The sequence below is a fragment of the Pleuronectes platessa genome, chromosome 4 (assembly GCF_947347685.1).
Source record: "Pleuronectes platessa chromosome 4, fPlePla1.1, whole genome shotgun sequence".
Lineage (NCBI taxonomy): Eukaryota > Metazoa > Chordata > Actinopteri > Pleuronectiformes > Pleuronectidae > Pleuronectes > Pleuronectes platessa.
Window position 1 is genome coordinate 15,768,982 of NC_070629.1, and position 144,179 is coordinate 15,913,160.

Below are 144,179 nucleotides of genomic sequence, written 5' to 3' on the forward strand. Positions count from 1 at the left end.
TAAAATCGCTACTGCTATCCCATTTCTTTCAGTTTAGTCTTTATTTTCTAAAATCCATGATCCCTGTTGCACACTGCTCCCTTTATTATGTTCAAACAGCTCTGTAAATCTGGGTTAATCGCTCCAACATTAACAATCACCCGAGAAAAGCAGCAATAAACACACATCCACTGGTTATGATTCTGTTCAAGGCAACAACAACAGTCGTTCCCGTTACTCAGATTGCGGCGCGGCTACAATTTCATGCGAGCGGGCTGGAAAATGAAGGTGCGGTGTGATCTTGCATATGCTTGATAAGATTAACGATCGCATCGGAGGCCTCGTGGTAACCTCGGCAAGGAGCCCCAACCCCACGAGCGAGAGCAGGCCACAATTAATACATCATTATGCATCGCTACAGTGTACAGCCGTGAACACACAACACGCAGCGAGACCGTCGGCCAGCTAGTGTCTGTCTCAATATCCCCTGCATTAGACATGCAGGAATGCTAACATCATTATGCACAATTGTGAATGTCTGTCTGAGCCCTCCCCCTTTTCTCCCCTACCATATTGTGTCTGCGGGTTAGTCCACATGTATGTGTGTGTGTATGTGTGTGTGTGTGTGTGTGTATGTGTGTGTGTCTGAAAAAGGGCGGCACTATTTAAATATGATCTATTTTTGTATGCAAGTTGAGACAAATTGCCGAGTGTCGTGTGTCTATGAGACTCTGCATGTTAAACTGTGTCTACGTTAATATCCGCATTTTTCCGCAGAGGGAAGTGATGCTGCAGGAATTAATTTCATCGAAAAAATACTTGCCTGGCAAAAACGATTCAACTCATGTGGAAGGACATTAATGCATCAATCTAGAATTTATCTACAAATTTGGACTGAATGAAATAATTAATTTGTGATGAAACGCACACTGGCATATTTTACTCTTCACACACACACACACACACACATTTTAAATGCTGTGCAACACTGTGTGGTTCTATGAATTATGAAAATAATGATAGATAATTTAATATGAAAGCAAAGAGGCTTTTAACTTTTAAGTACTACAGTGAATCTTCTTGTCTACATTTGTGATAATGCAATAACAATACTAGTGTTTTATCCGCAGTGAGAATCAAATCAAATATCAAGGAAAATAATACGAGCATATTTTCCTTCTTAGGGCTCCAGGAGAATTGAGGCCGACCTGCGGCGTCATTACCTAAACCTCCTGTAACTGAACATAATTATGAAAAGGTCCTACGCTCGATACAGCTGAAGAGTAGGAGAGGCGGGACTTTCATTAGCGTTGTGTTGCTAATGTCTGCTCTGCATTTCTCTGCAGCGGTACGCTCTAAATATTGTATCGTGCAAATACACACACATTTGCTGCAATGCTGTTAGCAGCCACTGTATCGCAACTCTATTACCAATGTGCATCTTTTGTAATAAAATAAACAAATAAAAATACAAAGCACAATTTCCATATAAAAAAAAAAGGAAGCATACAAAGCTAAATGTCATTCAGGCGTTGTGGGTTTAAACACATCTATCCGGCAGAGAAAACTCTAGGAATTCTTGAGATCAGATTTACAATCAGATTCAAAACCAATATATTTTTAGTTATCTGCCACAACTTGACGGGAGATTGTCCGGCAAGTATTGTACACACATCCTCCACTTACACAAACTCTCCTCCTGCCACCTCGCTATTCCTTGCTGCCAGCGATTTGCATTCATTTGCATGATTTTTACGATGTGCATATCCTTTGTTCTGACTGTATGATGATGCAGAAGAAACCCTCCCTACGCAGCGCTATTACACGGCCCCCCTGAAAGCTACTTGGATATTAAATTGAAGACAAAAAAAACACTGTATGGTCTTATCTCTTTTAATTACAAACCGATACGACAAAGATTCCACAAATAGCAGACTCATCCCCCTGTGCCCACGATAATGTGGTACATCCCAATCTGGGGAGAAAAGATGAGTATGTTCCAGTTGTGTGGAATCTTTGAACAGCCATGGAAAGGACATATTGTACTATCACTAAGAGCCATGAGCGTCTGCAATGTAAAGCACGGGGGAAGGAATTGCATCCGAGAGTGAAATATGGAATTACTTGACAAATAGGAGATGGGAAAAATTATAGATGAAAGCTAAATCAACTAAAAAGAAAGAAAAAAAACACCTTTCACATATTTTACAATACTCATAAATAATGTACTATTCTGTCCCTCACTTTCTTTTGTGGTTCGAGTCCATTAATTATAATTGTTTGCTATGGTATTACCGGATCCCCAAAAAATGAAGCCTTTGCATTTACTGAGCAATCCTCATTGCCAGAAATTGTCATTTTGATGTTTCTGAATGGACCCAGTGCGAAGCCTTCCTGTTCGCTGGCATCTTTTGTTCTCTGTTGTTGTTTCATCCGTGCACACAAACTCACACATACACACACACACACACTCACACACTGATGCGTTAGCGCTCCTTAATCATGCAGACACAAGCAGATGACTTCATTAATGGCTGAGGGCTACTACTGATGATGCACAGGCTGGCCTACAAGACCGGAGGGTTTATATTCACAAATGCGGGCGCCACATTCTAAGTGCTCACTCCTGCTGGCGCCTTAATAGTAAGCAGCTGCACTGCAAATATGCATGTCTGATAGATGATTATGAGTATAGCATAGGAAATGAGGTGATGCCATGTAAACAAACCACACTGTATAGCAAACACTGTGGATATCCGTGGGTGCTTATGTCTTAATATTCAGCAAATGGCACAAAAGGCTAAATTTGCAGTGTAAATGTTTTTGTTTTGTTTGAGCTGCAGAAATATTCATCACGGCTGTGGAGATTTAAAAAACGGTGAGGGAGAGAGGGAGAGAAAGACAGAGAGCGAGAGAGAATGAGACAGACTGAGAGAGATGGGGTGGGATCATCTCCTGATATTGTCAAGGTACATCTGTATCTGCAAAGATGGAAAGCTGTCCTGGTTTCCTACTTCGGCTTCAAGCCCATGATCCTGACGCTGCTCGTGAAAAGAAGAGTCTACCTTTCTAACTAAATAATGCAAAGTCAGAAATATAGGGGCCTAATAACCCCAACGCACTTAAAGGGCCGGGCTTTCAGCTTTGAGCGAGGTCTATCCAAGGATAGAATTTGTGCTTCAGAAAACTGAAAACCACCGACACCAACAAGTCGGCTTTTAATGTTTTTCAGTGATGATATCCAAAGCTCTTAACTACTATGTAGTGAGATGATCAATCAGTAACAACCTTCTTTCTCAAGGAGTCAGGGGTTTTCACTTTGACTCTATTCCCCGGATGCTGATGATATAGCGGACAATACATTTACAATAAATACAGAAAATGTTTAATTTATAAAATATTCTTTGTGAAGCAGAGCTACGGAGTTGAAATGGTTCATTCTGTACAAAAACATAATTTATGGATCTTCACTGCAGAGATCAGCACTAGACACAATCTCTCTGTGGTATAGTCTGGACTTCAGCGATGACTTTTCCCACCCAGTGACTCGCCCTGCCCTTCTAATTGGCCCTTTTGAGCGGTCCACCAAAAGTGTGTGAGTATTGGGAGTAATTAGGACGAGTAACACTAACACACTGAGGCCCATGGGCGCTGACATACCACCTCCCCTCCTCTGCCCCTTATTTTTTTATTTTTTGTTACCAAGGAATAAACTTTTAACTCCAAGAGCTCTCAACACAGAACATGTGGAGGCACTGGGGTGTTTTCATTTTTTGGTTTAAGTTTGTCCTAGTAAAAGTGCACCGCGTGTGGTATTGTTACCAACCGTCAAGAGCAAAGGTCTGGCATATAAATGCATGTTGATAGTGAATATTTTCTGCTGACAGTGAAAGCTGTCCATCACTGCGGCTCTGCCTACCTCTAATATCTGAGCACTTTACGCTGCCTCTCCAGGTCACCTACACGTAAGATAAATGGTGTCAAAGTTGAAATAAAGAAAGCAAGAATGGAAATCGACTCCTGCCGCTGCCAGCTAATATAATATCCATTTCCTTGTCATGAGAGGAAGCTCAGCTCATTAAGCTTTGTCTTCAATAACGGAAAATGTCATGTGTAATAATGGCTGGAGGTCTAATTGATAGAGCAAGATGTCCTGCACGCAACGCAAACAACGCCAGGGCCGAGGGCAATTACTGTTGCCCCATGAATTTCAATGGCTAGAGGAAATCTTTGAAATCACTTCCTGGTTCCAGCTAATGTTGGTGTGTAGCTTTTGTGTGTGCGTGTTGTGTTGTGATGATGAACAGTGAACAATAACCTCTGTTTCCCCCTCGCTCCTTCTCTTTGGTATGGACCACAGGGCAAAGAATGGGTCATGGGATTTGATATTGCCCACGATCACCTCGCCTGAGCTCCCTTCAAACCACTGTTATTCTGTTTACTGTGTCCTCTGGACCAATGCTAACATCTATGCCTTTATCCGACACACACATGGGCTAACATGGCTGCAGGCAAACAGACACACACACATCAGAGGAGATGGGCACAGAGGGGGGAAAAAAACTCAAACCCCTGCCAACAAAGAAATGTTGCCAATATTTGACAAATCTTTCAACACTTGGTTTAGAAATGTCAATAACAAGAACCAGAAATGTTGATGTGAATATCAAAGAGGATCATTTTCAATATGTTAAATAAATGAAGCAGAGCTCATTAATTCTAATGTGGGAAGAAATTAAATAAAACATCACTGATTCAAGTCATTGCAACACCTTTGAAGAGTGAGTTTCATTGATTTTTTGTTCTTGAGTTTAAAAACAATTATTGTTATTGCTGTTATTGTTATTAAAAAGGTCATGTTAAATAAAGACATTTGGGATGATAGAATTTAGGTGTGATTAGCTTAGTTTCTTGTTATTTTTATGGATAGGAGGAAAAACAACATGTTGCCATGGTATTGCACATGCCTACACGTGTGTCCCTACACACACACACACACACACACACACACACACACACACACACACACACAAACACACACACATTTTGGTTTATTAACCCAAGCTCACCTCATGTGGGCCCAGCGAAGAGCAAAATCCCAGAGATCCCATGTTGACCTCTACCTCTCGCTGCCGCCCGCAGTTCTCCACAGCTCCCTGTCTCCATCACTGCAGCACTAGAAGACAAACACACAGGCAGGGAGTCAGTACATTTACCAAGTGCTAACCTTTACATATTGAATAACTCTTCTCGAGCAAATCACAATTAACGTGGCTCTACCACAGTGAAAAGAGGAAAAGCAAGCGCTCAGTTATCACAGTTATATGGCAGAAGGAGGAAAAAGCTTTCGCCATAATTTTACCTGCAGGAATTCAAATTGGCAATAACTTTGTGCAAATGTCTTCTCAACCTTTACACTTTGCCACAAATAGCGAGAAAAACTTGGGACCTTTATGGCTCAAGAGCAGCTGCTTTATCAATCAACTGAAGTTCACAAGAGGCGTGTTTTTACATCCCTCAAAATACTAAACAGAGATGTTGTTTAAATGTTAACCTCAACACGGCCATAGTTGAATCATCCAATTAGCACCAATAATTCTGGTGTCTTTCAAAAGGTAGGTTGTTGAAACCAGCCACACTTGACCTCTGCCTCCTCTCGCTGGAGGGTGAACAGGTCAAAGGTCAAATGTCAAGCCAAAAGAAAAAAGTCAATTTGAGGTCAAATGGCCAAACTAATGGCTGGAGGTGTTAATGCTTAGATTGAGACATATGTTTAAATTTAGGTTTGTTCACACTGTGAATGGCTGTGATTTTACATATGAAGCCGTGTTTAAGAAAAACTGGTGTCCAATTTTGACATAACAATGATCATTTTTCCACATTCGTTCCACTTCGCATTCTGGTTTTGATCCAAAAAACGTGCAAAGCTAATTGCATTTTGTTGAGTTGACTGCGCATTAAGAGGATATACAGGAAATTGTTTTGTGTGTAGTGTCTCTTTCCTGCTTTGTTCTGATGTCATTGAGGTTTTTTTGACGTGTCATTCCAAAGCACACACGTGTTCATAACCACACACTTGTGCTGCTTCAGGGAGCTGCATGGCCAGGGTCGAAAACACAATTACGCATGATTCTGATTATTTAATTCTCAATTTTATTAATAATGTTCAAATGCAAAGTACAAAAATGCATTTACATCAAGGATCCAAAATAAAGCAGGTACATATTCAATGAACACTTAATAATATATATGGATACAGACATATTCTTACACTCCCCATGGCAATGTTCTACCCTGTTGTGAGTGTGTCTTGCGGTTGTGTGGCACACCAATTTGTGTGTGTGTGCGTGTGTGCTTCTAGCCCTACGGCAGGGTTTAGGGTAACTATTCAGCGCCCCCCCCCCCCCCCCCCCCCCCCCCCCCCCCCCCCCCCCTCACCACCACCACCACCACCCTCACCCCATTCCCTTTGCGGCTTGTGTGGCTTGTCTCATCCCATCTTCCTCCTGCTCCTCTATCTTCTTCCTGCGCTCCAACACCCCCTCTCCCCTTCTCCCAACCACCCCTCTGCTTCCAGCCTACATGCATGTGTGGAGTGGGGTGGGGGTAGTGGGGGTAGTGGGGGTAGTGGGCTACGCTGGCGACGATAGTGCCAAGAATCAGACCCTGGTTTCTCTTAAGCAGCAGCTAGGCGATGCAGGGGGATGCTAAAATCGTATGCAAATTGCATATGTGCTGTATACGTATCACACACACACACACACACACACACACACACATTCACACACACATGCAATGTTAAGTAATGTGTTGAGAAATATGAGCAGCAGCTGCAAGGATTGTTTTGATATTTTAAATATAAAAAAATAGATTGAAGTGAGCAGCACTGATTTGAAAAATAGTGTGAGAAAACTGAAAGAGGAAAAAGTACATTTCTCCCGAATTAAGTGATGTTGTTAAGACTGTGCGTCTCTCACATTATGTGACTCCTCAACAACTGCACCTTCATAATGACAAAAAGAAGTAGTCATGGAACAAAAGCATTTCCTTCATGAGAGGTGTGTCTACTCTCCACCCCGGTGGCTTACAGTGTTCCATTATCTGAGCGGCGAGTGCTGCTTTGCCACCCAGCTCCCCCATGCTGCCTGTCTCATTTCCTACTGGTAACAATCCATTAGCCAGGCTCAAACATGCAGCCGTTTAATTATCCTCACTTCTTTGGCAGCACGCCGGGGCGTACCACTCATCAGAGGAAACGGGGAGCCAGCTGATACTGTATACGTACTTTATGCATGTAGAAAGGGACAACAGGCTGACAATGCAAGGATATGCCGCTAATTTCTACTCGTACACTTAAACACAATGGCTTCCAGGTGAACACGTACACTGCAATATACATGTAGCTATAGTAACAAATTTACACATCAACGACGTATGTAAACCGAACCTTTAATTGTGACAATAAACACCTCAGATAAAATACATCCTTAAACTGGTGAACTGCGTATATATCCGTATGTGTTTGTTTGTGTGTGTGTGTGTGTCTAGGTGTGGATGTGTATTGATGCACGAAAAATGGGGATGATGTGTGGTATAATCCATCTTGAATAATTTCCTGCGCATTTTTCTTCATGCTTTGCCTCAGGAGCACTTCAGGATGAAAGGAATGTTAATGCTGTGTCTGTATCTCCCTGAACAATGTGTGATTTTCCCCTGTGTGTGTGTGTGTGTGTGTGTGTCACCTCACTAAGCACATTTATGATAATTAACAGATAGGGGAGGTCAGCTACTGTATGTGTATGTGGCAGCGACAGTGAGTAAGAGAGGAGACAGAAAATGAGAGAGTCGAGCGCTGATTTACATAAATTGGTAATACTGCCATCGACTTCCTTTCTTTTCTCTCTCATCTGTATTTTCATTTTTGATATAACAGTCTTAAGAAAATCATCTGTACTCACGGAAAAACAGCAAGTTTTATCAGTGACTGTTCACAAAAGGTAAAATGAGGCACCATTAATCTGCACGTTCAATTAATGTAGTGGATATATTTGGGATATATAGGAATAATATGCAGACTTTTATTTCTGATATTTGGATACTTTAAAATAGCAAGCTGTTGCAGAATATAAATAATTTAATTTGGACTTTGAATAAACACATAAACACATGCAACTTGAAGTATTATTAAATATAAATTCTGTGTCATATTACAGTGTTTCATCAAACAAATACATTTTTCGGGCCAACATACATAATTAGCCCGAAAAATACATGAATATACAGAAATACTTAGAACATTAGCAGATAGCAGTTTTGGTTCTAATGACCGCAGTGTTCTTAGCACTTCCAGCCAATAAACCGGGTTCAGCGGAGAACTAAAATGACGGCCGATCTCGTAGGAGTCGGTAATCGAGGGAATTAATAGATGCAAATGAAATGCTCAGCATGCATAGCCGCTGTTGACAGTAACTGAATAATTGACTTTCGAGCTCCGTCTTTCTGGTCCACATATGCCGCACACAAATTTGTATGCGTTAATGTGTATGCGTGCGCGCGTCTATGCCAGCGGACATTTTAAGTCTACCCTCCTCACACTCTCACTACTGCCAAACGCCTTAAGATGGTGGCACCTTGAGGCAGAGAGAGACACTCGTAGAGAAAGCCAACCTCCTGCTCCCTCTCCCCCCTTCCTCCACCTCGGGTGCTCACGACAACACAGGACAGGCCCCCCTTCCTCACCCTTCGCCCCCCAAATAAATATTTAATTCGCCCCTCTCTAATAAGGATATTAGGCAAGTACACCCCGGCCCTGGCTTATATGCATGAGTCCTTTCTCATCAAATTTACATAAAAGGGCCAGATGCTAATGCGAGCGTAGCAACTACTGCTCACTATTCTATATGCACTCGTACCAGCTCCCAAGCCTGAGAGCCCATATAATTTAATTGCCGAACAGCATATATTTTTCAAATGGTTCGCCGTATTCAAATTGCATCCAGGCCTCAATACGGTGCCTTACAAAGAGTGGAGCGATGGCCGTATTTTAATTGTGGTGGTGGGACGTCTACAGTATTTATGCTTATTTAATGTTTTCTGAGGACCCTCTACTTTTATGAACCCCTCCATAATACAGTGTTTATGCGTAGCATGGGAAATATCGTACACGTACATACAGTGTATTAAATGTAGGAAATAACATCTCAAACCCTTTAAATACGGGGTATAGCATTAAGCATTTTGAGACTGAGTGCCACGATGTTTGTAATTAATAGTGAATGAATAATGCAGTGACACGAAATATATTATTTACACCCTTTCATCTTTGAGGAAGATTCAAAGCATATTTCAGATGCAATTATACTAATTTATTTATAGTGCATATTATTTGCATAATCAAAAGCCAGCAGAGCACAGATATCTGAGGAGCCAGGCTGACAGACAGCTTTAGACCGGTAGTGCAAGAATAGCATTTATGTACACAGCTTTATTGTGCACTGCTGCTGCCACAGCACTGATACCTAACCGTGAAGTACATTGTAGCAGCTATTAGCATTATCATCAGTCACAATGTGGGTACAAAGTGTTTAATGATATCGTATTGTATCAAATGTCCTGCAAATTCTGCAGTTACTTGATGTATCGAAACACATGGGTTTCAATAAATAACTATTGTTAAATCAAGCAAGAAACAAAATCTTAAATTCTAGGGTTTTATGAACATGATTATCGACTCACAGAATTTCTTGCGCTTTCACATTGTGATGATAATAAAACTCACACAAGATAAACATTACATTGTCTTACTAATGTCTACAGACTAGTAGAAATATACATTTATATATACATGTATTTGAAATGATGAATTCAGCTTAATTCAATGTGACTTCTCTTTTTTCTGTTTTTATCTTTTTCTTCTATGTAGACTGAGCTTTTTCCCGTGTTTAATACATTTCAGAGGCTAAATTGTTGACGCTGACAATTAATCAATTGAAAGTTTTCCTAAGTATCACTTAAACTCCATGTGTCCATAACAAGGGATGAGATCATTTTAATTCCTCGAGAATAGCCCTATCGTCCCGGATCACAACAAACCTGCTGCATACAGGCAACTCCACTCCCCCTCTTTCAAGCACGATCTCATTATGCCACATATGGAAGGGATCTTTGACGATACGTAAGTGACAAGGGTGCCTGGCAAACACGTCGGCCATGCATATCCATGCAGTTAGCCGAAGGGGAGGGTCGTACGGCGTGGCAGAGCACAGCATGCCCGCTGATCCCCACAAGACGCTCAAGTGGCCATGCAAGATGTCATTAAAAAGGGCCCAACCATGACATTCCTCATCGGATTATTGGCAAGTTATGGCTGGTTGGTTTATTACGGTGCGGGGATCGATCAGAGCCCTGTTAATTGGGGATGACACCTTTTGAGGGTAAGTGCATGTCAGTATGTGTGTGTACAAGACCGACGTACAACCTCGGACTGTGTTCTGCCTCATATACGAACACACACAGCCTTTAGACTCACAGTTCATTGAGCAGCTGGTTTGATGTTATGACTTCACTCTATAGAACAAATACTGATAATTTAACTAAATCAATTAATCAATGCATGTGAGGTTACCTGAATAAATTGTGACACTATAACATGTGTCTATATTGGCCCATGGAGAGAGGGTAGGGGGCCTTCTAGTTTCTTGCATGGAGCATACACACACACACACACACACAGACACACACACACACACACACACACACACACACACACACACACACACCAGGAACCTGTCCTGCATTGGCAGGGGCTGATGCTGCCATGCGCACGGTGATCTCACCTACCGTTGCCGTGGCGACACCAACCAGAGAGGAAAGCCTTGTTGTGTGTGCGCATGCGTGCGTGTGTGTGTGTGCGTGTGCGACTCTGATTGTGATTGTGACAGAAGCTTGAGCTGGAGAAAGAGGAGGAGGAAGAGGAAAAGGAGGAGGAGGAGAAGGAGAAGGAGAAGGAGAAGAAGAAGGAGGAGGGCCTGCAGGAATTCACATTGTGCCTGGCTTGTTTAAGGTTTATGCTTCATTCACTTACTACCTCTCACCAGGGGAAATACTGAACCGGCCCTTTCAATTATCAAGGCAATAAATTCAGTGTGCCTGTGTCTTTATAATAGCAGCCCGGTGCTTTAATAGGAAGAGGGCCGGTATATGGGAAGGAAGGGGTATGCCGGTTCATTTGCATATAGGTTATATCCGAAGACAAAGATTAACAGGGCTTCATGAATACATACAACACCGACAAGCATACAGACACATGCAGTCTCATATACAGCACACAGTCATATAAGCTCCATACTGGCACATCCCCACTCCGGCTTCTCTTGAGGCCAAAGTAAACTGCCCTACTACCAGCTGGTATTGTTGAATTCTATTAGTGATGAAGAGCTAACTCAGACTATAGGGGTCATCTGCTCATCAATGGGCGGCGGTGGCCTAGGCCTGCTCCACAGCCATGAATGCACTGAATTCATTACTCCTGGTGCACAGATGGTGTCTGGCTGCCTGTCTCAAGTTCAAGTTCATGTCCAGGAGACACACACACACACACACACACACACACACACACACACACAGAGAGAAAGAGAGAGACATGGCCCAAGCCAGACAGACAGACGTTGTTGACTGAGACACAGCTATTGTTCCCTTTCATGATGTCGTAGCCTCACTAGCTATCCAAGACGCCTGGGTCGGTTAATGGCAGAGTCGAACGCACAGGGAGGAACGTACACTCGTGCAAACACAGACACACATGTGTGCATACGTGGAGCCTCTCATCCAATCACAAGCTGCAGCAGCATGAAAATAATCCCTGCATTTCTGCTGGGAGAACGTGGGGGAAATAGTCCTGACTGTAGCTGGTTGATACTGAAAATGATGTTTCATGGTAGCTCGGAATACAACAGCGTTTTTTAAAAAGAAGACACTAGCTCATCACTTTGCCATCGCAAAAACAATCGAGGCCGCAACGAGCAAAAAAAAGAATTAACAGCCATGCAACACATATATTAACAAATGACACCTGTATGAGGTAATAATCACATCCTTTGTCTGGCACAGCAATGACCCCGAGCTGATGATATTAGAAATCTGACACACACACACACACACACACACACACACAGGAGAGAGGCACATGACTAGCACAGGCCCGCTCACATGGAATATGCTGATTGCCCGCCCAATGAATATGAATACCCCCTCCATGGTCGCCATGGTTTTGTTACTCAACAAATCACGTGACATCGGTGTCTGTAGCGCACTGTGTGTTAGCAGAGAAGAAGGGCACAGCCAAGCGTATAGTCCCCGTTTACTGAGGAGAGGGACAGGGGACTGTCGCCACCCATGCACCCAGGGTCAAATCACACCCCTGTGATTATATATAAATTCATACGTGGCAACGGGGCACTGCGAAATGAATGACACAGGTGCATAACATATTTTTAAACATGAAATACACTTCTCATCCTCGCGTATGGAGACAGAGGGAAGAATGGAAATGCTCGTTCAGGTAAATGTGGAACGTATACATATGGAGGCCAACGATGTAGGATACGGTTCATTATTTGAAGGACTCGTAGCAGCAGGGGTTGTCAGTGTAATAACAAGCACTAATGTGAAGCACATTTTACAGAGATTTACACAGCCTCCAGAGAGAGGCAGTAAAGGCCGTGCAAACTGCTGCCGACCCACACTGCCTCTCTTCTCCGTGCAGCGCGGCTCAGAGTGACAGGGCTTGGGAGGGAGATGCAAGCCTGTGTGATTTGCAGCTGTTTGAGACATGTAATACTGCTCTCACCACTACATCCCAGCAGCATATTACATACCCCACTGACTGGAGGCTGGACCTTTTTGTTAATTTGATAAGGCTGTAAAGGGAATTATAAAGTCTTGATGTCAAAGCATGATGACATTAGCCTTTTAGCCTGAAATATACTGAAGTTTAATAATGTGGCCTTAATTTGAAGTAAAGAAGAGTAAAGTCAGTCCCTTGATTGATGAAGAGCTCATAAAATGAGTAAAAAGTCGGAAGCACACTGGATACGATATGAGATGTTAGCTTAGTTACAGACGCTAAGTTCTTTCCTACTCTGGACTGACATTAAGTGTGGCCCCCAGACATGATGAACAGTGTTCCCTTTCATAAACCCGGACGACAATTTCAATCGACTTAACCGGGGACAATAAGACTTGTTTTCTTCACCGCTGCTCGGCCCAGATTGTGTTCTCAAATTTTCTCTCGGGCAAACGACCAGGAATTGTGTGCCGTCTTTGACAGGGGCCCGGGAACAAGAGACACTAGTTTTGTCTGACAGTGTGAGAAAGTCAGCTAGAGACCTTTTCAGCCGAGGAGGCAGAGCTGGATCCAGCCACCTGGCCTCTGTGTAGCAGGGCACTTGAATTATCCTCCCTCTGACCTATGTATTAATCAGATATGGGATAACCTGCAAGAAACTTTTAAACAGGATACAACCAATATTACTTCTTTTTTTTGTTACCAGAATTGTTATTTGAACAATCAGGGTTTACACATGATCAGATCCTGCTGTCATAAGGTAACATTCACAGTCAGCATGTGTCTCTGAGCCACTGAGAAAATAAGCATCAAAACTACACTGATGATTAAACAAGTGCAACTCAGCTACAAGTTTAAATTTCCTTATATAGCTTATATAGGGAGCTACACTCGTAAAGATACATTCAGAAAACGTGTGTATTTTCGGAAAGTGTGTATATAAATAAAGTCTGCATGTATTCAGAAAGTATAGCTATAAAGATTTTATGTTATAATGAAAACACACAACTTAATCTCAAATTGGTCTCAGTTCATGGTCAAGTTCAGGCAGGAACAATGCACTGTGATGTCACCTATTTATACACGGCCCAGATTTCTCTCTGCGCGTCATTATGTGCATTATTTTCTGATTCTCACGAGGTAGTGAGCGACGCCTGGATGCGCGCGCTCGAGTGGGGCCCGCGTGCAGGATTATAGGGCTGCAGCGCCTCCCTTTCAAATTCATAAACTCGCATAGTTTTAAGATAATGACCCGGAGTTCTCATCATCAACACAATTGGCGAGACATTAAGCATTCAGGGGCCGTTGCTACTCCAAGTTTAGGGAGCTCCGCGTCGGCTGGGGCTGGGAAAACGTCGCCTCTTTCTTTGGGGATGCAGATGAGTCTGGTGCACTTGACGTCTTTTCATGACCCCTGTCGCCCCCCCACCCCCTGTCCCCCCCTTCCCCCCTCCTCCCCAGCCCCTCCAGGCCCTCACGGCGCTGTCTGTCATATTGGGCCCGGGCATGGCATTGCCACTTGCCCCACCGAGCGTGGGAATGGGATCGTCCAGTCGTTCACATCTCCTGCACTGCGGTTAACGGAATCAATTAAGCAGGCCCGACCCCCCCAACCCCCCTCTCCCCCCCCCCCTCCCCACACACACACAATACCCCAATCCCCTCACTCGCACCCTCCCTCTTCTGCCACCTCCCTCCCTCTCCTAACCCGTCTCCCCTGCTCTGTCTCCCTCTCTCCTTCCCTCTCTCTCATTTTTTTTTTGTCAGTTCAGTATATGTCCTAATTATTGCTGTTTGGGAGGCCAGCGCCGTTGCCTGGCCGGACTCGAACATGCTGCAAGAAGCCGCGTAGAGGCGCACACGTGGGTTTACAAGTGTCACTCATTTAAAACTGGTGTTAAAATGTCCGATCAAATAAAATAATAATATAAAACCATTCGGCCAATAAATAATGCAATATGTGGTCTGGAGTCAACCTCAGTGCGTGTGTGCGTGTGTGTGTGTGTGTGCGTGTGTGTGTGTGTGTGTGTGTGTGAGAGAGAGAGAGAGAGAGAGAGAGAGAGAGAGAGAGAGAGAGAGAGAGAGTATATTAAATGTTTAAATGGGGATGAGTGCGCGCAACTGTTCTTAACAATAAACTCCATGGTACTCAAAGTTATTGATGAAATTAAAGAGAGCGCACAAACAAAGCTGCCCCTTCCTGTAACTTCTAAACGTACACCGGGGAAGAAAATAAGAACATAAATCAGAATTAACTCAGTGGGATTCAAAACATCTTCCATGTCAGGTCCATGGGATAATACATATCACCCCAATACATGTCAGGAGCCGTCCACAAGTCCTCGACGAGTCTGGAAGTAGTTTTTACTTTCGGTTATCTAGCTTTATGACGAGCAGAACACTCATACAGCTAGATAACCAAAGATAACAACCCACTTCCCACATCTTCAGCAGCAATAATCCACATGTGCACGTCCTCTTCGTGTCTCCATCCCTTAGAATTCAAAGTATATTAAGCAAAAGTCATCAGTGTCCCCTGTTCAAGTCACACTGCGCTTTATATTCCTTACATCCCCCTTTCTGCCATTGAGGGCCACTACTGCACAGCCTGAGCCGTTACACACCCGCTGGTAGAAAAAGGCTGCAATTCTTCGCAAAAAATGATATAATCCCAGTGTTCGTGTCATATTCACTTGACATTAACCAATATTACTGAGTTGAAGTAGGCCTTGAAAATCGCGGGTAAGGTGCAGTCATCCTTGCACGGGGGCCCTAATTTGCAATGCAAATAGCTTCAATCCCACAAAAGGCTCTTTCGCCTCTATTAAGTCGTAGTGGCAGCAGCAATAGATATCCTGAGAGGCCGGCGGAGAAGAAACACGGCGGAGAAAGGGGGGAAATCCGGTTTCCTGTGGAAAGTGCAATAACAACACGGGGAATTACGACGCAAATGTTTCGGATTATGAAGACAGGAGCCTGTTTTTTTTCTCTCTCTTTCTTTGACCAAAGAGTGTCAAGTTGTCCGTTTACATCCAGCGTGCAAAGCCGATGACTGAGCCCAAAAAAGAGAGAGTCCGTTCTGCAGGCTGCGTGGTCGGTCGGTCTGAAAAGAGTGGGGGGGTGGGATGGGGGGGATAAGGGCCATCCCCACTGGATAAGGTGGGGGGGCTGGGGGTGGCCAAAATATGGACCAACCCCGGTGAGGTCAAAGGCCTCGGACCACGACAATGTAACTGCGGTGATGTCATGAACGAAAAAAGAGAGAATCGCAGATCGCACCGTCCTATCCGAACAATCTCCATCCATTACTGAGCGCGCGCTGGAAGAAGTCCGCCTCGCCACGAGCTCCTCTCTCTCACACGCAGCGAGGCTGTCTTTTTACTCTGAACGAGAGCGATTCTGCTGCTTTTAATGGAGGATGCGACCGGACATTCAGCAGCTCGCAATAAAAACGAAACAAGTGAGTGAGGGGAGCGTCCCGGAGCTGCCCGAGCGCCAGCATCCTCCCCGTCTCCTCCACCGCAGGCTGGGGTTTCTATTCGCGACCGCACCGCCTCTCGCACATCGCATGTAGGACCGCTGCAGGAGTTCACCGCAAAGCGCACCTGGTCGATTTGTTTGCGTCGAAATCCCGACTGCTGTGTTTTCTTCATGTGTGTGTGTGTGCGTGTGTTTTGTCATCGTCGCATCCAAACGGCATATAGACCATACACTGGTGTTCAGGTGCACGTATGTGGCCATGTCGCCCTCGTCGCAAGAAATCAAGCCCAGTACGCGCTGCACGTCGTGCGCACACAGCCTATATGTCACTTTCCCACAGAAATGTAAAGTCAGGCCGATGAGCTGAGCACAACCGGGACAATATGTAAGGTCTCTGCCAGTGAGTCAACAATAACAGGCAGCAGGAACATGTGATGGATCATGCGCAGGAGCGTGCGACTGCAGGTTGGACCCAGGCAGCTTGTGTTGAGCCTCTGAGGACAACTCTCGGTCCTGACCATAAAACACAAGTCTATTAGAGGAAAAGTTCGTCTCTGACAGTGATTGACTTAATTCATGCGCGTCTGCCTGTGAGTGAGAGCTCGTGCATGAGAGTTTGTGCGTGTCGGTGGGGTGGGAGGGGGGGTGTGCCTCTGCGTAAATGACAGGAAAAGTGAATTATAAGGTGGTGATAAAGTATCACCGTATTATTTGTCAATGGCATCATCGGCATATTTCTCTTTTTCTTCCATCAGGCCCCCCTCCCTTCTCTCGTCACAGTTTTAAATCTGGCTCTCAAGTTTACTCTGCGGTGGGAGGGGCGAAGCAGAGAGGTTTTAATGAGCCGGTGTGAGCCACAAGGCCTGTGCATTTCAATAAGAGATTACTATAAACATCAGTTTCATTCTCACATGTTTTCAGTCACAGCCACAGCATTCGTACCAATCTCTGAATATCACACTCCACCTGCCACACATGACACCAGCTAGCAGCCCGAATTTATCCAAATGTCCAAATGTGCCAGGAAAAACCCTCAAAATCCACTAATTTACCCAAATATTTTTTCATATATTTAGTTGTATTAAATGCAGCGTCTTTTTCCATTCAATCTGCCCCCTCTCCCTGGTGTGGCTGAATGTTAAAGTGTGAGGAAAGCTAGATATCACTAAGATTCACGATATAAAGCCCACCTCATTAGGATAAAAGGGCCGGAATAGGCCTCACTCGCAGGCCAAGTTTTAATTGCACTACAACCTGCTGATCCTCTTGAGATTATAATAAAATAAATATTTCCGTGAAGGTTAACGATACAGCAATGAGAAGCCAAAATACATATATGTCTGAAAGGGGAAATTATATTCGTATTGAAGCTGCGCGTAATTGTGTGCGTAAAACAGAAATAAACCCCACAGTGAAAGCTTTGTTTTCGAGTCATTTTGTGACGGTTTTTGTGACGTTGTTGTGTGAGGTTAACTTTTTGTTTCATCACAACTGTTCAAGTCTTTTGCTGAAGTAAAATAATGTACTGGGGATTTTTGAGGATATTGTGGTTATTTTGTTTTTACATTTGTAAAATCTTTTTCTCTGAAACCATCTCGCGCATCGCTCCCGGAACGAACCTGAACCAAATATTGTTCACACACACACACACACACTGACACACACACAGAGTGTCCTCACTGATGTTGAAATGAGCCTCATATAGGCCTGATAATAACAGCCAATTAGTATCACTTCAGTCCACAGTTTTAACAAGACGCTGTTTATGTGTGTGTTTGTTCGAAAGCACAGAATCACAGATTGCTCTCCAGTGCATTAAGTATACTGCCGATACAACTCTCAGTGGGAGTCAATACCTGAGGGCAGAATATAGAGAAAAGTCCCCTGTAAAGTGGAAGATATGTCATTGACTTTTACAAATAAAACAAATATTTAATCAGATCAAATGTTTGAATGAAGCCACCGGTGAGTTGTGGTACATACAGTTGATTCCAAAAGGTGCCAGAAAGGTGTAATCGGTGCGCCATTGGGCCAAAGTGTGTGAGGAATCATTCACACTCAAAAACTTGTAATTCTCCATTAAATTCGTGGAATCTCTCCACGAAACACGAGTCCACATCATCTCTTAACAAAACAGCGCACACAACCTACCATCTATTTTATATTTCCCGTATTTTACGCGTAAAGACCTTTTACGCACATGATAGCCACTACACAGCCCATCAACGCAGGCACAAAAAGTTGTACTTACTTCCCAAAGGTGAGTCAAATCACTGCACTCGATCAGAAAGGGTCCCGAGCAGGAGAGGCCGGACAGCGGTGCGGAGTGGGGTCCGTGTCTGTCGGGCTGCGGTCGTGTACGTTCCCCTCAAATATCCCAGCCGTGCTCATTTGGTGGGGGGGCATCACTTTAAAATTGCCGCTGACACTCAGTGTGAACATAGCCTGCATCATCAGGCGTGCTCCACAGCTGCTCTGTGCAGAGCCACGAGCACATCCCGAGCACATGATAGACGGAGGGAGGATGGAGAGGGACGGGGAGGGACGGCGAGAGGGAGAGAGATGCAGGGAGGGACACAACTTTCCCAAGCACCAAATAGAAAAAGTGCATGGCACAGTTGAGCTCTCACAGTGTGCAAGTTTTTTTTTCTCTCTCTCCCTCTGTTGGTGGTGGTGGGGTGGGATGAGAGTGGGGTGTGTGGGTAGGGGGTGATGATGATGATGGGGGGGGGGGGGGGTAAAGTCCATCCTTCTGTGTGAGGAGAGGACGTGCTCAGAAATTCAAACAAGTTCCCTCGGTTCTTTTGTTGCACGCACGAACTGAGGCAGCATTGTTCGCGCGGGGTTTGGCGGCGTGGACCTCTCCCTCCTCTGACACCCCCCTCTCACCCCCTCTCCCTCCATCCTGACCAGGTTACGAAGTGAGCCTCGCAGCCGGGCTGGTAATGAATTTGCTGCAGGCGCTTCGCTAACACGTTTTGACAAACGGAACGCATTTACCGGGTTCCCAGACAGAGAGGGGGGGGGGGGGGGGGGGGGGGGATTTGCTACATGCAATTCCCAAACTAAGTCTAGAATGAGGTCAGTAATAAAAAAGAAGAAGGGAAAAACACACACGACACATTCAACTTCACTCCAAAATGTTTCGGGATTTGATCTGTGCGTAAAGTGCAGGCCTGAACACCGCATCGCTTATGAATGACCTTGCTCCCAGTTGCCTAACAAGAGGTAATCTTATAAGACTCACGCACACACAGGCGCGTGCCCCCTCGCGAACTGGACACACCAAGAAAGAGAGAGAGAAAATAAGTTGTGGTGACCTATTTGACAGACTGTTTTGGGGGGGTTTTGTGAATATGTTATAATCCGGAAAATCTTGTGCCAAAAGAGATGGAGCGCTTTGCTCTGCAGGAACATCATCCATCCATCTTTCTGTCTGAGACACTAACGCGTAAGGCTCCCTGCTCGGTTATTTCATTTAAATCTCAATTTTCACACTCTTCTTTTTTTCCCCTCTCAAATGTTATTTTCCCTGATAAAAGAAAATGTTAGAAAATCATCTGGATTGGATATGTATAAGTATATATATTTATATTTTAAAACAGGAAAAAGGTGCGCAGAGCAGCCTCTCTAAGGGACACCCCCCTCCTCCTTGCCTAATTGCAGGCGTATCCATTACATTCAACCGGATTCACGTTTTAGTTTAACAGCGAGGGCACGTTCAATGACGTAGACAAGCATATCAGCTACGTGCAGCCATATTTAAATACATCAAGGCAATTAGCGCATCAAAATATGCAAATCCCGCTTACTAGGCTACATAGTCCGCCCTGCCGCAGTCGGAGTAATTTCCCCCCAGCCAGTTTCTTGGGTGTTTGATTGCCGTTTTGAAAGCCCGACATATAAAGTCTTTTGTATGCTTTTTTTTTTTTCATCCAAAGAGGCTTCGTTAAGGTGAACGGGACGGAAGAGAGACCATGAAGAGAAGGGGAACCGTGGCTCCATGCGTGGAAAAACCGCCCATGCGTAATGAGACGACCCGCTCCGCCATTCTCAATTCTCCGACGCCGTTGGCTCTGGTGTGCGTATTATTTTCAATATTGATGCATATTCAGTGGCTAGATTTGCATTTACACACTTTCTCGCTTATGGTGCCTGTATACTGTAGGATTTCTGCGTCTTAAGATAGATTGTGACGCCCTTGTGCGCATTCTGCTGCAGCGATGGTATTTAATACACACTGCATAATCAGGCATAATCGTGGCACTGTTGTTTACAGTGCCACGATAGCAGCATCTCTGTCGTGTCAATAATGAAGATTCACCCTTATAATATGAGTGATGTAACTGCACTATAGGCTTTGAATACGCATATACAGCGTGCATGAACAAAGAGCTGTGCGCTGCGCAAACAATAGAGGAGAGGAGGAGGTGATGTGATTCCGCCGTGAGGCGAATCGTGGCGCATCACAGGAGAACGTCTGAGTCTGAGACAAGAAAACTAATAAACCAAAAAAAGTATCCTGCCCTGTTTGTGAGGAATCCGGTGACGCTGCGCTGACATTTAAGGCAACAATTTCTCAGGCTGTCTCCTCGGCGGCCGTGCACGCGCTCACCGGTGCCAGCGCGCGCATGCGAGTGCAGTGCATAGGGAGGATATGTCTCCAATCATCGCGTCAAAGAAAATAGAAGTCAGACATTTCCAACACTAACAAGTACCAACAACTTTTTTCTTTTTGTATGAAAGCGCACTCGCTGCATGTATGTGTGTCTCCACAAAATCAAAGTGAACCTGAGTCCAAACATTTCAACTCACCTCCAATTACCAAAAATCCATTCAGGCTGCTGCTGCTGCTTTCCGCGTGGCTCGCCATTACGCGCGACCTCTCCAGGAAGTTTGGTGGGACCTTTTTACAGCATGGCAAACTTTTTGTTTCCTCTGCCAAAGCAGATCCACGCAAACCCACGCAGGCTTCCTCCCCTCGCCATCAAACCTCGCTCTTTCTTAAACTGCTCGTGGCTGAACAGCACTGGTCAGGCGGGCTGCGCGTAAAGACATTCAGGAGCCACAGGAGTCCGTCACTCCACCTATCCAGAGCTCCCCACGCTAAAAAGAAATGTTTAGCCCTGTCGTTACCTGCAGCAAAATATTAGGATGTTACTTAATGTTATAGGATGCGTTTAAATACTCCATTCAGCATCTTCCTTTGTATTGGCCACATCTCCCAAAATATTAAGGTGACACACACTTTCTTATTTCCTTAAAAAAACAAAACACACACCACTTAAATAACTATCACACTTTTGCTATTGACAAAATGCAAGCGCAATTATTCCATTAAGATAGAGTTTCATTTCACGATGTGCTTGTTTATGGACGATCTCACAAAACCAATGTAAATAAAAAAAATTGTGATTCGTTAAAATCTCTTTTCTTTGGGTGAGGCAGACATTTGATTTGACTCTTTGCTCATCTTTTAATATGTAAAAAATATAAACATCTCATACAGGTCGTTAGTGGCAGTGAGAGAGAACAACAGCAACCAAGTGCTTCTCTGTTGAATCGAGTGTTGGACAGAAGAATTCATAGACACCGGATTATCAGCTGCCGATCATACAATAACACGAATTTAATATAATAGTGATTATTCAGCCGCGTGCAAAAAAACAGCTGTTATACAGATTATAGGAAACGATAAGATAAGAACGTGTGATGTGAAAACAGGGGAGAAACAAAATAAAAGAGTTCGCCATTTTTTATTTTAACTTTCAAATGCAAGGAGATGTGATGCCAGCCATTGATCATTTTTATATCTGATGAAATATGAATCTCATAATGAGGCCACGCAGCACGTACTATACTTTTCTTTTCAGAAATAACCAAAGGTTCTAAAAATGTAAATTATAGTCTACATTGAATCATGAATTAAGATGTGGAGTTTGTATCAGAAACCTGCGAAACTGGAATAAACTGTAAAAGAAGAAGCTTTTTTTTTACTGTTCAATACTTTCAGCTGTAATGTGCGAGGTGTCTCCTGCACCGTGAACTCAGGAACAGTACAGGGAGCAAATACTCTCACAATCCTCAACTCTACTTTTATTATTATTATTATTATTATTATTATTATTATTATTATGAATAATAATAATGTCACTATTGATACTATTGCCGTCTGTTATTACTGCAAGTAGAATCTAATCGTGAACCTGCAGGCTATGTAAATGATGAGGGATGAAGAGTCCCCACATTATCTCCACTGTTCATCACCTAATATATAAAAATGTTGGTGAGGCAGTGAGTGTCGCACTGAGGCTGATTCACGTCTGCTCCATCTCCATGGATGGTGTTTGAGACAGACAGCGAGGAGGAGGAGGAGGGGGAAGAGGATGAAGGTTAGGAGCCTGTCGACTAGACGACTAAACGGTGACATCTAGTGGTGAGTTTGGAGATAGTCGATGACGGGGAGACAGTAAAGTGCACGTGCACCTGAACATACCCCCCCATCCGCTCATCCACATTAAATGATGGAACATATTTTACTTCAAATGACGTCAAAAATTGAGAAATGCATTGAAGTTGTTGAAAGACAAAGTTATTTAGATAAGATGTTTCTAAAGTGCTGACGTGTACATATTGTACAGAAACTGTATTAAAGTAAAACATTCATCCTTAACTTTTTAAATGTCTACTATTTTAGACTATAAGCCTTTATTTATTTGCAAATAATTAATTTATCATGTATAATCACATTTTCTTTTCCCCGCCGTGTACCTTATGATTATTTACCGCTGGTCTTTATCTTTCTAACGGTTGATCAGACAGTTCGAATCTCCAGGTGTGTTTGCGTCAGTCGGACCATCTGAGAATCCGTGAGAGCGGCTGTCACATTTTTTCCGGCAGATAATAAACATGTGGTGTTTATACACAGTGACTGTAGAAGCTCAGGCTCTTGGAATAAACCCTTTAATTCACTGCTCTCAGGTTTAATGTGATGAAGCAGAAGGGGGGTGTCATGGAGTTAAATTAAAACCTGAGGGGACGCACAGTTTCCCACGAGAATTCAAATATAACCTCAGCCCCTGCAGGAATGTAAGTGAGCGCAAAAATAATACAAATCCACAAGATCCAGTGTTTAGCAGCGGAGGCTCACGGGCAGCATCAAGAAAACTGTGTGGACTGATTCCGTCAAAGTCTGTGCTCGATTGAAGCCAGGTCAGGATTTAATGAGAATTTCAAAATCTTATTCCACAATTAAATGATGATAAAGGTGCGTTTTTGTTCTTGTGGCTACAGCGAAGCTTTTTGTGAGATCTAACAAATATATAATATAATAAAACAAAATGTGTTATAGAATATGAAACTTTAAGACACAACCTTATTTTACAATGAGTTATTTTAGTTTTATTTTCTCTGTTTTCACATTCTGAAGAAAAACTCGACTCCAATCTATATACCTACCTAACTATATATCTCTATACCTATGCCTATACATATACATATATACAGTACACTGACAAATAAACACCAAATACGACTTTTAGATTGAAAATGATCAATTCATTGAATTAGAGCGTAATTGCAAAATCGCGAAAAAAACAAACATGGCTACTTTGTTTTGCCACAGATACCAAACACTTTGAATGATTCAAATGGATGTGAGTTTAAAACGAAAGGTTTTTAATGTACTTCATTTTACAGTCTTTTAGAAAACTGATTTAATCTCGTTGGTTGGTTTAAATAAGAAGCGATGTGGCTCCAAGAGTTTCCACGTGTGCGTTTCCAAAAAGCATTGGAGCGCATCTTCACTTCAAAGCTTTAATTCACATTTAACGACGTGATGTGAATAAAATAGATATCTCAAAACGACAGGCTTCGACGTATCTTTTCAAATTCTAACGAAATAAAAACAAAAGTCTGATAAAAGATCATTCTTATTATATCAAAAGACATTGCAGTGACGGTGCATTGGGAAAAACGAATAAAAGGCTCGAAAAGCTCGGTATCGAATTTCAGCCTCGGAACGGCTTCGTTTGATTATTGGTTTTCATCTGTATCGATTCTCAATGTCAAGAGTGTCCTTCATATTAAATCTCTGATGGTTTCTAGGTTAAGGAAAATTACACGTGGTGTGTTTATGTTATGTTGAAAGAAGAGAAACACAACGGCCTCAACAAAGACACGTCAGAACCACAGGGGGGGGGGGGGGGGGGGTGTCTCTTCTCCACAATCACTAAACTGAAATCACACAACCATCCACACACAATAAACAACTGTTGTTACTGATTGTTGTGTTGTCACAAGTCAGATATTAATCAGCCACTGCCTGTGTAATTTCTAAAAAAACAAATCTCGTATATAGAAAGCTGCACAAATTTTCACATGGTCGTTAGGAAGAAGCCAGTGAGGAAAGAAAAAGAGAGATCTTAGAGATTGTTCTCTTTTCTGTCTTTCTTTCTTCTCATGTGTGTGTGTGTGTGTGTGTGTGTGTGTGTGTGTGTGTGTGTGTGTGTGTGTGTGTGTGTGTGTGTGTCTGTCAGGGGAATTTTTCACATCCCTCAGATTTGCAGCTCCCTGTGTTCGGAAGATTACTTATGAACAGACGTATGCTTTTTTGTATCCCTCTCATTGTGAATTGAAGATCCATGTGCACTGTGTGTGTCGTCTAATGTATTAGTGAGAAAGATGATGCTACTGTAAATTGAAGAGAGATAAACCTCAGCTTTAAATGTCAAATAAAACCTTTTTTTGCATGAATATTTATGGCAAAGTGTCGGATTTGTTTTATGGTAAACGCAAAGAAGCAAATGTGAAAATGATGCTATTGTCGTTGTTTCAGTGTGATGTAGTTTATACACTTTTCTTGACGTGAAGCGGTTTCCGCACCACTCCTGGCAGAGTTTCATGCAATCGTATGAACATGTGTGTTATTTGTTTGAGTCTGCAGGAACCAGTGTTTCTGGAGTGCATGCAGGAACCAGTCAAACACAATGAAATCACACCAAGTCAGATCAGGATAACTAAGAAAGCCAGTAACTTTACTGAAATCGCTGCAAAATACAAATAGCCTTTCCCTCCAGCAGAGGAGACTTTTATTTCATCGCCCATACGTGTTCACTACATACAGCTGAATCAAGTCCCTTGAGTTACAGAGATGTGGATTTAATTTAATACCATCTTAGTCTTAAGTGGCGACAAAGGCCAGCTTTTGCCGCTGAAAGCCGCTCTTGCGTTTCCAGAAAACATTAGTTCCAAACCTCCCCCATTTTCAGGTTTATACAAGCTACATTGATACTACAGACTGACTTTTTTTTTTTTTAAAGCATTTTAACATGTTACTCATTTAAAACAAAACAAAAAAATCCTTTTCAGCTTCTGAATACAACTTAAATAAACCACAAACACGATGGAGCAACAGAGAATCCCGTGTGAATACTGGGACCTTAAGCAATGGTATGTCACTACACATGGCTGTACAGGTGTATGGTCTCCCCTTTGCACTGCAGGTGACTTATCAAAAACATCAGCTGAGGTACTGCCTGGGTCAAATTTGAGGTACCAACATTTAGTCTGCAATAACAGAACGACAGAGAACAACTGATCAACAGATGATGGAAAAGAATGGCTTCCGATTTTGAACAAAACACAAAAAGAAACAGAACAGAAGATATAAAGACAAGTTTTCTCCATGTCTTTGGTTTGAATTAATGTCAAAACGACACAACAAGCAGGACATGTTTGCATTAATTCAACGATAATAAGTGTGTGAATGTGTTTTGATCACACAAGCGTTTCACACCACCAGGCCTAAACGACTCAGTGGATTTAAAGTGAATAAAAATTGCAGATACAATATTTCCTTTTCTGTATAAAGCGTCCAATGCAATGCACAGGGAGACGAATGAGCAACAGAACAGGTAAAACACTGTGGTTTGGTAAAAGACAACTGAACGCTACATTTGACTGAAATTGAAATGTGAAACCAATTGTACATTTGAGCAAATTCTTTTTATTGTGTTGTTTCAATGCTTGCAAAAAACCATAAATGAATGTGAAAATAAAAGTTGAGTTTACAACACAAAAAAAATAAATGCCACTGGCTTTGGTTTCTCCACACTTATGCTGCCTGAAACATCATGTTTATATATATGAATATTTTTTTCTCAGCCTTTTTGAATTGAATTTAAAAAAAGAGAGAGAGAGAGAGAAGAGAGAGAGAGAACACCGTTATAGAGGCTCTGCCCCTTTTCGACTACACAGACTGTATACAGTAACAACAAAGTGAACCTGCATGAATTATGCACACAGAAATATCATAACACTTAAGTGACAGCAGATAGGGGAGTGGGAGGCGGAGAGACGTGTGGCTAGTTTTGTTGTTTAAAAAAAGAGAAAATCAAAACAGCTGTTTTTATCTAAAATAAACAATTGTGCTTTTCCCAAAACCAGCGTGACCAATGTGTCCCTGTGTGGCTGAAGCCGAGCCGTCAGTGACATGGGGGAACATGATGTGGAACCCTGCTTTGAAGAGCGGAACATGAGGAATCAACACAGACCGATGATTGGGGATAATTAATCACAATGCACTTTCAAAAATCATATTACGGGGGAAAAAAATGATGATTCAAAAAGAAAATTGTACGGATCGGCTCTGGGCTCGTGCAACATCCTGAGCACACGCTTCAGATCGCACTGGAGAAGAAAACCGATAATGTCAGAAACATGTCTGATGAGATTAACTATATTGAATTAGGTAATTAATGTTACGAATGAAATATCTGATGCATAAAAATGAATGTGGATGTGGACTGAGGCCCGGTCATATCTCCTCATCAGAGTGACAATAATGTACATCGTGTGTCAGTGTTCAATTCTGTCATCCCCAGTTCCAGTCTCGTGACATTTCCCACTAACAGGTTGTTATGTCAGCGTTCAGGTCCGACTCTGCTCGGTCACACAGACTCTGGCCACGCTCTCCGGCTGGTTTGTTAAGGTTAGACTATAAGTACACCCCCGAAAACAGCACTGCTCAGGGCTCAAATTAAACAAACCAGACAAAATGTGCATCTGCACATAGAAACTCCACTAAGAAACCAACCAAAAAAAAAATCATTATTATATATATTTATATATTAGAAAGCTATACACAAGCATGTTAATTTCACAGATTTTTTTTTTTAAAAGATTCTTAATATTACCATTATTATATATAATTAGAAATACACGTTTAAAAACAAACCTCTACAAAGATAAAACAGTTCAGCAAAGCATTGGATCTCAGTCTGTTTTTCATGGCTTAGGGCTCCGAGGCCCTGTCTCCTCCCCTCCGGGTGAACTATCCATCTCTTATTAGCAAAGCTATCAAAAACACATTCTGGCTTATAGAAACTACAAAAAGCCACAAAAATGCTTTGCATTGTATTCCTTTCATATGAAAATATAAGCAAGTGTATCGTACAATTGTTTTTTATTTTTCTTCTTTTTTTTTGTTTATTAATACTGAATAGTTAATACTAGATCGAGAGTTGTCTTGATTACACTAACGTAGCTCTTAGATCAATGGGGTGGTCCTCGTGCAGCTCCTGTCTTTAAGGGGAGCGCTGCAATGGCCGAAGGTTCCACACGTTTAGCATCCGATTCGTCTGTTTACCTGTACAATCCTTCAAATGTTGCATAAAAGCTCCTCATTTAGTGAGTAAATAAACCTTGTAACGTCTGGCAACTCGACCCCTGCCCGTCCCCCCCCCTCCCCCCCCCGTCACCCTCTATTTACATAAATACGTTGAACCTGCAACATGACATCATCTAATGGTAACACACATTTTTGCAAGGGAGAACTGCAGAGAAGGTATATAGCAATGAAACCAACACTGTACACATGTATTTTCTCTCCAACTCAAGTGCTAAGGTGTTTTCCACTGGACACACTCACACTCATGTTAATGTTTTTTTTTTCTTTCTGTTTTTTCCGTCTCTATTCACTGATATATCGCTGAGGCAAATTGTACGTACGTTTTATGAAACAGAGTACCTGACTATTTTTTTGTTTATTTGTTGATATGCATATATGTACACATACACACACGTGTAAAGATATATGCATACGTGACTCTTTTTATCCACACACAATACAATTTATGCATAGTTCCCCAACAAAAATACCCCCCTGATCCTATCCCAATCAACACCCACCCTCCCAAACCCCCCATTACAACACCCCACTGGTATATATAATGTCAATATGTATAGCACACACACACGCACACACACACACACACACTCACACACACTCAGCAAAAAGAAAACAAAAGGGAAAAGAAATTACAAACAGATTTTTGAAAAGGGTCGTCCCTTCTCTTTCCTTCAGCGTTGAAGAGATAAAAGGGGCGGGGCCATGGGGTTGGGCGGTGGGTGACTCGTCACGTAAGGTGACAGGCAGAAGAGGAGGGAGCTGACTTTGGGGGCTCTGTGACGATGCGTTGTCGGATGGGGGGGGGGGGGGCTCAGGGCAACTCGGGGCAAGGGAGATAGGACAGGGCTATCATGTCGCCCATCCTTCTGACAGGCGCACCCGCTTGATGGAGGGGCTCTCGCGTTCATCCATGGCGGGCCGGGACAGTCCCAGAGGTGAGTGGAACTCATTCCTGTGCTCGTCGCGGTCGCTGCCCTCGTGGGAGCTGCTACAGCTGCTCAGGCTATCGACTGGGGAGCGTCCCGAGTCCTGGCGGGACGAGTTGTTGTGGGGAGGTGGTACCCCCCCGCCGTAGCCCCCCGTGCTGCTGGTGCGATCTCTGGGAGGAGAAACCGGTTCGGACTTGATGTGCAGGCTTTGAGCAGAGGGCAGGGAGAGATTTGAGCCCTGACATAAGTGAGAGTTAGAGCAGTTTCTGTGGGAAGGAAAGCAAACACAGGGTTACAGAGTTACAGAGAAACAAAGTGATGTTTAATGTCAGTCTGCAAATGTGACACTCAAACTCATGAAAACAGCAGGGTGCTATATTTGTGTTGGACCTTACGAGTTGAAAACAGTGACTCTCCTGAGTGTGCTGAATCTCTAGTGATGACTCATGAACCATATCATGCATTTCACAACACCTTGTCACTCACCCTAGCTGGCCGAGGGCTGAATGCTGCATGTTCTGAAGGTGTTGCTGTTGCCACCCACTCATTGAGCCAAGGTGAAGGGAGCTGCCGCTGTTGAAGCCGGTCAGGGAGGACAGATCTGCACTATTCAGGGAATACTCTGTGTACAGACACGCAGGGGAAATGAAGAGGAGGAGGAAGATTACAGGTTGTTCAAGGAAGGTCAAAGAGCCTCACTGAGAAATGCTGGGTCTGTGTTGGTGAGTGGGACAACAGCGCCCTCTGCTGTCATAAAGCTGTATAACATTTCAATTTGGATTTTCAAAAAGCATCACATGCATTTCAAATTAGTAGATTTTTACATATTTAAATCCCCTTGAAACCAACGGAATTGTTTTGAATATATTGGTATTTTAAGAACTGAAGGAAAATACATTACATTATCTAAAATATTCAAGGTAATTAACAGAGAATGATCCTGCGTTGATGGGAAAATGAGAACTTTACAGTGACAGTGATAAGATACGTACCGGTACCATAAGAAGTAGAGATGGCAGACGGGTAACCACCCATGCCTTGTCCTGGTAGAGTGGGAGTTGCTACTGATACCACAGGGGTGGCCAGTGACTGAGCCGACTGAGAGTTGTTTATTCTCTGGTTCTGAGACAGATAAAGAGACGGCACAGAGAGGAAAGAGAGATGGAAGCAGCGTTAGAACATGAAATCACTTCCCAGACAAAACAAACAAAAAACGGTGACAAGCCCAGAAAGTTTTTTTTATCTTTTCTCTTTTCCATTTCTTTCCTTCACTCAACAGATGCTGAGAAAATATATGTGATGCCAACTCCTGGGAAAATTAATCACTTGACGTGCGGCACGGCTGAACCCTGCCAACCCCATCATTTACCACCCTCTCCGAGGGCGCACTGTCGCTATAGTAACACCATCAGTCTCCACAGCAACGCAGGGTAGTGACGGGAAGGGAGAGGCACTTCACTGTGGCAGAGGGGACGGTCGGGGGGGCGGAATACAACTGAGGTTTGGAGCAAAATCAAAGTGTAATTTTGTGTTGATGTTCATTTCTATATCCTGATAAATAAAACTGTGAGCCTGTAACGTTTATACGCAGACGTATTGATGCAGGGAGTGGTGGGAAGAGAGGACGGACAAGAAAAAGAGGCCAGGCTGACTTTACTCTGATGCACCACTGGGGGGCAGTATGAGCCCTCACAAAATGTCATGTGACATCGGCTTCTTCAGCGCAGTCAGCAACAATAAAGGTTAATGTTACAGTGAAGTCAGAACCACTTGCCTATGGCATCCTGTATCTGTCTGTAACAATCATTAAGAGGTTAGACTCAGGTGACTGCTCTCCGTTCTACAAGGAACATTATGCTCTTTCAGAAGTTTAAGACTCTACGGGCCCTAGTAGGGGGGGATTTGATTTCTAAATTTGAGTGGCAGTCCAACTTACCAAAAGCAGATCAACATCCTCAGACTGACGGCGTTAAAAGGGGAAATTCAAATTAGTGAGTGAGAATAGAGAAATACTGGTGAATCTAGGGATGGAGCTGCTGTAGGACCAAGGGAATAGAGCTAGTGTGAAAAAGGAGGATGTTAACTATAACTCACTAAAAAATCTCATCAGAAAGAGAGGAGAAAGGACTATCGGGGTCTGAAGTATACGTTCTAACATGTACAAACAAATACAGCAGATGAAATATATCAGTCTTGGGGAAAAGAACAACATTTTGAAGAGGAGACTTGTTGATTCAAGAAGCTGCAGAGGCACATTAGAAAACAAAGAAATGTGCCTAAAGTTAACCTCATCGCCCCGAGTCTCATACGAGGAGCTGGAAGCAGCAAAGAGGACGAGAGAGGAAATAAACCACAGTAACCTTAAAGACGGGAGGATATACAACAGGGAACGGAGGGTGGTCAAGGGAGGGAACGATGGTAAGAAATGAAGGGATGAAAAGATTACTCACGATGGAGGGCATGTTGTTCTTGGCGCCGGGAGGGATGAGCACACGTAGGTCTGGTTTGCGATTGTTCATGCCCAAGTTCATGGGCGGGGGAGACTTTGCCTGCATGTTCTTGTTCATGCCGCCCGGAGAGACCAGCAGACCAGGCGAGTTGCGGTGGTTCCCATATCCATTTCCTGAAAGAGAAAGAAAGATATTAAATATACCTCCGCCCCTGAACGGTCTCTGAGCCGAAAGCACAGCTACATGTTATTAAACCTGTTACAAAAGTTTAATGAATCTTGGAGATCCTGCTGTCTGTGATGGTGGAGCCTAATTAAGAACTACGGGAATCCATTTTCACCTCGTGCTCATTTCCAGTGTTTCTGTCTCATCTGCTCTTCCTGTGGTAGAATATTTTATGAGCGCACCAGTCGGAGCAGACTTGTCGATGGCGCTTCATGCGAGCGTCATTAACAGATACTCAAACAGACGACTGATTTCGCCCTGAGGATTGCCGCTGTTTGTTTGGCAGTCACACAATGAAGGCATCCACTGCAGAGGACCTCACCCTCCACCTCTGTCACTGTCAGTTAAGGCTACATGTGCCCTGCATCAGCCAGTGAGTCGTGTAAAAACGTCTAATTACGGGTAGCAGGACCACAGAGGGATGGGACCCATCATTTGGCCATCAGAGTTAAACACATGTGGTTCTTCCAGACAAAGACCCTGCCTTGGGGTTGCCACCAGATCTGCGTTCCCTTAACTACAGAGGGCCAAGTGCAGCACCCAGTTCTCCCTAAAAAAAAAAAACGGTGGGGCGAAATCCTAGCAACGTCATTAAAAAAAAATTGAGAGTGGAGCATTCTTGCAGGCAACATAGTCTTTGTTTCTAACCCAATGCCGCAGGCTGTTTTTCCCCTTACTTCTCCTTCCTCCTTCCACGGGGTAGAACACAGGGCACTGTGTGGACGATCCCACTTGAAAGACGGGCAGGAATTATACGTTAGACATAAATGAATTTCCTAATCATATACTCCGGGGGAAAATGAGTCGCAGATGTCTTCCTGGGCAATTTCCCTCCGCTGATCTTTGTTTAATTTGAGAGCGAGGTTTTTGTTGTTTGGAAATGAAAAGTCTAAAAAGCTCAATTTCAACAATCTGAAGAGTAAACGACCGCTAGCGGTGAGAGAAAATGAGACCGTCTGACAGAGAACAAGAACAACAGTGTGTGCGCCTGCCGGTGTGTGTGTGTGTGTGTGTCTGCTGGCATGTGTAATGTGTGAGCATGTTTAATTTGATGTTAACAACATAGAGTGCGTTTGCGTTATTGTATGTTTTACTGTGGACAATTTTACATGGAATGATTCAACATTACTACCATTTTTCTGTCACATTATAAGCGTTGACATAGGCACAATACGACTTGACACCCTGTGAGACACGACTGCTTATGCACGAGTGTTGTTGAGTGTGATGCATATGGATGCACGTGTGTGTTTTGTGTTGGACCCTCTCCGTTCCAGTGTCGATCTCACATTGGCAAAGAGGCAGCTGCCTCTTCAGTTTTCCCGCTCCCTTATTCTCATGGCTGGCCCTTTGTGCGACTGAGTGGGTGCATGTGGAGCCAGATGAATGAGACCGCACACACACATAAAACACACACACGCTTTAGTAAATAACCCAGCAGGAAGTACATCAGTGTTTCTGTGCAAATGACTAAAATAAAAGAGACCGAGCCATAGAGAGAAATTAATACACACTTTGGTCAAGATGACACGGACTTTATCTCGATGACGTTTAATCAGACATCTGTGTATTGCCGCCCTGTGAAGATGCCGGCGGTCCAGTCAATTATGTGCGAGATGGCTGTGATCACGAGCGGCTCAGGCCAATCACTAAGCGCTTCAAAAGTAAAAATCACTCGCTAATTGAGCTAATGAGGCGAGGACTGTGACTCTAATCTGTCCGTTCTGAAGCTCCATCGCCCTGAGTTTAGGACGGTTGCCTTCAATAACGGCTGCAGCTGGAGACGTGATATCAGGTCGAGTTCATTTCCACTCTCTTCCTCTAAACGCTGCTTCTCACGCCGGGCTGCGGGGCAGGTCTGGTGTCAACCATTGAGAGGAAGTACCAAAATGAAACACAGCTCACCCTGGGGTCTGTGTTGCCGTCGTATGAAAGTAACACGAAGAGAACGACATTTGATCTGAGATTGCGATAAACAGCTTCTTTGCTATTTCAGGGTCGTTGAGGGACATGTGAGCTCATACCTGGGGGACGAGTGGCAGTCGGCCTCTGTAGGTGCCACGGTTGAAGCACTTCAAGATGCACATGTGTGACAAAGCCCCCCCCCCAAAGTTTTTCGTTATTTCTCTCTCCCTCTTACACACACACACACACACACACACACACACACACACACACACACACACACACACACACACACACACACACACACACACACACACACACAAGGAGAGGTGTGGTTAAACTCATTTTTAGTGTCCTGTTGTGGTCTAACAGGCGCGCTCCATCCTATTCCCCCCCATACACACACACGCTTCCGTTGCGGTTTGGCCAAATGTGCATTCAACCCTGGATTCTCCAACTGAACTGAGGTGTCAAACTCGCGCTCACAACTTGTACAGTTGGTGTGAGGTGCTGCCAACACTGAAACACACGTCGTCTGATCTGCTGAACCCGACTTGGTGTCAGTTGTTATACGTGTTCTTTCTCAACTTGCGTTTCTGTGGGAATCTGACCAGGGACGTCTTAAAAGATGTACCTCGTATGTAATCCATCCGAGGGAGTAATTGGCCTGTGATCAAGGTGAGAGGCGACAGGAGTTTTCTCGTTAACTCCTCGCGGTGCTTTTTAGAGTGCTGATCGGAGCGGAGATGACAGCTACATAATTGCACCAATGGAGGTGGGAGGTTTTCACATGCTGGGTCCTTGGTCTGGAGCTGCGTTCATCAGCTCGCTTTCACTCGCGCTCTGTCTCGCTCCTCACAAGCAGAGGATTTGACAGATTGACGACATACTGTATATAAATGAACGAACATACGCGTGAATATGCACATCTCAAAGTAAATTTATGTAATATATGATAACTTATTGGCTCCAGGACCCCCAGCGTCCCTTAAAGGAAGGATGGATGTGATAACTCAGCCTCTCAGTAACATGCCTTATTTGCACTGCACTAAAAAATCACCTGGGGACCTCGTATGAGTCAGAATTCACCTCCACAACTGAGTTTCACACAGCCAATTTTCACAGGATAATCAGTAAGTCCTTGTTTGAATTGAATTTACAGGCTAAAATATAAAGGATTATCTCCAGATATGTCCCATACTAGTGCTGCAAAGATGGGGAACTCTGAAGTTTGTATTTTCTGCATGGGAAATCAAGCACGTGCTGCACTTTGAGTTGATGTAGTTTTTAAAAACCCTGCTGCCTGGCAACGAACAACAATAGTTGTCTTTCAACAATTTGTAAATGACTTTGGTTTTTGTAATTTTTGTAGTCTATGAAACAAAGTTAAACACTAACTCTCTCAGGTTGTTGCATGACAAAATGTGAAGTGGGAGCTGTTAGAAAATATCCAGGTACAAAGTCACGAATGCCACTGAATTTTTACTATAAACTCTGTCAAGTCATTACCTCAGCAATGAAAAAAATAAAAATCAATTAAGACATTAAAAAGAAGAGAGAATTTAATTGAGATCCAAATTGGTTAAATCTGTTTGGTGAAAGAAGGTAGACAATCAGCAGTGGAATTATAACTTTACAGACGTGGCATATTCTTACAGGAATCCTTCCAAACAATGGGAGGACCCCAGGTAATGCAGATCCCATGTGAGTTGGTGCTTTAAAAGCTGTCATCTTCTCTCTGTGCAGAGATCTGAGACACAAAGAAGGCGTTGTGTGTTTTTATGCATGTCTGGAACAAACACACACACACACACATGTAGGAACGTTCAAAAAGACACATAACTTGGCTCCTCCTATTTCACTTAGGCCCTGCCACTTAAGACACTCATGCACCGGCCAGACGGCTATTGTGCGATCATCTTATCAAAACATGCGGCGAGGAGCAGAGGAGCAGTCGCTGTGGTGCCACAGTGGCTGGGCCACCTCACACTGAGTCACTTAGAGGAACATCATTAAAATGGCTGACCAAGTTCACAGAACACTTCCATCTGTGTTCTCCCACTGTTTCTCCTCAGCACACATGCTTCAGCCATCAGTGGATATTCATCACTGGGGTCCCCCCCTCTCCAACACACACACAGACATACACACACACACAGACACACACATCCATATGAGATTTAAGAGAGCTTTGAATGGAATCTTTTAGCTCCGACATGACTCTCTCTCTCAATGTCGTGTTTTTCGCTGCTGCCGAGCGACGTGCAGAAGGAACAGAGGAACTCTGTGAGAGCTGCGCAGTGACACAAAGGCTACATTTGAATCACGCTCTGCAGCACGCCGTCGACAGAACACACGCCACAACAAACGGTCCTGTTGTGTGTGTGTGTCGATGTCTATGTGTGTGTGTGTGTGTGTGATGAGTGACCAGACAGAGAAACCAAGCATTGACCCCTTGTGATGGAGCCCTAGGGGCCAGACAAGGCTGCCCAGCTGTGCCCCATTGACCCCCCCCCCCACCATTCTCCATTTTTACACTCTGCACTGCCAAGGCTGTAAAATTTAACCCTTTAATTGGGAGTCTTTTTACCATAAACTTCTCTTGACATGTCCTCGGGGACAAACCCATTGACACACAGAGGCCAACACATAAGATTCCTTAGAAATGCTCCTCAAACGCGGGTTGTTCCCCGCTCCATGGGATCAATATTACACGGTGAGCCACTGAATTAATCTGGCTGCAGACATATGATAGCGGTTATTGTATGTGAAGCAAGTTTGTCTTACAAAACAAGTTGCTCCAAATAGGAGCTATGGGTGTTGTCATTTTTTAATTCACACCCGAAGCTAATAGAGAAATAAATTATTGTACGGGGACACAGAGAAAATTGAACGGTACATTCAAACCTCTTTAGATTACCTGTCAGTCAATCTGCTGCTGCAGCATATACTGGGATTTTATTTGTTTCCACCCCACTTGTTCTAGCGTTTCATAGCCGAATGCAGGCAGGATGTTTCACAACCCCAGCACTGTGCAAACATTCCCAGATGAACTCCACCACCACTAACATCAACACATCATGGACAAAATCTCCATTTGGGTTTAGGTTACTATTAGTCATGCAATTTATGGCCCTGAGTGGGTGAGTGGGTGCCATGTGTGTTGTGTGTGTGTGTGTGTATATATGTGTGTGTGGGTGTGTGTGTGTTAGCAGACAACTGTGTGTGTGTATAGTAGAGTCCGTTCTTACCAGCACTGGTGCCTGCGCCAGTGGTGAGGTCAGCACCCATGAGGCCACCTGAAAGATGAAAGAGAGAGGAGAGGAAAAGAGAGAAAACCATTAGAGGATAGACACCCACGTAACATCCACTATGGCTCCTGTCTCATACCTTGCTGACCTTTCAGAAACTAACTCAATTTAATCACAATACGCTGTGTGTGTGTGTGTGTGTGCGCGTGCGTTTGTGTTTCGGCGCTTCATATGCGCACTGATACCCGAAGTAATGCCGCTTCCCACTCAAACCTTAAGACTCCGAGCAACTGGACACTGCGAGCGGATACATTACACAGGCGTCCAAGAAAAATGACACATTATTATTTTTAATCCATGTGAGGTGGAAGAGTGGGAGGGTCCAGAGCGCGTGCGGTTTGGTGTGGACGCTGCGAGCGCCAAAACTCATATTTAGTTTATGCTGGCACTCCTCGAATCCAGTTGTAATGACAGGGTAAGGGTGTGGGCAGCAGCCTTCAGACCAGAGGGACAGAAAAAGGACCTTGGACAACAATAACAAACCAATAGGCCTGATTTACTTATGTCACCAAGCAATTCAATGCTCATACATAAGGCGAGACATGTGTAGAGCCTCATGTTAAATCAATGAGACTGTGGGCTGGGGTTTAATGTGTTCTTAAATCATCGGCTCTCTTTGAAGAAATCACTGAGCTGGCATTGTGTGAGTATGTGCAGCGGACTCCAGATTCATCCATTGCCTTTAAGTGCCTTCATAAAGAGTCGCTGTCATAAAGTTAATCAAACATTTGATGGGTTTCTATGAACATGGCGGACAGATACACAGGAGGTGGATGGAGTGGATGACAGCGTGTACACGGGTGCATGAGAGCAAGTGTGTAGTGTGTAGTGTAAATGTGTTACCTGCACTGGGGGGTCTGTGTGTAACTCCAGGAGACATGCTGTTTCTCTGTAGGCCATGGTGTGCCAGTGGCAACAGGTTGTGGTTGCCTAGGGAACCACCGGGATGGCTGTAAATGAGATTGTTCTGGTTGTTGACGGGAATGGACACAGGCATGTCGTAGCTTGATGGGGGCACGGCCTGCTGAGAAAGAGAAAAAAAAAAGAAGAGACACGGACACGAGTTTGATTAGACTAACGATACCAACGCTGGAAGTGAGTAAACAGACTAATAGGAGGCCTTCGAGGAAAGGAATGGACACAGAAAAGAGAGAAAGAGAGACGGGACATGTCACAAACACTCCAGGAACGCAAAGGAATTCAGAAATCCTTTGACCAAGTGCAACTCCAGAAGCAGTCGCACACAAAAGTAAAGACAGACAGCCAAGTTCAGAGGGGACCAACGGGGAACTAACAATAGACAGCCATGCATAGTTGAGGAAAACAACTTCTCAGAACAAAGACTAAAAATACAGGACAGTGTGGTCGGTAAGAGGGAGCACCGCACCAAAACTAAAGGGTAAGCACCTAGAAAACTCCTCTCAGAGCTATTTAAATTGCTTCCAAGATGATATATGGACTAGAAACACTTTGTCATTGCAGCTTGATGTAGCATAGGTAGCTAACTTATGAGGATACTAATAACTGTGATGGCAAAAGGTTGACGTGAGGAAATGTGGCATTTATATTCCAGATTTATTACATTTAAGAAATAAGAAGGCTATGGTTTACTGGGAATAAAGCCAGTGGCGTCCCACTGTTTCAAAAGAGCTAAAGATAATTCAGTCTGTCTTCACCTCACGTTAAAAAGCATGAGTAGCTTCACGACTGGAGAACTGAATTCAATGAGAAATGATTTGTTTTTCTGTCACAGTGAGCTAATGCAAAGTGTTTATAGGCGATGGACTCAGATCTGACAGCAGTCTCATCAGCAGAGGTAACTCGCCGGCCCCAGGCGTCTAGTTTGTCATGTTTATTGTGTCACTTGGCAGAAGGACTTAACCTTGGGAGTGCCCTGGAAGTGGTTGATCCTGCATGTTAGCTTTAGGAAGTAGAAAATAGGGTCCTAAATTGCTGCCATGTGTCTCAGAGCCGTGGACGGGGCGAGTGCATCAGCCGGATCATCGGGCCGACGTACGTGGAAGAGGGATGTGGGCCTCAGCGCTATACTTCATCTTCTTTAATTTTCCTTGGCCAAATATTATCTCAACGCACTATGAACGTTACTTTATTTAATTGTGAGTCCTCCGCGCGTTTTCGCTTTTACTGTAATTTTACACAGGGGTGGACTCGCCAAAAACTATGGATGCTCTCTTTTATAACCAGTGAGCGGCTGTCTCTGGTTCCGTTTAATTTTTTTTGAAGCCTTTGAGTAATTTCTTCCATCTCGTAATCCTTGCAGGAGTTTTCATACCCATGACTTCCCTGTGCCACGCGTTTTAAGTGCACGTTTGCGTCGGCACAAACACCCCATTGCTGTGAGCTGTCCTTTAACTGGTGCCATCCTTCCTGTTTCACTCATCTTCCTTCTCTGCCTCTCCCCCGCACAGTCCCCTCAACAGTCCTCTGCAATCCAGAGGCCCAGTGCTTGGCAGCCGCCCTGACCACACACCGAACTGCCACTTGTTGTGTGCAGAGTCCCCCACCCGCACCCGCCCCCGCTGTTCCACCCCCACCATCCACACTAAGCTCTGATCCCAAACCCACCCCAGCTCACCAGGCCCTGCCTCGCTTCTAACCACATCTCCCCCAGCTCCACGTGGCTTAGACACTACTGTTCTTCTCTGAATTATCTACTGGGGAATTATCTCCTTCTTTGTGAGGAAAGAGCTCTAACCATTCCAATATGTTGCTTTCTGAATGAGGGGCAGGCTAAGTTTACATAGAAGGCAGCCTCTATTTTGTGGTTTCTGGCAGATGGCTATAGATTAGATTCTTCTGTAACATTGTACAATATAAATCCAGTAGCTGAAGTGTACTGACATTTCTACATCCACTAACAGAGACGTCTTCAAAATGGTGTTTGCCTGCATCATTCATTTCATAAAGAATGAGCGATCATTTAATTTTCTGTGATGGGTTTGAACGTGTGTAAATGTCTGCTCATGCCTCGTTGCCACGCCGTCTGTCCTTGTTGTCGCGGGTGACTGATTGCTGTGTTTCGTTGCAGGAAAAAGGAAAAGCACATGCAGACCACACCTCCCCGGGGAGCCAGGCAAGGCATTATGGGTAACGGGTTCAAGGTGGGGAACCCAGTGAGGTTAAAATTTGTCTCGAGAGAAAGTCTGCAATTACTTTCGTAAAAAAACGCCTGCTTGTTATGGTCATAGTTATGTCAAATTAGAGGGCTGCTCCTCAGCTGTAATCCGGGGAAATCAAAGAGCTGTAATTTTTTGTTATTGTCAGTGTAATCTCACTCTCGTCTTTAGTGCACTCTCACTTTGAGTATTTAGTCTGGTGGCAAACAATGGTGGTTAGCTGGGTTAGCTCAACAGTTACCGGCCAGTGAGCATTTTGTTAGCCTGCTGAGGAAGCGGCGTGGCATCAACCCAGTACTTACAGGTATCTTATGAGTTTTAATCATGTGATCAAACTCCTCGTTAATCTGTTTGTATTTCTCCTCAGTGCGGGGGGTGAGGGTGAGAGCAGGCTCGAGCTCCGGGCTCTCGCCGCCTTTGTTCTCCTTCTTGCTCAAAGCCTGCCAGGTCCCACAACCACAGAGACGGACGGACAGAAGGACGGAGGGAGACACAGATGAAGTGACGGAGAGATGGGTGGTGGTAGGAAGACGTGACGAGCACAAGGAGGAGACGAGGACGAAGCAACAGAAAGCACAGGAGGGGTGGGGGGGGGGGGTAGAAAGAGAGGAAAGAAAGGTGAGAGGAAGGCTCGGGTTCAATGAGAGGTACTTACACACAGTCTCTGTCTGCTGATCATCAGATCAATGTCCTCGTTTATTTTCCTGTACTTGTCCTCGGACTCGGGGCTATGGCCAACCGAGTCGTCTGCGTCGGGGTCTGGGCTGTCACAGCCGTTTAGGCCCTTCTTTCTCAATGTCTGCAAACAGAGTAGTTATACAACATAGTTGAATGGGTGTTTGGGGTGAAGGGAACATGATCCAGGGGAACAGCTTTGGAGACAAATGGTCATGAACTCTGAGGAGGTCACTGGTAGAATCGATCCTGACAAATCCAATCAGAGTTGGTCAAACCTTGTAGAGGGTACATTGTTTTATTTCAACTGTTTTTCTAGTTTTTAGTTCAATAAAAAATCTTTGCCCTTGTTTTTTGGTGACTCATTTTGGCAGGCTTCATTCTAACCTCCTACAACACAGGGTGACATGAGGATACACTGGCTCCTTTGTGAATAAGGAGACATGCAGCTAAACACTCAAGATGGCACAGGGGGATTTAACTGCGTCCAATAACCAGACATAACAAATGATCAAGCTCTTGACCAAAATGACAAAATCATGGGACCTTGAAACCTCATAATTGCACACGGAAAAGTCTTAAAAAATAAAACACATCATTTTTATAGCCATAGTCATCATTGGATCATTAAATAGAATTGAAATACAGCGGAGGAGCTTTGAGTTCATGTGCTGTTAAATGTGGCAGTTTCTGTTTTGGCCACCTGATGGCCACCTGCCCCCATTAGAGTGGCCAGAAAACAGTACGTGGGCAGAAACATCCCACACGCTCTCTACTTGAGACGGACACAGAGAGCTATACCTCTGTCCTTTTTCTAGATATTGTTGACAACCATAACAACAGGGATAAGTTTCAGAGCACATTAGTCTGTGTGTAATAGCAAACTATGAACTGTGTGTGTGTGTGTGTGTGTGTGTGAGAGTGTGTGAGAGTGTGTTTGCTCGTGCTTGAGCAGGCAGACGTGTGCCCATGCAGGTGCTGTCTTCATTTGCCTCGCAAAGTGAGTGACAAAGGCTGCGCGGCAGAAGAGAAGGAAAAAGTACAGTAGCTGACAGTTAGAAGATCTCATCAAAGCTGCCCCCCCTGCCCCTCCTCCTCCTCCCTCCCTCTCTCTCTCACCCCCCTCTCCCTCTCTCCTGGCTTTAATAAAGGGAGATTAGTCTACAGGAGGAATATCACGGGCCTGCTCGTGTCTGTGCAGTCGTCGCTTCACACCGCGCTCTCCTGCTTTCATCTGAGGCTCCATATCAGACAGACATAATTAAATTTACTTTAGCACACCCTGTATTTGATGCTGATCAAGTGTGCACGGCCCCCTCTCTCTCTCTTTCTGTGTATGTTGTCGTGTGTGTGTCTGTCTACGTGTGGGAGGGGAAAGAGGGGAATGAGTCTGTTTGTGTGTGCCTGTGTGGGTGTGCGAGAGTGGGTGTTAGCGTCAAGAAGAAAAAGACACTGAGCACGGAGAAAGGAGGAAGATAGATGCTACGATAAGTTAATCTCAGTGAACTTCTTCCTCTCATTTGTTTGTCTCCGTCAATACTCACTCACGGCAGCGATACGAGCGTGAGCTACTCCATCACAACCAGCAGCAGAAGTGACAGGGAGTGATCCGCTTGCTTGGAAAACAAATAACAATCCCGTCATCTCTCATGTCGGCACAACAAAGGCCTGTTTAGAGTGTGGTTTTAGTGAACTTAGAGGGCTGCTTTTGTGTGTGTGTGATAACTGTTTGATTCCTGAGGCGTCTCGTGGTGAGGCAGCTACTGTAAGCGTGTCAACATTTTGCTGGCTCTCCTCTTCTTTCTCTGAATCCTCACTTGGCCCCCAGAGTGGAAATCTGGAATTCTGAATTTGAAAGCGTCTCTCACATCCCTGACAGTCTTCAGGAAATCACACCAAACAAATCAACCAAGGCGAAGCAGGAGATCTGACTTCTAACAGACCTACAGTGAATCAGGCTCTCTCTCTCCATCTGAGGTGGATGAGTCAAAAGAACAAAGGGGTTGCAGAGGTTTAGCACGCTGTCTTTTTTGGCAAAGGCGTGAGATGTGAAATTCTGGTATTTCTTTTGTGTTAGAGTTTCGTTCTGGTCTTGGCGATGCATCATGTCGAACTGACAAGGGCTGAACCGCTGGCCTTTCCTTTGCTCACATGAGGATGCATGCAAGAAACTGAATAAAAAATGTCCTTGGGACTCTTGAAAGGCGCTATATTAATGCAAGCTTTTATTGTTATTATTATTATTATTATAAAAACAACTTCTTGTCCTACTTGCAAAGATTTCCACCACCTACCACCCCCCGCACAGAGTGCAAGAGAGATTCACTTCCATTCTGGGAAGAACAGCAGTGGGGCATCGCTGGGAGAGGAGAACGAGGGGGTAGGATAAAGGTGACACCCAAAAGGGGAAACTGAGCTGGTGGTCTTGCAGGGGGTTGAGCAATGATTGCGTTGGGTGTTGATGGCCTCGCGGGGAGCCTGTGCCTGAGTGTTATATGACTTGGAAGCATGTGGCCCGAGGCTTAGCTTTCCAGCAGGGCTCAGCACATTTAGGGTGCGGTACAAGGGCGCAATGCCACTCATCCCAGTTATGCCCACCTGTTAAAAGTCATCACACCTGTTGCCAAAAGCTGACACCCGACCCAACAACCAATCAGAGCTGCTGGTGTCTTCACATAGCCATAGAAGGGCCTTTCGCTCTCGCACTCTCCGCCTCACCACTCCTCATCATCCTACTCATCCTATAGGTTTTCCCCTTTGCTAATAGCCCAGTGCTTCATCTGTGCCCTGAAGTATTTTATTACCCCGCTGCTTAAAGTCATCAACCGCTGCTCCAAATCGGGCTTTCCATGACATCATCACTATATAAGACGCATCAAAGACTAATGATCATTGGGGGGAAAAAGAGCCGCTAACCCAGTGCTCAAAGACACAGGTATGAAGAGCTGCTATGGAAATAGTCTTTGGGGAATATGCTAATATGAGACTTAAACAAAAACACTGTGGTGCTGTTTGCTTATTTAAAAATATGCAGAAAATATTCACCCATCATTATCATTCTTATATTAAACCTATTCAAATTTTCAAGTAAGAAGGATTTTCAGCCTGATGAGAAATAAGAAATTACTTTAAATCTACAGCGATTGTATTGACCCTGTTTACAAAAGTACATGTTATTTCCATTAATTCATTAATAATATGTTATTTATTTGTCAACCAATGTAGTTACAAATAAAAAAGAAACTGTGGACAGAATGAAATGGGAAAGCCAGTTAAAGGTAGAGAAAAAAGGGGAGTGAGGCCCAAAAAAACCATCAACTACAAATTACTACAATGTGCTACAGCCAGCTACATAAATACAGGCATGCTAGAGTGAGCATAGTAAATATGAACGCAAAAAAATGATAAAACAAATGACAGGAAAAAACTGCTAAAAAGATGTGTACGCTCGCTTGGCTCAGTGTCTTTCTCTGTGGCCCCTTTGGAGGCTTGCTCCTAATTAAACTCCTTCTTCATGATGCTCCCTCATGACTTGACTTGTCACAGGGCCTGTATGAAGCAGGCACAGCATAGACGTGGCGTCCTACATACTTAGACACCCGTCTCAGTACTCCACCCTCAGCTATAGGCTGGCCTGCACTCGGCTACAGAACGCGCCGATGAAGGCACAGTAAGGCAACCTGGGCTAGACTGAAATAATCACCGGCTATCTCAACGGTAGCAATGGCTGTTGTTAAGAGTTAAGATTTGTGATCCCTTATTTTCTACTTGCAGAAAAAACTACAAAATGTTGACTTATTTCTTTGGGTGTGGGTGATGATTTCATGTAGCTCTTGAGAGAAAACTGTGGAGGGTATTTGGGTGTGAGTTCTGGGTGGCCCCAGGGGGTCTGCTAGGGACAGCTGACGCCTGCACAGAACTCCTGCCATACCAGGATCCGTCTGCTCGGCATTCTGCCACCCTGCTCACCCTCACTATCCCTCTATCTGTCTTTCTGCCTCCATCTTTGTGTCTCAGTCTGGTGCTCAGTCTGTCTCACTACCTTTCTGCAATACTAACACATCTCGACAAAAGCTGAGTCAAAACACTGTTTGCTTGATGGGTACTTCTCTATTTCTGATAGGGTCGGGCTGGTTGATGGGTTTTGTGTGGAAAGAGCTGACCATTCCCCTCTGCAGTTATCTTGGCAGTGGCTGAAGGGTATGACACATTCAATATTGTGTTTATGGCCATTGGCGACAGCACGACCAGTGAATGTTTCTCAGTGTCTTCTGCCCAATGGCTGACAGCACCAGAGCTAAAAACCCTCAACAAAAACAAGCAGTTTATAATAGAGCTTTTATATTTCTGCCAACACTGTGTGGTCTTCAGAATACACACCATTGTAAGCAAAAGCAAAACTTATAAAGGATTTTGTTTAGGACTAAGTCAGAAAGGGTTTTACCCAATAAATGCAGCAGTTTACGGTTGCATTGGGTTTCAGCAGCTGACGGAAAACAAGTCACTGACAGACAATTTAAAAGCATTAATACATGTACCGCTTATGGTTGATCATGTTTGCTGTGCTGCTGAAATATATAAAACACGGTACTGGAATGAACAGCTTTTGTCTCGCAGGCTCTCAGCCTGTTTTTTGTCACACAGTTCAAAATGGCAAAGAAACAGACAGATTCACTTTGACTGTCAGAGATACTCCTTGGAGACATGTGAAATGTACAGACCCTGCCTTTATATTGTATGAGCGTTTGCTAGGTGTGACCACAGAGTGCACCAGCAGTACCCACGAGAACCTTTTCTGTAGCTGGTTTAACACCTCAAAGTCGATCACAGTGGAATTTAAAATGGCACCTGAATAATCTTAAAGAAAATGTCATCTTAAGCAATGGGCTATGATGGTTAAATTTATATTTTTTTTATTCACACAATGCGGAAAAAGTTTAGAGAACATTTTATCAGAATGATATTCACACTAACTCACAAACCTAAAAGATAGATCATAGTCATTTTGTGTGGAAAAGGTGAAAAAAGTTTTGAAAACCACAGGACGACTGGGAGCGCTCTCACTTTTTAACAATTGACTAACTCAATATCATCAGAGCAGATTGGTAGGGAGCAGTGTGGCTTGGTGTCAGTAGGGGTGAGGCAGTGGGGGGAAATACTGTCCCTTCCCATCACAAATAACAAAATGGAAGTGGTCGTGAAGTGAACCTGCTGGAGCCCCCCAGCACCACTGCACAGTAAGCGCACTGCTGGCCTTGCTGGCAGCACGCAGGGATATAATAGTATGTTTGAGATATGCTCTCATTCTCCTTGTTTTTGTCTTTTTCTGTCTGTCTGGCTCTGTCTTACTTGCTCTCGTTTTTTGTCTCTCCCCCACTCTCCCTCTTTCTCTGTCCCTCTTTCTTTCTTTCTGCTTTTCAGAGTAGAGGGAACATCAGAGGGATCAGGCTGGCTTCGTTTATTAGAAGCAGATGGCAGACCAAAGGCAAGAAGGCCACAGTTTCATGAAGCGTGGTTTGAACATGCCAGGGCCATGTCGAGGGGCATGCCCATGGATGATGGCTGCATGGTGTGTGTGTGAGTGACTGAGCATTTGGGAGGAAATGGTTGATTTTGTAGGTTACCAATCTAAAGAGTGGAACCCCCAAATCACAGTCTGTCCCTCCCTGCCTGTTTCAGTCAGCGTCTGTGCATCCCTATGCACTAGTTGGGGCAACATTTGTAAGAAAAAAAATCAATGACTTTTCAGTGATTTGGTGGCTTTGAAGCCCCTTACTCCTGCGGTGCCCTGCTGCTCTATAATCTCGAATCAAACGCTGGCGCCTGGCGTCCATCATCCCCGGGCAAAGTGGTTGTGTAGCTCATAGCGCTGGTTATCTGTGTAATTACTAGCTGTTTAGGGAATTACTAGATAGCCTGAACATTTTGAAAGGAAGTGAGAAGTAGAGCAAAAATGGTGAAAAGTGTTAAAGCAAGTGAGAGGGAAAGAAAGCTGCACAACACGGTTCCTCCAAACTGTAGCATTTTGGCGGCGCATGTGCTAAAATCGCCATTAAGAAGAGCCCGCTCGCAGACAGACAGCCAGTGCACAGCACAATACCAGATGGTGCAGCGTTTCCCATATGGAAGAGACCCACACTAAGCACATGTCAGAATCCAACACTGTTTGCTACAGCAGCATCCCAGCCCTGGGAACAAAGTGGTCATTCAGACTAGTCACTACACTGTATAATTACCCAGATAGACATTATTAGACACAATGCCAGCTCAGTCAAACTGGATAAAGAGGGCACTTATGTCTGCACCCTCAACCTAGCCTTCTTTCATCCCGTCTACGCTCCAGTTGCATAATGCGTCTCCAAGAAAATAAGAGATATAGGGAGATTGTTTACGTGCTTTCCTGACTGATGTAAAGAATCACTTTGCCAAGAGCAATCGTTTGAGGAAAACACAAATTTTCAAATATCTTCATATTTTCTTTACTTGATTCATACTCTGTAACGACATATGAGCATTTTATGTCATGTAACACAAGTCAATTTATGACTTGTGTCAACCGACTTCAGATATCTTAGGGCGGCAATGGGTTAAACTTCAATTCAGGCCACCTTCTAGTCCTTCTTTGTCCGTCCACCAATCGTCACTTATCGTCTTTTGTCTCTCCGTCTCTTATCGCGTGGTGCCACAGCAGGAAAAGGGAGCCTGAGGGAGGCCTTGAGTAACAATGACCAGCCGGTTGACCTCTATACTGTGACCTTGAGTTTCCACACCCTGCCCAAGCGGCAATCATGGCAGGGTAGGGAGGAGGGGGGGGCGCGAGGCGAGGCCAGGGGGGAAGCTCTAGGCAGGGCAGGGAATGCCATCTATAAAAATAGATCTTCATTATTCTGGATTTTCCACAAATAGTTTCAAAGAACAAGGCATCATTTCATCTTAATGGCTGGCGTGAATTGTTTTGGGCTGTGTAGTGGAAAAGCATTGGCTTTTGGCAGCGTGGCCTCAGAAGTGGCCCGCCTTGTTTCACCACTCCGCACCATCGGGACCACATATTGGCACATTTCAAACGGTCTATTTTTAAAAAGTCCTTTTGTTGTTGTGCGAGTACCTCAGACTTCCGCTTAAGTATACTGACCTTGAAAAAAACCCCACCTCTGACAAAAATCCAAGTGCTACTTAGTTTCTTGTCTGAGGTTCTGCTTTTCTGAGTAGAGCAGGGCGTTTGATGTGGAATAAAATGCAGAGCCTGTAGATCATATACATTATCTGTCATCTTGTTTTTTGGCCTATTTAAAAAAAAAAAGAGTAGAAGAGGCGTATAAAATATGAACTCAGTTAACTTGCTCTCTTTACGTCTGGGGCTCTCACCGCAGACAGATGTTTTCTAGTGTGGCATCCTCAAAGTGGCACACTAGGAAATGGTCAATGCAAACAATTAACAGCTATATGAGGAGACTTGGTTGTGTTAGAACAACAACTCTCTGGATTTCCCCTATATCATAATGGTACCAGATGATTAAAATAAAGTACATCAATGATATAACTTTCCAGAAATATATTTCCTGTAATAAAAAAAGAAAAAAACCACACAGGAAGCCGCTGCTTGGCATATTCTGTGTGTGTTTGTGTGTGTGTGTGTGTGTGTGTGTGTGTGTGTTTGTGTGTGTGCGTGTCGGGGGGGTACAGCAACAAGTGAATTAATATCTTCTTTATCCAAAGAATCAAATGTTTATAAGCACAACAAGGTCACTGAGTGTTGGTCTTATGCATGTGGTCGCCGAGGGCAACTCGTCATGGTGGATCTTCAGAGAGAGAGAGAGAGAGAGAGAGAGGCTGAATGAATACCCTGACAATTCGCTTACTCACGCCTCTGTTTAAAAAACAACCCCCACCCACCATGTTTCAGATACAAGGAAGGGGGGGAGAGAAAGAACGAGAGAGAGAGAGAGAGAGAGAGAGAGAGAGAGAGAGAGAGAGAGATATTCCAGGCCTATTCTTCTACCCTCTCCCGGCGAGGACCGCGGCTAGGAAACTATTTTTAGCTTCACCACAGACTATTTTTAGATCACTACGACTTTTTGAAGCATTTATTAGGAAAAAAAAGGGCACATCAAATAGAAGAGCTTGATGGTGGTGGTTGTTTTTGGGGGTGGTGCTTTATTTTGACCATCTAACACTCTGGTTTTATGTGGTGAGTTTTAGTACACGTTGCCAATCACACTGAAGTGTGAGAAAAATATAGTGCCTGACAGTAAATATAGTTGGAGGAAAACATGGGCAACTGTTTCTCTTGGTTTTTCTCTCTGCTTTTTGTCCCTTCAACTTTTTCCTCTGTGCATCGCAGGAGACATGTTTTATCTAAAGCTTAAAGTCCACGTGGAAGAGGACAAAGCAGTGTGGGGACAGGAAACGGAGGAGGACAAAGGCAGACTTGGTAGAGCTCATGATACAAAGTTTCACAGACAGCCCCAGAATAGACCCTGTGACATGTGTTATACACTGCGTAGTTTTGTAGATTAAACTGCAAACTGATCAAATTATCATTGTTATAATAACCCATAATGATTATGTGACAAAACTAATTTCCTTAAAATCCCATGATGGTTAACTGTAGGGATGGTATTGGTCAGGTGAGAGTGCCAGAAGTTAGCAGACATTGTGCTTGGACTTTAAATCTTTTTCCTGATGCTCTCCGATTCCTCTAATGTCATTTGGCAAACTACACAAAAGCTGTCATGTGTCCTTTTTACGCAAAGTGGCTTCCTACCAGCCACTGTACCATAAAGGCTTGACTGATGGAGTGCGGTCGAGATGGTCTGGCAGGTTCTCTCATCTCTGTGGAGAACTTCCGAAGCCCTCATAGAGGGACGGTTGGGTTCTTGGTCACCTCCCAACCTAAGGCCCTGGTTACATAGTTTGGACAGAAGGCCAACTCCAGTGGTCCTAGTGGTTCCAGACTTCTTGCATTTCACAATTACTGAGACCACTGGGTTCCTGGGAACACTCAGAGATTTAGAAAGGGATTTGTACGCTCACCCTGATCATCAGAGAGGTCAACTGAGAGTTCCTTGGACCTCATGGTTTTGGTGTTACTTGTGGGCCCTTATGTACCGATATGCATGTCCTGTTAATTCAGTTTGCCACAGATTGACTCCAATAAACTTTAGACACGTCTTCAAGATAATTAAAGCAAGAACGGTTTACCTGACCCTAATTTGAAGTGCGCAAACAGTGTAAGTGTAGTCTGATGGGCAAAAGGGGCATTTTCACCCATTCATTTGTAAAACTACATTATGTGCTTAAGGGACAGGGACTGAACACTTTCTGAAAAAACTGTGTAGCTCTAACATTTGAGCTTTATTGTAACTGAGTGCAACTCTGGGAAATATTTCCAGAACCAACTCTGCCCTTGTTGTTGAGAGTGTAAACATCAACAAGGGTGTGTGTGTGGAAGTTATTGACAGTGGAGCAGTTTCCCTCGCCCACTCTTAATTAACACAAACTCAACCCCACATACTGTACATAATGGCACCTTTCTTTGAAGATGTGCTGTATCATGCATGTGGCCTGTAATCCGATTCTTTGTTTTAAAAAACTGCTTTGGTATTAGCTTGCCATGTCATAAGGTTAATTTACTTAGTCAGTCAAAGCAGCTTCAGACCTTAATCCTCCAGAAAAAACAAGCCATGTTGCCGATCTCCCTCTTCACTACTAAACACTGAGGCCCTGTGATTGCCGTGGCAACCCCGCCCTCCACCGCACGTTACACCACATGCACCCGAAACGACTCCGCGCAAAATTACTGTGGACAAGTGTAGAACAGGAGATATGATACGACTCCCTTATTTCTCTTGGATGCAAACACATGTAGAAGTCATTGAGGATAAATTAGTGAAGGCATTCAAGCCGGAGTAATTATACAGTCTTTGAGAGGCATGAGAAGAAGTCATTCAGTGAGCTGATCAGCACAGAAAACTCCTTAAGGCTAATGTTCTCCATGGTGTTTAGAAACCAAATAAGCATATAGAATAGCTTGCAAGCTTGAAAATATTTTCACAAGAGTGAGGCAGAACATTAGCACACTGGCACTTCAGAGACGGGGATCACATGTCCCGTCAACTCGCAAGACTATAATGAGGGAGCAGAGAGAAAGGAAAGCGTTTAAATTAATAAAGTGGGACATTTTTGAGGGAATTGACAGTGAAATCGAACGAATTAGTCTCTGCTATTTAAAGTGTGTGAAAAATCCATTTTGTTTTATTTTTGGCCAAAAGAAACAACTATGTGTAAGGCCTGCGAGGAAGTGGTGTGGATCTGCTATATTTTCTTTTGCCTTCTCCCAGACCGGCTTGATTTCCTTTCTCTTTATGTTTCTCTCCCCCCTCCTCCTATCTCTCCCTCTCTCTCTCTCTCTCTCTCTCTCTCTCTCTCTCTCTCTCTCTCTCTCTCTCTCTCTCTCTCTCTCTCTCTCTCTCTCTCTCTCTCTCTCTCCAGTGGACTGTCACTGGGCTGAAATCACACCTGTGCTTCTCACACATCTCGGCACATGGGTGAAACATACGCAGGGTGAAACATGGTGAGGGAGCTTTGCTGAATCTCATTAGCCAAGCGGGTAGTCATTAACAGAATGACCTTTGGAAATAATTACCAGCCTTCCTCGCCTCCATCCCTCTTTCCCTCCCTCCTTCTCTCCTTGCACTCATCCATCCCTCTGCCACCCCCCGCCCCTCCTCTCACATTCAGTAGTTCCTTCTTGGTGAGGGCAGAGGCAGAGGAAGGAGGAAATGAGTCGAGGATAGGTCGGGAGGCAGGTCCCTGCTGCTGCTGCTGCTGCTGTTTAAGATTACAGGGTGATCTGAACTTTGAGATTAGGTTAATCTGCTGGAAATGGGATTGGCCAACAGCCTTTCCCCTGGTTGGTAGGCTAGGCAGGCAGGTCAGCTCAGTACCAAGAGCCATGTGCCGGTCCATGTGATACTTGATCCAACGGCATGACGGTGTGCCGCGCTTGGTGAGGTCATCGCAATGCCGTCAGCTCCACAGGGCTCAGACTGATTGTCACCGTATGTACATATGCATACACCCATGCAGTGCAGTCGGGACTCACTTCGCTACATAGGCCAAACCTACTTGTGTTTATGTGTGTGTTAGTTTAGATTTCGTATACCCATAAACAATTGAGCAGTTTTGCCTCGGCTGTATCCTGGCATTGAGAGGATATCGCTCCCTGTCGTTGCTCACTCACTAACCCTTTAGTTGTTTCACAAACCTGTGTTCTTTGTTTCAACAGAGGGGAAAATAAACACATTGTGGAACAGGGGATTTGGCACAGCCCAAGTGTGTTGTTGGATTTGGGGCTGTTCAATCACAGCGAGAGCCAGCCAGCGCTGCTTAGGTTTGGGCTTGATCTGCAATCATCGAGAGGGGAAAGTAAGGACTCTTTCATGTGCTTTTGCAATTAACAACCCCCACACTGGTATGATAAATCACCAATAAGAGCTCAAAGTGATAATTCTTAAGCAGAAATAAGGAAGAGAGGGAGAGCAAAAAGGGGAGAGATAGATCTTTTCTCCTGTCATTTCCCAACAAAGCTTCCCATTTCTCCTCTAATGCTGTTCACATGTCCAGGAAACCGGCCTGGCAGACAGCGAGTATAGGAAATCTATCTGCGTGTTTGACTGTTTAATCTGGAGCCAGACTCGTAGTGTACTGTAGACCTGCCAGGACAACACACTTTGGACCCCGCGCTCGTACATGCAGTGACTGAGGATCACTGGATGATCCGTGTTTGATTTCATCAGCCTACGTGAAGCTATATGAGCACCGACGTCTCTTTGAACAATTAGCATTAATTAAGAGAACCTCCCATCTTGTTTGTGTAACAGCAGCTAACGGTGCGTACTACGTGTTTTATTACAGTCTCTTGGGGGAGTCTCTGTTGGTTTAGATAGCACCGTGTCCTCCATGACAATACACGTGTCTCGGGATTAAATGGAAGCATTGAAAACATTAAAAAAAAAACGCAAGACCTCAGTTTGTCACTGTGTTTATCAGATTATTATAGGATTCTGGGTGTCATGCATTGTGAATGTGACAATAGTAGCCATTTTTCTCTTTTCATTTTACCACTGCGCTCAGAGGAGGGTTAGCTTTGGTTTCTTGGTCTTTTGCTTTCACAGATATTTGTGGAAGTGTCATTCCCAGCAGAGACGGTTTTCAAGTGAGTCATCAGAACCTTCTTTACCACTCCTTTCTCTCTATATATATATCCCTTTATGTCTTACTATCTGCCTGTTTCTATTTCTTACATACGTACACAATTTAATCCATATATATATTCAAGATACTGTTTGTAAGAAGTGGACAAAAAACAGGAAGACAGAGATGGAGTGAGAGGGAGAAAGAGAAAAGCCCTCCAGCCTCTTGTAAACATGCTGTAGCTAGAGAGGCTGTGACGCTCTCAGTGCCACTCTCTCAACAACGCTAATTATCAACCAAAGACATGCTAATTACATAGAGCTTTATTGCTAATGTAGCAGGCCTCTATGCCAGCCGCCCACACTCTGAGCTCCGCTCCCCTACCTCTGCCTCTCCTCCCACTACACCTTCAGGCACAGCAGCAGCGGAATAAGAGAGATGCATTTGTCTCTGAGTACTTCTAAAGACAAGAGCTTTCTACGAATTTTGCACCATATGTCATTTCTTAGACTTCATATTTAAGGCCTTGTTGTTGCGGTAACTTTGATTTGTTTTCAACCCTACATCCAACATCTTCATCTTGTACTTGACCTCGTCCTCGTCATCCTGCCAGCTCAACAGGAAGTCCACTCCTGCCTCCCCCCAAACTCAACAACCCACCCACGTTCCTGCACCTGTGACGTAGCCCAGCAGCGGCGCACAAGGCCCAGCGGGAGCGATCCAACTCCCCGCTCCCTCTCGCTACACCCTCCGCCTCCTCCTCCTTCCTTGTCCATGCTAAACGTGCCAGTGTCAGCCCCGTGGCCAATCCCGTTAGCGAGCCGTAGCTAAGGCTGAAGGCCTCTTCAGATCGATTTCTCCCACTGCGAGTCGCTCAGAGAATTTGGAGCTTGAGTCCTCCAGGGATCACAGTGTAGGAAGTGCTCCACAGCCCTCTCCCCCACCAGGCTCTTTAGCGTCTTCCCCTGACACAGCTGTTTACACGTTAACCATCCCCTGCTCTATAATGGAGACACAGCTAAAGAGAGAGCTTCAAAGCAGGGAGCTCTCGTCACAGGCACTCGCTGAAACATGTGACGACTCTCTTCATGGGTTCAGCTGGGGCAGGCTAATACACTGACTGAAGCGTGGCTGAAGGGCTTGGTGCATAAAGGATACCAGTGCTTATAGGCACACTGGGAATACGAGTTTATGCTAAATTGGTTAATGTAAAATATAAAATGCATCGAGGATTATTCTTCATTCCCTCTGATATGGATTTCTTATAAGCCTCAAACCAAGCATTGGGGAAACAACATAGATGTAAACAGCTTTGCAGATTATTTTAAGTTTTTGAGTTGCACGATATATCTTTGGAAAAACGTTTTTTTTTAAATCTAACCGTACAAAGTTGCAGCATAAACCACATTAATAATTCATACAAGCCATAATAATATTAATTGAAGGGAGTAAGAGCACATGCTACATTGCAGAAGAGGACAAGTTGTGTCTAGCTGATTTATTTGTGCTTCTAAATACTTTCCAGGATAATGCACCCAGTCCATTCTCTTTGTTTGTCATTAGGTTGGCTGTATGTTGAGTGCTGCATCGCTTGATGTATGAGCTACATTAACACACAACATATCTGACTGCAGTGGAATGACAACAGCAAATCACTGCTTCCTTTGGAGTGGGGATTGGTAATCTGAGGACTTTATGCCGTGAGTGAACTTGAAGACGTCCAAAATCTACTTTTCAAGTGATCCACATATCCATGTATGGATCCATGATATGTTCACAAACCAACAGATACATTTCCTACTAGATTACTGTGCTGACTGGAACAATTATATCACTTATTTCTATTATTGGGTCTCTTCCATGCGTGAGGTATTTGAAAAACAATTCAACGCGAATTAGCCGAATGGTGGATGAGGAGCTAGGGCCAAAAATAGTGGTTTCACAGTCAAATATTTCTCAGAGCAGAGATAATGTTTCACAAATGTTTTCACTCAACTCAGTATATCCCCATAATCAATAGTTGACAAGGTCCCTAAAACAAAATGGATTAGGGCAGTGGAGACATAAAAAGTAGAAGACAATAAAAATAAATGAGTGAATTGAGCAACATATGGTACAATATAAAGCTGTCAGACTTAAGATACTGGTGCACATGATTATGCTTTTTCAGCATCTCTTTCATACAATAGTGTGTTTAAACAGTGCAAATAGATACGTCCAAAGAAATGTTTGATATTCTTTTCAGTATTGGAAATAGACAAATGATAAAAATTCTGAGTGTAGATTGTGATTGTGTGACAAAAAGATTTTGGTATGATTTGAGATCCCTAATAGTTTTACTTATGCAGCATTTTGACTTTAAACCTGCTGGAATTTGTAATTATATAGAATAAAGAAAGGGGGAAATGCAGGGCCAGATTTCTCCCAAAGTGAAACACATTTGTTATCAGTGTGTAAATTCAAATGGTTTGTCGTCAGGGGCAGAGTGCCATCTGGAATAGGAGTATTCCCGGAGGACGTGTCCACCCGTGGGCGTGCAACAAGCCCACAAACACCCATAAGAGAAGATAAAAAACATGTCCCATGCTGTTTGATCCTGTATTTAAGTGGCCAGCCTGCACCAATACATTCAGTGCGGTATATGTCCTCAGTTCTCCTTTGGAACATTCAGTCTTTTTTAAACATTGAGCTGATAAGGACAAAGGTAAAGACGACCCAGCAAGTTAACATTTTAAACAAAACGTAGAACATTTGAACATGGATGAGGTTTTCTATGACCTATCAGTTAAAAGTAAATAAACATTATATTATATGCATCAATATTAAAACCTACGGTGTATCACATGTATTTATTCGTATAAAGTGGGGCAGTGGGTGAATTGAAAATGCATTCTGAATCATAAATTACATTTTGATGCTGGTTTACGACTATAAAATGTGAACTTCATGTAGATTTTTCAATACAGTTTATCTGGATTGGCATATTTAATACAAAATAACCATCCTATTGCTATAAAGATGCCATGTGACGAGTAGAGAGAGAATATTTTATGTACTGTTTGACATTTATTCAGCACTATTTTGTGGGACAGGTGCAGTTTAATCTGCGAGCGTGGTACGAGTATAAATGCATGAGCGCAAGAGCGAGGGATAAACTCTGCATGAATGCATGGTTGCCTATGTATGTGTGGGCCCAACAGGTTTGTTAGAGGTCCAGCGTGAATGTTGCATAACAGGTTCACAGTGAGAGCTTAAGGATCCTGGAGTCTCTCTGTGTCACCTCCTGCTTTATCTACCTGGCTGCTGCCCGGCCTGCGAGGCTGCTTAACGTCGCCTGGAGCCACACTGGTGACACGTGTGTCTAAAGCAAGTCCGATCAACTTCCTGCTCTAAGAGGCACATCAGCGGTGACATGACACAGAGGGCAGGCGCTGGTGATGACACACCACACAGGCAACTCTGAAAGGCCCCGGATCAGTGATTTTACTTCTATATTGCAAAGTACACGCAGCGAGTAGAAGGCGATTTAAACAAACATATGTTGTTGAAGTTGTTGACATACTGTGAGTTTTATACCTTTTCTAAAATGGATTGATATTGTGACTGAACCCTTGGGGAAGACCGACGAACTATGGGAGCAATTAATTCTTACACTATGCTAGGTGTGAAGACTGAAAGAGAGAAGTAAGGGTTGCTGAATGAGTCACAAACGCAGTAACCATCTGTCTACTTTTCCGTTTCTGTGTGTTTGCATGAGTGTGCATGTGTGCGCTCTCGTTCGTGTGAGTGCTTGTGCGCGTGCGTGTGCCTTCTGTGTTTTCTTGTTACTCACCTCCACAATATCAGAGTTGGTCCTGCTCTCGTGGGGCTCGTTGTACTCGGTGTATTTCAGCAGAACCTTGTCCATGTCTGTGCTGGCGTATTGGAACAGCTTGTTGGTGCTGTTGAAGATGATCAGGGCGATCTCACAGTCGCACAGCACGCTCAGCTCGTACGCCTTCTTCATCAGGCCAAACTTTCGCTTTGTAAATGTCACCTGGGTAAAGATAAGAGCACAGAGAACAAGAACGATGCATTAAAAAAATGTTCTCATTAAAAGGAGGAGACAGGTTTATGGGGACTTATTTTCACACCCACATTAAACAGAAAATTGCCCTTACAGTCAAATCAGTCTATTTGACCTGAAATGTTTTAATCATCTAGCGCCAGTGAAAATGTACAACCCTAGACCTTTTCATTCTGTACTGACTGAATAAATAGAAATCTGACGTAATAACTTTTCCTCGTACAAATAATGAGTTCTCAGGAAAACAACATTAAAGGAAAAGCAAAGTCTGCTGATTGTTCAACAAACCCTGACTGTAACAGTCTATCCTCAATACCAGGAAAAAAAAAAAGAAAAAAAGAAGCTGGGCTTGCATTTAAGGAACTGAAAACACTCTGTCTCAGACAGATAACGGTACGGAAGATCGGTTATTTCTTCTACATCAAAGCGTACAGAGGTTCATCACAGAGCATATATGTGAGGTTAAATTCATCACCTTCAAATGACCCGAATGTGCTTTGTCTATAAAACCTGCTTTGTGCACCCAAGTAATGCCCATGGACTATTTTAATCAAAAAAAAAAAACTACAGGCGAGACGTACCATTTTCTCACAGTGATATTAACACACATTGTTCTGTTGCCCAATTAACTGCCTCATGGTGAACAACACGCCATTGATATAAATAAAGAATGGAGTCCCTGCTTGAAGCTGTTTGAGTGCTTGAATAGCAGCGATGAACATAAACCACAAAAATTGTCCTCTGTAATGGGGCCTGTTTTCTTCTCTCTCCCTGCCTGTTGGTGGGCATGTGCAAGTGTGTGTGTACTTGTGTGTGAGGCCTCAGACCGGTTCCTTTAATAAGACGGGCATACAAGTGGCCACATTGTCAAAATAGAACAGCTTCTATTCTTCCTCTATTGTTTGGATCGAAAAACTAGAGCAGTGAAAGTGAGTTAATTCCAGGGAGCTGCACCTGGTTTCTTCTCCGAGCCATGTGTGCGAGCTCTCGTATGTCTGGATGGGAAAAAATGTGCCTCTGCCAGCTTCTCTCTGAGCACCACTGCCTCTTCTTCTATCCGAATTTTCTTTTCTTTTCTTCAGTGACTGTGTGTATTACGTACACTGGAGATCTGTATTGACAAAGCTTTTTTACTGAGCGGAAATACTGCCAGCACAGTGCCCAGCTGGTAGCTAATGATCTCAGTTTGTTGATTAACTGCATGTTTGTCTATTCTCTTCTGACACTGAGCCGGGGCCAGAAGAATACAGATACGTTCTGAATTCAGTGATAATGACGGTTATAAAGGCCTTTTAAAAAGATGCCTTTAAAGAAGAGATCCATGTGCGTGTGGTAGATGAGGATAAAGCGTGAATAGATTTGTGGTTAAAAATCTATCGTGCACTGCCCTTCACATTCTCTCTTTACAACTTTCGAGACCTGAAAACGGAGATAGGGTTGAACGGATATTGATAGATAGCTTTGGATTACCTGAAATCATATCTTCCAGGATGTACCAGGGAAACTGAATATCAAACTCTCCCCTGTTTGTGACGTTTTTTTTTGTCTCTCCCTGACTCCCTCTCTCTCCACTATGATATGATTTGGTAAAACCTTGCTGTATCCTGGACCAGCTCCACAATCTGCCCCCCCCCCCCCTTCCCAGAAAAAAAAGTTTTCCAGTGATGTCACAGCGTCGTGCCTATCTTTCAGATAACAGAGAAAAGAGACACGGACGCCGTTCTCACAAGCCGGCGTGCACAGTGTCAGGTTCTGTAGCTCGGGAACAAACGCTCATCTGATTCACAGACGACAAAGCTCCCCTGGGCACTAAATACCATGCTGACATTTACACAGAGAAACTAAAATGTGAAAAAGAAACAAGCCCTCATTTTTAACACCCTGAGATGAAAAGGCATCTTGCGACAATGAGAATAATTTTCCAATCAAACCCACTCTGGTCCGAAACTGAAGCGCAAGCACCCTAAAGGCGTCCGCCAGCCGCAGAGCTACAGAGCACAAGTCATACATGGGCGAGTACATAAGATGACAGCACTGTAGGACACAAGGTCACAGCAGAGTGTCGGGGAACAGGACATGTAGAGTGTTGTCTTCCCCTGGTGTTTGGATGCAAGGGGCACCAGGGGCAGGTACAGGACACAGCTAGCTCCCGGCCCAGCTCTGTTATCACCCACTCACTCAGTCACACGCTCTGCTGGGGCACTAATGTTCCGGAAGGTTGCGCACGGCGCACACACGTGGGCTGGGTGTGAGTCCCACAGGTCCACAACTCTCAAAGGGGAGGTCCGGCTCAGATCACTCACGTATTTGTGGAATATTACACACACACAAACACGGCAGTATAAGGTAATAAACAACTTGGAACCCAATCGGTCTGCCTCTCATTTAAACATGTCATTTTTTTTTTTTAAATTCAGAGTGGAATCCAGTCGAAGTTGTCTCGGGCTTCACACTTCAAATGCGGATCTGTGCGTGCGCATGTTTCCCACATATTAGGCTATAATTCACACATAGACTGACTTTAACAACACCTCAGGAAGAGAGTGAGTGTGATTATGAAAAAGCCTTAACTGACCAAACAATAACACCTTCATAAATATCACACCGCACCCCCACGTCTCAATCTGACACGTACAACCCGCTACCTCCAAATCGTATACATTACTAATGCTATGCACAGGCATCCATACACTGGCATACATCCTGGTATACAGTACATGCTTGCTAGAACACACACACACACACACACACCACATATTATAAAACACAGTTGGTTCGCACATAAATGCTATCTATGGTAAAAATGGACTCCTGCAACATCATGTGGGATGTGCTAATGTGCACCTTATCCAAACGATTCAGGTTCACAGTAGCAATTTCCACTAATGGAGGTGACTCTGTCGTGACTTCATGGTCTCACTTGTCATGTGACACTTTCTGGCCATCAACGTCCGCACCGGTGATGTCACCACCAGCCCTTCCTGTGCGAGCTCAGAACAGCTGCCCGAGCCCACACAGAGCCGTGTAAACTACTTTTCAGGTGCTACTGCTCGGCCCCTCGAGTGGGTAAAAAACAGATGCTTTGAATGATCTGCCAACGTTTACAGAGATGTGACAGTGTCGGGCTCTGACTGCTTTTCACATCAGACACATGCAAATGATTTTGTTCCATTACTGAAAAGCTCCTGGTTCTTAATATGATAATCTGTTTTGTAAGTAGCACATCAAATGGCTGATTATTTCTTAATAGAAATAAAGGTAGGGAACTGAAAGAAACTATGCTAAAATCTGAATTATTTATATTCTACTTCTAATTTTAATTTGTAGAAGCTCCCACTGTACATGTGACTCGTGGGGAGAGTGAACGTGCAACAAAGGGCCAGATTTGAAAGTTTTAACCTTTTTACAAAGTCAGCATTTTACAACCTAACATCAACACCACATATTACCACTAAGGATGATCAGTAATTCAAACCACATTTGAAACAAACGTGTTGTAAGTTTTCATGACAAAAATATGTAAGTTAGAAAACTTTTTGATACTTTCTTAACAAAGAACTTTCTGAAGGAGACTAACATTCCTGTTCATCTACTGAGTTTACACAGGCCGTGATCTAGTACAACTCTCAATTACTTTAGCACATAATGAGCACTACATCATAGTGAACATGCACTGTGACACACAGGCTTTATTTGCTTACCCCATCCACCTCCACAGCCCCATCCTAAGAGATTCTCACACACACAGACACACACAACCACACACACACAGACACCCACACACCCACCCACCCCTGTAAACTCCCAAACCATGTCGCCACAACATCCCCTTTTCAGAGCCATGAACTCATTCTTATTCTTTCTCTCTTTCTTACTTTCTATCTTTCTGTCTTTCCTTTCTCTCTCTCTCTCTTCAATCATACACTTATTGTTATGCTCGTATGATTTTACATATGCTACCACTGGTCAAAATTATCAATAGAAAAACAAATACTTAAAATGAACTAAAAATGAAATGATACAGTCTACACAATTGACCATTCACGTCTCCTCCAGGCAACCAAAAGAGGAGAAAAACTTCCCTGTGATGAACAGAGGGATGAGAAGAAAGGACTGATAGCGGCTGCTTCACTGCCACATGGGTGAGAGGGGAGAGAGAATGACGGGAGGGGTGGGGGGGCGGACGCACAGGAAGCACATTTGTATGCATTTCCTCTCATAACAGGAAGAGGCCAGTGGCTTCCCCTTCACAATGGCTTCGCTTCTCCTTCCCACCTCCTGCCTGCTTCCCTGGGGGAGGAGGAGGTGGAGGAAGAGGAGGAGTGGAGAGACAGGCACCAACAAAACTGCTGGTTAGCAAACCAAACATGGACGGACGCACACAAGTGTGCGCACACACACACGCATACGGAGATGTCAGTCAGCTATGGAGCGGCACGATTTGTCTTGAGACAAACACTTATCCCATTGTCAGGGGCCAGGCAGGAAGACACGGGCTTACGCAAAAGGAATAAGAGGAGCCCGAGACCTGGGCCTGAACTCTGCCTCACAGCCAAGGAAGCTGTTAAGAGGGGTATTACGACAAAAGAGGCTTTGTCCTACCTCTAATATATGCTCCTCTCTCTCCTCAAAACCCCACTTATCATTCTTCTTCTGCACGTCGTCATTATACAGTATGGAGAGGAGACTCCTTCATTCAGTGTCTAAATCAGAAGGGTCCACTTTGAGTGGCTAAAATCAAATCTGTGTAACTGATGGAGCCGCGTCTTAATTATGCCAATTTTAGTTTGACTCTAGGTGCGCGTCTTAAAATACATGCTAGTTTAGATTGTTCTCCGTAGCAGAGGTAGTAATTACATTTCAGTACAGCGCTGAAATGGCTGGCTACGCTTCTTCTGTATATGTTCCTGGTTATGCTGAAAAACCGCAACTGGAAAAGGATCTGCCAACTGAAAAAAAAGAAAGTGGATGTTATACTGGAAGGCCCAAGTTAGTGGCAGGAACGACAAAAATAAGAACGACTTTTTTTCGTGGCACTGTCCTAAATATAAATATATGTGAAAAGAATAGAGCAAGAAACTCTAAGGAGCTGAGTGGCCTAAAATTATTTGTGAATGTCCCCACCTATTTAATTGAAAGCGTTTTTCGGAGAAAAGAAAAGAAAAATAAGAAATTCTTAAAAGGAACTGACTTGTTTTAAGAATTTTATATAGATTGTATGTCCCCACATATTTAATTGTTTCAGTGATTTCAGTTGCAAAGATCCATTATTCATTAAGTAAAGTCTTATGACAAACAAACATAATTTATTACAGCAGTAAAACAAGTGGACAATAGATAAAAAGATATATATTACCTATAGATTTTGAGGGAGTCCACCGTGGTAATTTAACAAAAGCAAATAACTAAATACCTGTCTCTTAACTTTATGAACATCAAACAATTTTTTGATTCTTAATTTTTTTAGAAAAACTCACTTAATTACCATTTAAAAGTTATTTTTTTAATTTAAAGGGCCTACATAATGAGCGAAGTGAGGTGAGAGAGAAAAATGAGCCACACGAGGAAGATGTGAACGTGAGACACAACAGGAAATAAACCGAAGAGGCAAAAGAGAATAGAAAGAAAAATACAGCAAAAGAAAGGTGAGAGCTCAGTTAGCCCTTTTTCAGTTGAGGTCTCACACTCTCTTTGGTATAAGAGGAGATGGTAGAAGGTGGGAAACAGGGAATTAGAGGAGGGGTGCGGGAGTGAGGAGCTACCCTGTGGGCCTCATTATTTTCCTGCTGTTAATTTCACTCACACATTTTCTCACCCCAGTGCTGTTGATTGGAGAGAAAAATGCTTTGTCGTAGAAACAAAAACACCCCTTTATTTCAGCTGCCGTTGAAATGAAGTGAGGCGTATATACACACGATAACATAAAAAAATGTATCTAAATTTTTGCAGCTCCCAGCCAAGTATGTGTTTGAGTTGTTAGTTGTGGAATTTCGGAAATCCTGTTGTTTTACTTCCTGTCACTGATGACCTGATCAACATTTGACCTTTGGCCCCCCCGGTTCCCCTCCCCCTTGAATCTCGCATGTCCCACACATACGCGCAGATTCGCAACAGACGAGTCATTCTAAATTAAGTCCACTCAATGAACTGGCTGCAGAAGTAACACCAATTAGAGCCAATTTCAGCAAATTAGTCGATCCCCGAGACCGACCCCAGAGAGATGGATGTGTTTAACATGTGTTTACAAGCAGGCATGTGTATGTGCTGCATTAACAGGACACTAAATGCATCTAAGTGTTTATCTGTGAGTATAATCTGCGAATGCTCAAAACTATGAATCTATGCCCGTGTGCATACAAACACAAATCTGCGCGTGCATGTTGTACAGTACAGTAGGTGTGTGTGTCACCTACCTGTATGTGTGTGTTCTCTGTGTGTGTGTTGGGTCAAGAGAGTCTGCTGTCTGTGTGCAGCCCATGAGTTTATGGCACAGGGGGCCCTTTCATGTGCCCAAAGGCTGGGAGAGGGTCTGAGTGGTCGGGGGGCTCGGAGCCAGGGCTCGCACACTGCTGCCCAGTGTCCAGAGGTCCGGGCAGCCAGTCAACACCAGGGAGGCCTGGTCCTTCTGCCCCTGCTCTGGGGAAGTGTTTCAGGGCCTGCGGGGTGGCAGCCCAAAGTGGCCGCCCAGAGAGAGCCAGGCCCCTTGCCCGCTGTGATACTGCTGCAGGGAGGGCAAGGGTGGACATGCAGCGCTGCCCCGTAGGTGGCAAGGCGGCGTTGACAGCCACGCAGAACGGTGCCACGCTTCAATGTGTGCGTGTGTGTGTGTGTGTGTGTGTGTGTGTGTGTGTGTGTGTGTGGACTCAGGGTTAATGTTACAATGTGGTTATATCGTTATTTTTCTATTTTATATACAGCGTCTATTATATTGAACTATATCCCTATGTTAATGTTAATCTGTTGATTTAATAAAAAAAGTCCCTAGAGGAGCTTTCAGAAGATGGAAAAACTTTTTAGACGTTAAAGTATGTGAAGAATTCGAGGTTGAAAGAAACACTATGCAAACTCCTGACGTGTTTATTTGGCTTGTGCTCGTGGACATTTCCTCAAAAAGGAAGTGAAAATATGCAAAAAGTCAAAGCTTCCGTTTTCTTTTTTCTTTTTTTTAAGAAGAAGAAATTTTAGGTCTGCTGTTTCTGTCTGTGTCTCTGCCTTGTGATGTCCGCCTCTGTAAACATGATGTCATTGAGGCTGAAGGTTGAATGACACTAAATTCCATATGCTCCAAGAAGAGCACGTGGTGATCTGCGCATGACTTGTTGACATCATATCCGAAGGAATAATTATTACATGGAGCCAACAACAAAATAAGTAATCTATCATTTAAGAGATCAAAACAACAAAATCCAGTGATATATTGATTTTCCTTTCCCTGAACCTTCTCCTCTCTCTCTCTCTCTTCTCCTCCTCTGCCTGTAAGTAAAGCCCGGATATCTCAGGCATCGATTCCCTTCAGGTGTCCTTCCTGTCTCCCTCTTTCCCTCCTTATCCTCAGGAGCCGGGGTGCTCGGTGCAACTGGCAGGCCCGGTCGACGGTGGGATGAGAGAGGAGGGCTGAGATAACAGTAAGGAGGATGTGTGGGTGCTGCTGCAACCCGATAGCTTTAGTCCTCGTCTAAAACTCTGTGACCTCCTCCTTGTTCCCTGTCTGACTGCGTGGCTCACCTTCAATAACAAATACATGATTTGGATTAGGAGCACAAAGGCACATATTGTCAAACAACCCCTCCGATTTGACTATCTCTTTATGTTAGAGACCGCAAGATTAGTCGGTTTGTTGATATCACTGGCCGATTCTTATCAGTGAGTGATAATTTTGCAGATTTACTTCAAAGTATTACCTTTGAAAATCCATTTTTGTAAATGGAAAAATAAGCCAAGGATCTATATCAGTATCTCTGTTTATGTTTGCAGAAATGAGACTGCTTATTTCACAGAATAAACTACATAGAGAAGATGTGCATTCATTATGTTTTCTTATTTTCATAATTACTTATAATAAAGTTTACGGTTAAACTGTAAAATATCAGGCCTGGATTACATTTCTGTCCTGTATTCAAGGTGAACCCACCATGTATCAGTAAAAATCATAAATCATTACTGAAAGTTGCTTCTTTATTAGATATCTCTCACCCTCTTCTCAGGATTCTCTTGTTATCATCACATTCATTGAGCTCTGTCATGACGACGGTCAATTACTCTTCCCGCATGACTCAATCGATTCCTCGAGCCTCTTTATGTCACTTTTCTTCCGCCACAAATGAATGCTTTTGACAGAGTGCATGGTGAGACATTGCTGCTGACCTGTATTGTGGATAAAGACGAGGCAGAGGCAATGAAGCGGGCCCTGTGTCCGAAGAAGGTGCGTGTGTTTGACCTGTGATCCAGGGGGCCACATTAACAGCGTATGGATCCAATTGGGCTGCCAGGAAGCTGACAAAGTGTCAGTGGTCAGTTGTGCCACAGGAAGTGATCGATTGTGGGCCTCGAGGGCAGTGTGGAGAACTCTGTCTCTATCTATTTCCTGCCACAGACGCTGGTGTCTGCTTGAATCACGCCGTCCGCTATTTATTACGTCTCCCTCTCAAGTAATGCCAGCTGTTGTTTAAAAAAGTGCCCTGCAAGAGTCCCATTATTGATAAGTAGCTGTTTAAGCAGGGAGGTTTTGTTTGAATTATTACATTACTGATTTTAGATGTTACTTAAGTGCAACATAAAGGAAATCTACTGCACAGAAATACTGTCTCATTGTTTGTTTCGCAGGCAACCCTTAATCTCCACCCTGTCCGACGTGCGTCACTTCGGATAATCCATCTCTGTTGGGCTGTTTGTTTACAAGTTTTCTCACCCTGCTTCTCCTCTGCTACCACCTGGTAATATTCCACTGTCAGTGAGCTAAACTGGGTGGCATGGTGTGAGAGGTTGGGTGCCTCAGTTGGCAGCTGCCCTCAGAGAGAGGGGCTCTGATATGTCTAATTAATTTGGAGACTTACAAAGGTTCTCATGCAAATCTACACATCCTGGTGTCCTCACACTGGTGTTTTTAGATGGAGGAGAAACAACCCTGCTATTATAACCCAATAGATCTTCTCCACCCAAAGCAATAACTGTGTTATCCCCACACATGCCTCTGTCCCCCAGTTCACATATTGCCCAGACTCCCAGAAGACCCTTATTGTTGAGGGCTGTGTGGGGTGCAGGGTGTTTCTCCTTCCTCCCTTCTCCACCTCCACACTCATCCATCCTCCCATCCCCCAGGGACTCACCTGTCTGTTGCGTTCATCCATAATCCGCGTGATCTGAATCTTTTTCCTCCCCATCGTCCCCGTCTCTTTTCTCTCTCCTCTTTCTCAAAAAACTTTATGCTTTCTTCTCTCTTCTCTTTTTTCCTCTTTCTCTCTCGTCTTCTTCTTCTCCTTCCCTTTCTTCACTCTTCCTTTATCTCGTCGTTTTTTTTCTTCCCTGCTTTCTATTTGTTCCAATCAACTCAAAGATTCCAGCATCTGTACCTGCAAGAAAGGAAAAAAGAGGGGGTGGGGTGAGGAGAGGAGAGGGTGAGCATTAAATGAAATGAAATATGGCAAAATACTGAGAGAAAAAAATAATAAAAGTGGCATCATGGCAGCCACAAGGGAGGTTGAAGAAAGACAAAGAATCTGTCAACAATGTTGTGAGAACCGCTGTGTTTTTCACTGTCGATATCATGCAAATCAGTTTTTGCATTTTTTTTCTTCCCAGGCACCGACTATGAGAGGAGACAGCGCTGTCAGGATCTTGCCTCGTTCACAGAGACTTTGACAGTGTTTTGCAAGTGCCGCTAACTTAAACGCTCTAATCACCAACACTGTTACATTACCTCCAGACTGAGAGATACATTTTGTTTCTTCCCACGAAACTGCACTGTATTGACAGTGGAACTGCCAGAAACATCTTTTTCTGCTCTATCTGCAGCTCATCCCCCCAAATTTGCAGGCGTGAGGGGCGAGATAGGATACAGATGTAAAACTGAGCTCAGTGTTACCATGTTCTGACAAAACAAAAGCCAATATAAAAAGGAGGAGAATGGGGGGGGGGGGGGGGGGGGGAGTGCCAAGAGTCATCATTGGAGAGTTGATAGTAAAAAAAAAAAGAACTCGTTTTTTAGAGACAGAAATCAAACAAAATTCCAGCATGAAGTTAATCCAGCTGGAGATAGTGCACGTCAGTGAGTGCGTCTGAGGAGCAAATGCACTCGTGTTTGTGTGTTTGTGTGTGTACCTGTGTTTCATGAGCGCAGGCCAGCGCGGCTGCTGCTGAGCTGGACTGCGTGTGCGAAGACGAAAGCTGCGCTCCAAAAAGTTTGCGTGAGTGAGTGACTGTGTGTCCGTGTGTGTGTGTGCACGTGTGCGAGTGTGTGTTCTTGTGCGAGCTTGGCTAAGCCCGAGCTCCAGTGCATCTCTCCAGAGTGCTAAAGTAGGCCAACCCAATCTATCTCAGGGAGGAGCAGAAGAACTGTTGTTGTGTTTTCTTTTGACAGTAGAGGTGATAACGTCCCTCGTTATGCAAATGAGCATCCCATTATTTAAGCTCAGTGCAATGCAGGGGAGCTGTCAGCGCCGTCACATAAAAAAAAAATCTTCCATCTACCCTGCCTTTTTTTTCCTCTCTCTCTACTTTCCCCTTCTTCTCTCTTCTCTCCTTTCTGAACCAGATTTCCGGCACCTGGCAGCACAAGCATCAGACGCTGATGTGGAAGACGACACCGCTTCACCAAAAGACATGTCAGTCTCAGTCTCTCTCTCTCTATCACTCCCTCTCTCCTCTCATAAACCCTTGCTCTCTTCCTTGCTCTCTCAGATTCTCTCCTTTGCACGCTCCCACACACACACACACACACACACACACACACACACACACACACACACACACACACACACACACACACACACACACACACACACACACACACACACACACACACACACACACACACACAGTAATGCACCTCCTTTACCCTTCTTTTATTTTTTTCCTCCCTAACCTGAATCCATGTATTTATTGAGTAACATGCATGAGAAAGCACAAGAAAGCTCTAAACCCCTGAGGTGAGTGCAGCACATTGCTATGCACTTGACCTCTTTGTGCTGGAGTGTAGGACATTGATAATGAAATAGCGTAATAGGAACATCCAGGCGTATTAGTAATAGTGACAGACAAAAGGCCTGTAGCAGTAACTAGAATGACCATGTGTCCCCTCAGAGTCCAAGTGCAAAAATGCACAGAAACATTAATTTATTTCAGATTTAATATGAAATAAAACTTTTAATATATTCTATGAATCTCTGCCCAAGATTTTCCATGTGCAGAGTAAAACAAAACAAGACAATATGATTTAAACAATAATGAAATGAGCAACAAAAAGCTTCCTGAGTTGATGTTTGGGACACGCCCACTTATGAAAGGAATGAGATACAAACACAAACACATCACTTGACAGTTTGGACAAACAGCCGATCTACGCCATCACAATAATAACAAGATCTAAAATAACTCTGTGGCAGCTCTTAAGAGGCTACCCCAAACATTTTAGCATCACTGTGAGCAAACACACCCAACCGATAGACAGGAAAACAAAACGCTGCCCCCTGGAGAAAAAAAACAAAGACGGATGTTGTCAGACAAACTCGGATTACAAACCAACACTAAGGCACATGGCACAAGACAGCCAGACAAGGATATCAATCAAGCTGGCGTACCTCAATCACAGGCTGACAGCATCATCCCCTCCCAGTCTTTGTGCACAACAACACTACCCAGCCCAGGCATCGCTCCAAACAAGGAGGCGTTACCGCCGTGATCCCTGCCTCCTGGCCTCCACCTCCTCCTCGTTCCACCCACAGCTCACAGAGCAGAACTGAACCTCTCAATGTCAACACCCGCTGGGGCAACACCTTAGGCCTTACGTAACATTAATGCTAAGACTAAGCCCGTGTCCTGAACATTTAATCCCCGCACTTGGCTCCCAGCGCCAGCCAATGCTCCCCGAGGTGAGGCTCTGCTGCCGCTCGCCGCTTAGCCCCGTGCCTCCCCACCCCTACGCCCCCACCCCTTCCACCAGCCACATTTCCTCTCACTCTTGCCTCCTCCTACACAACGACAAAAGTTCCCCTTCCGTCGTCCCAAGCACCCCTTCTCCCGCCACCATCCCCCACTCTTATTCACACCCGCCCCCGTCCCATATGAGTGCCAGGCAGCTCCTGGTTAAGCACTGCCCACCTCCTCATCAGGCTCCCTTCCCTCGCCTTGCCATGTGGCGAAGGGAGCATCAGTTAACAGATTACCACCGAATCACTCAATCCAATTTAGCCTCATAACGACGTGACAGTGAAACAGAGTGAAATGAAGCCCCGCTAAGTAAACACGGTCAAGTGGCGGAGGGCAGAGATCCCGAGCAGGAATTTGTCGCAGACACACCTGACCTTGAGAGGGCAAGGAGGTGAGGAAGCAATGAGAGGAAAAATGAAGACGCACAGCGCAAGAGAGGAGAACGAACTAACAAGCTTTTAGACATTAAGCCAATTTACTAATCCCTAAGTAAGGCGTAGGGGAAGAGGGAATGAGCTGCGAAAGATGAAGAATACACTTCAGAGTTTATTTGTCTTCTCTGAGGAGTCTGACTAATGGCAATGTCTGCATTCACACTAGTGCTGGTAACTGGATGGAGACCGGGGGGCAGGCGACATCTAAGGTCAGAGAGCACGCTGGCACCAAGTGGGCCGAAGCGCCACGGTTGCTCCTCCGCTTGTTTCACACCCTGGGTCCCAACTCTCTGCTGCTTTGATTTGGAAAGGTGACAATGAAAGAAGGAGATGGGGAGTGGATGGGAGGAAAACGGAGAAATTGAAGAGGAGAGAGGGGGAAACGGAGTGAAGCACGGAGAGAAACCTTTTTGAACAGGCACCAGGCCTCTCCAGGGGGAGGGGAAGAGCTGTACTCACGACCCTCCCATCTGTTAAGCAGACGGACGGAGAGAGAGAGAGAGAGAGAGGGGGGGGGGGGGGGGGAACGAAGGTTGGGGGAGGATGGAGAGGGAGCAGCGATTCACCACATAGATCTAATGAGCATTCTCTCTCTCTCTCTATGTCTCAGAAGTGGAGCTGAGAGGACGACGAGAACATATACACTCAGTGCACCACAAGGCTTGATTCTAGGTCGCCTCTCTCCCAAGTGTTTAGTCACTAAAAACTAATATACAGCACAAGGCACTTTTTCACATTCTAATAGACAGTCTGTAGGGTGCTTGTTAATGTGGCTCTGTTATTGAGGACAGACGCTGGAGATGACTCCTTCGAATCATGAGGGCGGGGGGGGGGGGGGGGGGGGGGGCAAAAAGAGGAACTTTACCTTGACTCATGCTCGGGCCTGCAATTTGTCACATTGAAAGACGGCTGCGGTAGTTATTGTTTGTGAGCTGCGGAGAAGGGACGTGACCGCAAATGAGAAGAAACGTGGGGCTGCGCGAAATCGCCTTCCGAGAACAAAAGTTGAGCCCAGTTCGACTTCGCCCTTCAGAGAACTGCAAAGGGGAAAGACGTTAAAAACGAAACTGGCACTCCTGTAAATGCGACGTGTGCAGAATTCTGCTGATGCTGACATTCTCAAATCCTAATTCTACATGTTGTAGCAAATTGGGGAAGGTGATTTATCATGACAGGATTGGCGATGTTTTTCCAAGAAACCCCACCTCGGCAGCACAGCCTCGGCTTATGGTACATCTGCAACACATTTGGTACTAGCATGTGTCCTGGAAGAAAAAAAATGTATATATATATATATAATACCAGTATCCCCTATCCTCCTAGGAAATGTGGTTGTGAGGATTTGAAATAACATATTACACTGCAGTAAGTAAACCTTTTAGTAGGTGTATGGTACATTAAATAAACGCTCTCTCTTTTTAAATAAACTCCCATTTCCTTGAAGAGGTAGATGGAAAAAAAAGAAGCTTTAATATAGTTTTCTAAATACTATCTGAATGTCAGTACGGACTGACAGTGATCCATTTTCATTCCAGCATTCCTGTCATGTCGATTTCTTTTCCTCGAGAACATATTTCTTTTCAGATGTGTCGATTTTTTGGAGGTTTCTTCTTTGCGTCTGAAGCCGTGCGCACATACGTGTGTGTGTGTCTTTGCGGGCGCATCGGTGTGTGTGTTTGTGCTTTTTTTTTTTGTTGATTCGAAAATAGTGTCGCACAACACTTTATCTCTTGTGAGGATGAATGGAGATATATATGAGAGGTGGGGAGGGATCACACAGAAGGAGCGAGTCGATGGCCAGGCGGGATGGAAACAGAAAAATGTGTATCAGGTCTCATTGTGCCTCTAATGTCATTACAGGCAGTGACTCCTCTATGTGGCACGCCGCACTCCCCATCTGTCAGAGCGAGATAGGCAGGGTGACGAATGGCTATCACTGCTACTTCCCTCAACCCCCACCACCCCCTCCACTCTAATGTCTCTATCTTTTTCTTTTTTTTTTGGACTGCTGGGGGAGAAGATTGACCTAAACCTGGGCGGTAGCCCACGCGTAGGTGGGCCTCTGTGCTTCTGAATCTCAGCAGATATTAGGGCTAATTTAACATGTTAGCAGCTAAAGAGATTAGCAAAATGTACATCTGGGGATTAGAGTGATAGTGGTGGATCATCCTATAATGTGTTCATTCCTTATTCTTTATTTATTTTTTTCTTTCCAACTGAGCATTCGAGCTAAACTTGAATGTGAGATGCGCGTGTGTCCTCAAGTGTGGTGTGTGTGCTGCAGGATATGTCTTCACCTGTCTCTCTCTATTAGCTCATGGTTTAGTTGGATCATTAGCGAGACAGAGACGGTTTCACATGTATTCTATTTTCAATCTTCACGTAGCTTAGAAGTGAGTCACCTGTCTATTGATGAGGAGGAAAGTGAGCCAGTAGCCCGTGGCTGGCACAAGTTTTACAAGTGTGATTGACATTATGGAATAAAGTATATTGTTATAAGTAGCAGCTCTAGTTCCGCAGCATGAGTTCTCAATTCATCACCGAGCCCCGTTCAACCAATTCCTCAACTTAAAGCTTCATACTTCAACTTTAAACCTAATTGATTTCAAAACTAATGACAGTCTGCCCGCGCTGTTTCCCCCTCTTATCCTTCAATCCAATAGCTCTGCCCCGGGGTCTAGGAGGACAGAGAGACAGGAAGGACACACACACTAACACACGAACACACACACACACACACAACGGAAGGACGTGACATCAGCAGGCAAAGACAATCAAGGTGCTGAAGGTGCTTCCTTCACCAAATCACTCACATATGACCAGAGCACACATTGGGATTTAGAACCAAATCACCAAATCCCCAGTGCTAGATAAAGTCCAAATGAACAGAAACAAAATGATTTCTGAATATGAAATTAGATAACGCCTTCACTTGAATTCCCTAATATATGTATTCTTTTGCTTTGTATGTTTTAAAAATTGCAAAATCCCTTTTCACGAAGCAACAGATTTATTGGGAAAACACTGGAAATTGGGTTGATACTACGTTTTTTTAAAATTCTATTCTATTGCTTTATCAGTATCCGTTAATAATAATGAGGGTATGAGAGTGTGAAGCCCTGCCCTTCGTTTGGGCAGCTGCTTCTCTCACTCAGCACCAGTGAACATGGGCCTTGGGCCACCAGAGCCACAATGGAGATAGGTAGCCATCCGTCAGAGCCAGTATGGAGGCAGGTGAGAGCTATCTTTCCATAACCCATCGCTGACTTCCCCAAGGACAAAATGACTTGACACAATGCGTCAACCCCTCTGTTTGAAAGGAGGCCAAGGGCTGTAAAGCTGCAGCTGCTGGGCCAAAGGCAGATGAGCAAGAGGGCACACGTGAAAGCGAGGTGAAGCCAGACAGACGGGGATTGCGAGGAGGAGTAGCCTTCGTGGTTCCCTGCCGATTATCCGCAGCCTCGTTTTTTCTTTTGCGGCGATGGCTTATAGAGCCATGAGCGATAAACAAATAAAATTAGCGGACCACAATGACAAGCTTGCCACACACATGCCCGTGTGCCAAACTGGCGGAAAAAGTGGTATCAGAAAAAAAAAAGGAGAAGAAAAGAAAAAGCAGAAGCAAATGCGAGCCACAATTTGGTGAGGCCCCGGAAAAGGCTGGAATGAATCACCATTTACTGCATTCAGTCTTTCCATGGCACGAGCATAGGGAGGGGCGATGAGCCTTCAAGGATAAAGTAGAGATAGAAAAGATGATAGAGAGAGACAGAGAAAAAGTAATGGACTTAATAGAGGTGACACATTACAAGGTGGACGTTTGGCCAAAGGGGACAAAACGAGAGGTACTGAAAAGGTTTAGATTATGGAGGTGGTGCAGATTGTCAAACACGTCTCATGTTTCAAGCACTTAACTTAAGTTTCCCTTTATTAAAAGAGTCACATTTTCTTTCACTTCTTCCTCCCTCTCTCTTTCCAGTCGTAAAGTCATTTAAAATGCTCTGCCGCGGGTCAAGTTTTCCAGCCACTGTAAACCACTGTCCCAAAGCACACGTTGCCCTGTGCACCCAAGTATGCAACTGACCGCTGACAGGGACCGATGGCACGTTCGAAAAAAACTCTTCATCTACGCTGCGCAGGTAAGTTTCCCTCTGCTAATGTTTTTTTTCATGATCGCGAAGCAAGCGGCACAAGTAATGAACAATGAACCCATGTTGTGGAATAGCACTATATGAACCCTTCAATGAGCATCCCCAGCCCCCACAGGAACAGCCGGGAGTCATGTCACTAAGAACACAAAGCACTGACATATTCACCCAATTATGTTCCCCGCCGAGTATGACAATGTCTCAGGATGTTAGCAATGTTCTCCAGTGGGGGGAAAAGGGCAGAGAGTGTGTGCGATGTGCGTGTGCGTGTGCGTGTGTTTGTGTCAGAGGTTTGAAACCGAGGCTAAGGGCTAATTTGCAGCATGGGCCACGCTTTGCTTGTGTTCAAGCACACAGCAAACTTCCCCAGTAGTCCCATGTATGCCCCGGCACCCTCCCTCCCTCCCTCCCTCCCTCACCGCCCCCTCACCCCCACTCTGTATCAACACCAGACATCATGGTTAAGACGATCTGCTGATGATTTCATCACACCCAGCCCCAGCCCCCTACCCCTTTACTCTTTCTCTTTGCCACAGCATTCTAATCACCCTAATTAAAAGCTTTGTTCATTTAGAAATCTCTGATGACAATTTGTTTCACTCTACCCTACAGCAGTGGTGGCTGTGAGGAGAGGAGAATTAAATTTGATCTTCTGACAGCAATTATTAAATGCTCCCTCCTGGCCTCAATTAAGGCCTGCAGGCTGATGCTAACGTCGCTAACCCTCGCGCAAACCGCGAGGTTCCGGTGTGCACTTGCTTTTTCTTCACCACCCTCATTTTGTCATCCTTAAACAGGAATGTGGTGTTGTGGGTGCAGGTGTATCCGTGCGTGTCAGTCACTTTTGTAGGTATGGGGTATGGAAATGCATGCTTGCCTTTCATCTGTTTTGCATTTGCTGTCGGGAAGAGGTAAATAAAATGATTTCCTTTTTTGGGGTGGGTTTGTCTTAACCAAGTCAGCATGTGAGGAGTGGAAACTCAACGGGGAAGTTGTGGAATTTACTACTTTTTCTTTTCTCGCTTCATCAGCAAGTTTCCATAATGATACTATTACGTGAAGTTATTGTTTTCTAAGTTTAGACTTATGATTATTGTTGATTTGCACATCTCCACTTCTCACCTATCAAGATCATTCACTGTAATGAGAATCCAAACATATTTACATGAAAAAAACGATATATACCATATACATTAAAACATAAAGAGTTAAACACTTATAATTATGATGCACGAGTCTCACATGGAATCAGGTTCGACTGCGTATATGTAATAAAAGGATTGAATTAACCAATCAAAAGCAGGCAAATAGTACAAACTGTAAACAGTTAGCACAACGCCGCCTCTCCATGTTGTTGTGACACTCCAACAAGCATTACATGTCACGGTTGTATCCTTTCTGAGCTGCTGAAGTGAGAGCCACAGCTCCGCTTTGAGTCCATGCACAGTGTGTGGGTAATTTGCACAGAAGTAGAAGGTTGCACACTTCAACAAGGATGTCCTTCATAGATTCGACCTTCTGTTTTTTCTTTCTCTCATTTTTTTTTTTCTTCTCCGAATGGTCCCTGTGCTCGGCTAGGAAACCGAGTAACCTAGATCGTAGACTGAGGGGAGAGAGGGATTGTGTGACAGAGAAGAAGAAGAGGGACGGGGGTTGAGAAAGAGAGAGAGAGAGAGAGAGAGAGAGAGGCTGAGCTACAGAAGCAGTAAGATAGATTGAAGGTAGATAGAGACTTTGACACCTCAACGCCCGACTCAACGTTTAGGAACAAAAAACTCAGCTAGAATGATGTCATGTTCATTGTCTTTTTTTTAGGTTACCACAAGCTGATTGTGGTGATTATTGGTGAGCATCGTTTCCCTGTTGACGCTGCGCATCATTAAACAGAGATTGTTCCACTGTTAATGTTTGTTTAAGCAAAGGCAATATAACATTTCCAGGCACTGTTTCCTCACCACAGACACACATACAGACCCACACAAACACTCACACACACACAATCCCACACATACATACACAATGTGAACTGGAGACTAAAGTTTCAAAATTATGTTGCTCTGCATACACAATTTAATGTCAAATTTTGATTACTTAAGAAATAGATCAGGCAAATAAATAGATCAAAAAGTTTTCAATCCCCGTCATGACAAATATACATAACCAAGCTATTTATATATATATAATTGCATATATATATATATATATATAAAATAATAAATATAAATATTTTCCAGCACATGAACTCTTCTACTTTCACAGTGCCTTCGATTTCCCAGAGGATGGCTGGTGGTGAGATGTATGAGGCGAAAGGTTGCGCGGAGTGTGGAAGGCGTGTGGCGGCATACGGTACCTACAGATCAGCCTCTGTTTAGGGGAGTGGCCCCACCAAGGCCAGATCTGGGCCAGACTCAGTCCAAGCCTCTCATTAGTCATCGGCTGGGTGCCGCTTTCCCTTTTGGAGTGGTTATGGGGGAACCGGTGAGGGTCTGGCAGTTCCACTGTACTCCACTCCCAGCACCATCACAACCCGACCTCATCAAAGCGAGCGCTCGTAATTTGTCACAGAAAGCAGCCAATTAACATATGTTAAGGGAGGAGGGAGGACGAGAAAGAGGGAGGAGAGGAGGGGAGGGCGAGTGAAGAAAGATAGGGTATGATTAAAGAGTCTGCACAGCTGCACAAAATCAAGATGGCAAAGAGAGGTTTGAAAGAGACCTCAGACCAAGTAATCTGATAAAGCTTACTGTTACTTAACCCCATAAGCAGGAGCGAGAGGGAGAAGGGGAGAGGGGAGAATGGAATAATAGAGACCAACAAATATTAAATTACTGCTGTGAAGCTACAAGCTTTGGCAGAGAGCCTCTGCTCTCGATACGTGGCTACAGTGAAGGCCACTGTATCACATGGAGATGACCCTCTTGCCAAAGCACTACTGCCGTTTGACCACGCTCTATTTTTAGCTCGGCGCTCGCCCTCGTGCCTGACGTAGTTCACAGTTACGCTCAAATCTGCCAGGAATTTTCTGCTTTCACAAAAAATGTGAGCGCCTGGTGCACCGCAGCAATTATGTTCCCTTTCTCATGAAACAAAATGTGTCATTTCGTTCTTCATTTATTTTTTTCTGTCGCAAAGTCTCCGACAAGTTGCTTACATTCCAACTTGTTTGTTTGCTTTCAAATTCTTGTTCCTCATGGTTTTTTTTTTATTGTTTTTTTTCTCCAACATGCAGTGTGCGGTTTATTTATGCATGTGTGCACACCTGTGTGTGACTGTGTGTCTGCGCGCATGTCTGTTGTTGTCGATGTTGTTGTAGGAACATCTTGTGAAGTGAGTTGTGTGATATCCTGCCTTGTTGTTGGATACGGTGGCAGGCTGAATGCATTAGCAGTGCACGCCGCTGCCGTTCTGTGTTCTGTCGTCTCTCAGCCACCTCTGCCTTGTCTCTCTCTACAGCGACTGATCACACGGGGCTGACAAGCGAGTTCGGGTCTGCGTCTGCTGCGCCAGCCTTCGCTACGTGGGCTCTGACTCGTTCAGCGAGCAAACATGAGAGAGGCGGGGAGGAAGCTTAAACAAATTTAAGTGATTTTTCGAATTGTATGTCAAGTCGCAGGGAAATCCCTGCAACAAACAGGCTCCAAACTTGAACAACAGTTTTATGTTCCTACACAGTCATTTAAAAAAACTTTGTTCATTATTGTGATTTTAATTATTATTATTATTTGCAGTAGGAGCAGAAGTATCAGAAGTTATTTCGATGAAGCCTGCCCTTTACTACTATACATATATAAATCATGACTGTTTCCTTTTTTCCCTCCTCTTCCTCTCTCGTGCACTCTTATCTTTACCATCAGGCATCAATCGTTATTTATTTATTTTCCCTATTTAGGAAAGTAAAGGGCCAGAGTGGAGGAGTGAAGGAGTGGGGGGATGGAGGGGTGGAGGGACGGCGGACAGAGTGCTGCGCATATGACTCCCGCCGCTCAGTCGACTTCTTTCCTCCCCTCTTCCTCCTCTGCGTTGCGAGCTGGTGGTTCAGCGAAGGACCTGGCCGCCTTGAGTCCCCCCCCCCCCCCCCCCCCATCTACCCCCACAGCACCGCCACCCCTCCGCTCAAATCCCTCCGCTGCAAAGCACAGCTGCACCGTTCACATAACCTCGCCTGCCCCCTCGTACTACCCCACCACCGCCGCCCCACCCCACCCCAGCTAATGATAGCAGAGCACGTCCCCTCCACAAGGCAACAGCTTTTTCCACTTCATGTACATACACACAAACTTGGCACACACACACACACACACACAAGAGCATTAGACACACACACTAAGTAGTGGGCACATCATATCCCCTTTCCTTCTCTTGGTTCCTTCCCTTCATTTTTTCTCACATCATTCAATTTCTTCCCCTTCTCTTCACCCTGAGAAAAATCCCCAAGTCTTGTGACCCAAGGAAGGCCTGAGAACATTATACACTCACACACACTCACACACACACACACACACACATTTGCCCTGCACAGTATAAGTGACCTGCATCACAGCTGTGTGTGGGAATTCGTACGGGTGGGTGTGCTAGCGGGAGGGTTGACTGAATACATGTATTTGCACATATACCTGCGCACGTCAATGTTCACACTGCATGTGGTGCATGTGCATTGCCGCGTATAGCTCCATGTGTTATGCATTTAGTCTATGTGATACTGTTGCGTGAGATGTGTGTCTACGTTAGCAGAGGAGGAAGGGAGGCGGGGGGGGGGGGGGGGGGGGGCCTCTGGGCTTCTGCTGCGCCTACTGTGAATAAACAACTCATTACACGTGTACTTAACCAAGGTGAGCTGGCGAGCAGTGGAAGCTAATCCCCGTTATCGTTCCCACCGTTTCTCTTCCGATTAGGCTACAGGGAAGAGGAGCCCGGGAAGGTAGGCTGCTCAGTGCGTATAGGAGGAGGAAGAGTGGAGGAGGCGAGAGGGAGCGAGGAGAAAAAAAAGCATGTGAGTTAACTTCCCACAAGTGCCTTTCTTACTTATACGATCCTTTCTCACTCGATCTTGCTCGCTCTCCTCTCTAGCCTCCTGCCTCCTCTCCTTCCTCCTCCCCTGTGGATTCCGCGCTGCTCTTCCTTGTTTTTCGACCATCTCTCAGAACTGGGTCATCGACAGACTGCGTGAACATGGGAGGGAGGAGAAAAAAAAAAAGGGAAAAAAAAGAAGCATGTTCTTTCTATGAGAACAATCCAAGGCTTCTTTAACAAGTAGTCCGCTTATCAAATCAAGCTGTCAAAAGCACAATATTAACAGGCAGCACAGTTTCCTCCACAGAGATAGAGGGAGACAGCACAAAGCAGGAAAAAATATAGTGATTTCTCTTTCGCTGTGTGTATACAGTGAACCAAGGGCACCAGAGCTTCTTAAAGATTTCTCTCCTTCTCACTCTCTTTATGTCCCACTCTGAACATGATTATTGGGCCTCTATTATAAGGGGCCAAAATGGAAAGGGCCACTCATTTAGTGGGGGAACAATATAGGAACAGGAAGCAGCAAGGATGATGCTCATGTTTGAACAAATTATAGGCTTTACATGCAGTGTTTTTCCACCTACGATTGGCCACTTGTGCATCTCAGGGCCAAATGAAAAGTCAAGCAAATAATTAGCTGATTAAATAAAGGAATACGCTGCCAAATGACAAATGATTATCTGCCCACATAAGTGAGACATTCAAAATTAGTTTGACCCAACCAATCAAAACGTTTTCATAAATAAATGAATGCAGACTGCCTATAATAAGTAAGCTCCACTCTCGTGTGTCATTATCAGTAAATCAATAGACTTCTTTTTTTTTTTCAGCGATCCATCGTTAAAAACAAACTTCTCATTGCATTTAAAAAACATGTGAAGCCAGATCATCTGGTAGGAAATCGCGAGCAGAGTGTGAGGGAAACAGTGCACGGGGAGAAAGTTAACGCTAACTGCTGTTCACAAGGCATATGTCTGAGACGCAGAAATTAAATTAACGAGACACCTCCGCATACAGAAGGCAGAGAGGAGAGAAAAAAAAAACTCCCTGTGACCTTATGCTCATAGACGAAGTATCAAAAAAACACACATCTCAATTTGAAGACACTCTATTGTGTGTTGCCATCTTGCCACTCCTCTTCAAGCATTACAGTCTGCTCTCTATTCATAAGAAGGAATTTACTTGTTATATATTTTTTTTTAATCCGTGCTTGACTAAATCTGACAGTGTCAGATAAGGCCACTCGCGATGAACTGTGAGCCCCTTTTGTGTTTTTACTCCAGAGACTGATTTTCTCACACCCTCGATCTCAGTCCCATCCTGTTTGCCCGGCCCCTGAGGGAAGGGGGGGGGGGGGGCTGCTCTGTCGTACAGCCCGGAAAGGGCGGACGGTGGCTGGATGTGACGTGGAGGCGCTGGGACTCGACTGGAGGCAGGCAGGAGCCACGACAGGTATCCCCCCCGCACTCCCTCGGCTATTTATAAAACCGCGAGTCCAGAACGGCGGCCAAAAATAAGACGGAGGCCATTTTTTTCCCAAAATAATAAAGGCGGCTCCTTTGACCACCACCTTCGACACTTGCATGCCCAGACACAAACACCGGGATAAGAAATAACCAACGTCACCATGCAACAATTATTACCAAATATTAACAAAGTAGAAAAACTCCTCACTAGACAAAAGAACCATCGCTGTACTCGCAGTGAGCCTGCTCGAATGTGCACATCCTCACACATACATACACAGCAGACAAAAGTCAATATCAAGGCTGGGCTATTTCTGTAGAGAGCACTGTTTAGGAAGTGTGGGCCGGGTGCCAGTATTCTCCTCAGTATCGTCTGAGCGTCATTGCACTGCTGCTGTTATACAAACTCACCTCTCTCCTCTCTCACCCTATCTACCAAACCCCTTGTTCCATTGTCAGTGCTGTCTGTGTGTGTGTGTGTGTGTGTGTGTCTGTGTGTGTTTCTTTTATACACACACACATACAAGGTTATTTGGTTTTCCACTGGGTCGAACCACAGTGCCAGGTGAAAGCATCTATTGGCAGGATAAAGAGAGTGGCTGGTGTGAGATCACAAGGCCCCACTCTGCCCAGCAAACCTTGAAGTGAAGCGCCGGGCTGGAGTTTCAAACAAAGTGCCCCCCTCATTCATTATACATGCGACTGCACTGAAAATCTCCTTCCGCAACACCATCTCTTCTCCTTCTCTCTATCTTCCGCCCTCTCTCCTCACATTGTCCCTCTCCTTTTTTTTTTTTTTTCAGACAGAGCATCCATAAAGTATGAATAAAATTAATGACATCACGAGCTGCACTTTGGAAGAGCCACTGTAGGAAAAAGGCCATACATCATGGGGCAGAAGAAGCTGGGCCGAGAAAAAGAGTTCAAAAAATTGAGCGAGAAAGAAAAAAAGGTGTGTGTGTGTGTCTGTGTGCTTCACCCTTCTCCACCCTCAGGGCACCCTTCATATTGCTGTACATTATTACGTGTTATTACGTTTGATTTCAGATACTCTTCAGCTGAAAAGTTTGAACACAATTCATTTTTGTCTTTCTTTCTTTTTTTCATTGCTTCATGTAGCTGCAGCACAATTCTTTTTTCCTACATTTTCTTTGTCGTGCTTTTATTTTTTCTTCAGGTCAGCTGAGTAATGTAAAGTGTTCAAAACAGTCCTGTTGCTGCACAGCATTTTTACAGGCCGGCCTTTGGTGTGGGAATGGCACAGATGACAGTGGAAAGGAACACTGGTGTGGACTTTGGCACGACGGCGCTTGGTCGAGCTGCGTGCTCGGTGGGAGGGGGGGGGGGGGGGGGGGGGCACTGAGCGTGGATTCGTATACAGCTTTTTCTCAGCTTAGACGGTGTTAACAGCGTTTTTAACAGCCCGGTCCCCACAGAGTTGAAAAAGTGAACCTTCTTGATGTTGCAGACTTTGCCCAAATGTCTGGTGAAAAACAAGCATCATCGTTAAGACTGTAATATACGTCCTCGGAGCAGCAAAAATACATAAATACAATAACAGCACTGCCAATTGTGTGGAATCTACTGCAACAATCTTCCTGACTGGGTAATTTTTTTACTCCCTTTTCCTCTTAATCCAGTATGAGCATAAGATCTATTGAAAAAAGAAATACCCGGTAGCAATGTGAGGCTCAGCAGCAGCGTGGACGGGGAGCAGTGGCGGCAGCAGCGGCGGCAGATCGTGGCAGCCGAGAGAGCCGGGGTTTCAGATGGATGTGAGCTTGTGTGAGGCCAAGGCACAGAGCTACCTCTGTGCGTCTCACCGGACGATGTTGCAGAATGACTCGGCTATGTTGCAGCCGTGACAAAGATAAATTACAGCCACTGGGAAAAATGTCGAGTTTTTTTTTTTTCTCACCGTTTCTCCCCCCTCCTCCTCCTCCTCCTTTTTTCACATTGGGTGTAGGCCAAATGTGTGCCACACCAAAGGGAGATGGAGGGGGGTGGGTTTCTGAAAATATATTTGGGGGTGAGAAGTTGCCCCTCGCCGTTCACAGGTCAGGTACTGTGTTTTATCATGGAACGCGCCTGATGTCGCCACATTTCTGCACACGGACAGCAAACACCTCTCCCTCAAACTAACCCCAAAAAACTCACTAAAAAAGGACTCTCGGTTAATTTTGGACTTACCGCACAATATGTTTGCAGCAGTTATAGATCAACACTGTATGCGGTGTTACTATATCTGGATTCGGTTACACTGAATACAAATCTTAAAGGTAGGCAACTTAAGTAAAAGTCTGGTATTGAAGTTGATAAACTAATCTTTAAGCATTTTAACTCTTGTTTTACTTTTCTTTAACATTACACATCACGTCTGGATGCTGATGCTGAGGCAATCAGCCTGATGTGTTTGGACAAAGAGATGCAAACTCTCTTCTAGTCTAAATGTTTCTCTTTGTCTTATCATCCTAAATACTCCGCTCCCTTCACTCCTCCAGCCTCACTGCCTCCCTGGACTCTCTCGCTGTCCAAATATTTCAGGGAGCAGGCCTCAAGTATGGCGAGGTGTTTTGGGTGTCTCTTTAGGTGGGCTCGGCAGCTGACACCATGATGGTGTGGTCAGCACTGCTGAGCGCGGACCACCCAGCAGGCAGCTGCCGCCATATAATGACCAACAGGCCAGGCAGGAAACAGGAAGCAGGAAGAAGAAGGCAGGACATCCTGTTCATCTAGATCAATGTGTTAAACATGACATCACAAACGCATCTCTCGTTAATGAAAAATACCTGATCTGAGGCCAAAAAAAAGGAAAAGAAAAATGCAGTTCCTCTGCTTTAACTCACCTCAGCTCAAATACATTTATATTGACGTTTTTACTGTGTGTGTGTGTGTGTGTGTGTGTTTTCTTTTCCCTCTGTCTCTCTGTGCATCTATTTTCTCAGTTTGCCTTTTGAGCCCTCACATTGACACCGTTTTCCAGACTGCTCCATCATCGCAGACATCAAATCCTCCCCTCTTCAGTGAGAGAAGAAAGGAGAAAGAGAAACACACGCAGTTTCATTTGAATATACACCAGCAACACCCTCACGAAATTCAGACAAAAAAAAACAAAAGCACAAACATTGTGATGCGCAAACAGACGGAGACAAGGCACAAACTTGAACACACACACACACACACACGCACAAACACACCTCCCAGACACACAGCACATACCGACAGACAAACACACAAAGAAACAGCAAACACAAAGCACAGCACAGCCAGAAGTCTACTTTATGCAGAAATATTCTAAAATGTGTTTTACAATACAATTAAACATCAAAGCCTGATATATTCCTCTGTGATCTTTAACACCCCAGTGAACAACCCCCCCCCCATCCACTTACAGTGTACAGAGAAAGTTGCGGAACGTCACCGCTAATTACTAGATAGAGACAGAAGAAGTCTTTGCATCATTATGCAGGAACCAGGACATATTCAAATATATGCACTCCATCCACCATAAACCATTCAAGGACTGTGTTATTTACTTTGGATTATTATTATTATTTTATTTTTTTTAAGTTTAATGAGTAATTGCAGCACTTATGAGGCTACACAGACAGTGCTCCTAAGGCAAAGAAACATTTGGGGAAACATTTCTAACATGCACAACAGTTAGGACAATGAAAGGGAGATCTGTTGGAAATGAGTAAATAAACACACTGCGAGGTTGAGCCCGATGCTTTTCATTGACGCTATAAAAATGTGTTGAAAAACAAAAAAAGGAGACTTTTCCTCCCATGCAGCAAGAGCGAACACCTGCCTGGTGCAATAAACACAAATACAACAAGCCCTTGAGTTATTCTAAAACTTAAGTGTTTTCATCTGCTTATAAACAGGCGAGTAAAAAAAAAAATAAGAAAAGTTTTTCTAACAAATGACTTAACAGTTCAACATTATTTGTCAGATGCATTTACTCAGAAGAGAGCTTATCTTAGGTTTTTCACATTTGGATTTCAAGTGCATCTCCAAAATGTATATAAAATAATAAGAACCACAGTAACTATATTATTTAGAGGAAATCCAGGCGTTGTCTCCTGACAGTTTATAGGCTTCGTATATGGAGGTAAATACGATTCCCTACAATTGACTCTTATATTACCTCCCTGTTTGACCCAAAGGGCATGAAGTCCAATTACACTTTCTTCAATATCTACCTCCAGATCTTGCCAACCTGCAATCTGCAAATGAGTGTTTTACTGAGCAAACTCTGCAAACCCCTTTCAAAATATTTGAAACCATTAGCGAAAGAAAAAAAATACTGAATTATTTGCTTAAATGTAAATGCTTCGGATGTTTCCATTAAGAGAAAAAAAAATGTTTTCATAGATCTGGCTTTCCATGAGGAGGGGATCTTGAAACGTGCCTTCTGTACAGTTTGAAATGTCTGTGCAATGAGGCAGGACAGAGGTATACTTTACACCTTCTGTTTTTTTAAAGACGCAAGCTTAATGGCACACGTCTTTACAGCACTCGAAGCCTAACTCACTCTTTCTGGTCATGCAAGTCTTGGCCTGCCAGGGCAACCAAGTATTCACACATTTATATTCACGATTAAAAACATTAGCAACTCTTTATTCAGCCGATATCAAAACACATGGATACTGCTGAGCATGGCACACAGTGTGTCCCTCTCCTTCACTTAACTAAAGCTTCACTGAGCCCCTGGTGTACAGCAAAGTGCCCTGACAATCGGCTCAATGCCCTGGCCAATCACAGGGACACGTGACCTTCTAATCCCTCTCTGTGAGAAGGGTAAGAGTGTGTTGTCACTGTTGGTTTTGTGAATCAGCACCCAAAATCCCAAATGATTTGTCAAGAGGAAGAGGTCTTAAGAGAATAAGAGAAATAAAGGCAGCGCAGGCCAGAGAGTGTGGGTGTCGCAGTGTGTGTGTATGTGTGTGTGGGTGTGTGTGTGTGTGTGTGTGTGTGTGAAACTGTGTGCGTTCAAAGAAAGACATGGGGAGAAAGGGACACGCCATGCTTTTGTCTTTATGCATGTGTGTGTCTGTGTGTTTGCGTGCAAATGCGCGTGTGTGCATGTGAGTGTGTGCGTGTTTGCACAGGGTCTCTGAGATTACACAGCTTGGCTGACAGAGTCCTCTGTGTGTAATCGTAGGTCCACATGCGAGCGCTCACCTTCCTCTGAGCGGATTAACCTAACGCTAAATCCCAAGAGAGCAACAGGCCAGACAGGCCACACAGAACAACTTCATTGACGATGGGTAGGAGAGGGAAGGCCATGTGTAAAATCCTTTAATAGACTAATATGCTTTTAATTTTTTTATGAGTAAACAACTCATATAAAAACAGCATAATGGATTATAAAAAAGTGGCGGAACAATGCTCAGGACACTTCACCCTCTTAAAATGTGAAAAATGCCTCTTAAATATTGCCTGTGCTTTATAAAGGCTGTATTTTTTTTTAAAGAAAACTATAAAATGCAATCAAGCAGTAAATGACTTAATGTATGCAGTACGCTTTTCACAGAGTCACAAATTAGGTCGATATGCTGCAGTAGACAGCAACACTTTATCACTTAAAAATGTACTTTTCCAGAGTGCCTTCAAAATGTCTCACTAATAAACCATATTTCAAATTTTATAGCTTTTAGTTCTCTTGGATCTAAATAGTTCTTTTAGATCTCAATAAAAAAAGATTTGGATATAAGAGTTTCAAGTTTAAAAACTGAAGCTATTTCAACATTAAAATGGACAGAATTTATTTAAGTGATAAAATTAATGTTTACAAATTCACAATAAAATGATAGAGATTTACTTCGAGACTCATTTTTAATGACCATGAGTTGCATTGCACACAACCTAGTCAGTGCCACAATTGGTCCAAATTAAAATTAAGTGTGGCGTAGTAATTTTACATTTTATCACCTTCCTTAGTGCGTCTGCACATTTCATCACAGGGCCTCACATCAACTCCTCAGTTCAAAACAAATAAATCTCCTTTTTTATTTCTGAAGCTGCAACCTGTGAAAGTTGTCACAGGTTAATTATGATGTCGTTATTAATCCTCTCACTGCAACAGGTTCATTTGAGCCTCATGACACTGAACTAAAGTCCCAGAGTAAATGCTTCCTCCTCAGTGTCGTGGAATTAGGTCTAAACAAGCTCAGACCCAAAGTCACTGAGAAGAAAGTATAATTCAGCCTGAACACGCCAAACACTGATTTACAGTCCAGTTACCACCGCGTCTCTGTAGGAATAAGCGTTCAAGTACTGTGCTCTTTTATACTCTTGTATGGAAATTTATAATATTTACACCACTCTCTGTTTTCTAATATATTTATGAAAGTTACCTTTATGCATGCTTTTCTGATTCATTTTAAATCAATGCAGGGCAATTGTGATCAGTGCACCTTTGTATAATGCATTCGAAGTAATGGAAAATAATTACAGTTGCTTATGAACCCACAAAATAAAGCTATTACAGTGAGTTTGTTGACTCTATTGCTTTAACACAGCAAATTATTTGAAATGTTAAAACTTCGTAACAATTTTTTTTCATTGCCTTTATCTGAGTTTTTTTAAGTTTCTGGTCAAAAATAAATAAATACATGCTATACAGTTTAAATTCTACGTTTTGAACTACTGGTGGAACTTTTCATCATAGCACGGGAGATCAGAACATGCTTCTCATGTGATATGAAGGAGGGCAGCCTGTTCAGGGGCTGCAGCTCTGGGGCTGTGCGCCTGCATGTGGACACGAGAACGCTCCACAAGGTCGACACAGCACTCCCACTCCAACCTTAAAAACGCGAGGCAGACCCCCACTCTCCTTATTGACCCTAAACAGATATTTGGTGTCGGCCTGTAATTATACCCCGGCACACTATTGTCACCGGGATGAGTCGATCAGGGTCACAACAAATCGATGGACACAGTTACTTTACTTTGTTGAGGAGGCAAACGCGCATCGAAAAATAGACCCACCCTCCAAACCCGTCCACATAAGTTTCATCCTTTGGATGATTACAAATAAACACGGTGCAGACTGCGATGCGTCCCGGGGATGTCTGCGAGTCGGCGGCGAAGTGTTGCGTGCGCGGTACTTACTTTGTTTGTGCGTGAAATCGTGTCCGGGTTGAAGTGAGAGGTACAACAAGCGCCGGTCCGCGCCGGTCGTTTGGCTCCGGCCGAGTGACAGGAGGGGTTTCGCCGCCGCTGCTGGATGAGGATGGACTTCGCCAAGACGCACTTAAAATCCAGGAGCGCAACTTAGCGGAGGACGTCGCCGGGAGGGGGAGAAAAAAAAAGTAACCTACAGTGCGTGGTAGGAGTCTCTCTATAATGTCAGAGGAAACTCTCTCTCTCTCTCTCTCTCTCGCTCTATCTCTCTCTCTCTCTCTCTGATCGGACAGTGTCTGCTCAGGAGGCGGCGAGGACGCGTCGCCTGCTCTCTCTCTCTCTCTCTCTCTCTCTCTCTCTCTCTCTCTCTCTCTCTCTCTCTCTGTCTCTCTCTCTCTCTCTCTCCCTATCTCTCTCTCTCTCCCTGTGCCGGTGGACTGGAGCGGCGTGGAGCGGTGGCGCTGTGCGTAAAGCCCCGCTGCTGCTGCTGCTGCTGGACGTCTGGAGGCAGTCGGGGTTTGATGTTGGAGAGCTCGTGTCTGCCCCTTCCCACACAACCCTGACCGAGTCGCTTCCCCCCTAAACCTTCGCTCGTCTACTTCGAGGCGAAATAATCGATTCTCTCCCTTTCTCCCTTCCCTCTCCTTGTTTCTCTCTCGTTTTTGACTCCTGGAAAGGGGGCGGGCTCACATTTTCCAACTCCACTTTAATGAAAGAGGCACGGCTCTTTAATGCGTTATTATCGCGCCGGTCCCGATAGAGTGGACGCACAATTAACTGCTCAGAGAGACGGAGCGCGCGGAGGAGGAGGATGATGGGGAATGTGTGCTTTACCTAATGGAGCAACGCACGCCACGTTAAGTTAAACGTCTGCAGCCCACTTTAGACTGCAAGGCTAAATCCATGCTGACAAACTTATCTTATAGTTTTGGCCCTTTTTTGTTTCATGCATGCTTCGAAACAACTTTATCCCGGACAGTCCCAACTGAAAATCACACTTTTTCAAGATGTTTTCAGACCCAATGAAAACAGAGAAAAACACAGAAAAGTAAAATCCCCTTCTCCTGAAGTAGAAACAAACTTGACCCAATTTGCTGCATAGACCTTGTATGTGCACCACTCTCACTTTGAGATGTTAAGACTAATTGTTGCATTACGTGTTCAATAACCCCCTGATAATATGCCTATTCAATTCCGCAACACATTCCTCCATGTCTGTGCAGCATTAATGATGCCTCCTCTTATTTTGAGTCTGTACAAACCTTCCACCTCCAGCATGCGTGCTGCCAGTCATTCTCCAGGACCCAGCTATCTCCCCCAGTATAGATAAGGGCTGACACAGACAGTGAGCATGGGGGAATTACCAGGCCTTTATCCATCCAACCAAATGATTTCAAAACATCCACTCTATTAGTGTGAAGGCAACAATTAGAAGAGCAAGTTTGCCACTTCAGATAAGAAGCAGACAGGCAGCGCGATGGCTTTTTGTACAGAGATGTGTCGCCTGATAAGCCTTGTAATACCACAGTTGTATTATACTCACATTATACGGGGGGATGTATCGTTTTAGAGAACATTTAATGGCTGTCTTGAATGAAGCCTGTTATAATCTGATACACCATCAGGTCCCACTCTTGGGTTTTCATGAATCCATCTTCGTAAATAGAAAATATATAATCCCAGATTTTGATTAACATCAGTTTTAAAAGTTCTTTAGCATTTTTGGGGGGATGGTTAAAGTCTCACACTGTCACTTGTACGGTGGCAGATCTAGGATATTTTTTTAATCTTACTTTTCACAGAGGTGCCAATTATATGTCCAACATCCAACCATGATTCCTGATTCAGTAAACTGCACATTAAAGTGATTCCTACTGTTAGCTCTCTAGATTAAAGCAAGGCCACACATCATTGATTATATTTTTTAATTTCTTCTGTGTTCACAGTAATAATATTAATAATTTAATAAATAAAACGCCTTTCAAGAGACCCTAGGGCGCTTTAGACAGTCAGTACGGACACAGATAAAAAAGTAATTCACACTAAACAAGGACAGAAATAGACTTCAGCACTAATGGCAGGGTGGAGCGTTAACTGAGGCCTAAGGTCTTAGTGAACAGGTGGTGTTTGGTTTTACCAGTATCCTTACCTTCATTAAATTAGCATCATCCACTCTTTTTTTATCAATATGTGAATACATAGAAAATCATTTTCCTCAAAGTTTCCCTGGTCTTAGCCGAACATGCCTTTCACTAGACTGTGTAAACTGTAGGTAGACACCAAGCAATCTTCCCCTTCCCCTTAAGTTCACCTGTGAAGCCTCAGCCATGAAGGCAGCTGCCCGCCCTGTCACTCCGCAGTCATTTGAGGTGGGAAATGGAGGGACATGAAATCAGTTAATAAATAAATCAAGCTGGCTAATCTGCTTGACAGGCAAACATTACAGGCTGTAACTGAAGCCGCTGGTATCTGATGACTCGGGATACCACCTTCACATCACCTGACCCTTTAATCTTTAATAGCCTTTCCTCTGGCCCCCAGACCTCCGTGATAATCAATAGGGTGCAAGTCTGTTAGAAACAGTGGGTTCATGAATGCAACATGGCAGTCATCGATGGAGTCACATATCAGATCCTTGAAAGAAACGTACAGATGCGCCACCCTTAATAGAAACAGTCCCTCCTTTAGACGTCTTATCATGTGCCATTGGCAATTGCATTAAGTCTCCAACTGACATATGAACACCTATGGGTTCCATGTGTGACAGTACGTACCACATTCAAGGTTCCTTTCGTCTGCCGTCAGTGCTCCTCAGTCCTGTAGCTTCACTGTGCTGTCAGTAGTTCATCGTATAGAGGTCTTTTTCAGCATTCACGATGCTTGAGGTTGTGTTTGGTTGGCACCTGGGGGGGGGGGAGAGAATAAGAAGGACGTCAGGAGAGAACCTGGAAGTAGTTTGTGTATGTACAGTTCGGTGTGTGTGTGTGTGTGTGTGTGTGTGTGTGTGTGTGTGTGTGTGTGTGTGTGTGCTCAACAGCCATGTGAAATATGAAATACAGAGAAGTAAATGGGGGGAGGTGGATTGAATACATTCTAATGGTGAAAAAAAATCATTAAACGAGGCAAACACTGGCTCATGCATATTCATAAACGACTGTCTCACTCGTCTACAGGGATAAAGTTATAGTGAAGGCGCACTAACAGCCTCATTCTGAGCTCGCATATTCAATGCAAAGTAGGGAGGCCCTGCTCTACAGTATGCTCTGCTCTCGTGAGTGGGGGTCTACAGCTTAACGTAGGGACCTTAGAAAGAGGTCAAAGTAACATAGCCAGACATCACATTTGTGTAAAGTCAGTGTGTTGAAGTTAATTTGGAGTTGCGTGTGTTGTAGGATTGGATTTTTGTGTTATCTTGAGCCAAAGCATTTTCTCCTTAATTAGAACAAACTAGATTATTAGTTTCTTGCCTTCTGAAACTTTCCTAACTCATTAGCCATTGTCCTTCCCTCCCACTCCCAGTACAAGCAATGCCGAACTTGTGATTTGAGGTGTGTGTGTGTATGTGCATGTGTATGGATGTGCGTGTGTGTTTAAGTGTGGGTTGACAGTGTCATCAAAGCCCGGTGGAGCAAAATCAACAGTTTGCCAAAACAATTATGTAATTTCAAATATGTTGCACTGTGTATACACACACTTTAGGCTTTTGGGTAAATGCAATTTTGAGAGGTTTGGCATCAGCCGTGCATGAAAAGAGGAGAGGGAAACTGCGACTGGATGTTAAGTCAAACACATAAGTGCGGTTTGCTGATATTGATCTTGCTTGGATTGTTTCTTAAGCCTCTCCTGGCAGTCACTTCACAGCATTTGTCACACACACACACACACACACAAACACACACACACACACACACACACACACACACACACACATAAAGAACAGCTCGCCTGAAAATGTGTTCTTTTTTTTTTTGAGGGAGAAAGAAAGGAATGTCTCTCTCAAGCAAAAGATAAAAACAAACACATTTCCAGGGCAAACAGGAACAGCCGGGGCTCAGTGCAATCTGTTGTCGATCATGTTCACGTGAAAACAAAATCTGCCTGTCAGAGTAGATGATGTTGTCAAGCACGCTGCCACGCTGCTCCTGAGAATTAGCCAGCTATTACTGAGGCACTGCGAGACACACGGAGCATTTGTTGCGCGTCAGATATGTCTGAGCATGTTTCCATCTTTATTTGGTATTTAACACTTCTTTCACAGTCACTCTTCCCTGATGATTCCAAGAGGTATTTGGTGTTTTGACGCCAGATAGATGCTTCATGATTTGACGACCAAAGTCTTCGCAGGGGGCACGGAAAGACCTGCAGGCCAGTTTTACTCACAGGCGCAGCTGGGGATCTATAGATCTTACTCCCGCACATGTGTATGTGTGCGTAGGTGTTTGTGTGTAAGTCCGTTTCATAGCTAGATCAATATGATTGTTAGAAGGCAGCATCAACAGTTTGATTCAAGAATGTATTATGTTTTAAATTATGACTGAAGGTATATATTTTCCATCTATAATGTATGGTGGAAAAGCCTATGGTTATGTACACATTAAAGAAAAATAGTAAGAAAATCTGGCAAAAAAGTAATTTACAGTATTCAATGACATTAACAATTAATTAAGAAAAAAAACTAACTGTAAAATAACACTGTAAATCTCTGTGAAATTACTTTCATTTTTAAGTTTATTATTGAATATAGCAGGCACATATTTAGTTAAAGGGAGAAATTAATCCATATCAGTAATATATGGACAATTCCCATTATTTAAAGGCCATGGTCAATCAGATCAACATGTAACAAAATGTCATCCATCATTACTGCAAGTGACTAAAACTGCTGGAGTGCGTTATACGCGACTGCAACTTTTATATGTAATCTATATAAAACACATTTGAACCCATCTACATTTCAGTAATTCTATGTTCATGTTAACAGATCATAACCACATTGTACAGGACTCGATCAGTCTGAACATCTGGGTTTGGTTCTGAGGTAAAACACAGCAGCCTCAGAAGTCACCTCACACCGGAGAGATGAGAGATATTTCCCTGTCGATCTGCGCTCGTACTTTTTTTTTAAGTCATCCAAAGCGAGATATTACACATGATGATGGAGCTCCTTATTAATAAGGTTTATAATGAAATTCAGGGGGCCATATCATTAGTAATTATAGTCACATGTATCGTACCACTGTAAAATATAATTAGAGGAGCAAAGGTGAGAAAATCTTTTAATTAACTGAAATCAAATGTCCTCATATTACAAAATATCTAAAACAAAGATATCATGACTCTGAGGGAAGTATTTATTTGTATACTCAAATTAACTTTTGTAATATGAAGGTTCCAGTCTGCATTCTAAATTTAGCTTGCATGCAATATTACCTTGATAATTCTACCAGTGAAAGAAAGCAGTAGTATGTACTATAGCAACTTGTGGTAATTGCCTTCACACAAATATGGTATATAAATATAATTTGATATGGTTTAACTAAACATGTTGCTGCAAAAATTGCATCCAACGATGTAATCTAGTCCTGGAATGACAGCATATTAACTGCAGGCATTTCATCTGTCGCTTAAACAAACTAAAGACATCCCTCCACCATCAGCTGATTTTTATCTGCACAGTTTGGACATTAAATGATCCCACATATCTCATAAACATAAAGCCACTGCAGTCATTTTATTTATCACCGCTCTGATCAGAACGCTGCTATGTCTGCTTATCATTAGCAGCTGTGTTCCGTAATGGTCTGACTAATTTTTCAGTGAAGCCATAAAGAGCGTTCATTTCCATAACACAGTTTTTCTGTGTGGCTTGGCCATTAACCGGATCTGGCGAGCTTGAAACTCACTGTACCATTTCACACACTTCCTCGTCCTCACGGTTAACTTTCAGAACAGCACCCTCCTGGATCAAAGCCACACAAAGCAGAGTCGAGCTCAGGAATAACAAGAGGGCCGACTGAAACCGTAATGGCCACATAACGGCCCCTTACCGAGCGGTGTCAAACGAGAGGCATCACCGGTGATTTGCATGTGTCATGTTTAACCAACACTATTCTGTCTGTGCACCTTGTATGCATTATGGATGAGCCACAAGCTGAACAACAAGCTCTGCCTTTGTTCTGCCGGATGCTCCAGTTACATCATAGGAAAAGCCCCATGGTCCTGTGACTGTGTGACAGCGCCGACGGGTGAGCTGTTGATCAGACCTGTTGCTTCTTCACTTTGTTATACTACCATGTTTAAAGTATGTATGAGTACATGTAGACACATGCACACACTTCCAGATACATGTGCACTCATACCTACACCTACCTGGTGCCTGCTGAGGAAGCCAAACTGATCATACTGCTAAAAACTTTAACAACTTTTTAATGCACCTTTTTGTCAAGATGAGATTTACTAACTTTAAGTAAAAATTAAGATAGATGTTTTATTGGGAATATTAATAATACTCTATAATTGATACAGTTTAAATATCAGTCTGTGCCTCCTTTCATTTATTATTGTTTATTAAACAAATCCTGTGCATAAGACAAACATCCAAAAAGCATTTATATATTTAGAAAAGTGTCTGTTTTCTATCAGATAATGCAGATGTCTGCAGAGTTATAAACTATATGAAGATGTAAATATGGATTCTAGAATCAAAATGTTTTAATGTGATCTATGTCATGAAAGTATGGAAGATGAAGTGTGACACCTGCTACGTATAAAAATCCCATTGTGTAACTAAATGTGCTGCCTGCAGGGGAGCTCTGCCTCCCTCCTTGCACAATACTATAAGTTTTACATTGCAGAGTATGGATGTATCGACACATACAAAGTTTAACCAATATTTATTTTATCATTTTGGATAATATAATAACATTCAGTATCAGTAATCATCCCACATGCGAGCAAACATTGACTAGATTTTTTTTTTTTTTTTTTATTTCTTCCATGCTTTATTATATTCCCTGACACTTTTCTCTACTAGTCCTCTCTCCCTGTAAAGTCCCTCTACTCTAGCAAGGGTAATTGCACACACTTTCTCTTTTACATCATGTACTCAAATAAAAAAAGAGAAACTAATTTTCTCTTAATGATTCCTATGAACTACTGCAACATCACCAAAGTGATAAAAAAAAATCACACCGCACTTTCTTTAATTTCGTCCACACAGGGGACATGACAAAGTATGTTTTGGGTCTCTATTCAAGAGGGGCCCCCCGGTGTTCCATGAAATGGATCCAAAGCCTAACTGTAACACAGTTAGATATGTGGTAATAGAACCCAATAGAACTGAATAACTGCATCTGAACAAATTCCATGATCAATATCTTAAGGTACAGATTATAATATGATCTTTTTACAATATGTTACTTTATTTAGCAGTTGCTGAAAATAAACTTCCACATGAATCCTATCTTAAATAACTTGCAGCTCAAGGAAGAAGTTTCTATATGAAATATCCATAATTCTTTACCAGCAGTGGTTCCCATTTCTTTCAGATCAGGGATCAGATTACACAAAGATCTGTCCAGGTTGAGAAACAGCATCAACAACATCAGATGACAGTTCTTTTTCCTCCCACTATTTTAGTCTATCACATTTTTTGCAGTCTTTTACTGATGATGAGTTTCACCGAATATGTTTGAGTGACAGGTGTCTAACCTGTATTACAGTAGACAATCACTTTTTCCGATTCCCATAGAAACCATTACACAGCAGAAGTCCCCTCTGCTGATGTTGACCTCAACCAATTCCCCTGACAATTAAAGATCACTCAGCATGGCTGTGCAACTTCTCCCACACTCCTAACAAGTAGCTGATAGCATCTCGCTGTGAAGAAAAGCAAGTGGAGTGGAGCATAATGTTTGTCTATCAGAGGGTTCCCCAGCGCTTATGTTTGATAGCGAGGCCTAGCGACCATCGGCGCAGGCCCGTGTTGCACGGCAGAGCTCAGCAGATGAGCGGCAAGTCTAAAGCTCTTTGTGCCTCCAGGATCTCCCCCCCCCCCAGACTCATTCTTATTCAGACATGATCAGAGGGGAGGCAGGCAACTGAGATTAGCTGCAGATCAAAAGAGCTGCCTCGCGCCAGCACTCATGTTTTGTAGATTTAGGCGGCCCCAGCACACAGGCGTTGTACAGTGGCGGCGGAGCGTCATACTGTTTTCTGGCCTCGGAGGTGCTCAGGGGGGTAGATGGAAAGAGAGTTTTCAGACAGGAGGCCAGACTGCTGCTGGAAATCATCCAAAATTATATAATAAAGACGATAGAAGAGAAAGAAAAGGAAAAATAAGAGCAAAATGACTGTGCCTTTACTGGAAGGCATTATAGCAGAATAAAGATACTTTTGCTTTCCATGCCATCGCAATCGAAACTGCCTCCATATGTGAAATAGGTCTCGGTTCAGTTATAATTTCTTTAAGAAATGAAATGCTCTTTCTACAGCAAAACAGGGCATCTTCAGTAACTCAAGAGCATATGGATCTGTGGTGCCCACCACATAACCATGGAAACTAACGGCTACCCTAACTACTGCTTTGCTCTCTGTTAGCAGCTATTACAGAAAAAAACTAACAAATGACTTATTTTCCTCATCTTAACCTTCCTACTAATTTACACTAATAATGTAAAAAAAAGAAAAACAGCATATCTGCACTGAATCAATAAGCTAGAGCAATCAGTGAACACAAGATTTAGCTTTTGTATCAAGACGGACATTAAACGTGTGAGAGTCAGAAACTATGACTATAATTTGACTTAATCTACATTCACATCAGATATCTCCACTGAAGATACACACACATTCCCAAACGTCCCACTGTTTGTGGTGCATAAAGAAACAGCCACAATGAAGTGCATGGCGCAGGGTGAAGGTGAAGTGACAGGATGAGGTGAATTTCAAAGGCAGAGAGCAAACTGCGTAAGAGCGCTCGCCTCCCGACAGAGAACAAAAACAACGTGTTTCCTCAACTCCGTTGACCATCAAAGCCGTGGAATTCAGGGGCAGAAAGCTGGTAAGTGCTGGACTGAGCGGTTCCTGTAAACTGGGTCAAAGTTCCCCAGGTTTGGCCTCTTTGGGTTACGGACAGTAACTCTCATCATGGTGTTATATAACGGTGTCTCATCTAAGAGATGTCTCTCTTTTCTTTTTTTTTATCCATTATCTGCCTATATTTTTGCTTGTTACAGTTTTGTTTGTAGTTTGATGAGAAAGGATGCAATTAAATGCCTTAAAGTGTTAATTGTATTTGAATTAGGAATACATATATTTTATCTGAAATAAAATCATATTGTAACATTTTATGGAAATAATGAATCAAATTCAGGAATAATAGCACTTCCCCTCTCTTATCAAAAGACTACATTTTTTAATTTTTTAAATAAAATGTCAGTGGAAAATATCCAACAGAGTCATTCACTGCTCGTTAAACCTAAAGAAAGCCTTTGGTTTAGTATTAAATTCCACCAGTTGGGTTTGGGACTATTGCCCGACAGTAGAAATATTTTATCATAATAATTGTGAGGCCCTCTTTGTGATATGATAAAAGTTTCTCACCTGTTTTTAAAGTTTTGCACAGTTTGTCTTAGCCATTGAAACGTGCGGCGTGCCTCACTGAAGTGTGTATTTGCCACTAAGGTAGCTTACCTTGAGGGAATGAGTCATTTCTAAACCAAACAGCATGTGAAGGCTATGCTCTTTTCTCTCACTGATAATTCCAGATTGGGCAATGAGACGTTCTGAGCAATTACCCTCGAAAGTACCAGTAACCTAAACTGACTGTGAAGAATTAGAAGCAGAGAAACAACACAATAAACTCCACCGAGGTGACTTAAACCATTTGTCTCTCCTCCAAGACATAAAATGTAGACTTAAAAAAGAAAAAATGTAGGATGCTCAATCCGCTATTCCCTAAGAGCTCAGCAGAGGTGACTGTCGGCAGCAGGGACCTGATTCCTCCTTCAGCTGTGTTCCAGTGTCTCTGGTGTCTTTTTACTTTGTCAAGAGCAGGAAAAAGTCAAAGTAAACACCAATTAAATGTAGTTTTTAGCCTCGCGGAATAACTGTTTCTGTATTTGGTGACATTACAAAGGCATCATTCACTAAATCCAGCCAGGGTATAATGAAACAATTAGGCAACTGCACTTCAAAATAAATTTCTGCTGAATTCAAACTGAGCAGCTCAAATATCAAAATTATGGCTTAATCTGTTAAACATGTCATGACCCACTGTTCGGAGTGCGTTTAGAAAATCCTGACGGAGACAGGTTTTCCACTGACAGAGTGAGATTCATAGGAGGGGGAGGGAAAGGAAGGGAATAAAGGTGTAGAGAGAAAAACTCACCCGTGCCGTTTCTCCGCTTCCCCAGGAAGTTACACCCTGCAGCACCAGCTGAGGCCCGATTCAATCAAACAGGTTCTAAAATTAAAAAAATATATAAAGAAATGAAAACAAAAGAGACAGTTGAACGAAAAAAGAAACAAAACTGCCTGAAATAAATGTCCTACATGTGATAAAGCCAGACCAGCTGGCTTTGAATAGAAACCCCCGAAATGGGTTTGTGTGTTTTCCCCCCGATCTCCGTCTGAACTGAAATCAGGTTTAGTTCTTTCCAATAACCCCCCATCGGCACCGCCACCCCCACCGCTCTGTCCCAGCTGAATCCACCTGTCCCCATCACTCCTGAGTAAATTTAGCCTTCCGAGGGATCGGTGACAACCCCCCCCCAAACACACACACACACACACACACACAGACACACACACACACACACACACACACACACACACACACACACACACCCCAGACCTTTGTCAGCACTGGCATATATGCCCTGGATTAGTGCCCCCCCAAGAATGCCGCCATCTTCACAGGGGCAAAAAAAGACCAACCCCTCCCCTCCCTTTTCCCCCTTCACACACCACAACTTGAAACTGTGTAGGCGACATTCTTCTCATTAGTCGAACGACAGTTAATATCCAACCTTAACACAAACTTCAAATGTGTTTCTTTAACCTTTCTATAGGCATTTCAAAAAAATACGCACAGCTATATAAACGAGCCAGATCTCAGACTTTGTGTTATCGACATTCCAAGATTAAAAGCTCATTCAAACATTATTATTTCTCTAATGCGGTGACCTAGGGTAAAACATATTAAATAAACTTTGCTGTAACAAACAATGTTATCTGTGTCATAACCCGCATCAGCTTAATATATGTGAATCATAAGTAAATTATCCACTGGAAGAGATTAACATGGCATTGATAGCATCTTGTCAAATGTCAAAATACCAGGTGCAGTGGTATACACCTATAATTTGGTAATTATAAGCTCATTTAAATGAGTATAACTATGACTCAAATCCACCCACAGTCTTGTTTTTTATCCAAAGAACCATAATGTTCAGGAAATGTTTCTCATTTAAAACCTGATAAAAATCATGCAGGAGGAAAGTTTTATGAGACATTTCTCCCTCTTAATGATACATTCAGAAGAATGTGAGTTTAAATCATAATATCCTCAGTGACTGTTTGCACATTAGACTGTTGTGGAGGTGGCACAGGTTTAATTGACATTTTTAATCAAGCGCGTTCCAGACAGGTCCTTATACCTGATGTCAAAATCCAATATAATAACACTGAATGACACATTTAAATAAGTATTTTATATATACCCCTCTTAAATCAACAAATTAGCTAATGTTGAGATTAATGATTTAAAGGAAAGAGGAGTTAAAACAGCTGACTGGTATTTCCCAGAATGCATCCAAAAGATGAAATCCACCTTTACAGGAGATAAAACTATGGTGTTCCCTTGACGATACGTATTCACACCCTTGTGACGGTGAAATATATTTTGTATTGATCTGGTTGTATTGTTTACATGTTTCTGGGCACAGATAATTAACTAATCTGTTTATTCTTGGAAAATCCTGTCACCATGACTACCTGTACACTTATACATTTAGGCGTCTGCGTCTGTCTCCCTTTTATTTTCTGCTATGACCTCATTGACAGGAATTCAGTCGTCTTTTTGGGTGGGGGTGGGGCGTGGTTGATGGATGTCGGTGGGAGTTCATGTAATTATGACAGCGCCAGATGAGGGAAAGATTTGGTGTCGTGATCAAAGCAACTTTACCACGGTGATATCATCTGTGTTACGGCCGCAGAGACACGTTATTGCTTTTTATCACCAGAGAGCTTGAACAATACGCAGCCATTTGCATGTGCAGACATATCCACGTTGAGCGGGGTTAATTTACTGGCTTGTGTATTTTGGCAGAGGGCTTCTTCTGAGTACGCTGCCCTGCCAGTAGGGGCCTGGCATTTGAGGGCATTATAGCAGTTTCTACCTTTTTTTAATGGTGCTGTGGAGGGACCAAGTGGAGGGACAGAGGACTAAAGCCTGGTTGTCTTTTTATGGCAGGGTACGAGTGTGGCAGGGTCAAGAGGGGGGAAAAAGCAGCGTGGCAGTCTGTCGACCTCAAAAACCACAATGGCTGCAGTACAGTCAGTAAACTTAAATCAAACAAGGACCAGCCAGTCCAAATACACACTTGTTTGTTCTGGGTTAAGGGATTTTTGTCTAGCCCTTGCGTTTATGCGTGTGTTCATGCATGTGCATTGTAAGTTCGGAATTCACTCATTAGTGCACACATGTGTATTCTGGTGCATGCCTAGGGTGCATCTGTGGCTCACTACACTGTAGGCCATGCCAGTGGTGAAATACAAAGGGTCCTGTCAGCTGAGAGGTGACGGGCGCTCAGCAGGAAACGTGCCGTGGCGTCCTCTCTGAAAACTTGTTTCACTTTGTTTTATTTTCTTTCTTTTTTTTCTCCTGTTGCTTTATCCTTAAATCATCAACAGAAAATTAAAGTAATTATCGTAATGAACCCACTGACAGGTTTATGTAACTCTGGGTGGATTTATGAGTGCTTTCAAAACAACTCTACAGTAGTCTGGGACGAGCCTACAGTCTGGCTCGGAGCTGATGCCTATGAGAATCACTCGTACGAATACAGGCATGTATGTACGTTTTCTGGGTTTCTTTTTAAATGATAATATGCAGAAAACCGTGGCCTTTTCTGCTGAATATTTGCATGCATAACCCAGAGGGATCGTTTCTTCTTTCGCCCACAGTGCAGTGCATGGCGTGAGCTGACTTCAGCGTGTCTGCCCAGCCCTCCGCTCCACACAAGGTCGCTCTGTGTGTGTTCGGCCTCGGAGAATGAGGGGAGGCCGCGGCGCACAATCACCACTAAGCACATACCTTTCTGCCCCACAGTCCCACCAGCCCAGACACAAACCCCCGGGGCTGTATGTTTATCAAGCGTCTCGGGGTAAGACTGCTGATTTAGGACCACTGCTCAGGTCCCCCTTTAACCCCCCATTTTTCATCACGAATCACTCTCAGTTAAAAGGATTTGAAATGCTGACTTTAAATCAGCACTCCCAATCTGATGTGCTTGATAAATACCATGCACAAGCCTAAACCCAACCTGGACCATAGTTAGATTAACCAGGTTTGACCGGACTGGTCCTCTGGAGCTCTGTCCTGATGAGCGGTGTTGGTTTTATAAGAGGCCCCCCTCTGAAAGGATCTGATAAAACACAGCAGGAGGAGGGTTGGAGAGAGAGCTGCAGAGTACAAGAGTTTGAGAGAGAAAGATTGAGAGAGACAACGACAGTGAGAGATTGAGAGAGCACGAGAGTGAGAGAGCGAGCACACACCTCAATCCAAGAACAATATTTGGACTGAAACCTTACCCTCTCCATCTGGCTCTTTTGAAGGGTGGATTATGACTGGTGCCATGGCTGAGTCTTTATCCCACACTGTTCCTTCTGTAAGCCCAGTCTGACATTTTTCCTAAAGGACAGATGTACAGGAAAAGTAAATTCCCTGACGAGTATCAAACATTTACAGAATAAATCAAACACACACGTATGTATTCACTCCCATAAATTGACGCAAAGTAAATTATGTTCACACACAATCTGTCTAATCATGAATTAGACCGAATGAAATCCAGGTCTAACCAACATATTTTTTCTCCTTCTGCTTCCCAGTCTGTTCATCCTCTCCTGCGCTGGAAAAAAAGAGAATCACAGAAAGCATTTTCAGGTGTCCATGGTAACAAAGTGAAGCACTTACCCTTGCACTCACTGCTCTGTGTTCACTCTAACCTCCACATAAATCTCTCTCGGGTTTCTTTCTTTCTTTGTACAGAGTGCAAATTGGGATGGATGGCTGATGTAACTATGGACCAAATACTGTATATTAGCTGCATATGAATATAATAAAAAATAATTAAACATCTATGATATGGTGCTTTGTGAAATTACAAGAGGATTTTGAGTGGCAGCAAAAGCCAGCCTCTCCTCCTCTTATTGTGATTCAAGCTGCGGCCCGAGGCACCATCTTTAAAGTGACGGGCGGTCCAATTGAAACGTCAGTCCCATATCTACAATTCAGGGGAGGACGTCAAAGATATTAGCTAAAGAGTAAGAAAGAGCAAAAAAAAAAAATTGGATGACTTCCTGATTTGCCACATCTCATAAGCTTCCATGAGTAGATTGGAGCAAACTCAAAATACCAGAAAAAATGAGCACTTGATTAATATTCATGCTTCAAGTTTTAATCGTGGACTTAGATACAGTGCCACCACATCATTCAATTAAATCTCAATGATTTAACTCATTTTCTCCTCATATTGCTCTTTGAGTGCTCTCACCCCTGAGTAAACCTCCACCGCAGACGATTTGATATGACAACCAATAGGAACTGAGACAGTGATAAACTTGTGATCCCATTTGAACCCAACTTAACTACACACTAGCACATTCAATAAGGCCATATTAACTCAATATATGATCCTGACTTCCTTTGAAAGCACGCCAAGCAAGAAATTGCCTATTAGTGTGTTTTTCAAAGTAAAGCTATATATGGCATCAACTCATGAGGAGTTCATACTAAGCTTGATGAATCAGACTATTATATATGTTTGTGACATCAATGCATTTAACTGTGCTGAACATAAATTGTTACAAGTTATTGAAATTTAAAGTACATAAGTAAAACCTGATGGATAAAAGAAATATCAGTCTCTTGAAATAATCCTATTTTTCAAGACCGATGAGTTTTTTTTCACTTTTGAGTGTGTTCATGTGATTACAAAAATACAAAATATCTTGTCTGTCTGTCAAGTCTTGTATATGTATTAGTTTGTAACCTTTTTGTAGGTGTTATGTAAGTGTTTAGTTAAGTAGGTATTCACAAGTAAATTCATCAACATCAATATCCAAGAATTACATTTTACATTTTCAGGGATCATTGTGGCTTTTCTTCAATGGGCCAACTAGGAATAAATGGTTATAAACAGTCTGCACCTCAGTCTAAAAGTACATTTGCTGACTTGACACAAAATGCACAGATAGGTTTGGGGTCTTTGGTAAAACTCAAACACAGAGGCATGTGCTGCGAAGAGCATAACCTATTTTTTTTAAAGGGTTCAAATTGAATCGAGAAACCAATTCATAGGTCTAATTAGTAACATGATTTATCACTGGTATTATAATGTTACTAGATCAGAATGATATATGATAAAATTATATTCCCGTCTCGCGCACACCATGCAAGTGTAAGTGCAGTGATATCCGGTTGTGTTAGATCCATACGTTTGCGTCACCCTTTGAGATCATGACAGACGAGTGTAACACACTGTTCTGTCAAACAAACGACATGAGAGGGTAAAGTGAAGCAGCCGCAGCCTGAAGCACAGGGAAGCTTGAGGGAGTACAGTACTGTGGTGCCCAGGGAAAACAAAGTCTCAGGCCAGAGGTTTAGGGTGTTGCCTGGCTCCTCTGTCAACTGCATTTAACATGACAGAACACAACTCTGAGAGGAAAAAGTGATATGTCAGTTGTTTTATTTTGGCACGTACTGTATGACTGCCACGCAGGCAAGGGACTGGAAGTGGGAACTTCAAGAAGAAAGAATTTCAAGGAAGTCACTGTTGGAAATTTCTGCACAAAAATGCACAATTGGTTATATATCCAAATAGATATATTCCTTTTTAAAAGAAGTAAATGATCTGGTCCACACACATTCATACTGTGTATCTATGAGAAGCACTTTCTCTTACACCCATTACTCGCACTACCGGCACAGGCGTTCAGTATTTTGCCCAAGGATGATTCGACATTGGAAATGGGGGTGATGGGGATCGAACTGCCGGCCTTCTGGTTTGTGGATGACCTGCTCTACCTCGGGTCCCCCCCTCCCCGAGTAAAAGCCTCAATTCAATTACTGAATTCAACTAAATAAAGAGGTGTATCCATGTATCAGGCCATTTCTTCCCTCCACTGCAGCGTCTTCATTTCCCGATTTATATTTCAGAGTACAGTGTGATATTTCTAAAATGAGTGTGTTCATTAAAAGGTGTCTTGGGTCTTCCAGTAGATGCTGTCATGGTGGTAGCGCTGTAATGTGTGTGATATAAATCTTCCCTGCTCTGTGGTGGCTCTGACTAAGGAAGTCTGCGAGAGGCAAAGACACGCTCCCAAAAACAAGCTTATACACGGACCTGAACACAGTGAGCCCATATTGCACATGCATTTGCTGACACTGTATGTAAAGGTTGACAGGGAAAGAGAGAGAGAGAGAGAGAGAGAGAGAGTTGTCATCCACCTGTCAGGAGCAGTGATGGCTTGCGTTTCTCTCCGTGGCCTCTGCCTCACGCCCTCCGTGTTGAACGTTGGAGAACAATCATTTAAACGTCTCCCAATCAGCCCTTTTGCCATCTTCAATTACACCTTGCCACCCTTGCATTTGTATAATTTGCTAATCTAGTTGAGGCGTGGAGCTGTCAAATCTGCCAGAGAGAAAAGCAAAGCATGATGGAGAGGCCTGTCTCTGGATCCGTTACGCCCTGGCACTGCAGACAGATCATGATCACATCCGACTGGATTATTGCTATTATTTTAATTAGAAGTAGCCTTCGGTGGTTGCATTCTATCTTTTAACAATACATTTCTTTCTTAACAATGAAAGCAGCCAACCTGAGTTCTCTGGAGGAACAAGGCTCAGTAGCTCAGCATCTTACAGCTCGACCAGTTATTCTGAACTAAGTACTATCGGGTGTTTTGTGCTTCCAGTGCTTTATTTTCTGTCATTTTCCAAAGTCCAGGACATTCTACCATTGCAGAGGCACTAAGGGGTAAAAGCATTTTGAAAGGGCGGCTCTTGGTCAAGCTCAGGACCTGCTAGTTCTGAGTAGATGGATGTGGAGTGCCAGTATAACCCTGCATCCACGGTCATTACAGTGTTTTAGTTTAAAGTGGCCAAATGCTCGCCACTCTCCGAACTGAAAAAAGCACCTAAAAGTAGAGGCATTGGTCGGGGACAAAATCAACTGAAACCAACCGTAAAACTTTACTATTCTGCATATATACTTTCTCACTTACAATAGTATTCATATCAGCTTGTTCAATAAACTGTACATTCACGGGCAAATGATAAGGTAACATAAATAAGTCTCTCAGGACTGTGTCTCCAGCGGGTACCTGGAAAAAGTTAAAACATTTAATAAGCATCATTAGGAGGGATGAAAATGTAATCAGTGTGATTGCCTGGCAATGACAATGTAAATAAGATTTTAAACGCTTCTCCAAGGACAGAAATAAGAGATCAGTGGTAATCACTGCCACGCTAATTTTCAGATTGGTCAAAGAAAGACACACACGCACACGCACACACACACACAAACACAAGCACACACACACAGATTAGTTAGTGCAGCTTGTTACGGACAAATGTGATGCTTCAATTCTGCTGGCAAATCAAACAAGTTGGGCTTGTGGTTTCGGACTCATTAGAGTCGATCTAAGAGATCTGCTAAAACGGAACATGTGTCCTTGGTACCGACTCAAATACCTGATCCAATCCATCAGCTCCCACTGTGAGTCGGAGCCAAGGCACATTAAGACACATGCATCTGCTCTGCAAGTGTGAATGGAGAAATATACAAGTGGGTTCAGTCCAGTGGAATGAACACATACAGTATCTGCAAAATAATATACATACGTGAACAATGAGGTATAATGTATCATACTTGCAAATATACTGTAATTACTTAGTATATGGAACATTATACTGGTGCTCAGTGCAATTTATCATAGATGTAATTTACCATTAAAATGTTATAAAGTTGTGTAATCCATCTTTACTGCAGCTCACAAATGTTTAGATCATTTGAAGATTTCACCGTCAACTTAATATCGCTTGTATTTGGTTTAAGTATTGTTCATACCTTATGAGTAGTGATTGAATTTTCTGTAATTAACAGTTGTACTCTAACTTATTTTCAAAGTCTGGATCACATGCTCCTGTATAAGGGGGGACACATTGTACGGAGGTTGTGTCCTGCTTATAACCTTAAAGAACACATGACTTGTATTATATTCACAGAAAAAAGAAAACTAAAGAAGCAAATGTATTGGGTTGTATTCATATGTGTCAAAATGCATGCAGTCATAGTACATACATAATAATAAATAATATTCCTAACGCTCCCATGCCTTGATGATAAGCCTCACCAAAAATGTGTACTGTATGTAAACCATTGTAATCTATATCAATCTCTTTTTGTAATTTAATGTAAACTAATTTGTATTTAGGAATGTTATCATAAACAATATTTTGTACACATGCCCTCAATACAAACATTGGACAGCCACTGTAGATGAAAGAACAACCTGGATGAATATCTGCTTTTTGTAAACCTGATAATAATTCTGTATGTCTTAGTAAGGGTCTGTGTATGCTTCTGAAAGTCGAGGACATCCACTGATATTCTCACATCTTTCCTTTTTTAATAATTTGTTTCACTCTGAACTGCATTTCCCTGAGAGTGTGATTAGATTCAGGAGCAGGATTGGCTTCAGCTCTCCAACACACATGTGACGATGTAATAAGGCAAACGTGTGGTTCCCCCCCCCCTCAGAAAAAACAGCCCTTCTTCTGTAACCATCTGTTTAGAGTTGTTTAAACCGATGCTGCGTCTTCGTAAGATATTTAGCGTCATTCCTCATTTCTCACCAGGCTGCTTGATGTTTCTGAGCGACAACTTTCATCTCACCAAGGTCTGTGTTTTGGTTGCAACGTAAACAAATCAACAGAGGACATATTTACCTTTTGGCTCAAAAATAAAAGGCAGAATACGAATGAATGAATGAATGGAAAGAGTAACAAACTCTCAACAGCTGTATAACATGTGTTGTTGTTTCTATTCTTTTATGACCGTGTTTTTATGTTATTTTTATGTATTATTACTCGTGTGACTTATTTGTGAAGCATTTTATAACCCTGTATTGAGAAGTGCTACATAAATAAAGATAATATATTATCTGCAGGGTATCTGTAAGAGTATTGGAGAGAAAAAAATATTTTAGCTTTCTATCACTTACATGTTCTTACCCTCACCAAACCTCTCTCACATTACTCCGGTCCTGCAGTCCTGTGCAGATGGGAGCTCGGGTTATCAGATAAATAATGTCTCGTGTCACGGGCTTTCCGTGTTGAACAGCTTTCTGTGTGAGGACAAGTGTAGCTGTTCAGATTTTCCCGACTGGACTCCTGACGGACACTTGCACAAACAGAAATGCAACACCTCTACATCAGATTCCTCACGGCTGAAGGAAGGAGCGCGAGCGGCAACGAGAGGGAGGGAAAAACAGACAGAGTGTGGCCACTAATACATATATACCCTGGGTGTGTGTGTGTGTGTGTGTGTTTATATAATGTTGGTACCTGTCTTTTCAGAAGTTGCACCACTTCAGTGCACTGATGAACATTTTGTTCTCACGCTGTTGAAAACACCGTCGACTAGCGATGAATATGACGCATCTGTCAACACTATTTTCAGACTCACTCTCCTGTGCGTATCAAAACTAAACTGGGTTTTAATTTTTTCCTCTCACAACCCAGAAGAGAAAGTCGACACAGATCACACAATATAATCTTTATATTGAAAGACAGCTATACTAAATCCTTAATTGAATGTAGGAATCAAGCCACCATGAATGATCTTCTTTACGAGTTTAAGGCAACACACAGGAATGTGAAGTAATCCAATGGAGCTGTCTTATGTGCTCAGGCATAGCGCGGACACTTTTATGCTTTTTCCAGTAATGTAAAATGACACTGAAACAGCAAAAGCAATGTTTAACACTGACATGTGGAGGCTGAATATTGTTCTGTACATGAATTTTACATTGCAGGGTAGTCATAGTGACTCATCGAGCAACTCAGTTGCCTGCTGTTAGGCACAAAACCTGTCAAGTGTTATTTTTCTTTTAATCCTTATATTCTTAAGCTTAATTTGCAGCTCCACTCAGTATCAAAATAATGTTCTATTTCCCAACCAATCAAAAAGTTATATGTGTCAGTAACATGTCGTAAGCTAATTAGAATTTTAAGACCTGCAGCGGCTCGGCCACCTTTCTTTCCACCCTTCGGTTTTTTTAAATAATTTAGAAAATTGTAAAAAAAAAATGTTTGCATGACCTGTTTCACCCTTGAACAGGGCCGGCTCTAGCTTGTATGGGACCATGGACAAAAGTCAGTGCTTTTACATAAAACTTGGGGCGGCGGCTCCACCCACATTTTGCAGGCTATTGGAAGGGGTTGAAGTCAGATGTGACACACTATGTCGACACAGAAACAATAGTTTATTTTAAGACACACTTTAACTACTCTGCTGTGTTTCTGCTAAATACAATTCCATAGAAATATACTCTGCACATACTGTAGGTTTACTGCTTGTTTTTTTGTCCAGGATGCGCTTTTTTTTTTTTTACGATTATTTGTTTATAACTTAGGGTTCATATTATAGCTGATAGAATAATTAAGTGTAGTTGACAAAAGTGTTAAATTGTCATCATAGATGTAACTCTCATATTAATTAAGTATTTTTGGAAGCATAATATTACAAAGTAATTTAGTAGTAGTTTAGGGAATTATCAAAGAAAGATAGGTTTGTAAAGTAGTTTTTGTAACATTTGTTCAAGATGTTTATATCTTTTTTTATGATGACTTTTATGAAGAAAATACATGTGACTGCATTTCCGGTGTGTTTTGATACTAAAAATGCAGAGAAAAAGTGGGTTAATACAAAGAGCTCTGAATAAATAGAATTGCTTCTATAAAAGCCATACATGCTACAAACAAGCCTGCAAACAAATTATCATATTGAACAAATTTGAAAAGCTGAAAGTCATCTGCAGCAATTGTCAGAGCAGAACTTCCTTCCTGAGCTGAAAAGCGAGGGCTTGGACCTCCGCAGCAGCTGATAAGCCTTTGTGTGTGGAGTTAGTTATTTTTTGGGGGGGGGGATTGCTACAACCCGACTAAGAGACTTTATTGATTCAAATTAATTAATCCACTTAGAGAGGAAGAGGATTCTGTAGCTCTGCAGCGACTTAAATAGTCCGCACAAATTGAACTGTAAATTTGTTGTCTTTAATGATATTCCCAAGTAATTGAATTGCAGGAATGTTTCAAAATATGTGGCATTAGCATGCGAAAACCGTGTGTTTCAGCAAAGGATAACGCAAATAAATTTGATATTAATTAATTTTGGATGCGGTTCAAGCCTGTTTAGTGAGATTGTAATTACCATCTCTGCAGTGAAGTAAGAGCATGTGGGTTTACTGAGGAAGAGCAGATAAAGCTAATACAAATATACGTTTCAGATATTAGTAAATACTATACGGAAAAATGTATGTCAGAAGAGGCTGCATTTAAGTACATGATTTTAATTCATGTAAGAAATATCATTATCATGAACCTCCGAGTTTTTTACAATATTTCTGTTCATCACTGAAACTAAAAACCGGTAACTGAGCTGTTTTCAGTATATATTTTTAAACTTTGTTATATATATATCCAGTGGATTTGGTCTGAAGGTAAAGTTGTAGGTGTCCCATATTGCCTCTGTTCCTCTTTTTCCTCCCTAATACTTTGTGACAGCCGTACCACAGCATCAGTGGCTAATCCCAACAGGAAAGCAAAGATTAGACATTTTGCACCTGCACAGACAATTTAACATGCACTCCATGACAACTGCCACGACCTATGCCAAAAACAAAACAAGAAAAGTGAAAAACATAGGCATGGAAAAAAAAATAAGTACGAAACTAATTATCCCAATCTAATTTACCGAGTGAAGTTGGTGGGATAATTGATGCAGCGTCGTTCCTCGCACATCTGTTTTCAGTGACATGTGCCACAGTGTGTGTATACGCATCTCTGTGTGCGTGTGTGTGTGTGTGTGTGTGTGGCTTGGCAGGCTCCTGGAGACAGGTGAGAGTGCCTTCACACCTTCGCTGTGGATGTTTTTGTCGCACACTACACACACAGAGGAGGGACCCGCGTGCATTAGATAAAAAACATCATCATCCCCCATTGTGTTTATGAATTCAGCGTGCATGGCATACATTGTAGAAGTTACACTATATACACTATATTCAGTTATGGATGCAAATATTTGAATGCTACAATGCATGGATACATGCCATGTTTGTCAGATTAAATCAGCCACTAAACTTTTTGTGTTGTACAATTCTCCTTCAACTCCTGCAACAAGTTTTCAAAGATCGGATTGAAGAAATGTTTCTGCCATTTCATATAGCTCAGCTTCTAACTGATGACAACTTGTGAAATTAGTACAAATTTATATCACGTGTTTTCAGCTGTGTTTAAATTGGGAAGCATATGATTTTGACAAAGGGTGGAATCCACAGAATGCGGGGCGGCTGTGGCTGAGGGGTAGAGTGGTCGTCCTCCAACCTGAAGGTCGGCAGTTCGATCCCCAGTCTGACCCATCTGCATGACGAAGTGTCCTTGGGCAAGATGCTGAACCCCGAACGGCCCCCCATAGAATAACAAAGTGCTGCGAACAGATGCACTGTATGAATGTGTGTGTGAATGGGTGAATGTTAAACTGTACTGTAAAGCGCTTTGAGTGGTCATCAAGACTACAAAAGTGCTATATAAATACAAAACCATTACCATTTACCAATCCCATATTATATATATACATATCTTCAATGATTCTAATGGCTGTAAAAAAAAACGAAGCCAAGCAGAAAAAGATAATTTCCAGATCTGCACATTGACTCTGCATCTCAAGCTATAGCAACGTGCCTGCACTGTACCTTCAATCAAAAGACATCAATAGCATAACTTCAACTCATTATAGTCATAAAAACAATCCAGGTGTTACTTCCAGGCTTCCAAACTTCCATCAAATATTCACAAATAATAATTTTGTTCGGTGGAGAGTCATTCATTTCACCATTATGAAGCCTTAACCATTTCAAACTAAAATTGTACTCAGTAGAGTTGCACACCTCCACCAAGGCCCAACAGTCCCCTTATAACACCACATTTAAATTCACTAGATCCTGATTTTCATTTTGATCAGAAACAAATTGCACACACTCATAAATATGTGTGCCCCCTGAGAATGGCTGATTTTTTATTAGAATCCATAAATTACTCTGAGAAATCAAGGCAAATGGGAAAGAAAACTCTATATCTCACAATGTTTAAGAAAGTGAAACAATGTAGATCCGCCTCCTGATCCAAATCATGGAAATTGGTGAATTAGTTTGTGCATACTCCTGCTTATAAACAAACAAAGGCGCAGGGAAACACAACCTTTATGGCAGAGCTGACTCCAGGTATGATTGCTGAGATTCAAATGTGCATATAAAACCTAGTAAACATCATTAACTATTATGAGTATTGAACCATTTCACATAATCTCTATTGAGATGCTGCAGTTTTCCCAGTGTCCACCATATATTTTTCCCATCGATGCTGAATCCCTGTTGATATCAAGCCTTGAGAGCGGATGCAACAGGATGACCTTGCCTGCTCGAAAGCCGTATCCCCCCCCCTTCCTTAGACGGACCCTATGGTGGGGGCTAATGAAATGCAACTCCTCTCCAGTTCCCCAGTGAGTGGAAGAGAATTTCTCTGATTGAAAACTTCCTGGAGGTGTCTTGCTTGGTTTGTGAAACGTTGTAATTACTGCTGGGGGTCTCCTCCTGCTCTATTTGCAGGGGGGCTGAGCAGCGTTTGCTGGCACTCCAGGGTTCTCCCTCAGTTCAGCACACTTAGGCCCTTCTAATTAGAGCCGCTGCCACGTCTCCGTGCCGCTGTCTCCGTGCGCAGCTGGGGACAACCCCCAAATCAAGCTGCGGCGCACAAGCCGTTGCCGATGTTCAGCGAGCAACAACAGGCGACACCTTCGATGTGATGTGAACATTAGCTCCTTCTCTCTCTCTCTCCCATTCATCCCCTCCCTTCTCCTCCTCCTCCTCCTCCTCTCCACCACCACCACCACCTCAGTCCTCTTTTCTCCATCCTTCTGTTTCTTCCCTGGCTTTGTTCTCCCTGTTCTCCTCACCAAGCGCAGGCACAGCAGCTACAAAGAGCCCCACATAGGAAGATGAGAGGGAGCAGAGAGTGAGGAGGGTTCAGATGCCGCACAGCGCTTGTGTGTTCCTGCGTGTGTTTGTGTTTCCGTGCGGTGCGAAACTCTGAGAGTGTGAGGCGGCAGGAGATCGCCAGGGTAGCGAGAGTCGGTAGTACACCCAGAGGCACTGAGAAAGAACAGAGAGAACACTTGCCCCCCCCCCTCATCAAGAGCAGTTGCTCAACCCCCGAGGTGAGGTGATGCAGGGATGGGGGGAGCAACGAAGGGCAGAGAGGTGCCAGGCAAAGCTACATTCATCTGCTTTTCTCTTTCACCTGTTCACCTTTACAGTCTCTTCAAACTCTCCCCCACCCGTTCTTTATACCCAGTGGGTTCATGGAGACTAGTGATGTAGTTTCTTCTTTTTTTTTTACTTCTTCTTGTCTCAGATAAAGTTGAGAAAACGCCAGCTGCCTGTATACTTGCAAATCTATACGATACAAGCCGGGGTGCTGATATCCTGCGCAGGTGAAACTCCCATGGATGTGTGGATGCGTGTGTGTGTCGGTGTGCATGTGTGTCTGTTGGGCTGCAGTTCAACACGCCCTCATCTCAGAGTGTCCACGATTGTTGAGGGGATTCTAATCCTCCTCTAAACCGTCCAGGAAGATGTTGTTCTACTCTGAGCCTCTGTGTTCTGCTTGTATCATCCTGTGCATGTGTGTGTGTGTGTGTGTGTGTGTGTGTGTGTGTGTGTGTGTGTGTGTGTGTTGGCATCTAATGAGTTAGTGTTTGTTTTGATCAAGAGGGAGGGGTGCATAAACAGCAATGGGAAAAGATGTCTTTGAGTCATATACAATGAGGGATGAAACACTGTGCAACATAGTGCATGATGTGCCCTTCGGGACTCATTCACACATACACACACACACACATATTGAACACAGAAAAAACACACATATAGGCTGAGCGTACTAGCATCTTAATCAATTGGGAAAAAACAACACAAACCAAAGCACAGCCACGTTTTTGATCAAAAAATGCACATGTATGCAAATGCATTTTTAATTTCTCCTATACAGTGTATACTTGTATTACGAGAAACTGAGAGCGAGGCGACCTCGTTGTCACCCAACGATATGATCCTGCACCTGTACAGTTGAGGGAAGTGACCATATAAACCAAGATCTCTCTCACTTCTGCTCTGGCTTTCTTTTCCATCTCTCGTGTTTGAGAACACACACCTGCAGCCAACCACCAACCACGTGCCACCCGCCACTGATCCGCCGACTCCCTCTGATTTACAGCTTTGTGTCTGGTGAGTAGCCGAAGAATTCTGGCTGCCTCGACACTGAGCTTGACACTGAACACCTCTTCACCTACACGGTACATCGAAAGGACGGCAACAAATGGCTTTGGCTGTCCGACTTAAAGACCATGAATGTGTGACTAAGATGTCAGGGAAACTGACTTCATACGCCTGGTTTAGTACAGAGGTATTTTTGCATGGATTCTCACTTTTAATTTGAAAGTAGATATTGTAGATGTGCCATGTGGGGCGAGAGAAGTGGGATGACATTCAACAAAAGGCCTGATTTATACCAAGAACACTGATTATGTACATTTTCCAACATTACTATATAAAGAGCATTTTATCATGATCAATACTTTAGAATAATTAGTATCACAATGTTCATATGTGATTTATTGTGTCACATACAAATTCATTTAAATGTTACTGAATTCAAAATGTATTAAATCTGTGTGTGGGTATAAAAGCTGAAAAAAAAGGATTAATAGAGGAGAACGAGGAGTGCATAATAATATATTTGGCCAAACACAACTCAGAGAACTCGACACCACATGCAGCTTGGACTCCTGTCCCTCATGATTTCACCAGTAGCCGAACTCTGTCATTAACACTGTCAAGTGAGCGACTCTTAAAACTGAGTGTGTCTCGCTTTTTCCCCTCCACGGTGCGGGCCTTGCGGATGAAGTTGTCATCACTTTAGTCCTCGCCCTTGTTTTAACACATCTCCAGGGATCGCTGCTTTCTTGAGCAGACATTTACATTCACCGTTTTTACACCGATTTTTTCCCTCTCCTCTTTAAACTTCTTTCTTGGCAGGTTGACCTGTTGAGAGGAAGCCCACGGTGCCTCACAGCCAGTTGAGCTGCGTTCAAAAGCTGTTAGAGCTGCTCAACAAACGCCTCATCTGGTTTCAGCCTCTGGGGAGCTCAGAATCCTCCAGAGAGCGTCTTTCCCATCCATGGCAAACTTGAGATTATGAATTATAATAACAAGAAATTGATTAAAAACACAGGAATTTATTAAAAAAGAAAAAGATAAGTCAATAAAATCATGTAGGAGAGGGCAGACTAGATCTTTTGACATTAACATAATTTGTTTCACTTCATTCTTGTCGTCACAAAGCTGAACTTTATGCTTTCTATAAAAAACAAATGAATGTGTAATGGACATGTGCGGACGTCCATGATGAGGCAGGACAGCTCTGATATGAAAAACCAGTATCAAGAAGATTGTGATAGTTGTTTAAAAAACGAAACGCTGTCATGGTCTATTCACTTGTCCTCGAAAGCAGGCGACCATGTGAGTATAACCTTAAACATTACAAAAAAGCACAAACAGTGTTTGCAACATAACCAGATCCGTACGCAAGCATGAATTCCCATGCAGCCGTCTGAGCAGAAATGCAAAACACATCCATGTGCAAACATGCGCCGTATTCAACAAAACATTATGGATTATGTGTTTTCTTTTTTCTATGCATGCGAAACAGAAAGGGAGGGAGCAAGAGCACAGCAGACAAAGAGAGAGCCGCACGGCCTCCAATCTCAAGAAGCGAGAGTGATATAACTGAGAAAGCAAGAGGACGTGGGAGGCGAGAGGGTGGGTGAGGGGTGACGGGGGTGCTCGTCTCAACTCGTTTAGAAAATCAGAACTTCTTTTCTAAAGTCAGCATTTCAAATCCGAGCGTGTCCCCTCTCATTTAATGCATCATTTTGCGAAGTGATAAATTTGTGAATTAGACATACATCCTTTTTGCTTTTAAGATACTGGGCCCCATAAGGGGAGGGAGCAGTGTGGAGGATTTAAGAGCGTTTCGCCGTGTCAAACATTAAAACCCACAGGGAGAGCATCAGCACAATTAGACTGGGGTGAAGGAAAGAGGGAGAGAAAAAAAAAATCCACAGACAAAATCAGGATCTTAAGAGCAGCGGCGTTATTCGTCTGTACAGTAACGTGGTTATCTGTCGCGGGTGATCCTTTTAAACGCTTCGTTTGCAGGGATAAAAGCAGAGCGGAGGAAATAAACTTAGTTCTGCCTCCAATCTGTAAATCCTTGGTGGTCATGGAAGATGATCCCAATTTGCTTCTGAGCAGCACTGTCAGATCTCACAATAATAAATAATTTAAGACTTTAAGCGGCAATTATGCTCGATAAATGTGGAAAGCCTGTAGACCACTGCTTGCCTTAGCCAGACGACGATGAGGTTCCTGCAAAAACACACCAGTCGCTACTTATGTCATATCCAATAAATCACGCAGAAAGGCTAATGAAAAATATTCGAGTTAATATCAATAACATTCCTGCCAGTTAAAAATCTTTAACTTTACATATAAATATGTAATTAAAATAGTTCGACAAACTTCACATTTTCTTATTCAGCCGTAAAATTTGGTAAATTGTTCTTAAACTGAGCCGTTTTACTCTGGAGACCAGTTTATTGGGAATAATGAACAAAAAATTGAAAAAAAAGAAATAAGAAAGAAACTAAATACTTTCCAAATTGAGCTCTCCATCTACAACTACTTCATATGATGACTGAAAGAAATATTTATCTGATTGACTAAGATTGGATAACAATCCTTTTAAACCCATTGCCAGTGGGAATTATAGAAATGTCTCTTAAGCAGCACACAAAAGCAAAAATCATATGATAATATACTTTGTCATAAAACTATTATTCTGTGTGCTGTTTGTCCATGGTAATAATTTGAATGTGTTCAGGTCAGTCACTTTTTATTTGACATAATGTTGGTCATCTCCTGGGTACAGTGGACTTTACCTGTTCTTCCTTTCTCATCTCATCACCTTTATCTTACCCTCTTTTTCCCGTTCCCTCATCTCATCTCTTCCTTTCTCAAAGATGAGCTTTAATTGGTCTTTTCATTTCCCACATTTGTCCGAGAAAAAAGTTAAAACAGTCACAGATCGTCTGTGGTTGCATTTGACACCTGTTCACAAACCGCATTCAAACAAAAGCAATTTCCCTGATAATTCCTGTCCTACACTTGAATGGAGTTGATTAGTTGTAAAGTTACTTCACAAAAGTGAAAATTACCATTGTTTAATGTATTATACAGGGGCTGTATCATACAAGGGATTAAAGGCTTGTTAAGTTCTCCATGTACCTGTTTTTTTGTTTATTTAGCAACATTAGTACAATCGAAGAATCACCATGTTGGGTAAAGATGTTGTAGTGACGTCAAGATCCTTCACTTCATCCACACAAAATAAATGATGCTGGTAAATGAATGAGAAAGTCAATTTTTCTGGCACTGTACAAAATATTTGCCAAAGTGAAGATAGTTTGAGGAAAAATGTTCACTACTTTAAACTTCTTAGAAAAAACACAGACACCCAGACCTCTGGGATCTTTGTAGGTACGGCCATGGTAACACCATCCAGGCCATGATCTGCTATGCATATATACTGTATACTCAATATAATTATAGAGCACAAAAGGTCAAGACGGATATGTAAAAACATCTTTTCAATTAGACTGAAACAGTTATATTTCCCTTTTTTCCTTCAAGCAAAAACAGGAGAGAGAAAAACAATCTGTGCCCCTGTTCGCTGGTGACTTGGCAGCTCTTCCGTTCTCGTCACATGTGTGTTTAACACATCTGCCAAGTGTTTCAACAGCATCATTCTCACAACAACACCAGGGGGCTGGGCAACAGATAAAGACCAAATTGTGAATGATAGAATTCAGTCAGTAAATTGTCGTACCTGAAACTATTCAAGGATGAACCATCAGACATCTGCATGACCTTTGCTTGGGCCAGGATCAGCTGTATCCTCATTTCCAACTGTTTTCTGTGGACACAAATAATGAAACACTTATGTCTTAGATTGGGACCTGGCTCTTGCCTCTCAAATAAAAAATGCATTTTACCATCTCAGAGATATGACCTGCATTTATTTTCCAAGGAAGAAAGAGAGAGACTTGCAGAAGATTATATTTCTAGCAGACTTGACTTGACGTTCTCAAGTCTCCTGCAGAAATCTATAAAACATTCAGATGTTTCAAAATGCAGGAGCTTGTCTTCTTACCAATCAGGGTGAGCTCATTACTCGACTTTTAAAGGCTCATCAGGGAGCATTTTCTAAACCTGAGATCCAGAGAATTCATGTTAAGAACCATCAGGAGCCATCTCTGTAATAACAGGAGATCAGAACACCTCTTCCAAAATATAAAACCTCACACTTCACCTACATTTTCAATCTTAATACAATTTTGGATTTTTTAATTATTTAATTTCATGTATTCAAATTGTCATAAAAATCCTGTTAAATAATTCTTGTGATAATGATTAAACATATAGATTAAATCACAGTTGACATGTAGATGCTCATGTGCAAACTGATGTCACGCACCTTACACTTGATAAATCATCTAAGTTGTCATGTAAATAAAGGTGTTTGCTCGCCTGTGTATTCACAGTTCTACCTTCTGTGTGGGAACACAGCATTGGTGGTTCATAAAAACACACCAGAACAGCGTTGAACAAAGTTCTGAGCACCAACAATGACTCCCTGAAAGCCTGAAACGTGTAATTTCAGATCATGTCACTCCCAGTCTGGGTTCTAACCAGTGAACCAGTGAATCAGTCAAACAACCAAGTAAACAATAAGTAGAAACAGCCTGAGCCGAGGGATGCTGGGAGATAGGGCTGTCTGGATTCAGAAGGCTGTGCTTAGGTTTGATTTCTCTCTCTGTGGTGTGGTTTGTTCTCTCATGAGCTGTCTGCCTCTTTCTGAAGCCCCATGTTTGCCTTTTGTTTCTGCCAAGAGATATGCCAAATCATCAAGTCTCCCCCAGCTTCCACTGCAGCTTAGGTGAGACACTAAATCTAGAACAATAATTACACAATTCAACAATAAAGGATGGGAAATTACTCCACTGCTCGACATGTTTGTACTTTTTTTTACAATGTAATGTCATTCGCTTAATCTTTTTATAAACGTGATTTGAAGTAAACCTCCCCCTAAATCATCATTAGGTCTGTTGCTCGAACCGAGATATTGCCAACACAGCATTCGCATTTATTACTGACTGGGAGCTCTTAATTCCAAGATGTGAGTTGTGAGGTCTGTTAAACAACATGCTCATTTTCATTTTTAGGCTGGCAAAGGCTGCACCAGGGAAACAAAGCCAGGGAGCGCCAGAAACTGAGAGAGAAATACTCAGAGAGAAAAAAAGAGGCTACACGGTTTTAGATTTTAGCACCGCCGACTATTTACCTAGAAGAGTCACTGTGTCCATTCGGTTTAGATGGAATCCTGTTCGTGAATACCTGCATTGAGCAGCCGGAGCAGAGGCGAGGCTGTGCAGGCCACGGACAGGCAGGAGCCACTGGTCACCACAGGTTTGAACACGGTGCCCTCATGCTGTTTGCTCCGCTGCCGCCTCCTCTCCTGCACGGCCACCGCTGTGTTTGCTCATGCGTGGATATGAAATTGCAGCAAATATGATGTGATGTGCGGAACTGAGTGCCGTCTTGCAGGGAACCGAGACGCATGTTTATTTTATTTTAGCAAAGTTATTCTGATGTGTGTGTGTGTTTGTCTAACTCCTGACAATCCTGGTATAAATGATGTGTGTCCATCAATAATTAATCATTGGAGGTTTAAGGGTAATATGAGCATGTACCTGAATTTGATTTTGTACAATTTAAAAATCACATTCTGCACAATATATTTATATATAACATATTTTATATTATAATTTAAACTCACTTATTTGCTTTGTTTTTAGATTCAAATAAATAATCAAACTTTCACATTTAATATTTTTTTAAATGCTGGAAAATCCCTTAAATCCAAATCAGTGGCATCCCCATGACGAGCAGTCTCACCAACATACTCCCACCACCAGGACAGTTGGAATGTTTCCCTCTCAGACATAAAGATGAATATAATTCCATTCTCTAAATAAATAACTCACACATTTGTATTGTTGCTATTTAACAATGACTATATTAGTTGCTGGAGTTGCAGGAGTATCTTGTGCGAAAGGCCGTCGCAAATGAGTATTTCTGGAATCCATGGATGTGGCCACCTGGGAACCAGGAGTGCGGAGGCATGAGGAGAAGACTAGAGAGCAGGGGTTTGAAAAAGAGACGAGGGAAAAAGAGAGAATTCCCAAAGACTTAATTCCCCTCCATTCGCTTTCCAAGGCCAACAATGACTCTGTTTCCCCAAGCTTTAGTAAAGAAGGGATTCTACAGCGACAACTGGAGTAATCAAATGGCATAGTGACACTACGCACTGTTGACAAAATCTTTTAAAGTTAACAGGCCATATAATTCATCCACTAAAATATTAGCTCCTTTCCCACAGGCTTGGGTTAGTCATGGGGAGCTGGAAGGGCTGATTTCTGTGGTGTGTCGTGGTGGGGGCTGAAATAAGCTTATTATCAAATTTGACTCTGAAACTGCCTCATTTCTTGGATTCGTGAAATGCCCCGTCTCTTCTGTGAGGGCGGCTGGTAATGCTGAGTGGCAGGTACTCCAGAACAGTGCCAGAGTCCGGTCTGTCGCCAAGGTGATGACGTTATGGCAACCAGCTGTCAAACGGCTGGATAACCGCCGCCGTCGACAAAGACAGTCAGCAGAACCAGATGCTGCTAGAGCGTTTCCACCAATTAGGAGTCAGGAGCCGGGTGCCGTTTGGAGGAGGAGGAGGAGGAGGCCAACGGTGAAAGGAGGAACAGAAGCATCACTGTCAGACACACGGGCTACGACCACTGAGGAACAACAGAGCCGGACGAGAAGAAAAATTAGAGGAAAGAGAGAGAATAACATCGAAAGAGAAAGGGGACGGTTACTCATCGTTATTAATTCATTAGGAAACTTCAACTTGTTCCGTGAAAGAAAGTGAGAAAAGGGAAGAAAAATAATAGATAGACAAAGTTGAATCTGCCACATTTTAATAAATGGATAGATAGATGGATATATAGATGGATATATAGAAAGGTTGATCTTAGTCATGGTTTAGTATGGGAGGGAAGAAAAGGAGGAGATTTGTAGTTTGTTTTTTACACAGCATTGTTACAGCAGCATAAACGTCCTCTGAACATGAAGAGCCCTGTTGTCTAGTCAAACATGTTCTGAATGGAGAGTAATTTCATGTCCTTGTGTAAAAGTACACCCTATTGTTTGAGAATTAAGCACAGTGTATAGGCCTGTAATTATACCTCCACAATAGCGGGTTTTCAGAAAAGAGCTGGAAATAGCATTGGAGGGTTCCGGTCTGAGCTTTGAACTACACAGCTCCTAACAGGCTGACAGACTGTAAAGCTGTAGACAGCAGAGAATAGAATCAGACGCTGCTATCGTTTTACTGCCTGCGGATTGGAGGGGGCCACCGCTATTGTCCGGCAACTTCCTGATTTGCACTGCGGTGCACGGTTTATAAATGCTAGTGTGGGACCGTCATGTAAAGAACCTTTAGATGCGAAACCCTTAGGAAGAGAAAAGGGAAAGTGATAACAGGGGACTGAGGAGGAGACAAAGCGAGAGGCAGAAACAAGTAGAGAGTCCAAGGCAGGCTTCCTGTCAGGCCCAATCCTGAAATAACATCATGCTTTTACCCCAATTTCATAAGTGAGCCACCTGGCATGGTGCCTAACTACCCAGCAAATAGAGGGAATAATATCATTATATCATATACAATACAAGGAAATCCCAGTGGTGAGAACGCCTGCATGAGCAGCTGCCTGATAGAACAGTCAGCGTGCACACGTTTCTGTGCGTGTATGTGTGCATATGCTGTATAAAAAGCGTGGGGAGAGGTGTTCAGTAGTTGTGCACGTATGTGTCTATGTGGTGAGTGTGATGTGTGCGTGTGTGCGTGTGTGCGTCGTCATTGACTTTGGCTTTATAGCAAGCTCCCGGGCAGTGCTTTACCTGGGACCTAATCAGTCAGTGAGCCTCACTACCTCCCGGGACCTCCCAGCTGGAGGGGTATGTGTGAGTGTGTGTGTTTGAGTGTGGGTGTGAGTGAGAGAGAGAGAGAGAGAGAGAGAGAGAGAGAGAGAGAGAGAGAGAGAGAGAGAGAGAGAGAGAGAGTATGAGTGTGCATGAGAGAGAGTGAGAGGGAGAAAAGGAGTCTAAAGGGGGGCTGTAGACGGCTGTGCTGAACAGAACGGCCTTCTGGGAGCCAGTTCAACCCCTCCTTTCAGTTTCAGCGCCCACGGCCCTCTCTGACTGGCCAGTCAAGGTGATCTTCCATTTTGCAACACACGCCTCCACAGGTACACACACATTCAAGCACACATAGACACAGACAATGGAGTTGTGGTGAAGTGTCACTGCATCATATGGACAGATTAAAATGTCTCTGTTACACTGATGCATAAGAGGTAAATCTAAGTGTCATGCAGTGCTCACTCACACCCACACATACCACACACGCCCAAACTGTATAAAATTGCTGAATGGTGGCAAATAAGGTCATTCAATTTCTTTCCATAGGCAAATCTGGTTTGCGCCCAAATTCTGGGGGGATATGACCTGCACAAGTCAGTGTAGCTCGTAACTGCTTCTGACAGTATTTACAGGACATGGCAGCCTTTGTCTGGAGCTAGGAGCGCTTACTGTGGCCAGGCGGCGGTCTCGCTCGATGAGGAGAGGCTGGACGTCAGCCACGCCGAGCTCCAAGAGCCCCCTGGGCCTCCGTCCCTAGAGTGAGCACGGGGTACAGGGTGAAACCGCGCACCAGTCAACTGCCAGTCCACAAGCCTCTGAACGGCCAACCTCCACCTGGAGAATCACTTTACACAGAGAAAAAAGAGGCGACAAGATGGAGAGAAGGAGACCAGTGGGAAGAAGGATGGTGAGGCGAGGAGGAAACATAGCAGGTTGCCATGACGAGCGAGCGGGGGAATAAAACACAAACAGAGGCGGGTGGCACAGGGGTTGTCAGCGGTGGGAGCAGTGACAGCTTGCCTGGTGTGCCTGGCACCCTCTGAGGCAGAGGTCTGGTGGACAGAGAAACTCAGACTCCTCTTCTGTCCGCTCCTCCTTTCACAGTTTCAATGAGGTCCTACATCATTCTGCCTTTTCCTCTTGTTTTCATTGAAACTCGAGCCCCTCATGCTCCTTTCTAATATACTGTAAACTGTGTCGTAGGGTTATGTACCTTTCCCAACTAATCCTCCATAGTCATGGTCGACTGGTTGTGACAGGAAGACCACCTGTGGCCAGGCAGACTGTGACCTAAATGGAGCTTATGGCAGGTCAGTTGCAGCATGTGTGCGTGTGTGTATTTATTTGTGTGTGTATGTATGTATGTGTGTGTGTGCGTTCTGGGGGAGGGGTGTGATTTCGTCTGTGAATTTGTGTGCAGTCTATATTGTTTCAACGCACGCTGTATGTTTGCATGTGTAATGAGTGTTTATGTTTTTTATTTTTTTCATTTTCTTTGTAGATCACATGTCTCCATCAAATCTGTTCTCTCAGCTCACAGATGGACCTGCGGGATAATGTTGGAAAGACAATAACTGCAGAGGACACTGTGGAGGACCTGGCAGAGGAGAGCTGGATATTTCTAATGGGGGAGAGAAAAAAAAGATGATATAAGATTTATTGAACCAACACAGCAGAGCAAATGAACAACAAATGGACGGGACTCGGTGAAGGATAAAATAACACAGTGGAGAGGAGACGTCCACAAGCACCAGTAAAAGCAGTCCTGTATCGATCTGGAGCGTTGAGCCTGCCAGCTAGGGCTACCTTCCTCTTTCCAGGAAGACTATGCACTACAGGATAGACCTTCGGGCATCTTATTCTACCCTGTATGTGTGTGTGTGTGTGGGGGTGTGTTTGTGTATACACAACTTACAGAATGTGTGCATATATTGCCCCGTCTGTGATCCTAGAATTCACGGAAAGTCAGTAGGTCTCTTAATTTACATACGACTCAAAGGACGGATCCATACCGTTTATAATAACAACATAATAGAAGTCACTAGCGAGCATTTTGTCCATACTGAATATCCATCACTGAGCAGGCCTGCACAGCATTGGTTGACACAGTGTAATCCTGATTGCATATGAATTAAGTGGAAGTGGGTTGAAATGTCACAGTGCAAAGTGACTCAGTTAACCACCTGGAATATATGACACCACGTCTCCTCTGGTGAAGACAGGACATCCCTGGCACGGGGGAACTGGGTCAAGGCTGAAATATTCATGTGTAGACTCTGTCTCGCACACGCACACACACACACACACACACACACACACAGAACAGAGATGCCAGCCTGTTGCTGGGGTGCAGAGCAGAGTTGGGTCAGCTTCCTGTTTTTGTGCATGTGTGTGTGTGTGTGTGTGTGTGTGTGTGTGTGTGTGTGTGTGTGTGTGTGTAATGTGATCTTGTCAGGAGATCGGGTGACAGGCAATAAATGGCTGAACTAACATATCAATTTTCAAGCTTGGTCACAAACTCTGCCCAGACGATGTCCGATGTGCCAGTTCAGGTCCGTTTACTCTCATGAGCAGAAATATTATCATTAAACATCAGATGTTACTATTAAACTCACTCCTGTGGTTTTACTATTTTGAAATATTAAACTGGAGGGTTACACATGTCAAAATATTAATAAAACTGTGAAACACTATCTTCACTACTGACGTCCCCCTCAATAATAAGTTCCATACCGTTCAACAGAACTGATTCTCTTTCTGTGGACCTAGATTCTCTGCTGCTGAAAAGGGAACTCTTTGTAACATGCATGAAGACATGTCCCTATTCCAGTGTCCCCGCCTGTGTGAATGACGCCATGTCACAGAAATACTTATAATCATTGTGTGGTAGTTTAAACACAATGACGGACTATAACGTACAATTTAAAAGCAATCCCAAGGGTGGGGGTACACCGTCAAATGGTTAAATATGAGGACATTTGTTTTTTTCTTTGTAACACACTATAATAGTAAGTATAATACAAATATAGGAAATTTAAACTTCTTCAAATTAAAAAAAGTTGGGGATAACTTTTTTAATGTTGTACAAAATTGTTAATTTTCATTTTACTTGATAAAAAACTAAATCAATCACCTGAAGGTCTGTTTAGTGGCTGTTTTGGAGATCATATCCTACATTTGTCATTGTATTACAAATTATATATATCCTTCATATTCCCTTTTCTTATAGTAAAACTTTTACAATATTATAAATATTTGACTTTTTAATTGTAATTAGGTCACCTCTCATTGTTCGGTGCTAAAAACAGTATGTTTGTTGATACTATCACAGACGCGATGGGCCTATAAAAAGAAAGTGGGTTTGCAACAAAGTTTGAATCAACACCTTCTACTGTACCATCACATCCTTACATTATGCATAAAGATTTTTAAACATCTTGTTGTTTCACCTCGCCTGGTGTTCACTATGTTCAACACTGTAAACAGATGTTACTGCTATACAGGAATAAAGTTTGTGCTTCCCAAACGCCACAGTGGAACAGAAAGAATCAGACTCAGCACTGTTCCTACCCCTGCTTTACACCCGACATGCACACATGCCACACACACTCGCGCACACCGACAAACACACAAACACACACACACGGTGAACCGAGAACACAGCTCCGGCACAGCGGCACAAACAAACACACTAAAAATACAAACTACGCATATCCAAACACTCTCACTCCTTAATGAGCTAGCACTTTTAAGAAAAGACTCCGCCACAACTCTATACCACACACTGATACCTTGAGGAGAACTCGCGATCGGAAGAGACGAACAGAAGAAAAGAAGCACTCTGGGATATGAAAGAGGGAGAGAAAAAGAGGAGGTGAGAGGAGAAATCAAAAAGCGCCTGGAGAGAGGGAGGAGAGCAGGAAGAGGAAAGTGTTGCACCTCGCTCCTCATATCTCTAAGGAAGATGATAGAGGGGATGAGGAAGAGGGGGGAAAAGGAGCTGGAGAGGAGGGTGGATGGGGGTGGCAGTGTTGGTGGAGGAGGGGGTGGTACGCTGTCGCTCTTGGCAAACAAGCGGGTGAGTAAATAGACTCATGGGCTTTAAGGGTTGGTGAAGATAGGTGAGGCAAGAGGGGGGGAGGTTCACAGATGCCGTTGTGCTGGGGGAAGCTCAGCTGTTCGGGCTCCATCTAGAGACCCAGGCCCTATATGTTGATGAGACCAGCGTATCTGTCTCGTTTACACACATCGCCCGGCCCTCATATCCCCCCCCCACCCTCCTTTGCACTCCTTGCATCGCTCTCCCATCAGCACTTCCCCCTGCTGTTTTCAAACATCCCTAACAACCATCCTCACCATCCTCCTACCCTCTCTCACCCACTGCCGTCCTCCCCAGCCCTGCAGGCCCTTAACCTAGCTCTCATCTCCCTATCCCTTAAACCCTCCCCCTCTTCCCCAGCCTCCATCACCCTCTCCTCTCTGTCTCTGTGTCTCTCTCTCCCCCTCACTCACTCCCCTCCTCCTCCCCCTCCGCCGATCATATCCCTTGGGTCTGTGCACTGCTGCTCGGCTGATGAGGGGGAGGATATCGCTGCTAGTGCTTTGATCCTATGAAAGCTGATATCCAGAACAGAGCTGCGGATCTCGCCACTGGGCACCCTGGCATTTGAACGACATGGCTCTGTGTAAAGTCTTAGCGAGAAGGCCATTCCCCTATAGCCCGCCAGCTGGGAACGTTAAGTCTAGACAGGTGGAGTTGGCTGGTTGAAGCCAAACATATACCTGAGAGGTTGTGTGGAGAGCACAACAAAGTAACCTGGGCAACACGCAATCACTTGGTATCGAACCGCTTCTGCAGAACCTGTAAATGTAAGAGTGGAAGGGTGATGCCATGCACTTACTAGAATGCACTGATATTGCATGCAATATTTTAAATAGCTTGAAGTTATCTGTGATGAAGTTGTTCTTCTCCAACTCACAGACTAAAATGTTCTCTAAAATTTCCTATAAAATTCCAACACTTTAAAAGTTATCATCACTGACCACAGCAATGAATTTACAATAAAATACAGAGAAGCAGTATATTTAATAGAATCACTGCCGTGGGAGGTTATGTAAACAGACAACCGGGTGATATATAATTACCATCATTGCAAGTAGCAGTTAAGAGTGATTGAAGAACAAAAGCTAAAGAAAAGCCACAGTGGGATCACAACCACTGTTCACTAACTATGCAACTGTCTAACTCCAGGGCATCGTATAGACATCCAAGACCTACAGGGTGTGCGTAAACAACCCCGCTTTCTTTTTCTGTTTTTCTGTTTGCCTAATCTAATTATAGGGGGGGGCATTTTCTTTGTTGTAGTTTAAACTGATTTTATGACCGTTTGATTTCTTCTGCGGCTTGGGCGTCCGCTTCCACCCTAAACTTCTCCAAACGCTGCAGAGTGCTGATCAGGCAGCTCGGGATGCGATGTTAACCGAGGAATGTGCAGTCTGCTTAATTACAGAAAGCCCCGTGAAGCACATAGCGGCGTCCGCCCAGCTCGCCCGAGAAAGCAGTTGCTTTTGCACCATTCGATGCCAAATGAGCAATTTTCTTTTTTGCTGTTTCGTTTTACAACCACAACCAAAAGAAAGTACTGGAAATGGTTGCTCACCACAGCAAAGATAAAATATTAAACTACCCTGTAGAGTAAGGGAAAGGAAACTAGAAATAATTTGTCTGGGGAAATTTTGTTAAAATGGAATATGCTCAAGAAGAAACCATGGTGGCAAATGTTGGAGCAGGACACAGACAATATCTATTTAATTTACTCAAATTCGCATGTGGGAGACACTGAACTAAAATAAACTTTAGTAGAATGACATACAATAATTATATATTAAAAGAGTGTAATGGAAAATATTCAGCTTTCCTCAGACTTCTGTAAGTGTCTAGCTGGTTACATCAAAGCAATTGTGAAGAAAATAAACAATTAGCCATGGACTGGGACTATGTTCATAAATAATGGATTTCTTTTTTCTCTTAGAAAATAAGTTGTGCAATGAGTAACCTTATATAGATCTGAAAGTTTCACGCTGCGAATTGACACACAAGATATTAGCCTTTCCCCCACAGGCCACCATAAGAGGAGAATAAAAGAATGCCAATGACATTTGTGAATAACCAAACATAGAGTGAAAACTTGTGAAGTTGTTTTGTAGCATTGGAAGTTGTGATATAATTGAGGGAGGGAGAAAACTGCTAATACAAAGGGAAAGAAAGGGGAATAAAAAGGAAAATTAATTCTTATTTCTTATTAAAAGTTCTTTGTTTTGTGTTTGCAAGTTTTTTTTCTCTCTCTGCTGCTCTGAGTTTCAGGAAGACTCTTGTCTTCATTCCAGGATACATCAAGGCGGTACTTCAATAATGTACTTTCAAATAAAGTCCAACCCCCCACTTATAAATGCACACACACACACACACACACACACCTCTGAGTTACATTTACAGCAGGTTGCTATAGTGTTCATTGGGGGAAGGGGAAAGAATGCTAAATGAAAAAAGTTTCCCGGCTGTCCATCACTAAGCTATCAGAGTGTTATCTGTGCCAGACGCCCACCATCCTCAGCAGCGATATGGAGACAGCATCCAGGACCTCAGGACGCCGCGGGAAACACAGCAGGACACCGAGAGAGGTGTGACAACGTCAGTGGATACAGCAGGCGGAGAACACTGAGCATACATGTGTGTGCGCACAAGCACTCACACACACACATACACTCACAGAACGCACATGGTCACACAAAGGATACACAGGCATATATTCAGGCACACATACAGACAAGCTCCAAAGGAAGACACAAAGACTGACACCATCTGATATTTCAAAACTGTCACACCCACACATAACAGGCACCAGGAATACTGATATCTGTGAGGCCGTGTCACATATTGTCATTAATTAGAGTTCATTGAAAGAACAATACTTAAAACTCCCGCATATCAAAGTGGAAATGTATATATTGTTTGAACCACCTACCACAAAGTAAACACTCTCGTAATAAAACAAAGAAAAGTGAATGGGGATAATTTGACTTTCGTAACATGAGATGAAAATGATTTGTAGAATTGTTATTTTCAATCTGACAGTATGTTAAAAACAAAATGACACAAAGCTGAAACGAGGGGCGACAGAGAGAAATGACAGGCAGCGACTTGTTTGAGCCATGCATGTCCTGCCAGTATTACACCACAAGAAGAGGAGGAAAACAGACACACCGAGTCCAAAAATCACTTGGAAAAGAAACAGCCACTGCATGTTGTTCAATATTTGGAAGACTTGGTGACTGTCTGCTCAAATATTGCCCCGTGGCTGTTGGGCTTGAGCGAGGAACAGGGTGGCAGTGAAACTGACAGTGAGATCTCTGTCAGTAGCCAACACTCTGTTTATCCGTCTGTCTGTCTGTCTGTTTATCTGACTGTCAAATTATCCCTCTCAGCAAACAGCTCGCCATGAGTTGAATGTAAATAACACGGTCGATGTCGGTCACGTGAGCCAGCTGGTCGGGCTCCGCTCTGGACAGCTCAGCCGGCACACTCGCCACATTCAAAGGGGACACGCTTGGTTAAAGTTGAAGTGGTGAACTGGTTTTGTGAGCAAACTCTGGGCTATTTCGGTGATGTGGTTGCAGATATGTTGTTTGAATTGCATATTAGGGGGTTAAATTAACATTCTGCATAAATTATGTTCCATCTAAATTACATATATGTAAATAGAGTAGGCTATAACAAGTTTACCATGCACAATGATGAGGAATGACTATACACTCTCCAAACTCATGGTGTCAGTGTGTGTGTTTTCTTTCCTCAACGCTTGGTCTCACCTGAACATTACAGGCCTGTTCGCCTGCCATTTTCCCTCCAGCCACAGTGTATATACAGCAAACTACACAGGTCGCCCCTGTGAGTGACAGAAGCTTTCATTAAAAATCAGATCATCCCAGATGAAAATATCCTCTGTTGAAAATCCGGATTCCACGCGGATTAAACAGCAAACATACAGCAAGCCGACATAAACAGAGACGTATCAGTACATTGATTCATCCTTGTCAAAATGATCTCCCTTTACATTTAAAAAAAAAAAACCTACACTGATGTCTCTCTTCTTCAGCATTTGAGATAAGTGGTTTCAATACACAGCATGCCAGAATCCATTATGAATGCCTCTGCAAATGATTGACATGGATTTAAAGCCCAGGTCACATTTAAAAGAACTTTTGAAAAAACGTGTAAACAGAGATAAATTATTTTTACACTAAAAAGGCAGCCAGCTGTGTGAGTATTGAGCAGAAATCTCACTTTATTTGAACTTTTGGAGCAGCTGCTAAGGAGTTTTCATTGTATAACGACCAAATGTGCTCGTGTGTTACTCGCTGCCATGAGGTCTGGTCGCTGTTTGTCTTACTCTCTGCCCCCAGCGTGTTCAGTCAGAAATACACAAGCAGAGGTTATGACATGTGTAAACAGACACCATTGGTACTTCCCCCAAATCACTTAATAAGCCAAAAGGAGTTTCCAACCATGGCAGCTGTCAACCTCTCAGTTTGATTTGGTGCATCAGCCAAACCGCTCGAGGTCCGGACATACACCACACGGCAGAAAGGAAATATTGTGCAGATGTCATTTAGCGTGCCAATGATTTAATTAATGAAGTTGCTCTTTTAAAACTTAAATACATTAAAAAAAAGTGTTTCAAATGCAGATTGAGAGTAGCATAAATTCATTCAGTCGACGGCCAATATCCAACCGAGAAGATAACTGAGACGTCGCTGGTGGAAAACTCTGCGATATCACAGAACAATAACTTCAAGAACTGTGGTTTGAACAGCACAAAGAGCGTCTTTGTGTATGTAAAATATGGTACTATAATACACTTGTCACAGTGACAAAAGACAAAAGTCAGCACTCGAACAGAAGGGGAAACTCAATTCCACATTTCTCTGCAGATTTCTATGCAAATGGCAGAAGATGACACATTCTCCTCAGTTTGGCATTATCGACTCTCGAAGGAACGTTGGAAATAGAGAGCGGGAATGATACAGTCTGTGTGGCTCCGCTGAGGGGCAGACGTAGATGGTCAGAGGAGGTGAAGGGAGACAGAAACATAGCAGGAGTCGAGGAGACAGGCCTTTGACTGAGTCTTGAGACTTGATGCCACCCAGAACGTATGCCAGTGCGCTGAAAAGGGGGGAGCGAGAGAGGGACCAGCGTCCGACCACTTCAGAGGAGCGAGCAGGATGTTTGGACACAGCGCTGTACTTCACAAACACCACTGGAGCCTAAACCCTCCACTGCCACCATGTCAAGCCTGAAGTTCAGTATTAGCCCAGACAAAATATATGGATGTCTGTGTGCTGGACTGCCGATGTACATCAACAGACCTCTGTTTACCAGTGAGACTAATGGCGGCGCTTGTCTGTCAGTGTCTGTGCATGATTATGTTTGATTATGTGTCTCGACGCATATATATTAATGAAATTGAGATTTTGATCTGTGTGTGTGTCGGTATGGCCACGCGTGTGTGTGGGTATATGTCTGCATACATTTATTTGTGCGTACGTGTGTATATGATGGAGGAGGAGAAAGGTGGCGTGTGGAAAACTGGTCTCGCTCAGAGCTGCTGCCGTCTGAACCTGTGTGGCTGCCAAAGAAAACTGCGGTCGGAAGAGTCTGCTAATAGAGCATGAGGCATGTCACCTGAAACTAGAATCATCTGAAACCCAGAAACCACAGCAGGCAGGCATCTCCGTGGTCCTCTATTAAAGGGCCGCCAGAGGCCCTGGGTGCATGCCACCCTCCCACCGGTGCAACCCCCCCCCCCCCCACACTCCCATTAGCCGGGCCTCTTCCGTTCGCGTGCCCAGCAGCACCGTGGGACATCTAGTCATGTTAGATGCGCTATTAACGCCTGTTCCAACGTCTGAGCTCACCTTACCACAGTTTCCCCCAGAAGGAGCCATCGTGTGGACCAGGAGACCCGGTGAGTTACACATCCTCACATTCATGCCACAGGATTACAGTAATGTGCATATACAGGAGGATCTCATATTGAGACACGGGAGCTCTTATATGTACATGTGCTATAATATAAACTGTGTGTTGGAGACAAGAGTGTCTTTGTGTGAAGGCCAGGTATCTACAGCCTGAAGGATATGGTGCCTATTCATTCACATGTTGTCATGCCTTTCCCACCTGTCCAGCTTCTGAAAGCCCGCTCCTTTTCACACAGCTTGAGAGCTCTTATTAGGTGAAAAGTAATAATTCAGATGAAGAAGTCCAGCTGGTTCAGAGTCAGATCAGAAATACATCAATTCTTTTCAGCAGCCGTTTCTGGAATCAATCATTTCCCTCACACTTCGCTGGAACTTCAAACGCTTGACGTCATTCATTGTCAAACAAGTTGCACTAGTTTCGACAAAAGAAATCACCCACTTGCTCATGCAGGAAACACGCCTTTCTAGGAAAAACTTCTTAGAGGCCCACCAAAAGAAGAGAAAAAGAATCCCACACATCTTATCTCGGCACAGGTGCAATAAAATGTATCCCTGCTGCAACAGTAGCAATTTGGTGACAGGCTGTGGGTGGCTTGGAAGACGAATCGTGTCAATGGCGGCCATTAAAAAGGACCACACACTCTCCAGTCACAGGCGAGGCATGATGGATGATTATCTCAAGGTGTGACAGGTGCTGCAGTGGTGGGGGTGCTCACGATACCCCCCCCCCCCCCCCCCTTTCTGTCTTTCTCAGTGTATCTTGGTCAATGCTTTAACACCCCACTAACATGACTCTATTGACACACTCCAGATAGCGTCTGGTGGCTAATGAGTGTCTGAGTGCCTCTCTCTCTCCCTCTCCTTCTCTCTGCCTCTCTCTTTCTTTCTCTCACTGCACCTCATCTCCCTGTTATCCTCTTTTCACTGTCAGAGCAGTACAGTCTGGCCTATCTCACACACATAGCCATTAGAGCTCAGCTGCTCACAAACACACTTGACACAAAAACACACATTTACCCAAATTATAGCAGCGACCCCCTTTTCCATTTCCACATAAAATAACATAAGGCACACATCAATATTAATTATCACCATACAATGTTCCTTATACGGTATGATATAGTAATATACCTAATTATATTTAAATAATGAAATGCCTTTTCTTCTATTCACACTAAATGTTGTTGAGGAAACAAGTTTACGAAAGCTTTTTTTTGTTTTGTTTGGTTCACTCACAGTCCAGGAAGTTTGTGCAGTCTTTAACATATGACCCCAGACCAGAATAAATCACTATGTACTTTATCTTCCCCACTAACAGGGAGTCAGGGGAGTTTCCCAAACAGAAGACTCAAATGTTTAGGAAGCACAAGGATAACAACTCCCAGTTTTGAAAAAATGTGTCTGGGTCACAATTTGCAGTGTCAGTGATTGTGAGCGTTGATAACTTGCTAGATTTTTAGCTGTAAATGTATCATTAGTTACTTTGCCCACTAGGGTTAGTTAGTTAGTTAGTAAGTTTATCAATAAGCCCTAGTTTGATGATGTCGTGAAGAAGCAAGGGATCATGGGAGCTGTTGTCTGGCGCAAATCATGTTCACGTATGAGGTAATGTATTAAAGGTTTATTCACATTACGCATCAACATTTTATTGGGGAATAATAATTGTGATCCCTTACAGGTTACAACTAAAAACAGTGTTTGTGTGGGACAACAAAGATTTAGCATCCAACATTCAGTCCACTCAGTTTGCTGTTAGAGGTGGGAATAGCTCGGCACCTCAGGATTCAATTCAGAGGGCTATGATTCGATTATAAACGGATTATTGATGTATTTAAGAATTTTATTTCCATACATGGTTTATTTTGTATCCCTTTGTGACTATAGATGTTACTGTTATTGCAAGTGTGCTGTAAGCAATTTACCAATAGGCTTTTCAATAAAAAAAAAATCAGACTACAACAGTGGTCGGTCCTCTCCACATTGATTTGACATTCATACATTTTCGACTTCTGTGCTGCATCTTTAGCCTTTACTGAAGCAGGGTGGCCCCGCCTGGCCCCCTTGGCCACTTCAAGGTGCATTACTGGTCCACAAGAGACTCCTCTGCTCTTTTCTAATCACTCACACTTAGAGCTGATCTTTATAGTTTATCTTTATAGAAACTAATAGTTATGTTCCTGGATAAACTGAGCGTTGTTTCTTCTGCAACAATGGAGTTAACTAAAACTCTGGATTGTGTGAATATATGCGGGTAAAACTTCCCTCCTGTCTGCAGCCTGCGTGTAGCCTTGTGTATGTAGTTATTAATCGATGATGTCGGATCATGAATATGGATCGCTCCGGTCACTTTAACCCTGATGTCCTGGCTGTGTGCGTCTCGTGTTGTGTTTAGCAGATGAACTTTGCCTCATAAACTCTAAAGCAAATAAACAGACACAAAGTAAACGTCAGTACAGTTCAGGTCCTAATAACTTTTGATTAGTGTCTGTTTATTGTAAAATGTAAAGTGAGCGCAGGTCAGTAGGAGAGGTGACGGATGACACCCAGACAGAAGACTGACACGGTAAAAGATGACTGGACCTTGAATCTGCATCTGTCCTGATCCTGAAGCAGCGGTGGTTATATTTATGAAGCGGTGGGACATCGCTATAAAATGAACGTAGCGGAATTCATGAATCGATGTTCAGTTCTGTCTCTACATCGATGCAGAGTTGTCCTTGTCCGCATCGCTGTTAACTGGTCTATTAACTGGTCAGATGCAAATTTTCAACACGAGTTTCAGTTCTATGTCTCTGCTCATTGACACAGTTAAATCCATTCCTTATAGTTTAGCCCAGCTTGTTGTGGGTGGGTGTTTTAATATAGGTGGGTGTTCTAAGATCAGAAGAAAAGAAAGGTTGGCTCCTACGAGGCTAACAGTAGTAGCTGCCAGGAGGAATTGCATGTGAATAGTGTAAATTTAAATTTGCAATGCTCCACTGAACCACTCAGAGCAGGACTATTTGAATGAATTGTGTCAGACAATGAATCTTTATGGCACTGCATTAGATTTAATGCTGTCATGAAATGTAATGTGATTATTATTAATTTTAACTCTGGACAGCAATACCAGATCAGTTGTCCAAATTCAAATTTCTTTAATCATATTGCAGTATAGGCTTTATAAACGAGTCAGCCCTGAGTGTTGACTGGAAGGCAGCCATCTCCTCCAAGGCTGCCAACTGTGGGCTCGCAGTCTTTGGCCATGTGGCACAGTGCCGTGCTCATTTCCTCTGCCAATGATCAAGGCACATTCCCCCTACTTGGTGAAAGAGTTGCAATTCAAGTTAATTGTGTTAAACTCCTGAAAATCTAATCGGGCATTTTCAGCTTGGGCGGCAGAGGTCTAGAAAATATTTTCAACTGGCCCAATTTTGACGGGGCAGCGTCGGAGTCTTTCCACAACTTCCTGTTTGGAAGGAAAACGAGATCAAATAACTTTGATTTATTTATGCTTCAAATGATAAAACTGTTATGTTGCCAAGATCATATTCTATATCAGGACCAGTTGTGACCAGTGGACATTCATCCAAGTTCTGTAGTTAAGTACCATTTTACTTAATTTTACTTTAATTGAGTATTTCCATTTTATGCTTCTTTATCTTTCTACTCTAGTTACTGGTTACTGAAGATTTTAAGACAAGATTTTACACAGAGGCTGATAAAACAATACAGGACGTTGTTAAAGGTTAACCAATGGGGATCTGACGTCTTACAAAAACCATTTAACTTCTCCAACAAAGAGAGACTTGTTTCCCTCTAAATGTTTAACAGATAATGTTCTAACAATTCAATATATCAAGAAAAATCAAAGATTAGTGAATAACTGTTTTTTATGGTTTCCTGTGACCACGCTTTTATACATAACACACAATAAATTAGATCATATATGATATAGTATGTTTATGATAATACTAAGTTGCCAATAGTTGTGTTTTTTCAGATATGTTTTTTTTTGGGGGGGGGGGGTGCACACAGAACCTTTAATACAGCATCTGTAAATATTGCTAAATTTACTTAGGAATCTGATCTGAATACTTCTTTATCTGCCCCTGCGACACCTTAATGTGCATTGTTGAGCTTACATCTTAGCCACATTCTCATTTTCCATTTACATGGTGTGAGTAGTCATTACAGTTTTTCACAATTGTTAACACACGTTTTTCAAAACAATAACGGCTTTCTCAAAACTGCACACAGACAACTGAAAACCTCACACTACCAAGCATTTACAGCACACTGAAGTGCAAAATTGAAAACACAATCATCAAAATGGAACACACCATATGAATGAATGAGCCATTTCCCCTTTTGTAAAATGTCTCAGTTTATGCCTACCTTTTTCATAGTCAAACATAAAACAGCATACAAATATGCAGCATAAAAAGGTTTATTTTGGTACACACAGAGAACAGTACAGAACTGTAAACCGGCCTACTCAACCCCCCCCCCCCCCCCCTCACAAAAAATTACAGTTTTTCACAATCGTTAACACACGTTTTTCAAAACAATAACAGCTTTCTCAAAACTGCACACAGAAAACTAAAAACCTCACACACACAATGCTGACAGGCCTCGACACTCACTTCGCCACAGGCCTCCTCCATGGCCTGGAGCAGTGGGACCCGGTCCTGTGGGTTCTGTTCATATACCTTCCACCTCCAAGCTGAAAATAATTCCTCAATGGGATTCAGGAAAGGAGAATAAGGTGGAAGGAATAGAATGGAAAAATGTGGGTGGTCCTGGAACCACTCCCGCACTTGAAAGCTCACATTGTCCCGGATGACAACGTGATTGATCCACTGTGGGTCATCTGTCTGGTCAAGTGGTACCAGCAGGTCATGCAGGCCATACAGGAAGACGAGGAGACGGGCAGCGTTATAGGTCCCTAGGTGGGCATGACGGTGCAAGACCCCATGGTGATTCATTACAGCACACATTGTGATGTTCCCACCACGCTGGCCGGGGACCTCAACAATGGCCCGCTGGCCAATGAAGTTTCTGCCCCGTCACCTCCTCTTCACCAGGTTGAATCCCACCTCATCAATAAAGATGTACTGGTACAACACATGAGCTGTGTCATGCTCCTGGATCAGCATGAGAATGCAAGTTACAGTATGGACACAGAGAGGTCAACACAGTGGGCTACAGTGAGACACTGTAGAAAAGGAACAATATTGGATTACAGGTACAATACATGCATGTGTCAGTGCTGAATGTACGGTACTTACAAGCACAAACTCTCACCATAACTCCTTGATGGCTGTGTTCCGCTCAAATGGGACCCTGAACACTTTTTTCATCAGCATGGCATTCCTATGAAGAATACAGTCCAATGACGGTCTGGACGTTTTGTAAATGTAGCATGGTCAGCCAGGATCCTAGTTTTTATTTGTCTGAGTGTGATAGAGTTGTTCTCACGAACCATATCTATAGTTTCAGTCTCCTGTTCGGCTGTGTAAATGCTGTGAAATTGCTCAACAGACCTGAATGTTTAGAGATTTGAGTATTTGTGTGTTGTAGGTTGATGCTTTGAGATTTTACTTGAGAAGCGTGTGCAACAACTGAACATTGTGTGTAGTGTTTTGACAACAAGGTGATGTGTAATTGACATCAGAGTGTAAACAAGGAAAGTCAGAGTCTAATGCAGATAAGGGAGTGTGAAGTAGTGCCAAATTGGGTCGAGCGATTGGTACATGAAGTGAAGGTTGTGCAAATTGTGCCGAATTTTCGCTTTTTGTGTGTTAACAACTGAGAAAAACTGTAATGAGAAAGAGGAGAGCTTCTTTTTATGCACTTCACCTTTGGTTTGTAATTATAATTAATTGATTTCAGAGTGGAACCAATTTTTTCACTCCTGTTACACGTTTGCATTATGGTTCAAATATAACAACTCTTACCTTACTCCATAGGTTTTTAAACACAAATACATAAAATGTATATTTTCATTGCTTGAGTGTTGCATTTGTCTGATGCATGACCTTACATTTCTGATTGCATGGGTCTGAAAACTTCAGATCAATATCAACACCAATGCAATTCTTCAGTTATTGTCAATCTGAAGTTTAATTTGCACAAAAATAAACAAATAAATCTAACCTCCAATTAAACAGCAAAAAAAGTTAAAGTAATTGCAATGCCCTATTTTGAAAAAAAGAAGCCCAAAAAAACAAAAAGCAGAAATATGAAAACAGCCAATTAACATGAAGAAAAGACCAAAAATAACACAAATAAATACAATACATTCATTAGTCAATGTTGAATAATGGCTTTTAAGAAAAAGAAAGTGTTAATCCCCAGACAATAAGATCCTTCTGATACCTTCATTAAAGATTTCTTCCCTGCACTGTATGCTAATGAGATGTCTCAGTCATATTATTATTTGGAAAGAGAATATAATTCTATCTCCTGAGTCTCATGGAGAAGAGCAGGAGGTACTTTAGATCAAACTCCACCAAGCACAGACCTGTCTATAAGGTTAAACATTGTCTGATAACATGGGGTTGAACTGTAAATGCATATACAATAAATAGACAGACCGATAGATAAATAGATAGACAGATCATTGTGCTTTGATTTATGAAAGTAAAAATGATGTAGTATAATAGAGAGTCCTCAGTGGCTAAAAGCTAGCTGGATGTAAGCCATGAGGACAGACTGTGAAATAAGCAGTGTCCCCCACTCCCCACCCGACCCTTCCCTCCAGGCTGATGGTATCTCCCGCACTATATCAATTTCACTGTTGCTGCCCAAATTTCCAGTCTCTGTGAAATGGTCCAAATAGCGTTACAAATGGCGAGAGATAAAAGGGTTAAACTAATTGCAGTTAGATAGTAATAAAAGTGATTCTTTTTATTCTATGTCTACTATGCACGGCTGTCTGTTCTATATCCTCAATAATGCCCGGGCTGATTAAAGTTTCTCCCCTCGTCTATTTCATTATTAAATGAAACATAGCCCTATAAGACACAGTGCTGTTGCATATTTCAGAAGGCAGAGAATTTGACATGCTAATTTTGAATTATCACACTTACTGTACTGTCATAAGATACATGCCCACAACTATATCTCTCTCCCTTATTCTCTTAGTTATCATCCTATTGTGTTCTTGGGTTTTTAAATCAATTCCATTGACAAGACATGACCAATTTAGAGCCACATATGTACGCCTTTCCATTCAAAAGGCACAATATGCTGACATAGCTTAGATTTTTCGTTTATTCAGACATTTTTACCCTGTTTTATCTTCTGTCTTTGTTTAAAGAAGACATTCAAATGCCAAAGACAAAATTGGAAATGAAAGCTGTCATCAAACTCTGCTCATCAATGATTCAGACGCAGACTACAAAGAAAAGAAGCTGAACAACAAGCGGCTGGTGGCTGCACCTCCTGATTTACTTTGTGACAACTCAATTTCAGCTCATATATGTTGTTAACACATCATAGATTTCAAAGAGCTGCTCATTTAGATCACTGCACCCAGATTTGCAATTGCCAAAAAGTTGTTGAGGACTCTAACAGGATAAGATTTTTTAATAAATGTAAAAAAAATAAACATGTATTTCGATTATTTACAACCAGATGTGAACGACAAGAGACTGTAGTTCTTTGGGCAAACAAAGCCTGAGCAGCCTGCGCCACACACTGTGCCACTGCTGCCGGTGTTTATGTTACGTTGGGCAAAAATCCATTATGTCAAAACTCATTTCCTGCGCAAGAAAACTAAACAGGACCTGTCCAAAGAGGGAAGAGAAAATGGTGAATATTGCACTTTGAAAAATTGATTCAGCTTCCTAGACCTAGTAATGAGCTAGAGAGAAACATGGCTGGGTGATGTTTAGATAGCATCCAGGTAGGACACTATGTCTGTTCAGTTCTCATTAGTATTGGTGAGGACAAAATGTGGAGACAACAAAATATTGCATATGACTAGTAAATAAGCTCTGGACAATACTGCAAAAACAACTTTTTTTAATTGGGTTGATTGTGTTAACTGTCTATTTATTTTTTGTTGTCCTTGTAATACTAGATTAAAAAAAATTATTTTTCTTACACTTTATTCCAATTACAGCTGTATAGCCGAGCCTTGCCCTGTTCTCGTACTTGATAATGTTAAAGCCTCTGATCCTCAAAACAAAGAGATGTCACATTGCAAACGTATCAGGAACTTACCCACCTCAAATAAACTTTTCAATAGTTCCCCAAACAGAACTAATGACCTTGAAAGGAGAGCAAATTAGCAAACATACAGAGCCATCTGTGTGCCCCGCAGGCAGGCGAATTATTCCGTCTTTGCCAAGGTAGTGTAATGAAGCTCGTACATTTTACATGCAAATCTCTGCCTAATCTTACTCCTCTCCCTGCCAATGTCTCCACCAAATAAATATATAAAACCCAATTATGATTTAATTAATAGAAATCTACCGTTCCGTGGAATTGCTACTTTGGTTTGGTCGACTCTGAGACTTGGGCACATTAGTTGCGCCGTTGAACCACTATGTGGCTTCACAGTGAAGCCTCATCAGCTCCTGCTCTTCAAAACAGGCCCCCTGGGCAGTATAGGAGGCATCCCGAGGTCTAAGCACCACAAACCCACCGACCCTTACAGCCGAAGCAAGACAAACCGCTGGGATACTGCCGTCATTCGTGCTGGAGTCCCCCTCTTGTTCTCTCTTTCTATTGCACATGTACAAAAGACATTTTAAATCGCACTCGCTAGTGTGACCTCCAGAGAGCTCCTGTTCTACATCATTGTGTTGTTGTGTGCATATACGTGTGTGTGTGTGTGTGTGTGTGTGTGTGTGTGTGTGTGTGTGTGTGTGTGTGTGTGTGTGTATGTGTGTCCGCCCTCTCATTCTCTGTCAGGTTGAAGATGGTAGACATGCTTCATTAGCCTCTCAATGGCAAGGTGTTATTAGAGCAGCCAAAATCCCAGACACACTGTTTTCTGCCTTTTACCCTCACAGCCGTGCACACACACACAGACACACGCTCAGACACGCACACACACAAATACACATATATGAATATATATGCATGCACAGCAGTTTAAAACTTTGCTTTTACGTCAACAGTCAATCAGCTCTTGTGAAGTCAGCTACGACTCAGACTGCCTATTTCAATCTGAATGACTCAGTCACACAATCAGATGCCAGATAGGCAGCTCCTCTAGACCTCTGTGGCTTCCACCTCATGAGTCAATCACTCATTTGTTCCTGGTACAATTTCTTGACGACATAGATATGACTCAGATGTAACCAACCCCCCACTTGCACCTGACGCCATTTACATGCATAGAAATCGCATTCACAAACGTTAACATACTGAATTTGTACATACATACACCCACAGATCAATGTTAATATTATAGCTTTTGCACTTCTACATGCAAATCTACACAACATTTACACTGGTCTATTATCTGTAAGTTTAAATGTCCTCAGTCTGGCTGCCATTATGTCCCCACTGATAGGATGACATGCTTGGCACCAGTGAGCTGGCCTCTGCCATGCCAGTCAAGTGTCTGCCCAAACAAGGACGTGCCTTTGTACCCCGGCTCCCCTGTCCTGTCCCGTCCTCCACCCTGCTCTGGCCTAACCTGCAGACACTCTGCCCCCAGTCTAAATGACTGGATTTCCCTATAGGCAGTAAGTAGGAGATGATGGCCAACAAAAAAAAGTAGATGGCTAAAAAAAGGAAGAATAAGTGCACTGCAGGAAAGTGCACTGTTTTCTACATATGAAACCTTTAGTTTGTGTCACTGTGAGACCTAGAATCCTGACACTTTATGTTGGTGGATAGGAGGACGGGCAAGAGCTTTGACTTTCCAAAGGTTCATCTGCCGTTCCTGATATCTGCTACTGTCTGCTCTGGTAAACAGCATGTAGCCAGTAAGACAAAGACTTGCACACTTCTTTTTCATTTTGTCTCCCTCTAAATGTTTCTCGCTCTTTGACAGTCACTGCCATCGCCTCTCAGCTTTCCCTTCTCCACGTCTCCCCTCTTTAACCCTCACAAGGTGTCTAACCTGCATTTCGTTCCCATTCTCTATATCTGCTCCTTCCCTTCCCTCTGTCTCAAGTAAGGGATCCAATGACTGATACGCAGTGATTTTCCCGGGACTGTGGGGATCGCAGAGCAGCTATCAGGACCTTTCAATCTCTCCGCTGTGGAGGGCGATAGCAGGATCCTAATGGGCCTGTTCTATCAGCGAGCGGCTGGTCCCTGCTATGGAAGGAGACAAGGGAGAAAGAAAGGGAGACAGAGGGAGCGTAGTGTGTGTGTGTGTGTGAGACTGATCATTCTGACGCCTCCATCTGATAGCACTGGAGAGGTCCCCTGTCAAATGATACAGTACAGGCTCTTGTCTTTCTCTATCTCTCTGTGTTTCTCTTCCTTTTCAGCTCTTTCTTATTTTCATTCCCACATGTGCAAATTCGTTCCCACTTTTTCCTCCCTTACACTCCACTCAAGCTTCTATTTGAGAGTCATCGAACACACGTCATATTCACATTAAAACATTTTAAATAGCTGTAATTCAATATTTGTGGGAAAATAAACATTGAGGAACTGCTAAGAAACATAAATCAGTACACATCATTCTATCGAATTCACCATTACACCTTACCCATTTCAAGTGTAATGCTGTAAATTTAAAACTCGACAAATATGCTATCTGTATCACCCACAGAGACAGCTACTTATCCCCCCATAAACACCTTCCACCCACTCTTTCTGTTCTTACTTTGCAGCAATTATTAGGAGCTAATAGATTTGCAGTGTTGCCATTCGGTGATCCAATTACTAGGATCTCCATTAGCAATTAACTTCTAGCTAAAAATAACAATAATGCCAATTACATGCACACTTAATCACATAATCAGCATATTCTGTCACTACACAGTTATTGTGATTACCTCTATGTTTCATGAATTGCCTTGCCAGAAGAACGAGAGCACCCATCACTAACTATTTTGATTACATGAGAATCACAAATGCAACATCGTATGCTCGGATAATGAGTGGGCCAGAGAGGCCATTCTCTGGTTCCTAAATTGATTTCTGTAGATGACAAAAGGATGGGGTTTGGTTTTTTGTAAGTGGATGGACTGTAAATTAATTTTGAGCACTAAGCTGACAAATGTTCACAGGCAATCAAGCAATATTTTCGTATTTCTCTGATTTTGGTTAGCTTCTCACACTCCCAGTCTGTTCAGAAAATGTGTCTGTATTCTTGCCAGAACTTAGGAGGCAAGATGGTTTGGAAGAAAAGCATCCAAAGTACACAAGGACACTTGAAAGCTCCAGTTGTTACGTGCTTATATTGACTCATAATTAAAAAACATGAAGATTGTGGCCAAGCTTTTAATTTAGTTTGAGGTGCACATTTGTTAACATGCAGAAGTTAAGAAGCACTGAAGTTAAACGTGAAATGTTCAGTCTCATGTTCCAGCACTGACACAGTGCTGATCAATAGACAAAATAATTTTATTGAGTCCCAAAAATTAAAGAATTGAAGCTAGACTTGGTAATCTTGGAAAGCTAGCAAAAGCAGGCTACACCATCGGCTCTCTCTGTGAGCTAACCCCCATAACCGCTCACTGCTTGACCAATACTAGATGCCATTTGTATGAGACTCGCTTGCTAACGCCTGCCTATTGCGTTATGTCTCTCCTGCTTGTGAAGAACCTACTAATGTATAGTGAGAGCATGGGCAGGATGCATGCAGGCAGGCAGGTTGGTTAGTGACAGACTCCTTAACCAGATTTCATTTGGCCCCTAATAAAATGATTGGTCATGTTTCTCCTGTGAAGGCCAAATACATTTAAAAAAAAGAAAATGTATCGATGGCTAAAGGGACGGAAAAAGGATTTCAACGAAAAAGATGTGTTTCAGGAACACCGTATTAACTCTACCTTTAATGTCATTTAGATTTATATACAAGGATGATCAATCTATATTTTTTCTGGGGGGGGCGAAGTCCGCCTTTTTGTCCATGATACTCTTGGCAACACACCAATCACTGGCAGAACTTAGGGATATTCAGTTTTATTTTATCTTGCTCTGGGGGTTTCAACTGAATAGACCCCAGGGAGTAGTTTGATATTGCTCAACACGGGACTTTCCATGTCCACTTCCCAACAGTTTTCCCTTTGACCAAGGCTGATGCTGGCAGTGACCCAGGTATTGAAGCGCAAGTAGGACAAGAGAAGATAGTGAATGTTGAGGGCAATTGTGGAGAGGTCCATGTATGAAGCTATGAATTTCCAGTCCTTTTAGAGGTCTTATACCAAGGAATTATGGAGACATGTGCCCATTCTTCTCTGTTTTTATCTTGAGCCCACTATTGACCTTCTGACCTTTTGTTTTTGTCTGTTGATTACATTGATGGTTACTTTTCTTTTCATAAGGCTTGAATCAGTCTTTAGCACCACCTGTGTGGGCTCACCCAGCCCCACTCAGTCACACACACACAAAAGGCATTAATATATGATGGGTGGATGGATTTTATAGGATTAAGGATGTGGACAGATGGAAAGAGTAGAGACTAAGTAGTCCGATACAATGATTCCAAAACAAAATTAATGATTGTATTCTCTGTATGATTGTGCTATGGAGCAAAGGGTTAATAAAGGAGTGTAACCACGTCTAGAAGTGTGTACATCTGTCCGGAAGTGTCTCTCTCCACGAGCTGCTGCTTTTGGCAGCGGCTGCAAGCAGACCCCCCCGTGTAGGATTATGGGAGTGAGCCTGGCGTGTCTACATGGTGTCTGGTGTCTTTGCTGTAATGACCAACAGGTGTGTTCTATTGTTAGTGCCCGCAGTGCACTGCAGTGATGGGGAGGCGAACACACAACCATACACGGCCACAAGCAATTGTGCGGACGACATTATGAGAGCATGTTAACCAAAATCATATCCTCCTCTACCTTTTTTTCCTCCATGTCTCATTAGAGGCATGTCTTTGCCTCGCGCACAGCAGATGCCTTGTCTGTCTCTGTTTGGATTTACTCATCCCTGCTCTCGGGATCAAAAGGTACTCGGTTGAAAATTTAACCAGAGCAAAATACTTCGCCCTGCCAAAGTGCGGCCTATGATGAAGGTTTAGCT

The 144,179-nt window shown here is 43.2% G+C and overlaps 1 protein-coding gene and 1 long non-coding RNA gene across 6 annotated transcripts; one reads left to right on the forward strand and one right to left on the reverse strand.

The window, feature by feature from the left end:
• Positions 1-25,311: 25,311 nt before the first annotated feature.
• mef2cb (myocyte enhancer factor 2cb) lies at positions 25,312-90,110 on the reverse strand. 5 transcript variants are annotated; one of them, XM_053420874.1, is made up of 11 exons: positions 87,210-87,503; positions 66,212-66,454; positions 56,652-56,855; positions 40,689-40,748; positions 40,252-40,389; positions 37,656-37,833; positions 36,753-36,800; positions 31,372-31,544; positions 29,914-30,043; positions 29,408-29,543; positions 25,312-29,187 (listed from the first exon to the last, which is right to left on the reverse strand). In XM_053420874.1, exons 2-11 carry the CDS (start codon positions 66,263-66,265, stop codon positions 28,842-28,844), a joined length of 1,467 nt encoding a protein of 488 aa, XP_053276849.1. In that variant the 5' UTR covers positions 66,266-66,454; positions 87,210-87,503; the 3' UTR covers positions 25,312-28,841. The 5 variants fall into 5 exon arrangements, with proteins under 5 accessions (XP_053276849.1, XP_053276846.1, XP_053276847.1 ...); XM_053420871.1 differs by lacking the exons at positions 40,252-40,389; positions 87,210-87,503 and adding an exon at positions 89,996-90,110 and having other exon boundaries at positions 37,656-37,836; positions 40,605-40,748; XM_053420872.1 differs by lacking the exon at positions 40,252-40,389 and having other exon boundaries at positions 40,605-40,748; positions 87,210-87,495.
• Positions 34,015-40,520, forward strand: LOC128438337 (uncharacterized). Its single transcript, XR_008338318.1, has 3 exons — positions 34,015-34,179; positions 39,862-39,934; positions 40,317-40,520. It is a non-coding gene; the product is annotated as an uncharacterized LOC128438337 (long non-coding RNA).
• Positions 90,111-144,179: the final 54,069 nt, after the last annotated feature.

Coding starts and splice junctions, on each gene's coding strand:
- mef2cb (XM_053420874.1), bottom strand. CDS start 66,265: ATGGGGAGGAAAAAGATTCAGATCACGCGGATTATGGATGAACGCAAC. Junction 30,044..31,371: donor AGAACAACATGCCCTCCATC/GTGAGTAATCTT, acceptor TATCTGTCTCAG/AACCAGAGAATAAACAACTC. Junction 29,188..29,407: donor TCAGCCCTCGGCCAGCTAGG/GTGAGTGACAAG, acceptor TCCTTCCCACAG/AAACTGCTCTAACTCTCACT.